Genomic DNA, 144,179 nt, shown 5'->3' on the forward strand with positions numbered 1-144,179 from the left:
GTGTTAACTTTCAATTCATTGATTTTAATGGCGGGAGATTGATGGCCAGAGCTTTACAATTTCCCCATTGTTTTCCAGGAGCACTGAAGGGAAAAATCTTAACTTGTTTGCAAAGTTACTGTGACTGACGCCGATTATTGAGTAACCTGATTTGTTCACAGGGGAACCAATTGTTCTATAAAGTGGAAACATTTGCGGCTCTCAGATAAACTGTGGTCGGATCCATGAAGACACATAGAAATAAGAAATTCTTCACAAAATGGTAGGGCCAACAATTCAGCAGATAAGCTACATTTATTACCATGTTCTTCCAGTCTTTGGCATTCCCGGTAAGTCGATGCATTCAGTCAATAATTATGTGACAGATTCTGAGATTGTCATCATTTCAGAGCCATTCAGCCCCGGGATAAGTTGCTGAATATCAGCGGGAATCCGACAATGCTGTTTGCTGGTTTCGGAGCTGTTCTGATATCATTTGTATCGGGTGCTCGGTGTTCATTCCGAAAGAGCAGGAGGGCGAATCTGCTTTCCTATTGCCTTCTAACCGAACACAGATCACTGAAGAATGTGGTGTTCAGTGTCCATGGCAATGAACTCATTTGCAACCTTGTTCCTTGTCTACTTTCAGTTAATAGTTTCTGGAGCTACAGACAATCCAGGGATGCTCCACCATCCAGGGGATATTTAAAAATATTTCCAGACGCTGTTCCCTTCAGTTTGGGCTGCGTTTCGACGAAAATTCAACTTTTCTGTCTCTACTCAATGTTTATTTGGAATTAAACATTTCTATTAACTGCTGGGAAAGTATGTTTAATACTGAACCATGTCTGTCTGAAGCACTTTGGAAAAAATACGGATTTTGATTCCTTTATTTCCTGTTCAATGGTTTATTTCTTTGAAACAAAATGTGGTCAACCCTCGCCTCTATTAATGATAAAGAAACCGTGTGTATAACGCTAAATAGAAATACATCTGAATATTTTTCAACATTGTGCAATGAGATTTACCCAAGTGTCCCCGTTACTGATCCCATCTCTCTCTTTCATACAGCAAACCTTCTAACAATCGTGATTCTCTCTCGAGGAAACTGTGGCCTTTCCAAATGTATCTCAATCTACATGGTGGCGATGGGAACAGCAGATCTAATGGTCATGATCTTCAATATAGTAATGAACCGTATTTTACGCTATCACCTTCCACCTCCATTCATGTCCTATACTATTGTGTGTAAGTTCGTGCTGTCCATACAATGTGTCGCCCTGTATGTGTCGATGTGGTTTACAGTCTCGTTCACATTTGACCGATTTGTGGCTATCTGTTGTGAGAAGTTTAAAAAGAAATATTGCACAGTGAGAACTGCGGCTGCGGTTATAACAACGGTCTCTGTCCTAACCTGTTCACACAGCCTCATTTTTTGGTTTGCATATGAACCTGAACGAATGGTGAACAATGTTCACTGGGGTTGTCGCTCCAGAGCGGAATTCCTTTCATCGCCTGCAGGTGTATTGTGGTTCTGGTTACAGTATCTTTTCATTACATGGGTTCCTTTTGCTTTGATATTGCTGTTTAATTGTTTGACAGTTAGACGGATTATACTGGCCAGTATCACACGCCGGAGACTCGGAGGTCACAGCCATAAGAACCAAAGTGATCCAGAGATGAAGAACAGGAGGAAATCGATCATTTTATTATTCAGTGTATCGGGAAGTTTTATACTGCTGTGGCTGACAACTGTCGTTAGCTTTATAACTACCAGACTGACAAGCACCGTGCATTACCGAGGCAATCTTGCAGCTCCCGCATACATCGCCATTGAAACCGGATACATGCTGATGTATTTGAGTTCCTGCACAAACACGTGTATTTATGCTGCTACACAAACTAAATTCAGGGACGAGCTAAAGACACTTGTAAAAACTCCTTGGATAGCTATTGCTAACAAAACGTTTCCTGTTTCCTGTCCGAAAATTCACTTGTAGCCCGTCATCCCTTTTAAAATATTTTCATTCCTGTTAGGGCAAAAATTGTTTTTATTGTGAAAAGTACTGGAATGAGACGCAGCAGCTTCATTGTTTGTTTGTTTGTTTGACTGCACAAACAATAAAGACCTGCTGAGTATTTCGCGAACTTTCTGTTTTCAGTTCAGATTTCCAGTATCCACAGTATTTTGCATTTATTTTATTATACAACTAAAATACTACAGGTTAAGAAACTAGGTTTCCCTGACACATTTCCATATCCTAATTTAAAAAAAGATGCCATTGAAATGTGATTGTTGTTGATTTAAATGATGAGCAGAAATATAGCTGAGTATTTTTAGTATTATCTAGTATAAAACTGATCGAGGTGCGGGCAAAGCTCAGGGAAAGAAAGAGAATGAGGGACAACAATTAGAATGTAAATAGAAGCAGAGATAGGGGGAGAAAAGAAATGAAGGTTATGGAGCAGAAAGATCGGGACAGGGAGAGACACTGAGAAAAAAAAACAGAAGGAGGAGACAGATGCAGATGGAGAAGGTTGCTTTGCATGCCGAGGAAGAGACAAAGAAAGAAGCAAAAGGAAAGACGCAGAGATAAACAGAGGAAGAGAGTCTCGAAAATGGATGTCAGTAGCTTAAACACAGAGGAAGAGCTGCAGGTCAGTTTCCCTATAATGTGAAGATACTGCCCAAATCCCAGCCTCTACCGCATAAGCCCCTGTAATACACACATCCATATTGCTTGAGAGGAACAAACATATCGTAGGACGGAGACTTTAAACAGTGTTCCAAAGGAATTTGCAGGTTAATTGACAGTTTGAAGGGGAATTTCACCTATTTCTTGAGAGATGGGAAGTCCCTTGACTTGGAATGCACAAAGTGGTGTTTGTATCATGTCTGGAGGTAGACGGGTATATGGGGTTGGATTCCACCCAGGAAGCACTTACCCTTTCGAGCCCTGTGGAGTTTGGTTTGCGCTCTGGGTAGAATCGGTCTGTTGTGCGGGGACCTGTACTTTGGCCTGCCCTGTGCACGGCCTGCCAGTGGAATCAGTGTTTTATATTTTCAAACTGAAATCATATTGCAAAAAAGGAGTTCATGTTAAACATTTCAAATCAGTGGAGTTATTCCGTGGCTTGCCCTATGTCGCAACAAACAGGATGTTGCATATCCCAATAAACAGTTTGACTAACATCCTCCTCCAACACATGTCCAGCATCGTCCAAATGGGTGGGACAGCACCCGCCTGGTTCCATTTTTATCTATCTAGATATAAATTAAAATGCTCACACAATCACACTCAGTCGAGGTCTGGAATCCGCTGCGACTTCAACTGATTCTCTCCAGTTCAATTGAAACAATTCCAGCCCAGCTTAAAACAAATTAAAGATTAAGCCGGCAATGGATAGATTGAACAGTGTAAATAACAGGGAAACGGCATTATTATTTAAATAGCAATTAAAGATAAAATGCCCATTAAGATTTTATTTATTACATGAAAGATGAACACACTCACCGGATTCATTTTCGACTCCTACAGTTCAGTACCAGGTGGAAGAGCGTGGGGATTGATCTGTCTGTGAAGGAATTTAATTCCAATGACAAAACCATCAGTGACCCGATTTTACTGAGAGCGGAGGCGAGATCCTCGGTGGAACAGCCTGTGAGAGCGGCATCCCATAAATTGGGTATCAGAGAGAGAGCTGAGAATTGGCATGGTAAATTATTAATGATCATCAATAACACTATTACTGATACTAATAATAATGTGCAATGATCGTTAATAACACTATCATTGGAACAGATATTACTGTTCAGTGTCAGATATCCAACTATCATCACAGGCTGGTACTTCCACCAATTCCTATATATTACAGTCCAGTTTCCTCAGGGCCCACGGCAGTAGTTTCACTCCTGAATCTCCAAGTTTATTATTACCCAGGTTCAGAACCATTAGCTACTGGTTTGCAGTGAGAACAGAGGGTAGATCCTCCGCACAAGAATTTGTGGGACGGTTATTACATAGCTTGGAGATTTGAGAGAAAGAAAAATAATCACAGAAAATCCCTAGTGTTACTAAAAACTCTATAATTTATATTAATAATAATGTACAATGTCACTCATCCAGATTATTGAGGGTAGATGAGAGTGTAGAATTCGTGACAGAAACAGATCATTGAATGGCGGAGCAGGTTCGATGGGCCGAATGGCCTACTTTTGCTCCTAATTCGTATGCTCGGCGGGTCCTCTGGCAGGATGCTTTCTGTCTGTATCTATGGAGACTGCTATTATCCAATCTAAGGAGTAGAGAAAGACAGACATAAAAGTTATCCGTGTGAATGCACTGTGTTTATTAATAATACTATTCCTGACACCAGTGATAATTTACAGCGTGACAAATTCAGGGAAAAAAACTTGCATTTAGATAGCGCTTTTTACGCAGTAAAACCTTCCCTGGTGCGTCAGAGATGTGATTATCAGAAAAACAAATGACAACGAGCCACACTAGTGAGCTGACAACATCCAGCTCTACCTCGCCACTACTTTTCTCGACTGCTTCACTTTATCTACATTATTAGACTGCTTATCTGACATGCAGCACTGGGAGAGCAGGAATTTCCTTCAACTAAAGTTTGGGAATACAGAAGCCATTGCATTCCACCTTCTCCATAAACAACGTTCCCTTGCCACTGACTCCCCATGCATTGCATTGGCAACTGTCTGAAGCTGAACTTGCCCATTCACAACCTTGGTGTCATAGGTGACCATGGGATCAGCTTCAAAAAACATATCCTTGCCATCATTAAGACTGCTGGTGCCCCTGTCTCACTGCAGTTACTGCACCGCCCCCTCACCATCTCCATCTGCTGGGGTCCCTGTCTCACTGCAGATACTCGTCCTCTCACCAACTGCATCTGTTGGGGTCCCCGTCTCACTGCATCTACTGTCGCCTTCTCACCATCTCTATCTGTTGGTGTCCCTGTCTGACTGCAGGTACTGCCCCGTCTCACCATCTCCATCCTCTGGTGTCCCTGTCTCACTGCAGTCACTGCCCCCTCCCCCCTCCTCTCATCATCTCCATCTGCTGGTGTCCCTGTCTCACTGCAGTTGCTGGTCCCTCTCACCATCTCCATCTGCTGGTGTCCCTCTCTCACTGCAGTTACAGTCCCCCTCTCACCATCCCCATCTACTGGGGTCCCTGTCTCACTGCAGTCACTGCCATCGCCGCCACCCCCCCCCCCCCACCCCGCCTCCTCTCATCATCTACATCTGCTGGTGGCCCTGTCTCACTGCAGTTGCTGGCCCCTCTCACCATCTCCATCTGCTGGTGTTCCTCTCTCACTGCAGTTACAGTCCCCCTCTCACCATCCCCATCTACTGGGGTCCCTGTCTCACTGCAGTCACTGCCATCGCCGCCACCCCCCCCCCACCCCCCCCCACCCCGCCTCCTCTCATCATCTACATCTGCTGGTGGCCCTGTCTCACTGCAGTTGCTGGTCCCTCTCACCATTTCCATCTGCTGGGGTCCTTGTCTCAATGCAGTTGCTGCTCCTCTCACCAACTCCATCTGCTGGGGTCCCTGAGTCACTGCACCTACTGTCCCTCAACGAATGTCCATCTGCTGATGTCCCTGTCTCACTGCACTGACTGTCGCCTTCTCACCATCTCCATCGTCCCTGTCTGACTGCAGTTACTGCCCCGTCTCACCATCTCCATCTGCTGGTGTCCCTGCCTCACTGCAGTCACTGCCCACCCCCACCACCTCCTCTCATTATCTCCATCTGCTGGTGTCCCTCTCTCACTGCACTTACTGTCCTCCCCTCACAATCACTGCGATTTCCAGCTTTGTCCATTTTGCTATGGGTCCAGGTTGGGTTTAGTTGAAGTCCAGCTGAGCTTTTAAGTGCTGCCTTTTTTGAGAAACAGTTCATGAATCTTCTGCAGAGCAAGTCACGCCTCAATCAGTCAAATGGTCAGCAAAATGTAATCTCAGAATCAGATTAAAATAATTTCAGGGCTCAGTACTGTGAATATGAAATGTACTGTCTGTCCTTTGGGGACTATAGAGAAGGAGCAGAACAATCCCTGTATTCACCCATCCACTCACCATCAGTGGCACTCTGAGATCAACATTTCACATGACCCACTGGATGCATGTGGCTACCTCTCTCCGCCTGTTTCCCGCCTCGTTCATGCAGTTCCCACTCTCCACGTTATTTGCTGTGCACATATGCCTTCCCTTCTCCATGTGTTACCCACTGTGATCGTGCGGCCCCCTCTCCACATGTTACTGTCAGGAAAACCCTATATGCCAAATGGGAAATATTAATTTCATTGGTTGGACATTTACATTAGACTTTTAATGGTAAACCCCTACAAGCTAACTTTTGAAAATATATCAGCCAAGATGACCACTGTAATTTACAGTTAAAACACCAGGAGATTAATTAGAGATGAAAAGTCGAACCAAAGCCCAGTGAGAGCAATGGCTTTCTCTCAGTGATTGAATGGATTTATCAACACGGTCATCAAGGCCATTCGCAACCATTGACTTTGAAAGAGCCAACCAGCTCCAAGTGTCACTGGACATCCTGAGGCATTTAGCACCTTGAATTCCAGAGAATGTTCAGGAAAAAAACTCATTAAAACATAGTGGTTTTCAAAAAAAATCTGTCTGCTTGCACAGCTCTGAAGGAACTGTATATTTTGTCACGCAGACAGCAGATAGGCAGCAACTGAAAAGCCAGCAAAGAAGCAGGCTCTCTCTCTTTCTCTCTTTTTTTCTCTCCTTAGAAAATATCAAAAGAAGATCCAGCTACTGCTGGGAACCACTGCACTGTCTCACCCTGCACACCAACCCAACTACCACCAACCCCCTACCCCACGCCCCACCACAAGTCTATAGACTGCTACAGCCAACAACTAGGGGACAAGAATCAGCCACCACCCTTCTGCCAACAGGAGCCCTGAGCAAAGCAAGCCAAACACCGTGCATGTGACCCAGCCAAGACTTGAAGACTGAAATTTCAGCTGAGGAACATTGGACTCACATACTGTATTTAAATTCCATTTATTCCAGACTTTAATCCACTCCTCTGTAATCTATTTGTATGTATGTGAATGTGTCGGTGAATATGTAGCACATTTTTTAGTATCTTAAACTATGTTAGAATGCTAAGTGTAATAAACTTACCTCTTTCTTGTTTAAACTCAAGAAAACCTGTCTGATTGGTTCTTTTGCAATCACGTTCGAGTAACAGGAGCAAACGCTCAGTGAGGTGTTAAGGTCAAACAATGTGTTTAAAGAAAAAAGATAAACAAAAGAAGGGGCAAAAGGGGAGCCGGAGACCCCTCTTTACCTGGCTGTAACATTACTCACTGTGACCATGAGACTCACTCTCTCCAGCTCTTACCCGGTATGAGCATGCTGTCCCCACATGTTAGGTGCTATGAGCATGTGACACCCCACTTCACGGGTTTCCCGCTGTGCACATGTGGTTTCCCCTCTCCACGAATTACCCTGTTATGTATGTGGCTCCCCCTATCCACTTGTTACCTACTGCTGTCATGCGGCCCGCCCCCAGCCCCCCTCGCTGGATGTGGTGGTTTAGAAGGTGAGACATGTGGGCAGGGCTTTCCATAGGCAGAGAGAGGGAGAGCCGATGTGGGAGCGGAAATGGTGGTGTGGGAAGGGGAGGAGGGGAATTGAAGGGAGGAGGGGAATTGAAAGGAGAAAGGGGAAGTGGCAATGGCGGGGGAATAGGGATGAGAAATGGGGAGGGGTAACGGAAGAGTGGGAATTTAGGAGGGGAGATAGGTTAAGGGGAGTGGTGAGGGGAGAGGTATAATGGAGACGAGGTAATTGGGAGGAGGAATGGGGTGGAGGAATGGAGAGAAGTAATGGGGAAAGTGTAACGAGGAGGGTTAATGGAGAGGGGTAATGGGGAAAGGGAGGGGAGGTGGAAAGGGGAGGGGGAATGGGTGAATGGGGAGGCGTACTGGGGATGGTGCAATGAGGAGGGTTAATGGAGAGGGATAATGGGGAAGGGGAATGGTGATGAGGTAATGCGAAGGAGTAATGGGAAATTGAATTGGGGAGGAAGAAGGAGAGAGGGGAATAAGGGAGGAGTCAGGGGAGATTCACTTCCAGAGCTATGGGTGGAAAACTGGGGTGGACGGGAAAAATTTGACAAAAAATTCAAATTTAACGATTAAATGTGTATTTTTATTTCACTGTGTATTAGTTTTCAAGACCAATTTAACAATATTCCTCTGCGTCCACATTGTAATTTTCAATTTAACAACTAACCTTATCATTCTATCCCATACACTTGTTATCAAGAACAATTTAACAATTAATGATTTTTATTCAACAGTGTAAGGATAAGGCCAGCAACTAATGGCCAGTCAGTCTAACCTCCGTATAATACAAGCAAATACTACATATGCTGGAAATCTGAAATAAAAACAAAAAGTGCTGGAAATACTCAGTAGGTCTGGCAGCATCTGTGGAGAAAGAAGCAAAGTTAAAGTTTCAGGTCAGTGAACCTTCATCAGAACCTCCGTGGTGGGAAAGTTTTAGAAATGATAATCCGGGACCAAATTATCAATTGCTTGTAAAAATGTGGATTAATGTGAAAAGCCGGCATGGATTTGTTAAGAGCAAATTGTATTTATCTGACCTGCTTGAGTTTTTGATGAGGTAATACAGAGTGTTGCTGAGGGTCATTTGGTTGAGGTGGTGTACATGGACTTCCAAAAGGCATTCGATAAAGTGCCAAATAACAGGCCTGTCAGCAAAGTCAGAACCCATGAAATAAAAGGACCAGAGGCAGTACGAATGAAAAGTTGGCTGAGTGCCAAGAAACAGACGAAAGTTATAAACAGTTGTTTTATGGACTGGAGCAGGTATATAGTGGGTTTCCCCAGGAGATAGTGTTAGGACCCCAGCTTTTCTTGATCTATATTAAGGCCCGAGGATTAAGTGTGCAGGGCACAATTTCAAATTTTGGGGAAGACACAAATCTTGGAAGTATTGTGTACTATGAGGAGCATAGTGATAACCTTCCAGAGACCATAGAAAGGGTGATGGAATGAGTGGAAACCTGGTCGATGAATTTTAATGCAGAGAAGTGTGAAGTGATACATTTGAATAGGAAGAATGAGGAGTGTCAATGTAAAACACGTGGTGCCATTCTAAAGAGTGTGTAGGAGATTAAGTTGTTAAAGTGGTTCAAAAGGCATACAGAATCCTGGGCTTTATAAATGGAGGCAAAGTACAAAAATAAGGAAGTTTGGATGAACCTTTATAAAAACACTGCTATGGCCCCAAACAGAGTATTGTGTCCAATTCTGGACACATCACTTTAGGAAGGACGTAAACATTTCAAAGAGGATACAGAAACGATTTAGGAAAATAGTTCCAGGGATGAGGTACTTCAGTTAGTTGGATAGATTGGTGAGGTTGAGGCTGTTCTTCCTGGAGAAGAGATGGTTCAAGGGGCTGAATGGCCTCCTCCTGTTTCTATGTCATAGGCTTGAAGGGGCTCAATGCCTCCTCCTGTTCGTGGGTAACAGGCTTGAAGGGCTGAATAGCCTCCTCCTGCTCCTGTGTCACATGTTCAATGAAACCGAATGGTCTCCTCCTGTTACAGTATAACAGGCTCGAGGGGCTCATAACATCCTCCTGGTACTATGTAACAGGCTCGAGGGCTCAATGGCCTTGACAATCTGAGTTCTTTTTGCCTTCAGTCTGGTTCAGTAAATATACTGAGTCGGATGTGTAGGTAAAATCAATTACTTTATTTGCACATTAGCCGGCGGACTTACTGACTCCAAAAGAGTCTGTTGAGTCCACCAGAGTAAGTGACCGTTCGTTATACAGATACTACTGGTTATAGATTAAGATTCATGCTACACCTCCTTGTTTAACCAATCAGTGCTGTACAATTCAACTTCAACCACGTGGTAATGTGCAGTACATCTGTTATTGAGGTTAACAATACACTCCATCCTCAATACATACTTGTTACTAACATAATATCGTTTTACACAAGCAAGATAAGAGAAAGCGGACAAGCAAGATAAATTAGCAAAAGTAAAAAGTCATCAACAAACATTCTAGTCTCACTCCTCACATCTATCATGAGCTCTGTCTCTACCTTGTGACAGTTGATCCTGTGATCTTTAACAAGTTGCATTCCTGAGTGTTTCATGCAGTCTGCAGTTACCCAAAGCAGGGTCGTATATACTGATAAGAGGGGCCCTCTTCCTTATCTTTCACACAGAGATGGACAGCATGTATTTTACAAGTCCTTTGTTCCAAACCAAAAGGAGCTACCCAATCATGCCATAAAGGAACAGATGTCCTTGTAATTACCGGTGTCTGTTAGTCTATACAATCTCACACTTTCAGTCTTTACTTTTAACTATTTTATTGCGATTTCTCAACTTTAAATCAAACTATCAAAGCTCAGCAAAGCTACTATTCCTAACTTGGCTACATTTCCCATCAAGCATAGTGCCAAGCCGTTCTGCTCTGTTCAACAACCTCCTACAGTTCATGTGTAACAGGCCAGAGACGCTTAATGTCCTCCTCCTGTTCCTCTGCATCAGGTTCAAGGGGTTTTAATGGTCTTCTCCTTTTCCTGTGTATCAGGCTTGAGGGACTGAATGACCTCTTCCTGTTCCTGTGCTACAAACTCGAGGGACTGAATGGCCTCTTCCTGTTCCTGTGCTACAAACTCGAGGGACTGAATGGCAAACTCCTTTTCCTGTGCAAAATGCGCCAGGGGGCTGTATGGCCTCATCCTGTTCATGGCAATCAGGCTCGAGAGGATCAATGGTCTCCTCCCGTTGCTGTGTTTACTCTGATTGGTCAGATGTGGTGTAGAGCAGTGAATCTCTCTCTCTTTCTGGTTAACCGAGTCCTTGTCCGGTGTCTCCTCCTCCCTCTCCTCTCCCCAGGAACAGCTGAAGACTCTTGCCAATGACATGGTGCAGGATTCCCCGCAGCTTTGCTACCTGCAGTCCCAGTTCTATGTGCTTTACAATGTGCTTTACAATGAGAGAGACTAGTTCAAGGCTCAGATGGACGATGACCTCAATCAGCTCTTCACCATCTGAACCACAATCGAGTGAAATATATCACTGAAACAACATAGCGATGGGAGTGATGGTGTTTGAGAAAACAACATCATTTCGGGGGAATACAGCTTCGAATTTTTATTAGCTAATTAATGTGATCAGAATTGTCCAGTCTTTGGAGTTTTCCAATTCAATCTGGGAAATAAATATATCTTTCACAGCACGGATTCAACTCAATGTCGTAATCTGTTGGTGGAATTAAAAAATAATAAACAGTTTGAACAATGTGGCAACTCAATATCCCCACGGAGATCCTATTGGCTATAAGTTACAGGCTTTGGGAATGTATCTCTTCAGAGTTGAACACAAAGTGATTGTCTGTAGCACGAAGGAACATTTTACTTCAAACAGAAAATGGATCTACCAATTGACAGTTTCCAGAAAATATATTACCCAATCCTTGCCGTCATTGGTGTCCCTGGTAAGTGACGATGACCACTGAAGTTGTGTAAACCTGTATGTGAGCTGGTCTCTGGTTTTACTGATAACATTACATGCTGGTTTAGTTCTCAAGGATATACAGACACCCGAATAGTGATATCATTTTGTCAAATCAAATCTCCTGAAGTATCTCTGTGGTGTCATTCCATTGTATCAGCTGATAACAAACCTCTCTTTACAACTGGCAGACTCTCTGAATTATCAAGGTAATGCTTTTGCTGGAATTTCGTGTAATGTTGAATTTGACCTCAGTGCAGGCAACTCTCTGAGTTAATGTAACAGTGGCTGCATCAGTTGGTGTGAAATCAAAATGAGTGTGTGCCACTACCAGAGTGGATCATCTGATCCCAGTGACCATGTGTTACTGGGGGTCTCTGTCACTGTAGAAATTGTACTGAGTGTGGGTCACTAACTGGAGTGGAACAACTGACCCCAGTGACCATGTGTTACTGGGAATATCTGTCACAATAGAAATTGTACGAAGTGTGGGTCACTAACTGGAGTGGAACACCTGATCCCAGTGACCATGATTACTGGGAGTATCTGTCACTATAGAAATTGTACTGAGTGTGGGGTCACTACCTGGAGTGGAATACCTGATCCCAGTGACCATGTGTTACTGGGAGTATCTGTCACTATATAGAAATTGTACTGAGTGTGGGTCACTAACTGGAGTGGAATACCTGATCCCTGTGACCATGTGTTACTGTGAGTATCTGTCACTATAGATATTGTACTGAGTGTGGGTCACTAATTGGAGTGGAATACCTGATCCCAGTGACCATGTGTTACTGGGAGAATCTGTCACTATAGATATTGTACTGAGTGTGGGTCACTAATTGGAGTGGAATACCTGATCCCAGTGACCATGTGTTACTGTGAGTATCTGTCACTATAGATATTGTACTGAGTGTGGGTCACTAACTGGAGTGGAATACCTGATCCCAGTGACCATGTGTTACTGTGAGTATCTGTCACTATAGAAATTGTACTGAGTGTGGGGTCACAACTTGGAGTGGAATACCTGACCCCAGTGACCATGCTTTACTGGGAGTATCTGTCACTATAGAAATTGTACTGAGTGTGGGGTCACAACTTGGAGTGGAATACCTAATCCCAGTGACCATGTGTTACTGGGAGTATCTGTCACTATAGATATTGTACTGAGTGTGGGGTCACTAATTGGAGTGGAATATCTGATCCCAGTGACCATGTGTTACTGGGAGTATCTGTCACTATAGAAATTGTACTGAGTGTGGGTCACTAACTGGAGTGGAATACCTGACCCCAGTGACCATGCTTTACTGGGAGTATCTGTCACTATAGATATTGTACTGAGTGTGGGTCACTAATTGGAGTGGAATACCTGACCCCAGTGACCATGTGTTACTGTGAGTATCTGTCACTATAGATATTGTACTGAGTGTGGGTCACTAATTGGAGTGGAATACCTGACCCCAGTGACCATGTGTTACTGGGAGTATCTGTCACTATAGAAATTGTACTGAGTGTGGGGTCACAACTTGGAGTGGAATACCTGACCCCAGTGACCATGCTTTACTGGGAGTCTCTGACACTTTCGAATCGTACTGAGCATAATTGTGCAATCCGTTTGTATTCTGAAATCATTGTTTCAGCTGAGGGATATCTCCATTCCAGGAAGCTGCCTCAGTGTTTGAACAATGTCATTGATTTTAAACTGTTTTTTTGCTAATCATTGGTAATAACTGCATAAAGTGAAATGTATTGATATTGTTCTGTCTCCTATTGAACTGCTCCAGCAGAAACATATGTTAACGATTTACGGACAATTAAATAGCAAAATACTCTTACAGCATTCCAATCTTCTGGATAATGACGTTTCTTACTCTGACTATAGTCACTGTAAACACTATGTTATTTTAGAGGTGATTAATCCCCTAACCTCAACACTGTCCCGAGAATCTGTGGGTCATGAATGCTGCACGTTATTATCTTGCTATTTACACCGCATTATAATTGGGCTGGAGTGTTGAAAGGTCCCTTTCTGTAACTGATTCAGGTTGACAGATCAGTTCTTATCTATGATTCACAGCCTGGACACACGTAACCTGCAAAAACCTCTGCCCTTATTTCTGTCAGGTGTGTCCTTGTGAGGACAAACACCTCTAACTGAGGAAATTACATCTCGGGTTTTCATAATACAGCGATCCAGACCTTGATCACTCCCTGTGTGAGAAAGGTTCTCCTCATGTCACTTTTGCTTCTCTTACCAAATACTTTAAATCTGTGCCCTCTTGTTCTTCATCCTTTCACGAATGGGAACAGTTTCTCTGCATCCAATCTGTCCAGGCCCCTCATGATTTTGAATACCTCTATCAAATCACCTCTCAGCCTCTCTTCTCCGAGGAAAACAGTCCTAACTTCTCAAATCTATCTTCATAACTGCAATTCCTCATCCCTGGAACCATTCCCGTGAATCTTTTCTGTACTCTCTCCAATGCCCTCACGTATTTCCTAAAGTGTGGTGTCCAGAACTGGACACAACACTCCAGATGAAGCCGAACCAGTGTCTTATACAAGTTCAACATAACTTCCTTTCTCTTAAACTCTATGCCCCTATTAATAAAGCCAGGATACTGCATGCTTTATTGACTAATATCTCAACCTGTCCTGCCATCTTCAATGACTTATGCACATATACTCCTAACTAGGTCCCTCTGCTCCTGCACCTCTTTTAGAATTGTACCCTTTATTCTATATTGTGTCTCCATGTTCTTCTTACCAAATGAATCACTTCAAATTTCTCTGCATTGAACTTCATCTGCCACCTGTCTGCCCATTCCACCAACTTGTCTATGTCCTTTTGAATTTCTACACTATCCTCATAGTTCACAATGCTTCCAAGTTCCGTATCATCTACAAGCTTTGGCAATGGCCTAGGTCATTAATATATATCAAGAAAAACAAGGGCCCCAACACTGATCCCTGGGGAACTCCACTGTAAAACTTCCTCCAGCCCGAAAAACATCCATGTTTCCTTTGTTTCCTATCATTCAGCCAATTTCGTAAACATGCTGCTACTGTCCCTTTTATTCCATGAGCTATAAGTTTGCTCACAAGTCTGTTGTGTGGTATTGTATCAAATGCCTTTTGGAAGTCCATGTACACAACATCAACTGCATTGTCCTCATCATCTCTCTCTGCTGTCTCCTCCAGAAACTCCAGCAAGTTAATTAAACATGCTTTTCCCTTGAGATTCATGCTGCCCTTCCTTAATTAACTCACATTTGTCCATGTGATTATTGATTTTGTCCCAAATTATTTTTTCTGGTAGTTTTCCCACCACCATGTGACTGGGCTGTAATCGCTGGGCTTTTCTTTACACTCTTTTTTGAACAGGGGTAACGTTTGAAATTCTCCAGTCCTCTGGCAGCACTCCCGAGTCTACAGAAGACTGAATAATTATGGCCAATGCCTCTGCGATTTCCACCCTCACTTCCCTCAGTATCCTTGGATGCATCCCATCTGGTCCTGGTGTCTATCCACTTTAAATATCGTGGCTACAATAGCAGGTCAGAGGTTAGGAATTCTGTAGCGAGTAACTCACCTCCTGACTCCACAAACCCTGTCCACCATCTACAAAGCACAAGTCAAGAGTGTGATGGAATACACTCCACTTGCCTGGATGGGTGCAGCTCCAGCAACACTCAAGAAGCTCGGCACCATTCAAGACAAAGCAGCCTGCTTGATTGGCACACCATCCACAACATTCGCTCCCTCCACTACTGATGCACAGTGGCAGCAGTGTGTTCCATCTACACGATGCACTGCAGCAGCACCTTCTAAACCTGTGACCTCTGCCACAGTGAAGGACAAGGGCAGCAGATGCATGGGAAAACCAGCGCCTGCAAGTTACCCTCCAAGTGACACACCATCCTGACTTGGAACTATATCACCGACCCTTCACTGTCACTGTGCCAAGCTTCCTAAACTGCCTTCCCAACATTACAGTGGGTGTACCTACCCCACATGGATTGCAGCAGTACAAGACAGCGGCATACCACCACCTTCTCAAGGGCAATTAGGAATGGGCAATAAATGGTGGCCTAGCCAGTGACGCCCACATCCCATGTACGAATAAAAAAAGACCTCCCACTCCACCAACTTGCAAATTCAACACAACATCCTGCATCATTTCCATCTACGACTGCCACTCAATGTATCGTCCCCTCCCCTCCCACCACCCCACTCTTCATGGCACCCTGTTCCACTCTTCTGTTAGCCCCACTACCCCATCGTCGTCGCCTGGCACCCACGTATGTAAGCGTAAGAGATGCAACAATTGTCCTGTCCCTTCCTTCTTTCTCACTGTCCAGTGCCCCAGATATTACTTCCTGTTGACACAAAAATTGATATGCATTTCTAGCAATTTATTAATTGTCTACTCTCTGTGGGAGAGGACGAAAAGCAGATTAATTGCTTGCTTTGCTCGACTCCGCCTTTCAGTCTGCAGGTGTGACCCTGAGATTCCGGCCACTTGTAACTTTAATTCTACACCCCACCCCCCTCCCACTCTGACTTCTCTATCCTCAACCTTCTACACTTTACCGCTGAAGCTCAATGAGCAGAAGTACTGGATCTTTTTCAATTAGACTTTTTTTTCTTATCGGGGTTAACACATAGAATAAAAACTTCAGATTATAATCATTGCTCCCACTTCCTCGGATGGTTTGTGCTGGCAATGGAGGATCGCTACACCACAGTCACTGGAAGTGGAGGGGGTGTGGGCTTGTGCCTGGGGTGAGGATCCCTTAATGGTACACAGCTAGCAGACTGCTCCACACTCCTGGGGCCTATCCACCATTCTCTGTCACTTTTCCAGGACACTGGGGCATTCTCATCTTTGCCAGATGTTCCCTGCTCCGCTCACAGACTATTCCCTTTGTTTTTTTCCTCCCCCAATGCTCCACTTTTCACTGTCTGTATCGTTGCTTTAAAAGTGTTAATCTCAAATACATTCCAGTTCTGATGACAGGCTATCAATTTGAAATGTGAACTCTGTTTCTCTCTCCACAGATGCTGCCTGAACTGCTGAGTGTTTTCAACATTCTCCTATTATTATAACCATTAGAGAAGTTTCAGTATTTGGTTTTTGCTCCAATACTTAACACTTGGATGTTAACAGGGGTGAGCAGCATAGGTGTTGGGGCAGAGTTTCAGAGTTCTAACTCCACAGAATGCCTTTTTATCCTAGACAGGTTCTCCACCCTGACATTACCCTGATTGACAGGATTGGCTTCCAGTCAGAATAGAAGACTCTGGAGCAGACCTCAGGACCAGGGCAGTGCAACCATGGCATGGGAGAGCTGCCTGATATCAGGAGATGTCCAATCACCAACCCCAGAGGTGGAGAGAGTGGTGACATCACAGATCACCAGGCTGTCGATCCCCAACCCCTGGGAGGGGTTTCCTATCCTGGAGTATGGTCCGAGATGGGTGAGGGAGAAGGGGAGTTTCTGATCGTCAGCCATGGGAAGTGGTTTCCTAAACTGGAGAGGTGGTCCGATCCCAGCAGGGAGATGGACCAGGTGCGGGAGTTGGATCCAGGTCTGGGGTGGCGCAGTGGTTAGCACTGCAGCCTCACAGCTCCAGCGACCTGAGTACAGTTCTGGGTACTGTCTGTGCAGAGTTTGCAACTTCTCCCTGTGACTGCGTGGGTTTCTGTCAGTTTCCTCCCACAGGTTGATAGTTAATTTGGCTGTTGTAAATTGCCCCTAGTGCAAGTAGGTGGTAGGAGAATTGTGGGGATGTAGGATTAGTAAAAAATGGGTGGTTGATGATCAACACAGACTCAGTGGGCTGAAGGGCCTGTTTCAGTGCTGTATCTATCTATGATTCTGGGGAGTGTCCAGTCCTAGGGGGGTCCAATGCCAGATGAGTGGACAGCTCTGATTGACAATCCCATGTGCCCTTGTAAGTGATGTGTGTTATAATGGGGAAACCAGGCTGGTCAGAGTTAAACCTGAAAAACACATTCAATCAGAGACTTCCAACCTCATTACAATATTTCAATTGCCAACCCCCTTTCCTGGGTGCAGGTGTCGGCCCATTCCCTACCCAACTTCTTTAAACCCGGAGGTGGGCTGGGTCCGTTGTTAGTTGGGGTTGCTGTTGTGAGTTTTAAACTCAAACCTTTAACTCTTCCCAACCCACCTGCTTTTGGTACTAACATCCTGCCCTGTCTGGGTCATACATGGTGAATATTTAATCAGTGATTTCTGGTCTCTTTTCTGTTTTCTATTTTACAGTTAATTTAGTGGCGATTATAATCCTGTCCCAGGGAAAGTGCGGCCTCTCCACCTGCACCACTCGCTACCTGGTGGCCATGGCAACGGCGGATCTACTTCTCATTATCAGTGAGGTCATACTGTGGTGGATCAGTTATTATTACTTCCCAGGATCCTTCTTGGACATCACCCCTGTGTGTAGTGTTAATGCTGTTCTACTCCATGCAGCCACAGACTGTTCTGTCTGGTTCACCGTCACTTTCACCTTTGATCGATTTGTGGCAATTTGTTGCCAGAAGCTGAAAACAAAATACTGCACTGAGAAAACTGCAACGATAGTTCTGGCAAAAACCTGCATTCTGCTCTGTTCAAAAAATATTCCCTACTACTTTGCATACGAACCAAGAGAGATAACTGATGATGTAATGTGGTTGTGTTATCCAATTCCAAGCTATGTTACTGATCACGGATGGATCGTATTTGCCTGGTTTGGTATGGTTTTAACCCCATTGCTCTCATTCATTTTAGTTCTGTTGTTCAATGCTCTGACAGTCAGCCACATTTTAGTGGCCAGTCGAGCCCGTAAGGGACTGAGGGGTCAGAGCAAGGGAGAGAATCACAGTGACCCAGAGATGGAGAGCAGAAGGAAGTCTGTGATTTTACTCTTCACCATATCTGGCAGCTTCATACTTCTGTGGTTGATATATGTCATACATTTCTTATATTACAATATTGCAGGATCAAATCCCAGGAATTACAACAAGTCCGAATATATATTTCAGCAAGTCGGATTCATGCTGCGGAATTTAAGTTGCTGCACAAACACATTTATTTATGGGGTGACTCAGTCCAAGTTCAGAGAGCAGATCAAGAGCACGGTGAAATATCCAATTACTTCAATTATTCAATTAGTAAACAAACAAAACTGACAGCAGCCACAAGGCAGGTCCCAGTGTTTCCAGTCCAACAGGCAAGGAATGAATGGCAGCTGAATGACTCAAAATACACTGGTGGCAGGGGCGCGATGAGTCACACATAGCAAAGAAGGTCCAGGGATGGACAAGAGGTGACTAACAGTGGGATAAACTGAAATGCAATGGCTGGGTTGGAATCACAAATGCTGAAGAGCAGCGGGCAGCAGGGCAAGAGGTGACCCATGGAGAAACGGACAGAAAAAGGGCAAAAGGAGCATCCCTGCAGGACAGTAGGGAAAACAGCAGCCAGAGTCTCTCCTCCACCTCCACTCATTCCATTCTCAGTTCCTCATATCGGCACAGTAAACAAAATTTATTCCGACAAAAGTAAAATTCTGCAGCTGCTGGAAATATTTTCATGTCAGTTGATTATTATTACTTGTTTTATTTTTGGAGATACTTTATTAAGTCTGTCTCCCGTTCATTCACCCAACCTATTCACTGCCATCTCTCTCTCTCTCTCTCGCTGTCTGCCCCTGAGTCAGGTTGGTGTTTTTTTTAAAATTCATTCACGGGATGTGGGCGTCACTGGCCAGGCCAGCATTTATTGCCCATCCCTAATTGCCCTTGAGAAGGTGGTGGTGAGCGGCCTTCTTGAATCGCTGCAGTCCATGTGGGGTAGGTACACCCACAGTGCTGGTAGGAAGGGAGTTCCAGGATTTTGACCCAGCAACAGTGAAGGAACGGCGATATAGTTCCAAGTCAGGATGGTGTGTGACTTGGAGGGGAACTTGCAGATGGTGGTGTTCCCATATATTTGGTGCCCTGGCCCTTCTAGTTGGTAGAGGTCGTGGGTTTGGAAGGTGCTGTCTAAGGAGCCTTGGTGCATTGCTGCAGTGCATCTTGTAGATGGTACACATTGCTGCCACTGTGCGTCGGTGGTGGAGGGAGTGAATGTTTGTAGATGGGGTGCAAATCAAGCGGGCTGCTTTGTCCTGGATGGTGTCGAGCTTCTTGAGTGTTGTTCGAGCTGCACCCATCCAGGCAACTGGAGAGTATTCCATCACACTCCTGACTTGTGCCTTGTCGATTGTGGTCAGGCTTTGGGGAGTCAGGAGGTGAGTTACTCGCCTTAGGATTCCTAGCATCTGACCTGCTCTTGTAGCCACGGTATTTATATGGCTACTCCAGTTCAGTTTTCGGTCAATAGTAGCCCCTAGGATGTTGATAGTGGGGATTCAGCGATCGTAATGCCATTGAATGTCAAGGGGAGATGATTAGATTCTCTCTTGTTGGAGATGGTCATTGCCTGGCACTTGTGTGGCACGAATGTTACTTGCCACCGATCAGCCCAAGCCTGGATATTGTCCAGGTATTGCTGCATTTCTACACAGACTGCTTCAGTATCTGAGGAGTCACGAATGGTGCTGAACATTGTGCAATCATCAGCGAACATCCCCACTTCTGACCTTATGATTGAAGGAAGGTCATTGATGAAGCAGCCGAAGATGGTTGGGCCGAGGACACTACCCTCAGGTACTCCTGCAGCGATGTCCTGGAGCTCAGATGATTGACCTCCAACAACCACAACCATCTTCCTTTGTGCTAGGTATGACTCCAGCCAGCAGAGGGTTTTCCCCCTGATTCCCATTGACTTCAGTTTTGCTAGGGCTCCTTGATGCCATACTCGGTCAAATGCTGCCTTGATGTCAAGGGCAGTCACTCTCACCTCACCTCTTGAGTTCAGCTCTTTTGTCCATGTTTGAACCAAGGCTGTAATGAGGCCCTGGCGGCACCCAAACTGAGCATCACTGAGCAGGTTGTTGCTAAGCAAGTGCTGCTTAATGGCACTGTTGATGACACCTTCCATCACTTCACTGATGATTGAGAGGAGGCTAATGGGGCGGTAGTTGGCCGGGTTGGGTTTGTCCTGCTTTTTGTGTACAGGACATACCTGGGCAATTTTCCACATTGCAGGGTAGATGCCAGTGTTGTAGCTGTACTGGAACAGCTTGGCTGGGGACACGGCAAGTTCTGGAGCACAGGTCTTCAGTCCTGTTGCCGGAATGTTGTCAGGGCCCATAGCTTTTGCACTATCCAGTGCCTTCAGTCGTTTCTTGATATCACGTGGAGTGAATAGAATTGGCTGAAGTTTGGAATCTGTGATGCTGGAGACTTCAGGAGGAGGCCGAGATGGATCATCAATTCGGCACTTCTGGCTGAAGATTGTTGCAAATGCTTCAGCCTTATCTTTTGCACTGATGTGCTGGGCTCTCCCATCATTGAGGATGGGGATATTTGTGGAGCCACCTCCTCCAGTTAGTTGTTTAATTGTCCACCACTATTCACGGCTGGATGTGGCAGGACTGCAGAGCTGAGATCCAATCCATTGGTTATGGGATCGCTTAGCTCTGTCTATCGCATGCTGCTTACGCAGTTTGGCATGCAAGTAGTCCTGGGTTGTCGCTTCAACAGGTTGACACCTCATTTTGATGTATGCCTGGTGCTGCTCCTGGCATGCCCTCCTGCACTCTTCATTGAACCAGGGTTGGTCTCCTGGCTTGATGGTACTGGTAGAGTGGGGGATATGCCGGGCCATGAGGTTACAGATTGTGGTTGAGTACAATTCTGCTGCTGCTGATGGCCCACAGCGCCTCATGGATGCCCAGTTTTGCATTGCTAGATCTGTTCCAAATCTATCCCATTCAGCATGGTGATCGTGCCACACAACACGATGGATGGTATCCTCAATGTGAAGGCGGGACTTTGTCTCCACAAGGACTGTGCGGTGGTCACCCCTACCAATACTGTCATGGACAGATGCATCTGCGACAGGCAGATTGGTGAGGATGAGTTTGAGTATGTTGTTCCCTCGTGTTGGTTCCCCCACAACCTGCCACAGGCCCAGTGTAGCAGCCATGTCCTTTAGGACTCGGCCAGCTCGGTCAGTAGTGGACATTGAAGTTCCCCACCTAGAGTACATTTTGTGCCCTTGCCACCCTCAGTGCTTCCTCCAAGTGGTGTTCAACATGGAGGAGTACTGAGTCATCAGCTGAGGGAGGGCGGTAGGTGGTAATCAGTCGGAAGTTACCTTGCCCATATTTGACCTGCTGCCATTTGACTTCATGAGGTCCAGTGTCGATGTTGAGGACTCCCAGGGCAGCTCCCTCCCTACTGTATACCACTGTGCCACCACCTCTGCTGGGTCTGTCCTGCCAGTGGGACAGGATTTACCTGGGGTTGGTGATGGCAGTGTCTGGGACATTGTCTGTTAGGTATGATTCCGTGAGTACGACTATGTCAGGTTGTTGGGGGATTCTCAAGATGCTAGAATTAGAGGAGCACAGAGAACTCTAAGTGTTGGGGCTGGAGGAGACACCAGAAGTAGGAAGGGTTGTCGTGGCTTAAGGAGGTTACAGTGATATGGAAGATTGTAGAGGCTGGAGGCGTTTGCAGAGATATGGAGGATTGCAGGAACTGGAGAAGGTTACATAGATTAACAGGATTGTAGTTGTTAGACAAGGTCACAGATAGGGAGGGTCGTGGGTGCTGGAGAAGGTTACAGAAAAAGGGAGCACTGTAGGGGCTGGAGGAGGTTACAGAGATAGGGAACATTGTAGGGGCTGGAGGAGGTAATGGAGATAGAAAGGGTTGTAGGGCTGAAGGATGTTACAGAGACCGGGCAGGTTGTCGGGGCTGGAATGGTTAACAGAGATAGAGTGGGTTGTAGGGCTGGATGAGATTACAGAGATAGGGAGGCGTGTAGAGGTTGGAGGAGGTTGCAGAGATAGGACGGGTTGTCGGGCTGGAGGAGGTTACAGAAATAGGAAGTGTAGTTGGGTGGGGATGGAGATCACACAGTTAGGGAGTATTATAGCGGATGGGGGATGTTACAGAGATAGAGTGTGTTGTCGGGCTTGAAGATGTTACAGAGATGGGGGTGGCGTGAGGCTACAGAGAAATTTGATCACAAGGATGAGTATTTTAAAATTGAGATGCTGTTGGAGCAGAAACGAATGCTGGTCAGCAAACATGGGGGAGGTTAATACCAGTTTTGATATTGGGCGGCAAAAAGTGCGATCAACTGAAATTTATGGTGGGTGGAAAATGTCATGTTTGTGGATAACAGAGACATTGATGAGGGTTTCAACAGTAGATGAGCTGAAGCAGGGGGAGAGACGGGCATTATTCACCCACCTGTTCACATTCATTGGCATTGTAAAATCAAGACTGCGCATTAACCCATTCATAACCCACATGTACATAGGAACAGACCCTGAATACATGCTGCAGGATTATCCCCCCACCACTCACTAGCGTATGTGAAAGACCCTGAATAAATATATGTCATCTCTTTCCAGCATTTTTTCACTTTATAGATTGATGCATGGGATGTGATCACTTCTGGCAATGTCGGCATTAATAACCCCTTGAGGAAGCTGGTGTTGGGCCTTTGCTGTTAAACCAACTCCTGTCGCTCCTCGCGATGGAGTTCCCACAGATTCTGTTATTTAGAGACTTTCAGGATCTGGTCCAGTTGTGCAGACTTCCATGGCCGAATATGCTGCCAAAAATTTCCTGTCTGTTTTCACAGATGATGACTGGACAACTTGAATGAGGGAAGCCGAGGAACAAGTTGCCGGAAAAGAAAAGATCCTCCTTTAATGAGGATCTATTGGAGAATAAGTCTGGTGCCAGTAGTCACTGTAATTTCAACTAGACTAGTCTGTATTAATGCTGCTGCAATTAAACGACTTGGAGTTGGATCTTGGGATGGTGTTTCTGCTTGGCAGTAGGATGAGCAACTTCCTATTTCTGGACACTCCCTTGATGCTCTACGCTGAGTGTCTCGGGGTTCAAAACATTTCAATGAAAATAATGTTTCTGAAGCACCTGATTAACCCAACTGGAGTTATGGAATAGGACTCCGGGTCTATTTTGCTGTTCGAAGAAGTAGGACCATAATTCCGAGGGATGGCCAGATCCACTCACAATGGGCTGATGGAAATGAAATTCTTGGACTGCCACAAGATGAAAAGATGAGTAAACATGTACAAAAATATTCTCATGAATGAAGAATAAATTAATAAACTCAAAGACAACAACTGCTCGCATTTGCATAGCATCCTTAACATAGAGTCATAGAGTTTAACAGGACAGAAACAGGCCCTTCATCCCATCGTATCTGTGTCGGTCATCAAGCACCTAACTATTCTAATCCCATTTTCCAGCTCTTGGCCCGTAGCCTTGTCTATGACGTTTCAAGTGCTCATTTAAATACTGCTTAAATGTTGTGAGGGTTCCTGCCTCTACCACCTCCTCAGGCAGTGTGCTCCGGATTCCAACCAACTACTGGATGAAAAAAACTTTCCTCAAATCCCCTCAAAACCTCCTGCCCCTTACCTTAAATCTCTGCCCCCTGATCATTGATCCCCCCCCCCCCCCCGCTAAGGGAAAAAGTCTCTTCCTATCAAACCTATCAATGCCCCTCATAATTTTGTACATCTCGATCAGGTCCTCCCTTAGCCTTCTCTTCTCTAAAGAAGACAACCCTAGCCTTTTCAGTCTCCCTTCATAGCTTAAATGCTCCAGCCCAGGCAACATCCTGGTGAATCTCCTCTGCACCCTCTCAAGTGCAATCACATCCTTCCTATAGTGTGGTGACCAGAACTGTACACAGTACTCCAGCATTGGCCTAACTAGCGTTTTAAACAGCTCCACCATAACCTCCCTGCTCTTATATTCTATGCCTGGCTGTTAAAGACAAGTATCCCATATGCCTTCCTAACCACCTTATCTACCTGTGCTGCTGCCTTCAGTGACCTATGGACAAGTACACCAAAATCCCTCTGACCCTCTGTACTTCTGAGCGTCCTACCATCCATTGTATATTCCCTTGCCTTGTTAGTCCTCCCAAAATGCATCACCTCACACTTCTCAGGATTAAATTCCATTTGCCACTGCTCTGCCCATCTATATCGTCCTGTAATCTAAGGCTTTCCTGCTCACTATTTACGACTCCACCAATTTTCGTGTCATTTGCGAACTTACTGATCATACCTCCTATATTCACATCAAAATCATTAATGTACACTACAAACAGCAAGCGTCCCAGCACCGATCCCTGTGGTACACCACTGGTCACAGGCTTCCACTCGCAAAAACGACCCTCAACCACCACGCTGATTTCTGTCACTTAGCCAACTTTGCAGCCAATTTGCCAAATTGATCTGGATCCCATGGGCTCTTACCACCTTAACCAATCTCCCATGTGGAACCTTATCAAAAGCCTTACTGAAGTCTACGTAGACTACATCAACTGCTTTACCCTCATCTACACATCTAGTCACCTCCTCGAAAAATTCAATCAAGTTAGTGAGACACGATCTCCCCCTAACAAAGCCCTGCTGACTATCCCTGCCTCTCCAAGTAGAGCTTGGCCCATAGTTTTTTCCAATAATTTCCCAACCACTGATGTTATACTCACCAGCCTGTAATTACCTGGTTTATCCCTGCTACCCTTCTGGATAATGGTGCCACATTCGCTGTACTCCAGTCCTATGGTACCTCTCCTGTGGCCAGAGAGGATTTGTAAATTTGTGTCAGAGCCCCTGCTATTTCCTTTCTTGCCTCACATAACAAGCCTGGGATAAATCTCATGTGGGAGTGAAGAAATATCCACTTTTAAGCCTGCTAAAACATCTAATACTTCCTCCCTTTCAGTGTTAATATGTTCAAGTATATCGCACTCCCCCTCCCTGATCTCTAAACCTACATTGTCCTTCTCCATAGTAAACACAGATGAAAAGTAATCATTTAAAACCTCACTCATGTCTCCGGCTTCACACACACAGATTGCCACTTTGGTCCCTAATGCGTCCTACTCTTTCCTTGGTTATCCTCTTGCCCTTAATATACTCATAAAACGCCTTAGGATTTGTCTTTATCTCGCCTGCCAAACTTACAAAAACATGCTTCACAAAATCTAATCAGATAAATGATGCTTTTATTTCTTCCTTTATTAGATGTGAACATCGCTGGTAAGGTCTGTATTTATTGCTCATTCCTAATTGCCCTTGTGACTTTATTAGGCAGCCACCTTCTGGAACCGTTGCAGTCTATGCAATATAAGTACATCCAGACCACCATTAGGGAGGTAGTTGCAGATTTTTGTCCCAGTGACAGTGAAGGAACAAGGATTTATTTCTAAGCCAGGATGGTGTGAGGATTGGAAATGATTGACTGATAGATTGGTCTTTCAATAACTGGTTCACTGGGCTGCAGTTGGGGCAACTTCCTGAGTCTATTGTTTTCCGTTGGTATAAGCCTCTGCAATTTTCCAATCAACCTCCTTCTTCCATAATCTACTGCTTCTTCTCCTGCAGCTCTTTTCTCTACTATTATTCTGTGCTCTACAATCTCATTCCATCTATTATCCTGCGGTCAGGTAGTAATTAGAACAAAGAACAGTACAGCATAGGAACAGACCATTCGGCCCTCCAAGCCTGCGTCGATCTTGATGTCTGCCTAAACTAAAACCTTCTGCACTTCCGGGGACCGTATCCCTCTATTCCGATCCTATTCATGCATTTGTCAAGATGTCTCTTAAACGTCGCTATCATACCTGCTTCCACCACCTCCCCTGGCAGCAAGTTCCAGGCACTCACCACCTTCTGTGTAAAGAACTTGCCTCGCACATCCCCTCTAACCTTTGCCCCTCTCATCTTAAATCTATGTCCCCAAGTAACTGACTCTTCCACCCTGGGAAAAAGCTTCTGACTATCCACTCTGTCCATGCCGCTCATAACTTTGTAAACCTCTATCATGTCGCCCCTCCACCTCCATCGTTCCAGTGAAAACAATCCAAGTTTTTCCAACCTCTCCTCATAGCTAATGCCCTCCAGACCAGGCAACATCCTGGTAAACCTCCTCTGTACCCTCTCCAAAGCCTCCACGTCCTTCTGGTAGTGTGGCGACCAGAATTGCACGCAATATTCTAAGTGTGGCCTAACTAAAGTTCTGTCCAGCTGGAGTATGACTTACCAATTTTTATACTCTATGCCCCAGCCGATGAAGGCAAGCATGCCGTATGCCTTCTTGACTACCTTATGCACCTGCGTTGCCACTTTCAGTGACCTGCAGACCTGTACGCCCAGATCTCTCTGCCTGTCACTACTCCTAACGGTCCTGCCATTTACTGTATACTTCCCACCTGCATTAGACCTTCCAAAATGCATTACCTCACATTTGTCCGGATTAAACTCCATTTGCCATTTCTCCACCCAAGTCGCCAACCGATCTATATCCTGCTGTATTCTCTGACAATCCTCATCCCTATCCGCAACTCCACCAACCTTTGTGTCATCCACAAACTTACTAATCAGACCAGCTACATTTTCCTCCAAATCATTTATATATACGCCAAACAGCAAAGGTCCCAGCACTGATCAATGAGGAACACCATTAGTCACATCCTTCCATTCAGAAAAGCACCCTTCCACTGCTACCCTCTGTCTTCTATGACCGAGTCAGTTCTGTATCCATCTTGCCAGGTCACCCTGATCCCATGTGACTTCACCTTTTGAACCAATCTGCCATGACGGACCATGTCAAAGGATTTACTAAAGTCCATATAGATAACATCCACTGCCCTTCCTTCATCAATCATCTTTGTCACTTCCTCAAAAACTCAATCAAATTAGTGAGACACGACCTCCCCTTCGCAAAACCATGCTGCCTCTCGCGAATAAGTTCATTTGTTTCCAAATGGGAGTAAATCCTGTCCCGACGAATCCTCTCTAATAATTTCCCTACCGCTGACGTAAGGCTCACAGGCCTATAATTTCCTGGATTATCCTTGCTACCCTTCTTAAACAGAGGAACAGCATTGGCTATTCTCCAGTCCTCTGGGACCTCACCTGTAGCCAATGAGGATGCAAAGATTTCTCTCAAGGCCCAACAATTTCTTCCTTTGCCACCCTCAGTATTCTGGGGTAGATCCCATCAGGCCCTGGGGACTAATCTACCTTAATGCTTCGCAAGACACCCAACACCTCCTCCTTTTTGATAATGAGATGACTGAGACTATCTACACTCCCTTCCCTAGGCTCAAGTCCTTCTCTTTGGTGAATAATGATGCAAAGTACTCATTTAGTACCTCGCCCATTTCCTCTGGCTCCACACATAGATTCCCTGCTCTGTCCTTCAGCGGGCCAACCCTTTCCCTAGTTACCCTCTTGCTCTTTATATACGTATAAAAATCCTTGGGATTATCCTTAACCCTGTTTGCCATTGACTTTTCATGACCCCTTTTAGCTCTCCTGACTCCTTACTTAAGCTCCTTCCTACCGTCTTTATATTCCTCAAGGGATTCGTCTGTTCCTAGCCTTCCAGCCCTTATGAATGCTTCCTTTTTCTTTTTGACTAGGCTCACAATATCCCGCGTTATCCAAGGTTCCCGAAGGTTGCCAAACTTATCCTTCTTCCTCACAGGAACATGCTGGTCCTGGATTCTAATCAACTGGCATTTGAAAGACTCCCACATGTCAGATGTTGATTTACCCTCAAACAGCTGCTCCCAATCTAAATTCTTCACTTCCTGCCTAATATTGCTATAATTAGCCTTCCCCCAATTTAGCACCTTCACCCGAGAACTACTCTTATCCTTATCCACAAATACCTTAATACTTATGGAATTATGGTCACTGTTCCCGAAAAGCTCCCCTACTGAAACTTCGACCACCTGGCCGGGCCCATCCTCCAACACCAGTTCCAGAATGGCCCCATCCCTAGTTGGACTATCTACATATTGTTTAAAGAAGCCCTCCTGGATGCTCCTTACAAATTCTGCCCCATCCAAGCCCCTGGCACTAAGTGAGTCACAGTCGATATAGCACCTTTCAACATCCTCCAGCACTCCTGGACGTTCTTCGAGGCTTCGGTGAGCAGCCATTGTGAGCTCAGTATCATCTACATCAGGGTACATGCTTGACTTTCTTTCCCAGCGTATGGAACATTGCTATGTTTGTTCACTCTTCCTTTTCACCAGTCCTGGGCTCCCTCTCTACCTTTGTAACTGGCAGCTGAGGTAGATTTCTCTCAGTCCCGGCAATGGCAAGGTCTGAGACACAAAAGGTGATGAATTCGACCTGATGTGCAATTAATCGACCGACTTACAGCAGCTAAGGCTAAGAGCAGATTTGACAGATGTATTCAAAATCATGAAGGATTTTGACAGGGTAAATACAGAGAAACTGTTTGCAGCAGCACATGGGTTGGTAACCAGAGGACAGAAATTTAAGGTCATTTCACTTCTAAATGCTACCCGTAGGCGACATCATCCAAAAACACATGTAAGCTGACAACATCCAGCTCTACTTCGCCACTACTTTTCTCGACCACTTCACTTTATCTACATTATTAGACTGCTGATCTGACAAGCAGTACTGGAAGAGCAGGAATTTCGTCCAACTAAAGTTTTCAAATACAGAAACAACGTTCCCTAACCACCGATTCCCATGCATTGCATTGGCAACTGTCTGAGGCTGAACTTGCCCATTCACAACCTTGGTGTCATATGTGACCATGGGATCAGCTTCCGAAAACACGTCCTTGCCATCATTAAGACTGCTGGTGTCCCTGTCTCACTGCAGTTACTGCACTGCCCCCTCACCAACTCCATCTGCTGGTGTCTCTCTCTCACTGCAGTTACTGCACTGCCCCCTCACCAACTCCATCTGCTGGTGTTCCTGTCTCACTGCAGTTACTGCTCCTCTCACCATCTCCATCTACTGGGGTCCCTGTCTCACTACATTTACTGTCCCTCAACGAATCTCCATCTGCTGATGTCCCTTTCTCACTGTGGTCACTGTCGCCTTCTCACCATCTCCATCTGCTGGTGTCCCTATCTCCCTGCAGTTGCTGCTCCCTCTCACCATCTCCATCTGCTGGTGTCCCTGTCTCACTGCAGTTACTGCACCACCCCCCTCATCATCTCCATCTGCTGTTGTCCCTGTCTCACAGCAGTTACTGCTCCTCTCACCATCTCCATCTGCTGGGGTCCCTGTCTCACTGCACTTACTGCCCCTCGACGAATCTCCATCTGCTGATTTCTCTGTCTCACTGCAGTCACTGCCTCCCCTCCGCTCATGATCTCCATCTCCTGGTGTCCCTGTCTCACTGCAGTTACTGCCCCTCTCACCATCTCCATCTGCTGGTGTCCTTGTCTCATTGCAGTTACTGTCCCCTCTCATCATCTCCATCTGCTGGTATCCCTGCAGTTACAGTCCTCTCACCATCTGCTGGTCTCCCTGTCTCACTGCAGTTACTTGAATTCCTCACAGCTGTCCAATGGAAAAAACAGGCTCTTCAGCAGCAGGACAGTCAGTAGTCTAGTTCCAGTTGAATTGATGCTCTTCTTCTGCCAGCGATGAATTCAGCAATTACAGTTCAGTAGTTAAAGTAATTAATTATTTTCTTTTAAGAAATTTACCTCGCTTGACTTATCAGAATTCAGAGTGTGTAATAAATAGGGTTTAAATAAACCGAGGGAGAGCTCTCTTTCCTTCAGTACATGCTGGCAGAACAGATGCCTTGTGTCTGTTAACTGTGTCTGTCAAAAGCCAGCTTTTTAGCTAATTTTTCAAAAGGCAATCAGCAACATTGCATCTTTGTCCTTGTTCTCCAAATGGCTGTTTCTGGGTAACCAGGATGCTTTCTTTGAATCTGGTTGGTTCCCTCTCCATATGGTTGTATCCAACGGCAACTAAAATGCATTGTCTTCGCTATTTAGCACCAAGACCAGCCGTGGCCTCCATTGTTGATGAAGAGGATCCGGGAGGAAACAAGAGTGATGCAAAAAAAAGTATTCGTCTCCTCCAGCAGCACCAGCGGGAGCCTGTGGCCATCCAGCTGAAGCAAGCAGATTGTTTTGATGGTTTAGATATGAAAGAAAATGTACTATATTTCTTTCTGACAGTTTCTTCCTTATCATCCCTCATTCAAGTGGTCCAGTTTTTAACCTGTGAAAACAGATAGGGATTGTTGACAGGCTATTCTTCTATGGAAGGCTGCACAACTGGGCCACTTCTCTCAATAGCAGCAACTGTGGGAACTCCATCGCCAGAAGAGACAGCAACTGGTTTGAGAGAGAAGGCCGAACACCACATTCTCAAGGGGCAGTTAAGGATGATAAATTATGCTGGTGTTGCCAGTGGTGCCCACATCCAGCGAATCAATCTATACAGTGAACAAATTTCACAAACAGATGAGAAAAATTTTTCATGGTCTTTCACAGACCCTGGGAAGTGGGGGACGGAGTGTGTGTGTGTGGTTTATCCTGCGGTATGCATTCAGGGTCTTGCAGTATGTATGTTGTTAATGGATGTGTTAATGTGCAGTCTTGATCTCACACTGCCACTGAATGTGAGTGGGTGAGTGAATAATGCCCGTGTCCTCCAATGCCTCAGTTCATCCACTGCTGAAGCCCTCACCAATGCCTTTGTTGTCTCCAAACTTGTTGAATCCAACGCTTTCCCGACTGGCCTCACATTTTCCACTCTCCATAAACTTCAGCTCATCCAACTCTCAGCTGCCTCATGTCCTAACTCACAGTAGATCCCATTCACCCATCTCTCCCATGTTCACCGAATGACATTTGCTCCTGATCCAACATCTCAATTTTAAAATACTCATCCTTGTGTTCCAATCCCTCTGTGACCTCACTCCCACCCCATCTCTGTAACCTCCTCAAGCCCTAGAAGTCGTTCTATCTCTGCATACTCCTCCAGCCGCTACAATCCACGCTATCACTGTCACCTCCTGCAGCCCCTAGAACACTCCCGATTTCTTTAATATTCTCCAGCCCCACAGCCCTCCCTGTATCTCAACCCTCCAATATCTCTGTGCTCCTCCAATACTGGCATCTTGAGAATGCCCCGACAAGATCCACCATCACCACTGACTGACTCGAGAGGGGAGAAAGAGAGAAGCAGAGAAAGAGACGGCAGTTCCCCAGTTGGAGGAATGGAAGGGAGATGGACTCCATAAAATGTCTCCAAAAATAAAGCAAATAACAATAATTAACTGTCACGAGAAGATTTCCAGCATCTGCAGCAGTTTGTTTTGGTACAATAAGTTTTGTTTCCTGAGCAGATGTAAGGAATTGAGAGTGCAACCAATGGATGTGAAGGAGAGTCTGGCTGCTTTTTCTCCTCCTGTCCCCCTCCCCCCTTTTCTGTTTGCTCCTATAAAGGTCACCTCTTGCCCGAGGTCTGCTGCTCTTTGCCGTTTGTGTCCCCAATCCCTAACACCAGTGTATTTCTAGTCATCCAGCTGTCAGTCACCTCATGCCTGCCATCTCCCTGCTTTTTGGTGTGTGTTACCCCTCGCACCACCCCCCGATCACACTGCTACTGTATTTCGGGTCATCAAGCTGTCGGTCACCTCTTTTCCACTGCTATTTGCCATGTATCATTCACTCCTGACCCACCTTCTACCCGTGTATTTCCAGCCATCCAGCTGCTGGTCATCTCTTGTCTGACACCCTGCTGCTCTTTGGCGTGTGCCTCCCCTCCCCTGCCAGGGTATGTCGGGTCATCCAGCAGTCAGCCACCACCTTCCTGCCACCCGAATGCACTTTGCCGTGTGTGAACCCCCATCCCCATCCCCACCCCACCCCAGTGCCTATCAGTGTATGTCTGGTCATCCAACAGTCAGTCACTTCTTCCCCATTGGAGATAAATATTACATTCAGAGACTGGAGACACTGGACCCGCCTCTGGGCTGCTCTCAGTTGTTTCTTTTATTCATTAACTGAATAACTACTGTGAGCGGATACCTCACCGCAGCTTTGACCTGGTCTCTGAAATTGAACTGAGTTGCCCCAAAAATAAATGCAATTTATTGTCCGCAGCATATATCAGATTTGTTGAAATATATATTCAGAATCATTGTAACCCTTGGGATCTCTTCCTGCAATGTTATAATATAAGAATTCTATAACATACACCAACCACAGAAGTATAAAGCTGCCGGACATGGTGAAGAGTAAAATAACAGACTTCCTTCTGCTCTCCATCTCTGGGTCACTGTGATTCTCTCCCTTGCTCTGACCCCTCAGTCCCTTATGAACTCGACTGACCACTAAAATGTGTCTGACTGTCAGAGTGTTGAACAACAGAATGAAAGTGAATGGGAGCAATGGGATTAAAACCGAATCAAACCAGCCAATCCCACCCATCCAGATTCTGCAAAATAGCTTGGCTTTAAAGCACAAAACCATGGTGCATTGTGGATTATTTTTCCAGATTCAAATGGAGAGGGGATTTTTTATTAATAGAGCAGAATGCAGGTTGTTGCTAGAACCACAGCTGCAGTTTTCTCGGTGCAATATTTTGTTTTCAGCTTCTGGCAACAAATGGCCACAAATCGATCAAAGGAGAAAGTGACAGTGAACCAGACAGAACAGTCAGTGGCTGCACAGAGCAGGACAGCATTAACACTACACACCAGGGTGATTTGCTGGAAAGATCCAGGGAAATAATAATAACTGAACCACCAGAGTATGACCCCAGTGATAATGAACAGGAGATCCGCTGGTGCCATTGCCACCAGGTAATGAGTGGTGCATTTGGAGAGGCCGCACTTTCCCCGGGGCAGGATCACAATCACCAGCAAATTAACTGTGAGAGAGAGAAGGGAAAAGAGACTGTAAATTACTGATCAAACAGTATTGGGGACCAACAGCCCAGTGATGGGAGATGTCACCACTCTCACCTTTTAGGTTGGTTATAGGACACCCACTCTATATCAGACAGCTGCCACAATCCCCGAGGTCATGGTTTTGATTGCCCTGGTCCTGAGGCCTGCTCTGGAGTCCTCTCTGGCCGACTGGAAGACAAGCCTGTCAATCGGGCTGACATCAGGGTGGGGAAACAGTCAAGGATAAAAGAGGCAGTCTGTGGAGTTAACACTCTGAAACTCCACTCCCCACCTCTGTCATCACCCCTATTAATATTCAGGCCTAGGTATTGGAGCAACATTCAAATACTGAAACTGCTGTAAATCTGATAAAAAGTAGGAGAAATCTGAAAACACTCAGCAAGTCAGACAACATCTATGGAGAGAGAAACAGAGTTAATGTTTCACACTGATCGGATTTCATCAGAACTGCAAGGTAGTAGAGATTAACAGTTTTAAAGCAATGATAGAGCCAGTGAAAAGTGGGGGAGAGGAGGAGGAAAGCACAAAAAGGAAGGTTTGTGATTGGATGGAGGACAGGAGTGATTCAGTGACAAAAGGGATGACGCTCCGCTGTGAATGGTCAATGACAAAAGAGATGATGGTGCAAGGTGAATGGGACAATGAAAGAAACCGAGGATGTGTCCAGAGGCAGTGCAAATGGTGACAGCAGAATAACAGAGAGAGAGAGGAGCATGGAAAATCTGGCAAAGAGGAGAAGGTTTCAGTGGCCAGGAAAAGTGACAGAGATGATGGGTAGACCCCAGGCGTGTGGACCAGCAAGCCAACTGTGTACCAATAGGGATCCACACTCCAGCACCAGTCGACACCCCCTCTGCTCCCAGTGACTTAGCTGTAGCCATCCACCATTACCAACACATGCCTTCCAAGAAAATGGGTGCAATGGTTACAATCTGAAGTTCTTGATCTCGCTGCCGAGACTGACAGGCAGTAAAATTATAATTTAAAAATTTAGCACTGTTCCTCATTGAGCTTCAGTGGAAGATTGTAGGAGGTCGAGGATAGAGAGACCAGAGTGGGAATGGAATGTAGAATTAAAGTGACAAGTGACTGGAAGCTCAAGGTTGCCTTTGCAGACTGAACGGAGGAGTTCAGCAAAGCAATCACACAGTCTGCGTTTGCTCCTGTCCCAATGTCCATCGTGAGCAGCAAATACATTTACTAAATTGTAAGAAGTAAAAGCAAATCATGGTTTGACCTAAGAGGAGTGTTTGGGGCCTTGGACAGTGGGGAAAGGGCACGTGTTACATCTCCTGTGCTTGCATGCAAAGGCACTCTGGAAAAGGGCGCAGATGTTAGGAGTATTTGAGGAGTGGACCAGGGTTTTGCAATGAGCAGGGGAACGGCAGGGCAGCAGAATATCTGGCTTGTGGTGGATTTATCTGGATGCAGCAGAAATATCGGAGGATGGTGCGTTGAGTGTGGAGGCTGGTGGGGTGGAAGGTGAGGACAAGGGGAATATTATTGTGCTTCTGGCAGGGAGGGGATTGGGAGAAGGCAGCAAAGCAGGAAATTGGGTGGACATAGTCGAGGACGCCATTAACCACAGTGGAGAGGAATTCTCGGCTGAGGAATAGTGAAGACATTTCAGAAGCACTGGCGTGGAAGGGAACATCTTTGGAATAGACCGAATGAAGGTGGAGAAACTGGGAGAATGGAACAGAGTCTTTCCAGGAAGTCGGGTGCGAGGAAGTATAATCAAGGTAGCTGTGGGAGTTGGGGGCTTTATAGTAAATATTGGTGGACAGCTAGTTCACTGAAATGGAGGGAGAAATGTCAAGGAAAGGAAGGGAAGTGTCAGAGACGAACAGAGTGAAGATGAGGAAGGGGTGGAAATTAGAGCTAAATTGATGAAATTTTCCCGTTCAGGACAAAAGGAAAAAAATGTCACCAGCACAGTCATCAAAGTATCAGAAAACATGTGGAGGAGAGAACCTGAATAGGATTGGAACAATAAATGGTCCACGTTCCTATATAAAAGCAGCATAGCTAGGATCCAAGCAAGATCCTTTAGTCAGAGCATCTGAAGGTGGAATATCCCAATATTTACACCCGAGATCCTCACAGCTATAACTTATAGGGTAAAAAAAAGACCTCTTTCCCCCTTTTCACTGAATTCACACCTTCACATTCTGATTGCATCTCACTCAGACAAAGACTTCTTTTCCTTCATCCTTTACTCCTTGTGGTTTGAAAACCTGATTGTTTCTCTACAGCCTCTGATAAGTCACTGGCTCGCTGCTACAGTAATTAACACCTATTGAAACAACTACTGTCAGCTGATTGACAGGTGACTGCCACTACCAGGCAGCTGCCTGTTTGACAAGGCAATTTAACTAACTTGAAGTTTGAAAGTTCTGTATCAAAGCTTGACTCTAAATCTAAATTGAAATTGAGAAAGTCTTACCAGTACTTACCACGTGATGCAAATTCCCACCTTCACACTCTACGGCTCACTCAGGGAAAGCCTCCACTCCATGCGTTCCTTGCTCCATCAGTGAGCATGTTATTGCTGAGTAATGCCATTTGATAGTACTGTCGACGACACCTTCCAACATTTTGTTGATGATTGACAGTACGTTGATGGGGCTGTAATTGCCCAATAAAAACAAGAAGTGCTGGAAATATTCAGCAGGTCTGGCAGCATCTATGGAGAGAGAAGCAGAGTTAATGTTTCAGGTCAGTGACCCTTCTTCAGAACTGGCAAATATTAGAAATGTAAAAGGTTAAAAGCAAGTAAAGTGGGGGGTGGGGAAAGAGATAACAAAGGAGAAGGTGCAGATAGGACAAGGTCACAGAATAGCTGACCAGAAGGTCATGGAGCACAGATATGTTAATGGTGTGTTGAAAGACAAAGCATTAGTACAGAAAGGGTGTTAATGGATTGAAAATTGGACAAGTACAAACATGAAAAAAAAACAGTGGGTAAGCAAACTGAACAAACGAAGATGAAATAAAATAAAATAAACACAAAAGAATATATATTTAAAAAAGGAAAAATAAAAAATAACTAAAAATAAAAGTAAAATGGGGGGCTGTCATGCTCTGAAATTATTGAACTCCGTGTTCAGTCGGGCAGGCTGTAGTGTGCCTAATCGGTAAATGAGATGCTGTTCCTCGAGCTTGCGTTGATGTTCACTGGAACACTGCAGCAATCCCAGAACAGAGATGTGAGTATGAGAGCAGGGGGGAGTCTTAAAATGGCAAGCAACCGGAAGCTCGGGGTCTCAGTGGAGGTGTTCTGCAAAGCGATCACCCAGTCTGCGTTTGGTCTCCCTAATGTAGAGGAAACCACATGGTGAGCAGCGAATAATTGGCCAATATACTTTGTCCTGTGTTCTGTGAATGGGACACACGTGGCCAATTTTTCACATCGGTGCGTAGATGCCAGTGTTGTAACTAGACTGGAACACTTGGCTAAAGTTTAGGGCTAGGTTTGCAGTTAGCTTTAGTCTTAGAGTTGGGGTTAGCATTACAGTTAGTGTTCAGCTACAATATAGTTCAGCGTTATGTTTACAGCTACTTTTAGGCTTATGGATAGTGTTAGGTTTAGCATTACTGTTAGTGTTAGTCATACCGATAGGATTAGGGTTAGGTTTGCAGTTTTGTTTCGGATTCGGGGTAGTGTAACAGTTAGAGTCCAGGTTAGTGTTACATTTAGGTTTCGGGCTAGTGTTAGTGTCTGGGTTAGTGTTACATTTAGTGTTAAGGTTAGTGTTAAGAATTGGGTTAGTGTTGCAGTGGAGGTTAGGGTTAGGCTGACAGTTAGGTTTAGAGTTCGGGTGATATTTGCGTTTTCTTAGAGCCACCCCTCATGCTGCAATCCAAATCCGCAGACATTACATTTTTAAGTGCAAGCCAAGTCTGTAAGACGTTACACATTTAAGTGCAAGGCACATTTACAGGTTTCTGGGTTTGGATCCCTATTTGCGATGAACAACACCAGACCCAGTTTCAGGGCAAACTCCTGATCTTTACTAAGCACAAAGCTTAATCAAAGGCAAGTTACAGGCTACATTACAGTACAACGCTCAAAACTCCTGCATCATTCTTTAACACAATTTAAATCAAGGACAAGTTACAGAGAACGTTACAACACAAAATAAAAAAGAGTAGGTTACACGAGCAGTCACACCAGCAAGTGATCAGCTTGGTGGTTGGTGGAGGTGTTGCTTTCCATATGGCTGCGCAGGTCGGCTGACTCATTGTTGCAGAAGAGTGACAGTTCTTATACCCATTTTCTTCAAGACGTGTACGTACCACAAGCCACATCAGTTATTATCCGCTGTAGGTATATCTTATCCTTATTGGCGATCAATAGACCCCATGTTTACTGAAGTAATATCTGAGGGGTTTTGCAGAGTTTGCAACAGTTCAATAATTCGTAACAGCTGGATGCTTGTTTTCACAGAAATCTCGAGACCATATCTTTATTTTGGTTGCAGATATCTCAAATATAGCATTGTGGCCCCATTCAATCTGATATAATTGCCTGGTTTTTTTAAGCAGGTCAAAAAGCAATGTCACCCAATAAATGCTTTAGATCAGCAAATTGTAAAGAAGTTTACCAATTAAAACCATTCTCAGCTTCTCAAGGTATATTTTTAGTTTAGTTTAGTTTAGTGACACAGCACTGAAACAGGCCCTTCGGCCCACCGAGTCTGTGCCGACCAACAAGCATCCATTTATACTAATCCCACAATAATTCCATATTCCTACCACACCCCCACCTGTCCCTATATTTCCCTACCACCGACCTATACTAGGGGCAATTGCTAATGGCCAATTTACCAATCAACCTGCAAGACTTTGGCATGTGGGAGGAAACCGGAGCACCCGGAGAAAACCCACGCAGACACAGGGAGAACTTGCAAACTCCACACAGACAGTACCCAGAATTGAACCCGGGTCGCTGGAGCTATGAGGCTGCGGTGCTAACCACTGCGCCACTGCTTTAGGATGAACTCATTAATCTCTTCGAAAAAGTCTACTATTTTACAGATTATGTTTAATGTTTGGGTGAGTGTTACAATCAGGGTTAGGATGAAGTTTACAGTTCGGATTAGGTTTGCACAAAGGGTTTGTGTTAGGGCTTGTGTTACACTTGCAGTTAAATTGAGCATCAGTGTTAGGATTAGGATTAAGGTTCCAGAAAGAGTAGATCTTGGATTAGGGTTATAGTTAACTTTAGGACTAGGGTTAGGGAGAGGGTAACAGTTTTAGGACTAGAGTTAGGGTTGCAGTTGCAGTAAGGGGTAGGATTAGCGTTTGGGTGAGGGTAGCAGTTGCTAATAGAGGTAGGGTAGTAGTTGCAGTTAGGGGTAGGGTTAGGGTTATGGTAACAGTTACTGTTGGAGTTATGGTTACAGTTAGCGTTAGGACCTTGTTTAGGGGAGCAGCTAGGGTTCGGGCCGGTGTTAGGGCTGGAGTTGCAATGAGGGATAGGGTTGGGATTGAAGTAAGGTTAGTGTTTGGGTTATTTATAGTTATAGTTTAAGGGTTAGAGTTAGTTTTGGGACTGAGAAAGAAAGGCAACAAACGTGCCTGAGAGGGAGACACAGACATAACGAGATAGATAGATAGATAGATAGATAGATAGATAGATAGATAGATAGATAGATAGATAGATAGATAGATAGATAGATGGATGGATGGAGAGCAACAACAACATATATTTGCATAGTGCCTTTAGCACAATAAAACATCTCAAGACACTTCACTGGAGCATTGCAAAATTTGTCATCAAGCCACGTAAGAATATATCAGCTCAAGTGACCAAAAAGCTTGGTGTTAAGATTTTAGTTCTTAGTTTTGTCTTACAGCAGGAGAGAGAGAGAGAGAGAGAGAGAGAGAGAGGCAGTGAGGTTTAGGGAGGGTATTGCAGAGATTAGGGCCTAGGCAGCTGAAGTCACTGCCATCACTGGTGGAGAATATTAAATCAGTGATGTGCACGAGGCTGAAATCAGAGGATTGCGGAGAGCTCTGATGGTTATAGACGCTGCAGGAGGCTTCACACAAAGGAAGATTGTTGGGGCTGGAGGAGTTTACAGAGAGAGAGGGCAGTAGGGTAGGAGGAGTTTACAGAGAGGGAGGGCAGTAGGGCTGGAGGAGTTTACAGAGAGAGAAGGGGCAGTAGGGCAGGAGGAGATTACAGAGAGAGGGGCAGTAGGGCAGGAGGAGATCACAGAGAGAGAGGGGGCAGTAGGGCAGGAGGAGATTACAGAGAGAGAGGGGGCAGTAGGGCAGGAGGAGTTTACAGAGAGGGAGGGCAGTAGGGCTGGAGGAGTTTACAGAGAGAGAAGGGGCAGTAGGGAAGGAGGAGATTACAGAGAGAGGGGGCAGCATGGCAGGAGGAGTTTACGGAGAGAGAGAGGGCAGTAGGGCAGGAGGAGTTTACAGAGAGAGAGGGCAGTAGGGTTGGAGGCGTTTACAGAGAGAGAGGGGCAGTAGGGCAGGAGGAGATTACAGAGAGAGAGGGCAGGAGGGCTGGACGAGTTTACAGAGAGCGGGGGCAGTAGGGCAGGAGGAGATTACAGAGAGAGAGGGGGCAGTAGGGCAGGAGGAGTTTACAGAGAGAGAGAGTGCAGGAGGGCAGGAAGAGTTTACAGAGAGAGAGGGCAGTAGGGCTGGAGGAGTTTACAGAGCGAGAGGGGGCAGTAGGGCAGGAGGAGATTACAGAGAGAGAGGGCAGTAGGGCTGGAGGAGTTTACAGAGAGAGAGGGAGTAATAGGGCAGGAGGAGCTTACAGAGAGAGGGGGCAGTAGGGCAGGAGGGGTTTACGGAGAGAGAGAGGGCAGTAGGGCAGGAGGAGATTACAGAGAGAGGGGGGGCAGTAGGCCAGGAGGAGATTACAGAGAGAGAGGGGTCAGTAGGGCAGGAGGAGATTACAGAGAGAAGGGGGTCAGTAGGGCAGGAGAAGTTTACACAGAGAGAGGGGGCAGTAGGAGCTTACAGAGAGAGGGGGGCAGTAGGGCAGGAGGAGATTACAGAGAGAGGGGGCAGCAGGGCAGGAGGAGATTACAGAGAGAGGGGGGGCAGTAGGCCAGGAGGAGATTACAGAGCGAGAGAGTGCAGGAGGGCAGGAGGAGTTTACAGAGAGAGAGGGCAGTAGGGCTGGAGGAGTTTACAGAGCGAGAGGGGGCAGTAGGGCAGGAGGAGATTACAGAGAGAGAGGGCAGTAGGGCTGGAGGAGTTTACAGAGAGAGAGGGGGCAGTAGGGCAGGAGGAGATTACAGAGAGAGAGGGAGTAATAGGGCAGGAGGAGTTTACAGAGAGAGGGGGCAGTAGGGCAGGAGGGGTTTACGGAGAGAGAGAGGGCAGTAGGGCAGGAGGAGATTACAGAGAGAGGGGGGCAGCAGGGGAGGAGGAGATTACAGAGAGAGGGGGGGGGGGCAGTAGGCCAGGAGGAGATTACAGAGAGAGAGGGGTCAGTAGGGCAGGAGAAGTTTACACAGAGAGAGGGGGCAGTAGGAGCTTACAGAGATAGGGGGGCGCAGTAGGGCAGGAGGAGATTACAGAGAGAGGGGGGCAGCAGGGCAGGAGGAGATTACAGAGAGAGGGGGGGCAGTAGGTCAGGAGGAGATTACAGACAGAGAGGGGTCAGTAGGGCAGGAGGAGATTACAGAGAGAAGCCGGTCAGTAGGGCAGGAGAAGTTTACACAGAGAGAGGGGGCAGTAGGGCAGGAGGAGCTTACAGAGAGAGGGGGGGCAGTAGGGCAGGAGGAGATTACAGATAGAGAAGGGTCAGTAGGGCAGGAAGAGTTTACACAGAGAGAGGGGGCAGTAGGGCAGGAGGAGGTTACAGAGAGGGGGGCAGTAGGGCAGGAGGAGATTGCAGAGAGAATGGGGTCTGTAGAGCAGGAGGAGATTACAGGGAGGGGGGCAGTAGGGCAGGAGGAGATTACAGAGAGAGGGGGGCAGTAGGGCAGGGGGAGATTACAGAGAGAAGGGGCAGTAGGGCAGGAGGAGATTACAGAGAGAGAGGGGTCAGGAGGGCAGGAGGAGATTACAGAGAGAGAGGGTTCAGTAGGGCAGGAGGAGATTACAGAGAGAGGGGGCAGTAGGGCAGGAGGAGATTACAGAGAGAGAGGGGTCAGTAAGGCAGGAGGAGATTGCAGAGAGAGAGGGGGCAGTAGGGCAGGAGATTACAGAGAGAGAGGGGGCAGTAGGGCAGGAGGAGATTACAGAGAGAGAGGGGGCAGTAGGGCAGGAGGAGATTACAGAGAGAGAGAGGTCAGTAGGGCAGGAGGAGATTACAGAGAGAGAGAGGTCAGTAGGGCAGGAGGAGATTACAGAGAGAGAGGGGGCAGTAGGGCAGGAGGAGATTACAGAGAGAGAGGGGGCAGTAGGGCAGGAGGAGATTACAGAGAGAGGGGGCTGTAGGGCAGGAGGAGATTACAGAGAGAGAGGGGTCAGTAGGGCAGGAGGAGATTACAGAGAGAGAGGGATCAATAGGGCAGGAGGAGATTACAGAGAGAGAGAGGGCAGTAGGGCAGGAGGAGATTACAGAAACAGGGAGCAGCGAGGCCATGGAGGGATTTCAAAACAAGGAGGAAACTTTTAAAATCGAGGCATTCGATTACAGGGAGACAATGTCGGTTAGGTGAGAGGTGAATGGAACTTGGTGCGAGGTCAGACATGGCCACAGGGGTTTGGATTTCCTCAAGATTGTAGAGGGTAGAGTGTGGAAGACCAGCCAGGAGTGAGGTGGAATTGGCAGGTCTAGAGGTAACAAATACATGGATGAGGGTTTCAGTAGAAGATCAGCTGAGGTAGGGAGGGAGTTGGCCGATGTTACAGAGATGGAAATAGATGATTTTTGTGATGGTGTGGATATGTGGTCAGAAGCACATCTCGGGGGAAAATATGACATCAAGGTTGAGAACTCTGACAGTTGCCAGGGAGAGAGATGGAGTGGGTGGCTGTCACATTTGTGGCAGGGATCGTTGGAGGAAATTTCTGTTCATCCGGTACCGGATGTCAGACAAGCAGTCTGATAATTTAGAGATGGTGAAGGTGTTGAGAGAGTTGCACTGAGGTAGAGCTGGGTGTGGTCAGTGTACATTTGGAAACTAATGCTGTGTTGTCATATGATGTCACCTAGTGGCAGCATAGAGATGACAAATAGGAGGTGGTGACAGATAAATCCTTGGGGACACAAGAAGTAATGTAATGGGAGTGGGGACAGTAGAAATTTTCAGCAATCTTCTGACAATAGAGAAATGAGGAGGGATAGATTATATTTGTCACAGTCGGATGACAGTGGAGAGATGTTAGAGGATGATGGAGTGTTCAACAGTGACAAAGGCTGCAGTCGGTTCGAGAAGGACGAGAAAGGATTGGTTACATTTGCTACAGTCACAAGGATGACATTTGTGAATTAGTTAATAACATTTTCGGTACTGTAGCAGGGGTGGAATCCTGATTGAATGATTCAAACATGAACCTCTGGGAAAATGGGCAGGGATCTGGCAGAAAACAACACTTTTAAGGCATTTGGAGAGGAAAGAGAGGTTGGAGTGCTTTTTTATTCGTTATGTTGGATGTGGATGTCGCTGGCTGGGCCAGTATTTATTACCCATCCCTAATTGCCCTTGAACTGAGTGGTTTGCTCGGATATTACAGAGGTGAAGTTAGTGTCAACAACATTTCTGTGGGTCTGGTATCACATGTAGGCCATCAGAGTTCCATCCCGAAAGAACATTCCAAAAAAAGATGGGTTTCTATAAAAATCAATAATGGTTTCGTGGCCACCCTTAAACTAGCTTTTAAATTCCAGATTTTAATTAATTGAATTAAAATTGCACCATTTGCTGTGGTGGGATTCGAACCCATGTCTACAGAGCATTAGCCTGTGCTCTGAATGATTAGTCTACTGACATTACCACTATGGCTTTGTCTCTCAAGCAGAGATGTGGCAATTTGCAAGGATGGTTGCAATGGTTGGTTTTTGAGAGGGGTGATGACGGTGATTTGAAGGACAGAGGGACAGAAGTTGAGAAGAGAGAACTGTTAACAATATCAGCTAACATAGGACTTTGCCCCGTCCATCCGAGCAGCCACCAAGCTGAGGCACCAGGGCTGCTGGCCCTTCAGCTGAACCCTGCCATGTTCCCTCACCCAAGGTGCCGTTTACAATGCCAAGCACCTCGGCTAGGTTTGTTCAGATGCAAGCATATCACCATGTCCCCCACCCCTGCCCACTCCCACCGATGTATTTCGGGTCATCCAGCTGTCAGTCACCTCTTGCCTGCTGCCCCAATGCTCTTTGGTGTGTGATTCCCCCACCCTACCAGTGTACTTCTGGTCATCCAGCTGTCAGTCACCTCTTGCCTGCTGCCCCACTGCTCTTTGGTGTGTGTGATCCCCCACCCCAGCAGTGTACTTCTGGTCATCCCGCTTTCGGTCACCTCTTTCCCATTGGAGATAAAGATTACATTAATGGACTGCAAATACTGGGATCCACCTCTAGGTTGTTCTCAGTTATTTTATTTGTTCATCAATTGAATAATTGACGTGATGGGATACTTCACCGCGCTCTTGAACTGCTCTCTGAACTTGCACTGAGTCGCCCCATAAATAAAGGTGTTTGTGCAACAATTTAAAGTCCGCAGCATTAATCCAGATCGTCGAAATATATATTCGGAATCACTGTAATCTGTGGGAACTCTTCCTGTAATATTATAATATAAGAATTGTACAACATATACCAACCACAGAAGTATGAAGCTGCCAGATATGCTGAACAGTAAAATCACAGACTTCCTTCTGCTCTCCATCTCTGGGTCACTGCAATTCTCTCCCTTCCTCACCCCCCTTAGTCCTTTACGGACTCGACTGGCCACTAAAATATGTCGGACTGTCAGAGCATTGAGGAACAGAATTAACGCGAATGGGAGTAATGGGATTAAAATCTTATCAAACCTGTCAAATCCCACCTATCCGGGCTCAGTAAAATATGCTGTAATTGGGTAACAGCCCAATGGCACATTGTCAATTATGTCTCCATGTTCAAATACAAAGTAATAGGGGACGTTTTCTAAACAGAGCAGAATGCAGGTTGTTACTAAAACCACACCTGCCGTTTTCTCAGTGCAATATTTTGTTTTCAGCTTCTGACAACAAATGGCTACAAATCGATCAAAGGAGAAAGTGACGGTGAACCAGACAGAACACTCTGTGGCTGTCCGACTCAGGACAATAATAACACTACACACAGGAGTGATGTGCAGGAAACATCGCGGGGAGTGATAATAACCGATCCTGGACAGTATCACCTCAGTTATAATGAACAGTAGATCCGCTGTTGCCATGGCCACCAGGTAGCGAGTGGTACAGGTGGAGAGGCCGCATTTTCCCCGGGACAGGATCACAATCGCCAGGAAATTAACTGTGTGAGAGACAGAAGGGAAAAGAGACTGGAAATTACTGATCAAACATTCTCCGTGTCTGAATCAGAGATTAAAGGCAGGATTTTAGTGATGAAAACAGGTGGGTTAGGGCGGGTCAGAGGTTAAATTTTTAAAAATATCAACACTGAACCCAACGGACCTCCAGTCGCCCACTTCCGGGTTTAATGGAGTCGGGACAGGAGTCGAGCAGACAGTCACTCCCAGGAGGCGGCTTGGCAATTGAAAGAGTTTAATGAGGGGGCAAGTCTCTCATTTCATCTGTCTTACAGGTCTAACTCTGGCCGGCCTGGTTTCCACATGAGAGCTCACACCACATACAAAGACACCTGGGTTTGGCAAGTCCCCTGATCCAGGATCAGATCAGGAATAGATGCCCCCAATCTGAGATCGCACCCCACTTTCCCAGGAATCGGACCACACCACCACCGGAATCAGACACCAGCCACCCCCCCCCCCCACCACCTCTCATTGAACTCTGCTCCCTGGATCAACTGCCCCGCCCCACCCCCACCCCCACACCCGCCCCTCTGGCTCGGACCCATCTCCTGGGATCAGACCAGCCTCCTGGTTTCGGGCGCACTGGGGATCAGGTTCCCACCCATCGTGTCTTGGATCAGAGACTCCCCCACGCCCGCTCCCCCGAACTGAACTTGAACAATCTCTCGGATGGGATACCCCACCCTGGGGTCGTGATCAAACACTACTCCATCACTAACCCGGACCACATTCCACGAAAGGAGACTTCTTCACGGGATTGGGGATCAGACTTTTCCTCTTCCTCTCCCACACTCAGCACATACTGCAGGATAGTAGACCCCTCCTGGAGTTTGGGATCGACAGCCCAGCGATCCGAGATGTCACCACTCTTTCTCCGTCTGGAGTTGGGGAATGGACATTCACCCCAAAACAGGCAGCTTTCCCCCAAATACCTCAGGGCCCGCACTTTGACCGTCCTAGTCCTGTAGCCTATTCCAGTGTCCTGCCTGTACGACTGGACGCCAAACCTGTCAGTCAGGCGGATTTTAGGGAGGAGAACATGTCAAAGATTAGATTAGAAGTGAGATGAGGATTTTCTTTCCACCCAGAGGGTGGTGGGGGTCTGGAAATCACTACCTGAAAGAGTAGTAGAGACAAACCTCAAGGGATTAGGCTGGTTGGCGATGGACCAAGTGGCCTCTTTCTGTGCTGTAAACTTTCTATGATTCCATTCTATTTAAGATAAAACAGGACTCAGTACTGGAGGGAAAATAAAATACTTTTACTGCTGTCAAACTGATAAAAATAGACGAATGTTGAAGACATTCAGGAGGTCAGGCAGCATCTGTGGGGAGCAGGAATGATTGGATGACAAAAGGAATGACGGTGAAAGGCGAATGGGTAATTAAAGAAATAGAGGATGGGCCCAGAGGAGACTTAAGTGGTGACATCAGGGGAACACGGACTCACTGCATTCCACAAACACTATAAATTTAAATAGCAAATTAGTTTCAGTATAGCTTAGTGTGGGGGCTGAATTTTGGTTGGAAGAATAAGCTTCCCAACTACTCATTGCAAAATAATTTTCTTATTGGGGTAAAGCAGAATGGGAGTTGAAGAGGAACAGATTTATCAACCCTTTAAATAAACAACGCAGGTTAACAGGGCCATAAAAATATAAACAAAGCACAGGTGTTCATTTCTGGCTGAAAGAAATTGAAAAGCAAGAGCTGGTATTAAACTAATATAGCCATGGTTATACAACACTTGTCGTGTTGTGCAGTTCTGGTCTCCAAATGCTATTTATTCACTGGACCAGGCACAATTATTTTAACCACCATGATACCAAAAATGAGAGAAGCGTACTACTTATTTCATCATTCACAGTTTATTAATATTATTATTTACTTCCACTTGTCTGATCTCTATTATTAAATCCTGATATGTGCATTCCTCAGTTGCAGGTGTCTGTCCTCACAGGGACATACCACACTGAGCTAAGAGCAGGGATTGTTGCAGGTTACATGTGTATAGATTCGGAATCATTGATTAGAATTAGCCCATCCAACATAATCAGTAACAGAATGGGATGATCCAATAACCACAACCTAATATTCATCCTGTGTAATATCCAGATAATGCAATGCAGCAGTCACGAACTACAGATTCTCAGGACCATGTTGGGGGACTAAAATAATTGAACTGTTTCATGTAACTGTACTCAGATTAGGAATAAATCATTATACAGAGGATTATAATAATGTCTCTGCGCGGTCCTGTTGTTTAACTGTAAGTAATTAGTTAACATCTGTTTCGGTTCAGCAGTTCAATAGAAAACAGAAATATCAATAATGTCAGTTTATACACTCTGCCAATCATCAGCTAAAAGTTTTCACCTTGCAATCAATTACATTCAGAAAACGCAGAGGCAACTCCATAGAATTGAAAGACCAGTCACCTGAAACAATTAATTTGAAATAGAAATAAAAACAAGAAATGCTAGAAATACTCGGCATCTGTGGAGAGAGAAGCAGGTTTAATGTTTCAGGTCAGTGACCCTTCATCAGAACTGGCAGAGCCAGAAATAGGTTTTAAACAAGTAAAGCGGGGCTGGGGCAAGAGATAACAAAAGAGAAAGTGTTGATAGGACAAGGTCACAGTAAATAACTGACCAGAAGGCTTGGTATCTCTTGCCTCACCCCTGCTTTACTTGCTATAAACCTATTACATTTCTCGTTCTGCCAGTTCTGATGCAGGGTCACTGACCTGAAACATTAACTCTGCTTCTCTCTCCACTGATGCTGCCAGACCTGCTGAATATTTCCAGAATTTCTTGTTTTTGTTCCAGATTTCTAGCATCTGCAGTATTTTGTTTGGGTTGTTTCATTGCAGTTAGTGACCCACACTCAGTACAATTCTACAGTGACAGATGCTCCCAGTAATACATGGCTACTGGGTTCAGGTGTTCCACACCAGTTATGGCCCACAGGCAGTACAATTCTACAGTGACAGATACTACCAGGAATACATGTTCACTGGGGTCAGGTATTTCACTCCAGTTAGTGACCCACACTCAGTATAATTTTACACTGACTGGTAATCCCGTAAATTCCTTCCCTGAGGGAGTTGCCGTCACTGAGATCTGATCTAACAGTACACGATGTTCCATTAAAGGCAATAGCTTGTTAATTCAGTATTTCAGTAATTTTTAATTTCAGTTGAGGCAATGAAATAAAACTGCAGAGTTAATTCAGGATATTTGAGTGACCAAAGTGTCCCATTTACAGTGACCACCAGACCAGATCAGTATGCACCGTGTAAAACCAGAGACCAGCTCACACACAGGTTTACACAACTTCAATGGTTCTAGGCACTTACCAGGTACACCAATGACGGCAAGGATAAGGTAATATATTTTCCTGATACTGTATAATGTTTCACGCATATTCTGTATGACGTGGTCTGCCCTTCGTGCTGCAGGCAATATTACTGTGCTAAACTCTGACGAGCTACATTCCCAGACCATGTATTTTATACCTTGTGTGGTCTCTGCGGGTTTACTGATGTTGCAACATCATTCATATTATTTTATTTTTTAAAATTTGAACAGATTACGACATTGAGTTCAGTCCATGTTGTGATGGAAAATATTACTTTTTTTCCTGAGATTAAGTTGGAAAACTCCCAAGACTGAACAATTCTGAACTCATGAATTAACTAATGAAAGTTAGCAGTTGTATTCCCCCAGCACTGTGGTTTTTCTTTCAAACACCATTAGTCCCATCCCCATTTCTCATGTTGTTTCAATGGTGTCCTTCACTCGACGGTAACCGTTCAGTAATTAAACTCCAAATGCTATAGTGCCTCACTCAGGGCTGCTCTACTGCACTCTGAGATGTGGTTTCCCTCAATAATGTTGGACATTCAGTTTAATGATTGACGTGTGTTATTTGTGACTTTGCATTGCAGAATTCAACTAATACAGCATCTGCAACTAATTTAATACCGCAAATTAATGCAGTACCTCGACATAATTCAATGCTTTAAACCAGTGGAAAAATCTCAAATCAGCCCCTCCCAGTGATATAGCTGCTTTGAGCGGTACAGCTCCTCCGAACAATAAAACCTCTCCAACCTTTCTAACCCACACAAACACTCTGAATGACACAAAACCTCCAAATGATGCATCCGACTGACACAGCACCACAAACTAATACATCACCTCAAAATGAAACTAACACATCTCTCATACTAATGCAGCACCTCAAATTAATGCAACACCTCCATTTCATACAGTATCTCAAAAAATACTTCAACCTAACACAATACCTTAAGATAATGTAGTTCCTCAAACCTACACAGTACACCAAACTAGATAGCACAGAATTATAGAATAATTGAATATTATGCTACAAGAAACAGGTCATTCGTCCCATCGTGTAATTTCCGGCCAGAAAAGGGCTATACAGCCTAGTCCCACTTTCCAGACCTTGGTCCCCAGTCCTACACGATGGTGGTAGGGGTCTGGAATTCACTGACTGAAAGGGTGATCGAGGCAAATACCCTCATCACATTAAAAGAAAAAGTACTTGGACACACACTTCAGGTATCGTAAGCTTGAGGGCTACAGAATAAGAGTTGGAAGGTGAAATTCGCTTGGATAGATACTTTATGGCCAGCACAGATACGATGGGCCGAATTGCATCCTTCTATACCATAAGTCTTTCTTTGTTCCTCTGTTTCTAAACTGTTTGTTATAAGCGGGTTAGTGCCCAGTGAAAATGGCGGTGTGAAGACATGGTGCAAAAGCACGGGAGCAAGCGGCAGAGTATGTCGGCCAGTGTGAGCAGCAAGTGAACCAGCTCTGGGTTCATCATTTCTCTGACACTTTCCCTGCGAAGCTCTGGGTTCATCATTTCTCTGACTGTTTCCTGCCAGACGCCCTACCATGTGATAAATGCAATAATCGGTGGGGCGTGATAAAATCGACACAACATAAAGCACAATGCCGCCTCCTGCAATGACCGTATTCAGGCCATTCACCAGTACTGTGAACAAAAACATTATCTAACGTACAAAGTATTATTCAAGCTGTCTCCTCTCCAAACTCGCAGCAAGTCTAGTTCACCTGTCACCTCCTGTGCTCGCTGATCAACATTGGTTCCTGGTCCAACAACACTGGGTTTTAAAAATTCTCCTGTCTGTTTTTAAACCTCTCCCTGGCCCTCACTCCTCTCTCTATCCTGTAAGGTTCTCCAGTTCTGCAAGCAGCCAGAGCTCCGTAACCTCTCCATTCCTACAATCCGCCCTATTTCGATAAACTCCTCCACACCTTATAACTGCCCTACCTCTGTAACCTAGTCCATTCTGACAACTCTCCCTATCTCTGTAACATCCTCCAGACCCGACAACACTCAATCTCTCGAAACTGAAGCACCTAAAATCCATTCACTGTCACCTCATTCATTCCTCCAACCTTCCCTATCTGTTACCTCCTCCAGACACTACAACGCTCACTATCTCTGCAACCTCCTTCAGACCCTACAATGCTATCTCTGCATCCTGCTCCAGCCCACAACCCCTCTCTGAAACCTCCTCCAGTCCTATAACCTTCCCTATCTCTGCAACCTACTCCAGCCACTACAGCACTCCCAATCTCTCTAAACTCCAGCCCTGAAAATCTATTCAGTGCAGCCTCCTAAAACCCTACAACGCCTCCTATCTATGTAACCTCCTGATGTCACTACAACCCTTCCTATCTCTGTAGCTTTGTTCAGTCCCCACAACTCTCCCATCTCTCTAACCTCTGCCAACCACCTCTTAACTCGTCCAGTCCCTATAACCCACCCTATTTCTGTAACCTCCTTGAGCACCTACCGCTCTCCCTACCTCTGCAACCTCCTCCAGCCATACAATCCTCCCTATCTCTAACCTCCTTCAGTCCCTGCAGCGCTCACCACTTCTTTAACCTTCTTTAGCTCCTAGAAACCTCCTGATCTCTGCAACTTCCACTGCTCTGACAACGCTCCCAATTCTAGAGCTTCCTCCAGCACCTACACTCCTCCCAATCTCTGTAAAGTCCTCTAGGCCCTATAACTCTCCCTATCTCTGCAACCTCTGCCAGTACCCAAAAATCTTCCCAACCTCAGAAACACCTCCAGACTTTATAACACTATCACTGTAACCTACTCCAGCACCTACACCCCTCCCAATCTCTGTAACGTTCTCTAGGCCCTACAACTCTCCCTGTCTCCGTAACCTCCTCCAGCCTATATAACCCACCCTATCTCCAATGCATTCTCCAGCCCAAACAACCCTCTGAGAATTCTGCACTCCTCCACATTGGACCTTGTGCATCCCCTATTCCCATTGCTCCACCACAGGTGAACATGTCTTCACGCTGAGGCCCTATGCTCTGGAATTGTTTCATTAAACCACTTTACCTACATCCGCTCTAATTCCTTTTTTCGAGTGCACGGGTGACTTTTTTTTAGGTGTGAGGCCCCTTTAATTTGTGTGCACAAACGCGCATGCAGGGTGATTTAAAGGAGCCGCCCTGTGTGCGGTTTTCACGTGACGTTTTCGGTTGCTGCATCGCCATCCAGCCTCGATGGAGCATTGCTTTCCACCTGTCTCTCCTTAAAACCGAACTCTTTGAGACAGTTTTTGCTCACCTCTCCTAATATCTCCTTTTGGATCAGTGCCAAGTTTTTGTCTGATTAACGCCCCTGTGAAGCACCTTGTGATGTTTTTAACTATGTTACTAGGCGCTATATAATTGCAAGATAGTTGTTGTCTTGAGCAAGCAGCCAGTGATACTGATTTGGATGCAGTGAGAGATATTTGAAACACCATTGAAACTTTGGCACTGGTGTTACATTCTGTAAGGTAAGTGGGAAGCAGCGGTTTCTTCTCACGCCAAACATTTTCAGTTCACTGCTGACAAGGAAGTTTATAGCCCAGAAGATCTCCTCCCTTCCTCGATTGATTCAACGTACAGTGTAGACCCGTCTGTGAATAAAGGGGTCTGGAAGAAAAGGAAAAGACTGATATTTATATGGAGCCTATCACCACCGCAGCATCTCAGACAATGACGGACCCTTCTGAAGTGTGGTAATGTAGAACAAAGTAATTCATGACAACGCTACTTCATCGGACACGTCCGCGTTGTCAACAATTGCGGTCGCTCATAAACTGTGTCTATGGGAGACTGGTGGAGACCGGGGGTGGGCTTTATCCTGAAATCCCCGGTATAAATGGACTGTCCGCAGTCACAGTCACAGTCACCGCACGGTCTGAGAATAGATACAAACCCGGTGCTGCAGAACATATCAGACTGCGGGAAACAGGCTTTAGAGAAGAGGAGTCAAGGAAGAAATGAAAGAATAAAACATAAATGAATCTGACCTTGATCCCGCAATGATTTTCTATTTCTGTGCAGATTTTGTCACGATTATCCTTGGTATTCCATTACAACCAATCAGCTATGAGCTCTTTGATTTATTTTAGCAAGTTTCTCTGAGAAAGCTGCTGCCAGGGCTCAGAATGGATTATTATATAAAGATCAAGAATTCGTTTCCCTCTTTCTGTAAGAAAGCTGCTTTCAGCCTGAACGGGTTTCGATCGAAAATATTTCTCAAGTTTGTTCTTTTTAAAGGGAGTGACCTCTGTATTTTTCCATCCAGTTTGTCATTAACCACCTCTTCAATATAAACTACTGTGCAGTAAAAACTCAAGTCCCTGCTCTATTATCCACGGAATTCATATCCTTCCCTCTTTGAGTTAAATTGTCATTGCCACATTAATTGACAAGTTATATCTCCCGAGTCGATCTGATGCTGAGACTGGATAGTGTTCAGTCTGGTGTCAGGTTAACCAGAGGCTGATTTTCCAGGTGCTCGGCAGTGAGCGATAATCTGCTTGTGTGAATGTGTGAGGCGTTTACTGAGCTGAACCTCTGATCCCACCTTTCATCAGTTAAATTAAAATGTACAGGGTAATGAAAGTTTCAGTAAGTGATAATATATAAAAAAACACAAAAAAAAAATCACACGGTGTTAGAGGGGCCCAGGTCCCCAAATCTATCCCCGTTCCGAAGAAGGGTCACTGACCTGAAACGTTAACTCTGCTTCTCTTTCCACAGGTGCTGCCAGACCTGCTGAGTATTTCCAGCATTTCTTGTTTTTATTTCAGATTTCCAGCATCCGCAGTATTTTGCTTTTATTACTCCCCCAACTCTATCTGTCTGAAATGCAAATTCTAAACCAGTAAACGCTGTTACACTGGTTTGGATTAAATCTCCAGAGCTCGTTTTGTTGATTTGTCTCGCAACGGTTCATAAAACGTGTCCACGGGGAGACTGGTGGAGACCGGGATTGGGTTTATTCCTGAAATCCCCGGTATAAAATGAACTGTCCGGCAGTTACAGCCACCGCAAACTTTCAGAATAACTGTAAACCCTGCGCTGCGGAATATACCAGACTGTGGGAAACTGCGGCAAAAATGAAGATTAAAGAGAGAAATTAAAGAATAAGATAGGAATGAAACTTACCTTGATCCCGCAAGGATTTTCTGTCTATTTCCGTGTAGAGTTCGAGACTTTTGTCCTTGTTATTTCATTACAACCAATCAGGTAGAAATTTCTGGAATTGTTTTGTGAAGTTACAAATTGGGAATTTGATCTGATCTTTATTGTGTGAAATTCAGTCACCCTCCACCCTCTGTGAAAGCTGCTGCCAGGATACAGGATGGATTTCAATTCAAACATTCCAGAACATGGTACAGACCTTCCTGCTTACATTAAATTGAACCTGCTTCACAATTCATTGCCGTTTAAACTGTTAACAAAGTTAGTTAGAAATGTTCCTTTATCTCTTGTTCCAGGAAAGTTCGTTAACACTGACGCTTTTGCTAAAGATCCCGCAAATTCTAAAATAAGGAAGCATTACTGGACTAAGATGGGTTTTCAGTCTCGAAAATGTTCATACATTTGTCTGTGGAGAGACTGCTGGGGACTAGGAGTAGATTCAGTCCTGAAATACCCTGTGTTATATGGACTGACTGCTGTCACTGTCTGATTCCGCACTCACAAAATAACTCCACTCAGAGCAGAGGAACATATCAGACCGCTGGAAATAGGCTTTTAGACAGGAAGAGGAAAGGGAGCAATGAAAGAATAAAATACATAACTGCAGCTTAGAAGCTACATTACCCTTACCCTGATCCTGTTCGGATGTTCTGTCTCTCTATTTCCACGTAGATATTGCAGGTTATAAATCTTTGTCCCAGTCATGTGGATACTCAGAGCAGTAAATCCAAATCATGGTTTTCAGGGTCTGGTGATACCTCTCTAGCGCTCCCTGGGACTGAGGGTGATACACTGAGGACTTCAGTGATTCCTAAGCCATATACAACTTCCTGAAACACTCTGGGCATGAAGTTAGATTCCTGCTCTGATTAAATCTCCCTCGGCAGACCTGGATTACTCCTTTGATCACAGCCTAAACTGTGATTTTCCTGAGAGCTATGACTTTGGGGAATCGGGTGGTTAAGTCCATTATGGTGAGGAGGTATTGATAGCCGGTTTTGATTTTTGGTAGTGACCCCACACAGTCTATCAATATTCGGTCAAAGGGTTCACCGAACACCGGAATGGGCTTGAGGGGGGGGCAGTTTAATTGTGGCCTGGGGTTTGCCTGCAATGTGGTAAGCGTGGGCGGCACAGTGGTGCAGTGGTTAGCACCGCAGCCTCACAGCTCCCGTGACCTGACTTTGGTTCTGGGTCCTGCCTGTGTGGAGTTTGCAAGTTCTCCCTGTGACTGTGTGGGTTTCCTCCCACATGCCAAAGACTTGTGGGTTGATAGGTAAATTGGCCATTGTAAATTGCCCCTAGTGTAGGTAGGTGGTAGGAGAATTGAGGGAAGGTGGGGATGTGACAGGGAAATAGAATTAATGTAGGATTAATATAAATGGGTGTTTGATGGTCGGCACAGACTTGGTGGGCCGAAGGGCCTATTTCAGTGCTGTATCTCTCTATGACATGGCAGCTTTTACAATTATCGGACCAGAGGCGAGGCCAGTAAAAGAGTTTGCTTACTCGGGCTAAAGTTTTCCAAATACCCACATCTCCAGCCATCAGGGCAGCAATGGTTATCCTTAAAATGTCTAGCCAGTATTTTGGGGCCACTGAAATCTGGTGGAGCACTGTCCACACCTCCTCCACAGGTCTCCACTTCCGCATTACTACCCCATCACATACATAGTAACAGTCAGGGATCAGGGTTGCTATTATCTTGCTGCCAGCCAAGTCATTCCCTACTAGGAAGTCTATCCCTGCTATTGGTAACTCTGGGACAATTCCTACGGTTATGGGGCCTGAGACCAGGTCACACTGTAGGTGGACCTGATGGAGGGGAACAGACAGGTGTCCTCCTCCCACTACACTGATCAGGGCCTTGTCTTTCATGGAGATTTCGTGTGGGAGGTTTCAGCTGTTCTCTAACATTAAGGACTGAGTGGCCCCTGTATCCCTGAGCAGTGCAATGGAATTGCTCACCTCCTGGGAAGGATAAGGGGGCATGGTTCCTGCGAGAACAAAACTCCAGTAATTCTCGGGGATTTTGTTTGGTCCAGCAATGCATAGGGTAATACCCTCATAGGATCTCGGATCTACAGTGAGGTCCTCTGCTGGTCCTGCTATGATCTTTACTGGGTTCTCCTCCTTGGGACCACACTTGCAGTGACCTATTAGACCCACCAGCTATCCTTTTAGTCTCCAGCATTCTAGTCTGGAGTGACCCACTTTGTTTCAGTGGGAACACACTGGTCTCTGGGGTTTCTCTTTGTGGGCTTGGGGTGGTATACCCTTTCCAGGTGTGGCTCCCTTTCTATCTTACTCTCCGTTCTCATCCTGCACAGTTTTTGGGGTGGCTTTGGAAGGATCGGCCTGAGTTGCCAGGACTATGTGTGAGCTCATAGCTAACAGCATCGACTGCAGCCTCTCTAGCTGTGCAGACTCTCAGCTCCTCTAAGTGTATTCTTAGATTGGGGGGTGGGCAATTTTTGAATTCCTCCAGCAATATTATCGCACGTAATTCATCATAGGTGCGCTATATTTTTACAGACCGGACCACCAGTCGAAAGTGATTTGCTTCTGCCTTTCGAATTCAGATAACTCTGCATGTTTTTTTCCCAGCATTCCTGAATTGCCAGTGATATGCCTTGGAACCAACTCATATGCACTAAGCATGGCAGCTTTGATCTGCTCATAATTAGCTGATATTTCAGGGGTCAGCATTGAATAGACCTCTTGAGCCTTCCCTGTTAACTCACCCTGAATTATGAGGGTCCACATTTCTTGGGGCCATCATAGCTGTCCCACTACCTTCTCAAAAGTGGCAACAAAGGATTCTATCTCACTCTCTTCAAATTCTTGTATGAACTTGGCATACTTACATGCCTCAAAGCCTGAATCTGGGTTAGGGAGATTTGGCAGTTACTGGGTGAAATGAGATTTTCCCTGGCAGCCTCCAACTGTCTCACCTTTCTCTCTGTTTAAACCTTGCTTGCTGGAAGGCCTTAGAGTGTAGTAAATGCAGCTTGAATGCAGCTCTGGTTCTGCCCAAGGCAGTTGTGCTTTTGAACAAGATGTATCCTCAACTGCTACAGGTTTAAATGCAGGCAGGCTGAAAAAGGCTGCCCCTGGATCCCGTAGCTGGACCCATTCAAGTAGCTGTCCCACAAGATCTCCCTCCTCCATTTTAACAAGTGGAACACAGCAGCACAGTGGCGCAGTGGTTAGCACTGCAGCCTCACAGCTCCAGCGACCCAGGTTCAATTCTGGGTACTGCCTGTGTGGAGTTTGCAAGTTCTCCCTGTGTTTGCGTGGGTTTTCTCCGGGTGCTCAAGTTTCCTCCCACAAGCCAAAAGACTTGCAGGTTGGTAGGTAAATTGGCCATTATAAATTGCCCCGAGTATAGGTAGGTGGTAGGGAAAATATGGGGACAGGTGGGGATGTGTAGGAATATGGGATTAATGTAGGATTAGTATAGATGGGTCATTGATGGTCGGCACAGACTCGGTGAGCCGAAGGGCCTGTTTCAGTGCTGTATCTCTAAACTAAACTAAACCTTAATATGCTGTAAAAATGCTGTATAAAATGGCAGTTGACAATAACATCCAAGTGTAGAAAACACAATTTACAGTTGGTTCTTATCTGTTCATCACAATTTACAGTTGGTTCTTATCTATTCATGACAGGAGGGTTGTAAAGACTGGCAGAGGTTACAGAGATTGGGACTGTTGCAGATAAGCATTACCATTGCTGAATCCCCCATTATCAACATCCTGGGGGTTACCATTGACCACAACTGAACTGATGAAACCACATAAATACTATGGCTGGAAGAGCAAGACAGAGGCTGGGAATTCTGCGGTGAGGAGCCACCTCCGAACTCCCCAAAGCTTGCCCATCATCCAAAAGGCACAAGTCAAGTATGTGATGAAATACTCTCCACTTGTCTGGATAAGTGCAGCTCTAACAACACTCAGGAAGCACAACACCATTCAAGACAAAGCAACCCACTTGATCGGCACCCCATTTACCACCTTAAACATTCACTCCCATCACTACCGATACACAGTGGCAGTAGTTTGTACCATCTATAAGATGCACTGCAGCAACTCGCCACACCTCCTTCGACAGCACCTTCCAAACCCATGATCTCTACCACTCAGAAGAACAAGGACAGCAGACACATGGGAACATCAACACCTGCAATTTTCCCTACAAGTCACACACCTTCCTGACTTGGAAATATTTCGCCGTTCCTTCACTGTTGCTGGATCAAAATCATGGAACACCTTCCCTAACAACACCGTGGGTTTACCCACACCAGGTGTACTGCAGTGGTTTCGAAGACAGATCACCATCACCTTCTCAAGAGAAATGAAGGAGGGACAACTAAAGCTGACCTTACCAGCAATGCCCAAAGACCTTGTAGGGCTGGAGGAGGTGAGAGAGGTAGGGAGTAATGTAGGGGCCTGAGTAGGTTATCGAGAAAGTGAGAGGCGAGACAATGGAAGGATTTGAACACACTGATGAGTATTTTATATTTGAGATGTGTTAGACCAGAAACGAATTTCAGTATGCTAACACGGGGGAGGTGGGTGAACAGGAGCTGTTGTGAGTTAGTACATGGGCAGCAGAGAGTTGGTTGAGCTGAATTTACAGAGGGTGGAAAATGGGAGGCCAGTCAGGAGAGCAGTGAATTCATCAAGTTTAGAGATAACAAAGGCATGGATAAGGGTTTCTGCAGCAGATGAGCTGAGGCAGGGGAAGAGATGGGAATTATTCACCCACATGCTCACATTCTGGGCACGGAACTGATACAAAGATCCCATAGACAAACAGACCATCATCTACATTTACATCCAGAACAGTGGAGACAGATCCTGTATTCATTTCACACTCACTCACTCAAAGCCTTTGACAATATTGTGTAACATGAGAAACTTCGATCCAGTTGAACTACCCCACATTGTCGCCCTTACTCACTAGATGTTCCCAGCGTTTCTCATTCTGGATTCAATATTCACCATTATTTTCCAACTTCTATTTGCTCTCTCCTGCAATACCCTTTGTTACCATCGTCCAACTCACTAATCTGTGTAAAAATAACAGGAACCTCAGCATCAGTCCTTCCAGCACTTCACTTGGTGCCTCTTCCCATCCTTAAGATTTCCATTAACAGATGTTCTCCATTACCACTCTTTAAGATATTTTCCCTGATAAAGTTTCCAGTCTGTACTCCACTGAGGTGAAGCTTGACTCGAATTGTAAAGACAGAGGAAGAGACCAACAGACAGGAACTTCTTCGTTACATCTGGGCTTTAGATCCCTCCAGATTGGACTATTCCAATGCTATCCTGGCCGTTTCCCCATCATCCACCCCCTGTACACTCCAGTCAAGCACAACTCTGCTGCCCATGTCCCGTTCACCCATCACCCCTGTGCTCACTGACCTACATTGGTTCCCAGTTCAGCATCAACTCAGTTTAAATTTTGTGTTCAGATCCATCCATGGATTGCCCTGCCCTGTCTCTGTAATCTCCTGCAGCCCAACAACCCTGCAAGAATTCTGCATTTCTCAGTTTCTGCCATCTTCCAAACCACTGACTTCCTTTGTGACACCATTGGTGGCCGTGCCTTCAGCTGTCTAGATCCCAAGCTCTGGAATTCCCTCCATAAACCTCTTCACCACTTCAGCTCTCTCTCCTCATTCAAGATGGAGCTTTCTCATCTAACTCTTTGACCAAGCTTTCAGTCACTTGTCTGAATCTCTCCTTATGTGCTAAATTGTGTATGCGATCCCTCTCGTAAAGTGGTCTGTGATGTTTCACTATGTTGAACGCGCCAGATCAATGTAAGTTGTCATTGGTGTTGAGAAGCAGAGTGACAGAGCAATGGGGCAATAGTGAGAAAGAGATATAAGGAGAGAGACAGATGTAGGCTGGGAGATAGAGAAAGCAAGAGGCAGCAAGAGAGTGCCCATGTGTGTGTGTGAGAGAGAGATCTGATACTTTGAATTTGATCCATTCGCCCTGTCACACTGAAGGTTACTGGGTCCAGTGAATATCTGTTAATGTGTCTGACTCAGGCGGTTCAATATCAAACACAGGACTATCTGCGTGCCAAACTGCGTAAGCAGCATGTGATGGACAGAGCTAAGCGATCCCACAACCAACGGATCAGATCTAAGCTCTGCAGTCCTGCCACATCCAGCCATGAATGGTGGTGGACAATTCAGCAACTAACTGGAGGAGGTGGCTCCACAAATATCCCCATCTTCAATGACGGGAGAGCCCAGCATATCAGTGCGAAAGATAAGGGTGAAGCAATTGCAACAATCTTCAGCCAGAAGTGCCGAGTTGATGATCCATCTCGGCCTCCTCCTGAGGTCCTCAGCATTACAGATGCCAGACTTCAGCCCATTCGATTCACTCCACGTGATATCAAGAAACGACTGAAGGCACAGGATACTGCAAAAGCTATGGGCCCTGACAATATTCCGGCAATAGTACTGAAGACCTGTCCTCCAGAACTTGCCGCGCCCTTAGCCAAGCTGTTCCAGTACAGCTACAACACTGGCATCTACCCTGCAATGTGGAAAATTGCCCAGGAATGTCCTGTGACACCAAAAGCAGGACAAGTCCAAACCGGCCAATTACCGCCCCATTAGCCTACTCTCAATCATCAGTAAAGTGATGGAAGGCGTCATCAACAGTGCCATCAAGCGGCACTTGCTTAGCAATAACCTGCTCAGTGACGCTCAGTTTGGGTTCCGCCAGGGCCACTCAGCTCCTGACCTCATTACAGCCTTGGTTCAAACATGGACAAAAGAACTGAACTCAAGAGGTAAGGAGAGAGTGACTGCCCTTGACATCAAGGCAGCATTTGACCGAGTATGGCATCAAGGAGCCCTAGAAAAACTGAAGTCAATTGGAATCGGGGGGAAAATTCTTCGCTGGTTGGAATCATACCCAGTACAAAGGAAGATGGTTGTGGTTGTTGGAGGTCAATCATCTCAGCTCCAGGACATCACTGCAGGAGTTCCTCAGGGTAGTGTCCTCGGCCCAACCATCTTCAGCTGCTTCATCAATGACCTTTCTTCAATCATAAGGTCAGAAGTGGGGATGTTCGCTGATGATTGCACAATGTTCAGCAAGATTCGTGACCCCTCAGATACTGAAGAAGTTCCTGTAAAAATGCAGCAAGACCTGCACAATATCCAGGCTTGGGCGAAGTGGCAAGTAACATTCGCACCACACAAGTGCCAGGCAATTACCATCTCCAACAGGAGAGAATCTAACCATCTCCCCTTGACATTCAATGGCATTACCATCACTGAATCCCCTACTATCAACATCCTAGGGGCTACCATTGACCAAAAACTGGAGTAGCCATATAAATACCGTGGCGACAAGATCCGGTCAGAGCTAGCAATCTTGCGGTGAGTAACTCACCTCCTGACTCCCCAAAGCCTGTCCACCATCTACAAGGCACAAGTCAGGAGTGTGATGGAATACTCTCCACTTGCCTGGATGGGTGTAGCTCCAACAACACTCAAGAAGCTCAACACCATCCAGGACAAAGTAGCCCGCTTGATTGGCACACCATTCACAAACATTCACTCCCTCCACCACCGATGCACAGTGGCAGCAGTGTGTACCATCTACAATATGCACTGCAGCAATGCACCAAGGCTCCTTAGACAGCACCTTCCAAACCCACGACCTCTACCAACTAGAAGGACAAGGGCAGCAAATACATGGGAACACCACCACCTGCAAGTTCCCCTCCAAGTCACACACCATCCTGACTTGGAACTATATCCCCGTTCCTTCACGGTCGCTAGGTCAAAATCCTGGAACTCCCTTCCAAACAGCACTGTGAGTGTACCTACCCCAAATGGACTGCAGCGGTTCAAGAAGGCAGCTCACCACCACCTTCTCAAGGGCAATTAGGGATGGGCAATAAATGCTAGCCTGGCCAGTGACGCCCACATCCCATGAATGAATTAAAAAAAAAATTCTCCCTCTAGCTAACAGTGAATAAATGTGTCTGAAATCAACAATTCTGAAAGGCCCGAGACCTTCCGTTGTATAAATCCTCCTGGGGCATAAATGAACAGTATATTAATCTCACCTCTGTGATTATAACAACTCAAACATGACTACAAGGAGGTCATTCAATCCCTCTGTGTCTTAAACCCATTGACCGGCCTTTACACATTGTCTAATTCATCAGTCAGGTCCATCAATATGTTTTCACTTTTCAAATACACCCTCAGCATCCACAGTCGTTTCAGTGAGGATCCAGATTTCCACTTTTCTTACTGGGGGAAGTGCTTCCTGACATCACCCTGATCAGCCTAGATCTGATTGTAACTTTATAACCCTGGTTAAAAGTAAACTTCAACAGAGATGCAGTAGAGTGTGAAAACAGGTGACCTGCTGTGTGAGAAGTAAAAGATAAACACCGTAGCAGAATCTCAGAGGCTCAGATATTGGTTGTGCCGAGGCAAATTAGCTGGATGTTAAGGCCACATCATTTCTACTTGCTTTTACCAGGCGTTCACATTCGAGCTGATAGGAGTCCGAGTGTGGGAAGTCAGAGATTTTGAGATTCTGACCTGGTTTGGGTGGACAGATCGTTTCCTAATTGGACAATTCAAACAATAGTGAGGTCACGATTGAATGAACTCAGTCTCCAGAGGCTTTTCTATGACCAGAAAATATAAGAAGGGATTCCATGGTCAAAACTCTCTGAAACTATTCTCAAATTTGAAGTTGGTAAGAAGTCCTGAGATGTACTTGTTAAGATAATGTATCATTTAATTCAACATCACACAATAACAATTCTCATCAGTACTGTTACATCATCCAGGAGGCAGTGATACAGAGGTGAAGTTTAATAAAACATTTCCAAGTGGAAGTCATTATACAAATCCAGGTGAGTACAGGTAACAAGTCCGTTCATCGACCCCTCAGTTTCCTCAGGATGTTTCACAGGGTCATTGCACCTTTTCACAATCTCATGGTTTACAGTCTCAGGTGATTCCGTTTGAAAATTCAGTCCACAGTAAGTACACAATGTTTAATTTCCATGGTAACACCAGTACCTGCTCCCATGCTGGTGCCAGAAACACGTTAAGTTCAGGATCCTTAAACACTATAAATGCTCACGATCACCCAGACAGAACAGTGGGATTCCTGACTGGCACTTTCCCCATTTCTCCTCTCGCAGTGCTGACCCATCCTGCGTGCACCAGTTTCAGGAACCTCCCTGATACTCCCTCTGGGTGACCCCAGGCACTGGGTATTGGTATCTATTGGACGGTGGGATCAATCCAAGCTGAACAGAGCCTGTCTCCATCCTGAACACACACAGGTTCACTTCCCAGCAGGGTCACTGGGTACTGATACTGAGTGTGAACCCTGGATAACGTAATTCCCAAACCCAGGGATATTGAGTGTAATTACCAGTGTCCCACTGCAGCCCAGACTGAGCCCCACCCTGGACCCTTCCTGTCTGTACATTTCCCCAGTGCCCCATTGGGGAACATTCAGTCCCGGATATCCTGCAGAAGCAGCGCTGTGGGGCCGGGCGGCTGAGTCACGTGACCATGTTGCTGGGCCTCTGATGTCACAATGGGAGATGACACTCGCTCAGCTCGAACGAGAAACAGTGAAACAGCCAATAGGATTTAAACCTGGAGCGCGGCCAATTAAAGGGGAAGGACAGAAAATTGGCCAAAAATGTTTATATGGAGAAACCAGTGATGTTTACAAATTGAAATGTTCACACAAACACATCCAGTCCGGGTCTCGTACCCTGCAGCGACTTCAGCTGATTCTCTCCATTTGAACTGAACTGATGCCCCCCTAAACTGAAACAGATTAAAGATTAAACAGGAAATAAACAGACTGAACAATAGTGTAAATAACAGGGAGACTGGGATTAATATTTTAATAATAATTAGAGATATTACTGATAAGAGTGACTGAATCCCATTTATATTTCATTTATTAATTAAACATGAACACAAACACTCACCAGATCTGCTCCAGACTCCTGCAGTTCAGTATGAGGCAGCTGAGAGCGGGGACAGATCGGTCTGTGAAGGAGTTCAATGTCAGGTTCAGAAATGTCAGTGACTGGTTTGTACTGAGAGCAGAGGGAAGATCCTCGGCGCAAGAATCTGTGAGACCGACATCCCGTAGACTGGGGATCAGAGAGAGAAATAACAGGAATCAGTGTAAATCTCCAGCATTCATTAATAACACTATTACTGATATTAATAAATAATAATTAATAATATTAATTAATAAAGATGTTGAAAGGTTCTTCACCATTTCCACAAAGTAGATGGGATTTGAACAAACTAAACAGGAAAGACTGGCAGAGGTCATTGCATCTCACAGGATAAGTACCACCTGCCTCAAACCCGGCAGCCCCCGGTCAGTAAGGTTCTGTCCCGCCACAGTCCACTTGCTTCAATGGGTGCTTGGAGCTCAGGGTCATTGCCTGACAAGTGGACTGTAACACCACACCAAACAGCACGACAAAAAAAGGAAAGAAGGTACCAGCCCTTCGATTTGCAAACTGGAATGTCAGGAATGTGTGTCCTGGCCTGTTGGAAGACCATACACGAATCAACGATTCTCGGAAGACCGCCATCATTAACAATGAGCTCAGTAGACTCAATGCCAGCACTTCATTGCAGCACTTCAGGAGACATGCCTCCCTGCGAGCAGATCTCGAAGAGAGCAAAACTACACCTTCTGCAGGCAGGGATCCTGAAGAACCAAGGCAGCATGGAGTGGGCTTCGCCATCAGAAACTCTTTGCTCAGCATGATAGAGCCACCTTCAAATGACTCGGAGTGCACACTGTCCATTCGACTGCTCACCGCCTCTGGTCCAGTACACCTGCTCAGCATCTAAGCTCTAACACTCTGCTCCCCACCTGAAGTTAAAGACCAGTTCTACAAGGAATTCCATAATATCATTAGTAGCATTCCTAATACCGACCATTTGTTCCTGCTGGGGGACTTTAACGCCAGGGTTGGGGCCGACCATGACTCGTGGCCCTCCTGCCTCGGGCGCTATGGCATTGGAAGGATGAATTAGAATGGACAGAGACTGCTGGAGTTGTGTATCAAATCATAACCTCTGCATCACAAACTCGTTCTTTCATACTAAACCGGCATTTCTTTCAAGCCAGCAAGATCGATCTGGAACCTTTTCTGACACTTTTAGTAGAATGTGCATCAGCCAACAATGAACAATTATCTACATAACATTCAATGAGTATGTGATCTTCAGTAAACCCCTTGTATAGAATCTCACTTACAATATTTGACAAATAGAATCCCATATCCACTGTCTCCACAAGGGCCAGTGTGTCAATCAGCTGAAGTACTTTTAACAATCCTTTTTATTTTCTGAGCTTCCCAAGCTGAAGGACAGTATCTCCCATTTTCACCCATCAGTAATATTATGAAACCAGCTGCACTAGAATACCCATCAGGAAGATTAGCATGTGAACCATCGCTAAAAATGACTAGTTTCATGTTCTTTGGGTCACCTAGGGATGGGAACTTAAACACACATTTCTCCAGATTTCTCATCGGGACACAACCCATGTCCACATCTCCACTTCATTCTTCCACTGGTTATTTTTTATACTTATTTGTTTTGTGGGATGTGGGCGTCACTGGAAAGACCAGTATTTGTTGTCCATCCCTAATTGCCCTTGGGAAGGTGGTGGTGAGCTGCCTTCTTGAACCTCTGCAGTCTATCTGGTGCAGGTACATCCACAATGCTGTTAGAGAGGGAATTCCAGGATGTTGATCCAGCAACAGTGAAGGAACGGTGATATATTCTCAAGTCAGGATGGTGTGTGGCCTGGAGGAAAACTTCCCACGCATCTGCTGCCTTTTCCTTCGAGGTGGAAGAGGTCGTGGATTTGTAAGGTGATGTTGAAGGAGGCATGGTGAGTTGCTGTAGTACATCTTGTATCTGGTACACTCTGCTGCTATTGTCCGTCCCTGGTAGAGGGAGTGAATGTTTAAGGTGGTGAATGGGGTGTTGATCAAGTGGGCTACATTTATCCTGGATGGTGTTGAACTTCCTGAGTGTTGTTGGAGCTGCCCTCATTCAGGCAAGTGGAGAGTATTCTATCACACTCTTGATTTGTGCCTTGCAGATGGTGGACAGGTTTGGGGAGTCAGGGGGTGGACTACTCGCTGTGACTGGGGGGAAGCAGGGAGAGAGCGACGGGGAGAAAGCGGGGAGAGAGCGGGGAGGAAGCGGGGAGAGAGCGAGGGGGGGCAAGCGGGGAGAGAGCGAGGGGGGGCAAGCGGGGAGAGAGCGAGGGGGGGCAAGCGGGGAGAGAGCGAGGGGGGGCAAGCAGGGAGAGAGCGAGGGGGGGAAAGCGGGGAGAGAGCGAGGGGGGAAAGCGGGGAGAGAGCGAGGGGGGGAAAGCGGGGAGAGAGCGAGGGGGGGAAAGCGGGGCGAGAGCGAGGGGGGGGAAAGCGGGGAGAGAGCGAGGGGGGGAAAGCGGGGAGAGAGCGAGGGGGGGAAAGCGGGGAGAGAGCGAGGGGGGGAAAGCGGGGAGAGAGCGAGGGGGGGAAAGCGGGGAGAGAGCGAGGGGGGGAAAGCGGGGAGAGAGCGAGGGGGGGAAAGCGGGGAGAGAGCGAGGGGGGGAAAGCGGGGAGAGAGCGAGGGGGGGAAAGCGGGGAGAGAGCGAGGGGGGAAAGCGGGGAGAGAGCGAGGGGGGGAAAGCGGGGAGAGAGCGAGGGGGGGAAAGCGGGGAGAGAGCGAGGGGGGGAAAGCGGGGAGAGAGCGAGGGGGGGAAAGTGGGGAGAGAGCGAGGGGGGGAAAGCGGGGAGAGAGCGAGGGGGGAAAGCGGGGAGAGAGCGAGGGGGGAAAGCGGGGAGAGAGCGAGGGGGGAAAGCGGGGAGAGAGCGAGGGGGGGAAAGCGGGGAGAGAGCGAGGGGGGGAAAGCGGGGAGAGAGCGAGGGGGGGAAAGCGGGGAGAGAGGGAGGGGGGAAAGCGGGGAGAGAGCGAGGGGGGAAAGCGGGGAGAGAGCGAGGGGGGGAAGGCGGGGAGAGAGCGAGGGGGGAAGGCGGGGAGAGAGCGATGGGGGGAAGGCGGGGAGAGAGCGACGGGGGGAAGGCGGGGAGAGCGCGACGGGGGGAAGGCGGTGAGAGAGCGACGGGGGAAGGCGGGGAGAGCGCGACGGGGGGAAAGCGGGGAGAGCGCGACGGGGGGAAAGCGGGGAGAGCGCGACGGGGGGAAAGCGGGGGGAGAGCGACGGGGGGAAAGCGGGGAGAGCGCGACGGGGGGAAAGCGGGGGGAGCGCGACGGGGGGAAAGCGGGGGAGAGCGACGGGGGGAAAGCGTGGAGAGCGCGACGGGGGGAAAGCGGGGAGAGCGCGACGGGGGGAAAGCGGGGAGAGCGCGACGGGGGTGAGTGGGGAGAGAGCGATGTGGGGAATTGGGGAGAAAGCGTGGGGGTAAGTCAGCATAGAGCATAGGGGAAGTGGGCACAGAGCAGTGGGAGAGAAGCAGGGAGAGAGCAGGGAAGACAGCGAGGGGGGGAATCAGGGAGAGAGCGAGTGGGGAAGGCGGTGACAGAGCGGGGAGAGAGCGAGGGGGGGAAGCGGCTAGAGCGCGTGGGGGGGGGTAAGCGGGGAGAGAGCGAGGTGGGAAGGCGGTGACAGAGCTGGGAGAGAGCCAAGGGGGGGGAAGCGATGACAGAGCGGGGGGAGAGCGAGGGGGGGAAGCGGGGAGAGCGTGAGGGGGGAAGCGATGACAGAGCGGGGAGAGAGCGAGGTGGGAAAGCGGGGAGAGAACGAGGGGGGAAGTGGGGGGAGAGCAGCCTTAAGAACTTGGGGGCGGCTGGTGCGAGTGTGCACTCCTGCTCCCCAGCCCCCGGCCACTGACTGCAGGCCACTCACTCCCTGCTTCCTCCTGCTGTCTTCCCCCACCGCTCGCTCCCCACCCCCCTCTTTGCTCCCCTCTCCCAACCCCTCTTCGTTCTCCATCCCCACTCCCCCCCGCTCTTCACCCACCATCCTCACTCTGGTCGCCCGCTGCCCCACCCCTCCCTCTCTCTGCTCTATCCGCTCCCACCTACACCCCCCCCCCCCCACCCACCCCGCTCCCTGTCCAGCGATTGTGTGCTGCCAAGGGTTTAGGTTGCCTTTCTGTGATTATTTGAGCAGCGCCATCTTTATTCCTGGCAGCTACCCGAATACCGCAGACAGTGACTTTTCAGTGCAGCAGGCTGTATTTACACGTGTCAGTGCAGCGCCACCTAGTGGTTACATTGTCAGCAAACACAGCCTTTTTTTCATAACCTTCGACCTTCACCTTGAGGTGACCATTCTCTGTTACCATATTCTACTCTGGAAATCCAGTTGGTGAAGAATATTGCTGGAGCTAATCTTTACTCAGTCTTACATTAATTTAGAGTTTAGCATTACAAACATACACCTCCTCACTCAACCACACCACAGTATCGATAAGTTCCTCTTTCTATGTGCTCAAGTGAAACCCCAGTTACTGCCCACTACCTGAACGTAATTAATATACAACTAGCACTTACTCCAGTTCCAGTATTTTACAGTCCGGGTTCCTCAGAGCCTCAGACAGTAGTTTCACTCCTGAATCTCCCAGTTCATTATCATTCAGGTCCAGATCTGTCAGTGACTGGTTTGTACTGAGAGCGGAGGCGAGATCTTTGATACAAGAATCTGTGAGTTTGTTATTTTCCAGCCTGGGATCAAAGATGGAGAAATAACAGGAATTAGAGTAAATCCCCAGTGTTTATTAATAACATTATCACTGATGGTGTTATTACTCGAGTAATATGTAGTGCTCAGTAATAACACCAAGGCTGATACTATTAATAATGCACAGTGATTATTAATGACACTATTACTGATATTAATACTAACGTAGTGTCAGATACCCAGTTATTATAAAGGGGGGAAGCGGGAAGAGAGCGAGGGGGGGGAAGCGGGAAGAGAGCGAGGGGAGGGAAGCAGGAAGAGAGCGAGGAGGGGGAAGTGGGTGGAGAGCAAGGGGGGAAAGCAGGTGGAGAGCAAGGGGGGGAAGCGGGTGGAGAGTAAGTGGGCGGGAAGCGGGTGGAGAGCAAGGGGGGGAAGCGGGTGGAGAGCAAGGGGGGGGGGAAGCGGGTGGAGAGCAAGGGGGGGGGAAGCGGGTGGAGAGCAAGGGGGGGAAGCGGGTGGAGAGCAAGGGGAGGGGAAAGCGGGGGGAGAGCAAGGGCGGGAACTGGGGGGAGAGCAGCCTGAAGAACTTGGGGGCGGTGGGTGCGAGTGTGCACTCCTCCTCCCCAGCCCCCGGCCACTGACTGCAGGCCACTCACTCCCTGCTTCCTCCCGCTCTCTCCCCACCCCACTCTCCCCACCCCTCTTCGTTCTCCATCCACACTCCCCACTGCTCCTCACCCACCATCCTCACTCTGGTCGCCCGCTGCCCCACCCCTCCCTCTCTCCGCTCCCCCCCAGACCTCCTGCACCCACCCCGCTCCCTGTCCAGCGATTGTGTGCTGCCATGGGTTTGGGTTGCTTTCTGTGATTATTTGAGCAGCGCCATTTTGGTCCTGGCAGCTACCCGAACACCGCAGACAGTGACGTTTTAGTGCAGCAGGCTGCATTTACACATGTCTCAGTGCAGCGCCACCTAGTGGTTACAGTGTCAGCAAACGCAGCCTTTTTTTGAGAGCCTTCGAACTTCACCATGAGGCGACCGTTCTCTGTTACCATATTCTACTCTGGAAATCCAGTTGGTGAAGAATATTACTGGAGATAATCTTTACTCAGTCTTACATTAATTTAGAGTTTAGCATTACAAACATACACCCCCTCACTCAATCACACCACAGTATTGATAAGTGTTTCTTTTTATGTGCTCAACTGAAACCCTAGTCAATGCCCACTATCTGCACACAATTAATATACAACTAGCACTTACTGCAGTTTCTGTATTTTACAGTCCGGGTTCCTCAGAGCCTCAGACAGTAGTTTCACTCCTGAATCTCCCAGTTTATTATAACTCAGGTCCAGATCCGTCAGTGACCGGTTTGTACTGAGAGCGGAGGCGAGATCTTCGATACAAGAATCTGAGAGATTGTTTTCTACCAGCCTGGTAACAAAGATGGAGAAATAACAGGAATTAGAGTAAATCCCCAGTGTTTATTAATAACATTATTACTGATGGTGTTATTACTAGAGTAATATGCAGTGCTTAGTAATAACACCATTGCTGATACTAATAATAATGCACAGTGTTTATTAATAACACTATTACTGATATTAATAATATACAGTGTCAGATACCCAGTTATTACAAGGGGGGAGAAGCGGGCAGAGAGCGATGGGGGGGAGAAGCGGGCAGAGAGCGAGGGGGGGGGGAAGCGGGCAGAGAGCGAGGAGGGGGAGAAGCGGGCAGAGAGCGAGGGGGGAGAAGCGGGCAGAGAGCGAGGAGGGGGAGAAGCGGGCAGAGAGCGAGGAGGGGGAGAAGCGGGCAGAGAGCGAGGGGGGAAGAAGCGGGCAGAGAGCGAGGGGGGGGAGAATCGGGCAGAGAGCGAGGGGGGGAGAATCGGGCAGAGAGCGAGGGGGGGAGAAGCGGGCAGAGAGCGAGGGGGGGAAGCGGGCAGAGAGCGAGGGGGGGAAGCGGGCAGAGAGCGAGGGGGGGAAGCGGGCAGAGAGCGAGGGGGGGGAAGCGGGCAGAGAGCGAGGGGGGGGAAGCGGGCAGAGAGCGAGGGGGGGAATCGGGTAGAGAGCGAGGGGGGGAATCGGGCAGAGAGCGAGGGGGCGGAGAAGCGGGCAGAGAGCGAGGGGGGAGAAGCGGGCAGAGAGCGAGGGGGGAGAAGCGGGCAGAGAGCGAGGGGGGAAGCAGGCAGAGAGCGAGGGGGGGAAGCAGGCAGAGAGCGAGGGGGGGGGAAGCGGGCAGAGAGCGAGGGGGGGGAAGCGGGCAGAGAGCGAGGGGGGGGAAGCGGGCAGAGAGCGAGGGGGGGAAGCGGGCAGAGAGCGAGGGGGGGAAGCGGGCAGAGAGCGAGGGGGGAAGAGGGCAGAGAGCGAGGGGGGGAAGCGGGCAGAGAGCGAGGGGGGGGAAGCGGGCAGAGAGCGAGGGGGGGAAACGGGCAGAGAGCGAGGGGGGGAAGCGGGCAGAGAGTGAGGAGGGGAAGCGGGCAGAGAGCGAGGGGGGGAAGCGGGCAGAGAGCGAGGGGGGGAAGCGGGCAGAGAGCGAGGGGGGGAAGCGGGCAGAGAGCGAGAGGGGGGGAAGCGGGCAGAGAGCGAGAGGGGGGAAGCGGGCAGTGAGCGAGAGGGGGGGAAGCGGGCAGAGAGCGAGGGGGGGAAGCGGGCAGAGAGCGAGAGGGGGGGAAGCGGGCAGAGAGCGAGAGGGGGGGAAGCGGGCAGAGAGCGAGGGGGGGAAGCGGGCAGAGAGCGAGGGGGGAGAGCGGGCAGAGAGCGAGGGGGGGAAGCGGGCAGAGAGCGAGGGGGGGAAGCGGGCAGACAGCGAGGGGGGGAAGCGGGCAGACAGCGAGGGGGGGAAGCGGGCAGAGAGCGAGGGGGGAAGTGGGCAGAGCGAGGGGGGGAAGCGGGCAGAGAGCGAGGGGGGGAAGCGGGCAGAGAGCGAGGGTGGGAAGCAGGCAGAGAGCGAGGGGGGAAGAGGGTGGAGAGCGAGGGGGTGAAGCGGGGGGGGGAGCAGCCTGAAGAACTTGGTGGCGGCGGGTGTGAGTGTGCACTCTTCCTCCCCAGCCCCCAGCCACTGACTGCAGGCCACTCACTCCCTGCTTCCTCCCGCTCACTCCCCCCACTGCTCGCTCCCCACCCCTCTTCGTTCTCCATCCCCACTCCCCACCCACCATCCTCACTCTGGCCGCCTGCTGCCCCAGCCCTCCCTCTCTCCGCTCCCCCCCACACACCCCGCTCCCTGTCCAGCGATTGTGGGCTGCCATGGGTTTAGGTTGCCTTTCTGTGATTATTTGAGCAACGCCATCTTTAGTCTTGGCAGCTACCCGAACACCGCAGACAGTGACGTTTCAGTGCAGCAGGCTGCATTTACACGTGTGCCAGTGCAGTGCCACCTGGTGGTTACATTGTCAGCAAACGCAGCCTTTTTTTCATAACCTTCGACCTTCACCATGAGGCGACCATTCTCTGTTACCATATTCTACTCTGGAAATGCAGTTGGTGAAGAATATTACTGGAGCTAATCTTTACTCAGTCTTACATTAATTTAGAGTTTAGCATTACAAACATACACCTCCTCACTCAATCACACCACAGTATCAATAAGTGGCTCTTTATTTGTGCTCAACTGAAACCCCAGTTACTGCCCACTACCTGCACACAATTGGCACTTACCCCAATTTCTGTATTTTACAGTCTGGGTTCCTCAGAGCCTCAGACAGTAGTTTCACTCCTGAACCTCCCAGTTCATTATAATTCAGGTACAGATCCGTCAATGATCGGTTTGTATTGAGAGCAGATGCGAGATCTTCGATACAAGAAGCTGTGAGATTGTTTTCTACCAGCCTGGCATCAAAGATGGAGAATTAACAGGAATCAGACTAAATTCCCAGTGTTTATTAATAACATTATTACTGATGGTGTTACTACTAGAGTAATATGCAGTGCTTAGTAATAACACCATTGCTGATACTAATAATAATGCACAGTGTTTATTAATAACACTATTACTGATATTAATAGTAACATACAGTGTCAGATACCCAGATATTATAAACACAATCTCACACAGTCTGGTACTTACCACAGTTCCTGTATTTTACAGTCTGGGCTCCTCAGAGCCTCAGACAGTAGTTTCACTCCTGAATCTCCCAGTTTATTACAACTCAGGTCCAGCTCTGTCAATGACTGGTTTGTATTGAGAGCAGATGCGAGATCTTTGATACAATAAGATGTGAGATCGTTTTCTCCCAGACTGGGATCAAAGATAGAGAAGTAAAAGGAATCAGAGCAAATTCCCAATGTTTATTAATAACATCATTACTGATATTAATAACAATTCACATTGTCAGATACCCAGTTATTATAAACACAATCTCACACAGTCTGGTACTTACTACAGTTTCTGTATTTTACAGTCCGAGTTCCTCAGAGCTTCAGATAGTAGTTTCACTCTTGAATCTCCCAGATTATTACCACACAGGTTCAGATCCGTCAGTGATTGGTTTGTACTGAGAGCGGAGGCGAAATCTTCGATACAAGAATCTGAGAGATTGTTTCCTCCCAGCCTGGGATCAAAGATGGAGAAATAACAGGAATCAGAGCAAATCCCCAGTGTTTATTAATAACGCTATTACTGATATTAGTAATAATGATGCACATTGTCAGACATCCAGTTATTATAATCACAATCTCCCACAGTCTGGTACTTACCACAGTTCCTGTATTTTACAGTCCGTGTTCCTCAGAGCTTCAGACCGTAGTTTCGCTCCTGAATCTCCCAGATTATTATCACTCAGGTCCAGAGCAGTCAGTGATCGGTTTGTACTGAGAGCGGAGGCAAGATCTTCGATACAAGAAGCTGTGAGATTGTTTGCTCCCAGACTGGAATCAATAACGGGAATTAGAGTAAATTCCCAGTGTTTATTAATAACACTATTACTGATATTAGTAATAATGATGCACAGTGTCAGATACCCAGTTATTATAAACACAATCTCACACAGTCTGGTACTTACTCCAGTTTCTGTATTTTACAGTCCGGGTTCCTCAAAGCCACAGACAGTAATTTCACTCCTGAATCTCCCAGATTATTGGAATTCAGTCTAAACACAAACAGACAGAGAGTGAGAAACAAATTGAATCAAACCCTGGACCGGATACAATTCACTTTCTGTTGAATGTTACAGGAAACACTGAAAAAGACTTGAGGAAATTAATAACCAGATTTTCCTGTCACTGACAATGAATCTCACACTGTCGAACTCCTCATATATTCAGGAGCTGTCAATAAACATCAAAGAGGGAAGTAACGGGACAGAAGGTAGGTGATTGGTTGGTGAGTATTACAGTGTGTTTTTGTCTCTCTAAGTGACAGCATTTGAATAAAGTATTGCTTGGGGAAATAAATCTATTACTTTATTAAATTAATCAGATAAATGAACTAATTAATACATTTATTATGAATTGTTTTAAAAGACCTAATTACATTTATTCATGTTATCAATAAGGAAATTAATTATAAAAGACTAGCGATGACAGGGCAGGCTACGTGTTGGGACTGTAGGATGTGGGAGTTTGAGGATAGTGAGACTGTCCCACATTCCCACACCAACAGGAAATGTCTCCGTCTTCAGTCATTCCAGCTCAGAGTCAATGGGCTGGAATGTGAGTTCGAGACATTCCCAAACATAAGGGAGGGGGAGGAATTTCTTCACAGTTTTATCCAGAACACAGTCACAGCTCAAAGAAAATCACAGGTTCAAGAAGAGGGTGTAAACATTCGGGAGCAGCACGGTGAGGACTGAGGAGAGATTGAGAAGGAGGTTCCTCAAACACAGGTCCTGTCCAAAAGGTACAATGTACTTGTTACCTGTGAGGACAAGGGGAAAGACTGTGGGGAGGACAGTCACAATGTAGACCAAGGTACTGTGGCTCAGAAGACTGTCCAAGGGGGAAAGAGCAGAATAGAATGTGGTAGTGATAAGGGTTTCTATAATTAGAGGGATGGATAGCGTCCTCTGCAGACATGAATGAGAATCCTGTCGGGTGCGTTGTCTACAAGGTGCCAGGGTAAGGGATATCTTATGGTGACAGGAGAGCAATTTGGAAGGGGAGGGAATAATCCAGTTGTCGTGGTCGATGTTGGAACAAACGACATATGTAGGAACCGGGAGGAGATCCTGCTGAGGGAATATCAGGTGTTCGGAGCTAAATTAAAAAGCAGGATCTCAAGGGCAATAATCACTGGATTATTTCCCAATCCACATGCAAATTGGCAAAGAAACAGTCAGATCAGGAGAATTAAAGTGTGGCTAAAGAACTGGTGTGGGAAAGAGGGGTTCCTTTAAATGAAACACTGGCACCGGTACTGGCACAGGAAGGAGTAATACTGAGTTTACAGACTCCACCTGAACCGGGATGGGACCTGTGTCCAAGTGGAAAGGGTAAATAGGGAGGTGGTAAAGGCTTTAAACTAATAAGACGGGGCAGGGTGGGGGTGAGGGGGTGTGGGGGAGATGGGGAGGGACGAACAGAAAATGAATTCAGCCTGAATAGAAACAATACAGGTTAAGTGGAGCATTCTCATAGAGTCGTACAGCATAGAAACAGGCCCTTCGGCCCACTGCATCCATGCCAAATCCCACCTGCCTGCATTAATTCCATATGCCTCTATGACTCTCTCATTCAAGTACCTGTCCAGATGCCTCTTAAATGTCGCTACTGTTCCTACCTCCACCACCTCCTCTGGCAGCTCATTCCAGATACCCACTATTCTTTGTGTGAAAAATTTACCCCTTTGATCCCCTTTAAAACTCCTCCCTCTCACCTTAAATCTATGCCCTCTAGTTTTAGTCACCCCCACCATGGGAAACAGACTTTGGCTATCTACCCTCTCTATGCCTCTCATAAATTTATATACTTGTATCATGTCCCCTCTCAGCTTCCTTTGCTCCAGGGAAAACAGACCCAGCCTATCCAATCTCTCTTTATAACTCAGGCCCTCCAAACCAGGTAACATCCTTGTGAATCTTTTCTGCATTCTCTCTAGCTTAATCACATCTTTCCTGCAGTACGATGACCAGAACTGCACACAGTACTCCAAGTGTGGCCGAACCAACGTTATGTACAACTGCAACATGACGTCCCAACTCTTGTACTCAATGCCTCAGCTGATGAAGGCAAGCATGCCATATGCCTTCTTCACCACACTGTCTACCTGTGTTGCTACTTTCAGGGAACAATGTACTTGCACCCCAAGGCCTCTCTGCTCAACAACACTCCCTGCCATTCACTGTCTATGCCCTGCCCTGGTTTAATTTCCCAAAATGCATCACTTCACACTTGTCTGCATTAAATTCCATTTGCCAATCCCTTGCCCACTTTCCCAGTTGATCTATATCCTTTTGCAACCTTAGACGACATTCTTCACTGTCCACTCTACCTCCAATTTTGGTGTCATCTGCAAACGTACTAATCATGCCCCTTACATTCACATCCTAGTCATTAATATATATGACAAACAACAGAGGTCCCCGCACTGATCCCTGCGGCACATCACTGGTTACCGGCCTCCAATCTGAAAAACAACCCCCCACTACCACCAAGCCAAATTTTGTATCCAATTTGCTGGCTCACCCTGGATCCCATGTGTTCGAACCTTCTGGACCAGCCGACAATGCGGGACCTTGTCAAAGGCCTTGCTAAAGTCCATGTAGACAACGTCCATCACCCTGCCCTCGTCAATCCTCTTGGTCATCTCCTCAAAAAACTCAATCAAATTCGTGAGACATGATTTCCCACGCACAAAGCCATGCTGACTATCCCTAATCAGACTATGCCTTTCCAGATGCATAGAAATCCTGTCTCTCAGAATCCTTTCCAATAACTTTCCCACCACTGATGTAAGGCTCACCGGCCTGTAGTTCCCTGGCTTATCCCTTCTGCCCTTCTTAAATAAAGGCACAACATTAGCTATACTCCAGTCTTCCGGTACCTCACCTGTGACTAACGATGATACAAAAATCTCTGCCAGGGCCCCAGCAATCTCCTCCCTTGCTTCCCATAGCATCCTAGGATACACCTGGTCTGGCCCTGGGGAATTATCTACCTTAATGCGCTTCAAAACCTTCAACACCTCCTCCTTTGTAATGTTGATATGCTCCAGGATATCGCTGTTCCCTCCCTTGAACTCACTAGCTTCCATGACCTTCTCCACAGTAAATACAGACGAGAAGTATTCACTTTGAGACCTCACCCATTTCCCATGGTTCCACACATAGATTGCCACACTGATCTTTAAAGGAAACTACTTTCTCCCTAGCTACCCTTTTACTCTTAATATACTTATAGAATCTTTGAAGATTATCCTTTATCTTATCGGCCAGGGAAATCTCATGGCCCCTTTTCGCCCTCCTAATTTCCTTCTTAAGTGTACTCCTGCATCCCCTATACTCCTCGAGGGACTTGCTTTATCCCAGCTGCCTACACCTGACATATGCCTCCTTCTGAGAGTTCCTGTCTGATGCCATCGAAATTCGCCTTGCCCCAATTTAAGACTTCAACCTGAGGACTAGTCCTATCCTCTTCCATAACTATCTTGAAGCTAATAAAGTTATGGTCACTGGTCCCAAAGTGCTCCCCCACTGACACATCAACCACCTGCCCAGTCTCATTTCCCAAGAGGAGGTCGAGCCCCTTTTCTAGGAGAGCCATCCACACACTGCTTCAGAAAACTATCCTGGACACACTTAACAAATTCTTCCCCATCTGATCTCTTAGCACGAAGGCAGTCCCAGTCAATATTGGGGAAGTTAAAATCACCTACTATTACAACCCTATAATTCCTACACCTATCTGTGATTTCCCTATATATGTGCTCCTCCAATTCCCTCTGACTATTGGGGGGCCTATAGTATAATCCCATCAAAGCGATCACCCCTTTCTTATTTTCTAAGTTCTACCCATATGGCCTCACTGGACGTTCCCCCCGGGATATCCTCTCTCAGTACTGCCGTGATGTCCTCCCTAATCAATAGTGCAGCTCCCCCTCCACTCTGACCTTCACCTCTGTCACACCAGAAGCTTCGGTACCCCGGAACATTGAGCTGCCAGTCCTGCCCATCCCTCAACCACGTTTCCATAATAGCTACAATATCACAATCCCATGTACTGATCCACGCTCTGAGTTCATCTGCCTTACTTGTAAGGCTTCTTGCATTAAAGTAAATGCAGTTTAGCCAACCAGACCATCCACGCTCCCTGTCCTGCCTCCTGGACTTGCTTGCTTTAACCTCTACATTTATCTCAACTATCTCGTCGGAGAGGCTACTACTTTGGGTCCCACCTCCCTCCCAGTTTAAATCCTCCCAAGTAGTACGAGCAAACCTCCCCGTAAGGATATTGGTCCCCTTCCAGTTTAGGTGCAACCTGCCCCTCTTGTACAGGTCACCTCTGCACCAGAAGAGATCCCAATGATGCAAGTAGCTGAAGCCCTCCCGCCAACACCAGCTCTTCAGCCACGCATTCATTTACCTTATCCTCCTATTCCTACCCTCACTAGCACGTGGCACAGGGAGTAATCCTGAGATTACAACCCTAGAGGTCCTGCTTTTTAACCTTCTGCCGAGCTCCCTATATTCACTTTGCAGGACCTCATCTCTCTTCCTGCCCATGTCGTTAGTACCAATATGGACCATGACCTCTGACTGCTCAACCTCCCCTTTCAGAATGTCCTGCAGCCGCTCCGAGACATCCTTAACCCGAGCACCAGGGAGGCAACATTCCATCCTGGAGTCTCATTTGTGGCCACAGAAACGCCTATCTGCTCCCCTTACGATAGAATCCTCCTATCACTATAGCTCTTCCACCCCTTTTCCTCCCCTGCTGTGCAGCAGAGCCCTCCGTGGTGCCACAGACCTGGCTGTTGCTGCTTTCCCCTGGGAGCTCATTCCCCCCAACAGTATCCAAAGCGGTATATGTGTTTGAGAGGGGGATGACCACAGGGGACTCCTGCACTACCTGCCTACGTCTACTAGTCCATCTGGTGGTCACCGATCCCTTTTCTGCCTGTGCAGCCATTACCTGCGGTGTGACCACCTCACTAAACGTGCTATCCACGACGTCCTCAGCATCGCGGATGCTCCACAGTGAATCCACCCACAGCTCCAGCTCTGTAATGCAGGTAGCCAGTGGCTGCTGATGGATACACTTCCTGCACACATGGTCATCAGGGATACTGGAAGCGCCCCTGATTTCTCACATAGTGCAGGAGGAGTATACCACAGGGCTGAGCTCTCCTGCCATGACTTACCTTTAAATTAGTTTAGTTACTCCCGTTAAAAATACTAATTACACTCGGGGCCTTGTTCTACCCACTACAATATAAAGTCCTTAATAAGCTACACTGAATTTAAAAAAAAACACTCTTTAGTAGTACTCATTGGACAGAAAAAAAAGTGAGGACTTCGATGGAAAGGAGGTAAATAGAATTATGGAGTATGATTGTAAAAAGCTGGTTAAAAAATAAAGTAAGAGGAACTGCGAATACAAATGATTTAAACTTTTCATACAGCAATGTACACAGTGTCTGTAATAAAACAGGGGAACTGGAGGCAATACTACATTGTGAGGATCCATATTAGGGATTACTGAGACATCGCTATGGAAAAATCTGGACTGAGCATTAAACATTGCAGGATATAAACTACTTAGAAAAGAGAGAGAGGAAATTGGGGAGGTGCAGTAGCTGTAATTAATACTGAAAACAATGGCAGGAGCAAAAAGTGACATGGACATCAGCAAGACAGAAATAGAATCCACATGGATAAAGATAAAAGATAATAAAGGATCAACCACATTCACAGGGATAGTCTACGGATCACCGAATAGTGGAAGGAAGGTGAGGGAGAAGTATACAAAGAAATTAGGGAAATTAATAAAAACACATGGAATAATAATCATGGGGAATTTCAACTAACATGAGATTAATTGGCCAGAAGAGACATGTAAAGGAAATAAGGGAATGGAGTTCCAACAAAGTGTACAAGACTCCTTTCTAACCCAATATGTAAGAAGCTCAACAAGGGAGGATTCCCTACTGGATCTAGTAATGGGGAATGAGCCAGAGCAGATAAAAGTAAAAGTAGGGGAACATCCAGACAATAGTGAACATTAATATTATATACTTAAAGATAATAATTGAGAAGGAGGTAAGTATGACGAAGACCAGGGAATAGATTGGAGAAAAGTGGATTTTGAGGGTCTGAGAATAGAGCCGAGGAAAATAAAACTGACAACAATATTGTCAAACAGTGATGTCGAACAGCAATGGGAAACATTTAAAACCATGTTGGACATATTCCAGGAAAAATATATTCTGCTAAAAAGACAAGAACAAGTGAAACACTAATGAGTTACCATGGATAAATAAAGACATCAGATAAAGAAAAATGAGGTCTTGGAAAAAGACAGACACTAAGCACATGAGCAGCAGGGGAGAGCATGACAAAGAGATTAGAAATTTTCAAAAAGGACAAAAAGGAACAATTAAATTATCAAGGAGCAAATAGTAAAATATTTTCTAGGCACATAAATAAAAAAAGGAAAATCATGATGGAAAAGGGTCAATTATTGATGGTCAGGATTATATCACAACAGACAATGATAGAGAAATGACAGAAATATTAAATAATGACCTTGCTTCAATATTTACCAGGAAAACAGGATAGGTGGACAGATTAGAAATCAGATAACAGCATTGAAAATAAAAAGGTGAAGTTTTAAATAAACTAATCAAACTCAGAGGATAAAAACCACTGGTCCAAATGGATTACATCCACACATTTTAAAAAAATCTCGGGAAGAGATAGCAGAGACATTACTACACATTTCTAATCATTCTTTAGAGAAAGGTGTCGTGCCAGAAGGCTGACAGATCGCTTACATTATATCTATATTTAAGAAAGGAGATAGAACATGTACAGGGAACTATAGACCAGTTGGCTTAACATCAGTGGTAAAAAATAATGGAATCTCTACTAAAGGTGGGAAGAGAAGAATATCTAGAAACCAAAGATATAATAATGAAAAGTCAGCATGGATTTAAAGAGAAAGTCTTACTTAACCAGCCTTGTTGAATTTTTTGAAGAGGTGACAGAGAAAGTAGACAATGCTAATGCAGTAGATGCAATTTATCCAGATTTTCAAAAAGTCTTTGATAAGGTATCACAGAACAGACTAATGAATAAGGTCAGAGATTGCAGGATCAGGGATCAAGCAGAATGGACAGCAAGCTGGCTTCAAAACAGAAAGCAGAGAATAGGGATAAAGAGTAGTTACTCAGAATGGCAGAAGGTGGAAAGTGATGTTCCACAAGGATCAGTGCTGGGATCACTGTTTTACAATTTATATTAATGATTTAGACTTTGGAATCAAAAACACAATTTCTAAATCTTCAGATGGCACCAAACTTGGGGTTGTGGGGATAGTTAATCTGAGGAGGATAGCAACAAATTACATGAAGATATTCACAAACTTGCAGAATGGACATGTAATTGAAAAATTAATATCAACATAGATAAATGTGAGGTATTACATTTTTGGAAAGAAAAGCAAAGAGGTTACATATTACTTACAAAATAAGAATCTAAATGGGGCAGAGGAGGTAAGGGATCTGGGAGTACAAATACACAAATCACTAAAAGTAATTACACAGGTTAACAGTTAACCAAGCACTAAGGTTTATTCCTAGGGGGTAGAATTGAAAAGTATAGAAGTTATGCTAAACTTGTGTCAAACCCTGGTTGGACCACACCTGGAATACTGCAGACAATTCTGTTCACCATATTATAAAAAAGATATGGAGGCACTGGAGAGGGTGAAAAATATTTACAAGGATGATACCAGAAATGTAGGGAATACCGATCAGGAGGGAATGAATAGGCTGGTCTCTTTTCTTAAAAAAAAAGAGCAGGCTGAGGGGTGATCTAATAGAGGTGTTTAAAAGTATGAAAGGTTTCAATAGAGGAGACACAGAGAGAATGTTTCCACTTGTGGGGAAAAGCAAAACTAGAGACCATCAATGTTAGATAGTCACCCACAAATCAAACAGTGAATTCAGATTGGTCAGTCCTGTATGATGTGTTACCTCCCTGGTGCTGGGGTAAAGGATATCACGGAGAATGGGCTAAGTACATTCCAACAAGCTGGAAAGGTCGGGGAATCAAAGCCAGGGCTCCTTGGATAATGAGGGAGATAGAGAATATGACAAAATAAAAAAACAGTGTATGGAGCATGTCAGGTGAATTCTTCAAGCACGAACCAGGCCAAACACAATGGGCTGGATTTTACCGAGCCCCTGATTTCAGGCTCCATGGTGGGGGAGGTGGAAGATGCTTCTGGCAGAGGCTCACCATGGAGCCCGACTCCGGGAGGGCCCGGCCTGATCCTCCTGGTGGTGACAAGGCTCTGTGACGGCACCCCTGCCGCTGGGCGACGGGACCTGCATTGAAATATTTTAATGAATAGATTTAAATAAACTTACCTCGAATCTTCCGGGCCCACCACGATCTCCAGTGCAGCAGCCGGCACTCCCACACCTTCACTTCCCCGTCTGGGAAAAGCAGGCAGGACACTGGTGCGGGGTGGGGGGGGAATTAAGATTTTTTGTGTGGCGTGGGGGGGGGGGAGCGGTGATGGGGGGATGGGGGTCAAACAATCATCATCTGTATAGGGGATTGTGGGAAGGGATGAACTTTAAACTTTGTACAGTCTGGGGGAACCAAAGGTCACGTTTCAAAGGTAAGTGTTTTGTGGGGGGAAAGGGAAAATACTTAATGTAATTGTTATGGGGGGTGGGAAAGGGCCGTTACTATTTTGTTTGGTAAATTTTGGGGGCAGCACTGGCTGCCCTTGAAAAATGGCACCAGCTCCTGCACACAGACATCTGACACCATTGCAGATGTCAGACAGCCCGTCCCATCCACTTTGTCGGGGGAGGCCATGCCGGCTATTTAACTGAGCTGCCGTGTGGGAGATTGTTGCAGCTCTGATGTGTGAGGTCATCTGAGAATGGAATGGCAGTTAACGTAAAAGGGAACCCAAAAATCCATTTTTAAAAAATTCATTCATGGGATGTGGGCGACGCTGGCCAGGCTAGCATTTATTGCCCATCCCTAATTGCCATTGAGAAGGTGATGATGAGCAGCCTTCTTGAACCACTGCAGTCCATGTGGGGTAGGTACACTCACAGTGCTGTTAGGAAGGGAGTTCCAGGATTTTGACCCAGTGACAGTGAAGCAACGGCGATATAGTTACAAGTCAGGATGGTGTGTGACTTGGAGGGGAACTTGCAGGTGGTGGTGTTCCCATGTATTTGCTGCCCTTGCCCTTCCAGTTGGTAGAGGTCACGGGTTTGGAAGGTGCTGTCTAAGGAGCCTTGGTGCATTGCTGCAGTGCATCTTGTAGATGGTACACACTGCTGCCACTGTGCGTCGGTGGTGGAGGGAGTGAATGTTTGTAGATGGGGTGCCAATCAAGCGGACTGCTTTGTCCTGGATAGTGTTGAGCTTCTTGAGTATTGTTGGAGCTGCACCCATCCAGGCAAGTGGAGAGTATTCCATCACTCTCCTGACTTGTGCCTTGTAGATTGTGGACAAGCTTTGGGGAGTCAGGAGGTGAGTTACTCGCCTCAAGATTCCTAGCCTCTGACCTGCTCTTGGAGCCATGGTATTTATATGGCTACTCCAGTTCAGTTTTCGGTCAATGGTAGCCCCCAGGATGTTGATAGTGGGGGATTCAGCGATGGCAATGCCGTTGAATGTCAAGGGGAGATGGTTAGATTCTCTCTTGTTGGAGATGGTCATTGCCTGGCACTTGTGTGGCGCGAATGTTACTTGCCACTTATCAGCCCAAGCCTGGATATTGTCCAGGTCTTGCTGCATTTCTACACAGGCTGCTTCAGTATCTGAGGAGTCGTCGATGGTGCTGAACATTGTGCAATCATCAGCGAACATCCCCACTTCTGACCTTATGACTGAAGGAAGGTCATTGATGAAGCAGCTAAAGATGGTTGGGCCAAGGACACCACCCTGAGGAACTCCTGCAGTGATGTCCTGGAGCTCAGATGATTGACCTCCAACAACCACAACCATCTTCCTTTGCGCTAGATATGACACCAGCCAGCGGAGGGTTTTCCCCCTGATTCCCATTGACCTCAGTTTTTCTAGGGCTCCTTGATGCCATACTCGGTCAAATGCTGCCTTGATGTCAAGGGCAGTCACTCTCACCTCACCTCTTGAGTTCAGCTCTTTTGTCCATGTTTGAACCAAGGCTGTAATGAGGTCAGGAGCTGAATGGCCCTGGCGGAACCCAAACTGAGCATCACTGAGCAGGTTGTTGCTAAGCAAGTGCCACTTGATGGCACTGTTGATGACACCTTCCATCACTTTACAGATGATTGAGAGGAGGCAAATGGGGCGGTAGTTGGCCAGGTTGGATTTGTCCTGCTTTTTGTGTACAGGACATACCTGGGCAATTTTCCACATTGCAGGGTAGATGCCAGTGTTGTAGCTGTACTGGAACAGCTTGGCTAGGGGCGCGGCAAGTTCTGGAGCACAGGCCTTCAGTACTATTGCCGGAATGTTGTCAGGCCCCATAGCGTTTGCAGTATCCAGTGCCTTCAGTCGTTTCTTGATATCACGTGGAGTGAATCGAATTGGCTTAAGTTTGGCATCTGTGATGCTGGGGACTTCTGGAGGAGGCCGAGATGGATCATCAACTCGGCAGTTCTGGCTGAAGATTGTTGCAAATGCTTCAGCGTAATCTGCACTGATCTGCTGGGCTCCCCCATCATTGAGGATGGGGATATTTGTGGAGCCACCTGCTCCAGTTAGTTGTTCAATTGTCCACCACCATTCACGGCTGGATGTGGCAGGACTGCAGAGCTTAGATCTGATCTGTTGGTTATGGGATCGCTTAGCTCTGTCTATCGCATGCTGCTTACGCAGTTTGACATGCAAGTAGTCCTGGGCTGTAGCTTCACCAGGTTGACACCTCATTTTGAGGTATGCCTGGTGCTGCTCCTGGCATGCCCTCCTGCACTCTTCAATGCACCAGGGTTGGTCTCCTGGCTTGATGGAAATGGTAGAGTGGGGAATATGCCAGGCCATGAGGTTACAGATTGTGGTTGAGTACAATTCTGCTGCTGCTGATGGCCCACAGCGCCTCATGGATTCCCAGTTTTGCATTGCTAGATCCGTTCGAAATCTATCCCATTCAACACGGTGATAGTGCCACACAACACGATGGACGGTATCCTCAATGTGAAGGCGGGACTTCGTTTCCACAAGGACTGTGCGGTGGTCACTCCTACCAATACTGTCATGGACAGATGCATCTGCAGCAGGCAGACTGGTGAGAATGAGGTCGAGTATGTTGTTCCCTCGTGTTGATTCCCCCACCACCTGCCGCAGACCCAGTCTAGCAGCTATGTCCTTTAGGACTCGGCCAGCTCGGTCAGTAGTGGTGCTACCGAGCCACTCATGGTGATGGCCATTGAAGTCCCCCACCCAGAGTACATTTTGTACCCTTTCCACCCTCAGTGCTTCCTCCAAGTGCTGTTCAACGTGGAGGAGTACTGAGTCATCAGCTGAGGGAGGACGGTAGGTGGTAATCAGTAGGACGTTACTTTGCCCATATTTGACCTGATACCATGAGACTTCATGAGGTCTGGAGTCGATGTTGAGGACTCCCAGAGCAATTCCCTCTCTACTGTATACCACTGTGCCACCACCTCTGCTGGGTCCGTCCTGCCGGTGGGACAGGATGGACCCGGGGATGGTGATGGCAGTGTCTGGGACATTGTCTGTTAGGTATGATTCCGTGAGTACGACTATGTCAGGCTGTTGCTTGACTAGTCTGTGGGACAGCTCTCCCAACTTTGGCACAAGCCCCCAGATGTTAGTAAGGAGGACTTGGCAGGGTCGACAGGGCTGGGTTTGCCGTAGTCGTTTCCGGTGCCTTGGTCGATGCCGGGTGGTCTGTCAGGTTTCGTTCCTTTTTATGGACTTTGTAGCGGTTAGTTACAACTGAGTGGCTTGCTAGGCCATTTCAGAGGGCAAGTAAGAGTTAACCACATTGCTGTGGGTCTGGAGTCACATGTAGGCCAGACCAGGTAAGGACAGCAGATTTCCTTCCCTAAAGGACATTAGTGAACCAGATGGGTTTTTACAACAATCGACAATGGTTTCATGGCCATCATTAGACCAGTTTTAATTCCAGATTTTTTATTAAGTTCAAATTCCACCTTCTGCTGTGGTGGGATTCGAACCTATGTCCCCAGAGGAATACCCTGGGTCTCTGGGTTACTAGTCCAGTGATAATACCACTCCGCCACCGCCTACCCTGACAGCATGTAAATAGTAAGAAACATAGAAACCGTCCAGCACAAAAGGAGGCCATTCAGCCCATCGTATCTGCCCTGGTCAAACAAGCCATCCACCCAAAATAATCCCACCTTCCAGCACCTGGTCCACAGCCCCACAGGTTACAGCACCCTCGGTACATGTCCAGGTACCATTTAAAAGAATTGAGAGTTTCTGCCTCCACCACCATTCCTGACAGTGAATTCCAGACACCCACCACCCTCTGGGTGAAAACGTTTCCCCTCATGTCCCCTCTAATCCTTCTACCAATCACCTTAAGGGCTTAAGGGGGTAGTAAGATGTGGCGTGAGGCCTCTTAGGGTCAAAGAGGGTGATATATGCTGAGAGGTGCAGGGCAAGGCTAGAACATGAAATGAGTATTTTATATCGGTGTTTACTAAGAAAGTGGAATCTGACAAAATCCCGGTTGAAGTGGAGATGGTAGGGGTAATGGATGGGGTGAAAATTGATCGGCAGGGCGGACTGGAAAGGCCGTCTCTGCTTCGAGTGTATATGTCACCTGGTCTGGATGTCTTGCATCCAGGTTGCTTAAGGAAGTGGGGGTGGAGATATGGAAGGACTTGTCATAAACTTCCAATCTTCCCTAGATATGGGGAAGGTGCTCGAGGATTGGTAAGTGACAAATGTGACACCCTTGTTCAAGAAAGTTTGTAAGAACATGTGTAGTAACTACAGACCAGACAGTTTAACTGTGTTGGGTAAGATTTTGGAAACAATGATCAGGAAAAAAGTGAACAGGTATTTGGAGAGGTTTGAGTTAATTAAGGAGAGTCAGTACGGATTTGTAAAAGGTAGATCATGTTTGACTAATCTCACTGAATTTTTTTAATGATGTAATAGAGAAGGTTGATGAGGGGAATTCGGTGGACGTTCTCGATATGGATTTTAAAATAGCTTTTGACAAAGTTCCACATAAAAGGCTGATTAATAAAAAAACATCAAGGTGCATCGAACAGAAAGGTCAGTGTCAGCTTAGACAAAAACAAAAAACTGATTTAAGGATGGAAACCAGTGAGTGGTGGTAAATGGTTGTTTATCAGACTACTGGATGATAGACATTGATATTCCGCAAGGGTCAGTGCTGGTGCACTGATTTTATTTGTGACATTTCTAAATGACTTGGATGCTGGAACAGAGTAAAATTTCAAAATTTACTGGTGATACCAAACTCGGAGATGTAGCAGACTGTGAGGATGTCACCAATCGACTGTAACAGGGCAGAGATAGACTAATAATATAGGCAGACAAGTGGCAGATGGAATTTAAAACAGTGAAGGGTGAGGTGATGTATTTTGGCAGAATGGGGAGGCAGAGGCAATATAGACTTAATGTCATAGTTCTAAAGAGTGTGGAGGGACAGAGGGACAATGTCTTCCCTAATCAGTACTGTCACCACACTTCCCTTTTATCCTTCCCTATCTTTACATCAGTTCTGATGAAAGGTCACAGACCTGAAACATTAACTCTGCTTCTCTCTCCACAGATGCTGCCTGACCTGCTGAGTATTGACTGCACTTTGTTTTTATTTCATATTCCCACATGCTGTTTGTGCTTGTAGCTCAACAAACTTATTCACCACACTTTGTGTTTATACACACATGGCTAAACATGCCTTTGTATTCCTTGTAATCCTTCTTAATCTCTCTATCTCTGTAATCTTCTCCAGCCCCACAACCCTCCGAGATATCTGTGCTCCTCTAATTCTGGCCTCTTGTACATCCCTGATTTTAATCGCTCCACCATTGGTGACCTTCAGTTTTCCAGGCCCCAAGCTCTGGAAAACCCTCCCCAGATCACTTTCCTCCAATAAGACACTCCTTAAAACCTACTTTTGACCAAGCTTTTGGTCACCTGATCTAATATCTCCATATAAAGAAAAAGACTTGCATTTCTACAAAGAGCAAAGGTCCCAGCACAGATCCCTGCGGAATACCACTAGTCACACATAAGGACACTACTGTATAATCAAAGCCAAAAGCTTATCTGTTTAAATCCACTTCCAATCACAATGGTGTCAGACGCTGTAAGGCCATTGAATCAGGCAGTATAAATATGCTCACGAGACAATAAGATGTGTTTCTGAAGCAAGAAGGAATTGAGGCATGCAGTGAGAAATTGGGAGTTGATGTAATGCAGGACTCAATGCTCTATGGGCTCTTCCCAGGGACGCACACAGAGATAAACATCAACTGCTGCTGGAGGACCATCAACTTGGTGAAAGACACACTTTTGTCTGACGAAACTTGCTGGTCTTCCAGTGTAAAGAGTTGTCCATGACTGAGTATTGCAGACTGGCACATTCTAAGGTCCAGGACTACATACTGAGGGACGTACTGAAGCTTGGGGCAGCTGCTGCAAAGGCTCAATGGGGAAAGACCACTGTGTAAGGCCCTCCTGCCATAGTACACTGAGGGGCTCGAAACCATGTAAAACCCTTCAGGTTGTATGCACCAGAGAACGTTAGACGTTAGGTTGTTTTCGTTAGAGAGAAGGAGGAGGAGAGGTGACTTAATAGAGACATATAAGATAATCAGAGGGTTAGTTAGGGTGGATAGTGAGAGTCTTTTTCCTCGGATGGTGATGGCAAACACGAGGGGACATAGCTTTAAGTTGAGGGGTGATAGATATAGGACAGATGTCAGAGGTAGTTTCTTTACTCAGAGAGTAGTAGGGGCGTGGAACGCCCTGCCTGCAACAGTAGTAGACTCGCTAACTTTAAGGGCATTTAAGTGGTCATTGGATAGACATATGGATGAAAATGGAATAGTTTAGGTCAGATGGTTTCACAGGTCGGCGCAACATCGAGGGCCGAAGGGCCTGTACTGCGCTGTAGTGTTCTATGTTCTATGTTCGATGTTCTGTATCGCTTTTTACAACCACCGAACATCTCAAAGCACTTTCCAGCCAATGAAGTAAATAAAGAGTCTACATAGAGATATAGATAGGTTAAGTGAGGAGGCAAAATTTTGGCAGATGGAGTATAATGTGGGAAAGTGTGTACTTATCCACTTTGGCAGGAAGAATTGAAAAGCAGTATATTATTTAAACGGAGAGATTGCAGAACTCGGCAGTACAGAGGGATCTGGGTGTCCTGGTACATGATTCATAAAGTTAGTCTGCAGGTACAGCAAGTGATTAGGAAGGAAATGGAATGTTGTCATTTATTGCAAGGGAAATAGAATATAAAAGTAGGGAAGCTTAGCTACAGTTGTACAGGGTGTTGGTGAGACCACATCTGAAGTACTGCATTCAGTTTTTGTCCCCTTACTTAAAGGATAGAATTGCATTCGAAGCAGTTCAGAGAAGATTCACGCGACTGATTCCTGGGATGAAGGGGTTATCATATGTGGAAAGGTTGGGTCTGTATTCATTGGAGTTTCGAAGAATGAGAGGTGATCTTATTGAAACATATAAAATCCTGAGGGGACTTGACAGGTGGATGCTGAAAAGATGTTTCCCCTTGTGGGAGAGACTAAAATTATGGAACACAGTTTAAAAATAAAGGGTCTCCCATTTAAGACCGAGATGATGAGAAATGTTTTCTCTCATAAGGTTGTTAGTCTGTGGAATTCTCTTCTCCAGAGAGCAGTGGAGGCAGGGTCATTGAATATTTTTAAGGCTGAGTTCGACAGATTCTTGATTGACGGGATGTCAAAAGTTATAGCAGCTGGACAGGAAAGTAGAGTTGGGGCCGCAATCAGATCAGTCATGATCTTATCAAATGGTGGAACAGACTCGAAGGGCCGAATGGCCGACTCCACCTGCTATGGTGTATGTTCGTATCTAATATGGTACTACTTCCTTCTCTAGTATTATCCAATACACTCACTCCTTTATGTATCTTACTCCTCTATTCTACTTCTATATGCTGGTGACCATCCTCCTGCCACTTTAATTTAAACCCTCCACAACCGCACGAGTGAACATCCCCACACGGCCATTGGTCCCAGTCCTGTTATGGTGGAACCTGTCCCTTTTGAATAGGTGCCTTCAGACCCAGAACGGGTCCTTATGCCCCAAGAATCTGAAGCCCTCCCTCCTGCACCATGCTTCAAGCCACGTATTGATGCTCCTTATCTTCCGATTTCTACTCTCACTGGCGTGTGACACTGGGACTAATCCAAAGATTATTACCTTGAGGTCTGACTTTTTAACTTTCTCCCGAGCTCCTGAAAATCAGACTGTAGGACCTCAATATCTGCCCTCTCTATGTCGTTGGTACTGATGTGTACCACAACTTCTGGATCACTTCCTTCCCCCTGCAAACTATTCTACACTCTCTCCTTTACCCCAGCATTAGGGAGACAACACACCATGTGGGACTCACAATGAGGGTTACAGAAATACCTGACTATGGAATCTCCTATAACCACTGCATTCCTACACTTTGCTGTTCCCCCTGTGCAGTCTCTTGCTCATTGGTGCCATGGTCTGGCCTGCTCTCCAATGTGTTGTCATTTTCAGCAGTCTCCAATGGGAGGAGATGTTTCAGGTACAGGTTCAGTCCATTCCAACAAGGGTAAAAGTTAGTGGAACCAAAGCCAGGACTCCTGGGATGATGAACGAGGTAGAGAATATACTGAAACAAGAAAAGGGTGTATGATTCATGTCAGCTGGATTCTTCATGAGAGAACCAGGACAAATACAATAAGTTGAAAGGGGAAGTGAAGAGCAAAATAAGACTGGCAAAGAGAGAATATGAGAATAGAATGGCAGTTAATATAAAAGGGAATCCAAAAATCTTCTACCAGCATGTAAATGGTAAGCGGGTAGTCAGAGGCAGGGTGGGGACTATTAGTAACTAAGAAGGTGATATATATTCAGAGACACAGGGTAAGGTTAAAATACCTAATCAGTACTTTGTATTGGTGTCTGCTAAGGAAGATAATGCTGACAAAATAGCAGAAGTGGAGATGCTGGAGGTAATGGACGGTTGAAAATTGCTCGGCCGGATGGACTGGAAAGGCTGGCTTTGCTTGGAGTGGATGGGTCGTCTGGTCCGGATGGCTTGTATCCCAGGTTGCTCAGGGAGGTGGGGTGGAGAGAGCAGAAGGGCTTGTCATAATCTTCCAATCTTCCCTAGATACAGGGGAGGTGCCAGAGGATTGGAAAGTGGTAAATATGACACACTGACTCAAAATAGGCTGCAAGGACATTCTTAGTGACTACAGAACGGGCAGTTTAACATCAGTGGTGGGTAAGGTTTTAGAAACAATAATCAGGGAAAAAAAATAACAGGCACTTGGAGAGGTTTATGTTAATTACGGAGAGCCAGCATAGATTTGTAAAATCTATGAGTCGTGTTGTTTTTCAGAGTTGAGGATGGTAGACAGTAGTCAATACTGGGACCACTGCTTTTTTGATATATACAAATAACTTGGATATTGGAATACAGAGTCAAATTTCAAAAATTGCCAATGATACTAAACTTGGAGATGTGGAAAACAGTGAAAATCAGGAGGCAAAAGGCAGGGAGGAATTTAAAACAATCACTTTCACTGGAGAAAAAGTAATGGGAATACTAATGGGACTAAAGGCTGACAAATCCCATGGACCTGATGGCCTGTACCCGAGGGTCTTAAAGGAAGTGGCTGCAGAAATAGTGGATGCATTGGTATTAATCTTCCAAAATTCCCTAGATTCTGGAAAGGTCCCAGTGGATTGGAAAAATCACAAGTATAACACCTCTGTTCAAGAAAGGAGAGAGACAGAAAGCAGGAAACTACAGGCCAGTTAGCCTAACATCTATCGTTGGGAAAATGCTAGAATCCATTTTTTAAAGAGGTAGCAGCAGGATATCTGGAAAAATCACAATACAGTCAGGCAGAGTCAACATGGTTTTGTGAAAGGGAAATCATGTTTCACAAAGTTCTTCGAGTTCTTTGAGGATGCATCAAGCAGGGTGGATAAAGGGGAACCAGTAGATGTAGTGTATGTGGATTTCCAAAAGGTCTTCGATAAGATCGCTCATAAAAGGTTACTGCACAAGATAAGAGCTCCTGGTATTGGGGGTGATATATTAACATGGATAGAGGACTGGCTAACTGACAGGAAACAGAGAGTCGGGATAAATGGGTCATTTTCAGGACAGCAAACTGTAACTACTTACAATCTACACGAATTATTTTGATGAAGAGACCAAATGTATTGTAGCCAAATTTGGAAACAGTATGAAGATAGGTATGAAAGTAAGTTGTGAGGAGTCTGCAAAGGGATATCAATAAGTTAAGTAGGTGGACAAAACTGTTTGTGAGTCATGTACAAGGCCACCCCAGGTCCCTCTGGACCACAGCATTCTGCAGTCTCTCTCCACGTAAATAAGTTTACTCCTGCTTAAGTGGACAACCTCACATTTTTCGCATTATACTCCATCTGCCAGCAGGAATAAAATTATTTACATGGAGAGAGACTGCAGAATGCTGTGGTCCAGAGGACCTGGGTGACCTTGTACATGACTCACAAACACTCAGCATGCAGGAACACCAAGTAATTAGGAAGGCAAATGAATGTTGGCCTTCATTGCAAAGGGGATGGCGTATAAAAATAGGCAAGTCTTGCTGCAACAGTACAGGGCATTGTTGTGTCCACATCTGCAGTACTCTGTACAGTTTTGGTCACCTTATTTAAGGGAGGGGGAGGACACATTTGCATTGGAAGTAGTTCAGAGGTCACTAGGCTGATTCCCGAATGTAGGCCCTGAAAAGTTGGTCAAGTAACGCTTTGTACCCGGCATGCTCGAAGGCAGTTAAACATAAGTGCAGAACTGAAGAGTCATAGAGAGATACAGCACAGAAACAGGCCCTTCGGCCCACCGAGTCTGTGCCGACCAACAACCACCCATTTATACTAATCCTACATTAATCCCATATTCCCTACCACATCTCCACCATTCTCCTACCACCTACCAACACTAGGGGCAATTTACAATGGCCAATTTACCTATCAACCTGCAGGTCTTTGGCTGGTAAGCTAACAGACATGTCGAAGCTTGTGGTTCGGGATATGTGACCATGAGACTAGAGTGTTGAACAAGAATAGATAAAAGAGGAACAGATATAGGGGAATGAACGGTGGTTATTGTAAACAAGTCTGGACTTCTGTTCAGATGGCTAAATGGCTAATGCTGTCCAAAGATGAGATAATGCTTGAAGATTTGTGCAAAACAAGATCATGTGAGTCATGGGTTGAACAAGGAGCCTTCAAAGAATATATAAGGGTTAAAACTGGAGGGTATTCTCGGCGAGAAGCCGGGAACAACTCTCGAAGACAGGACCCTGAGTCTGGAGGCTCAGTGATCAACCGTGACAAGACGTGCTGTGTTGACGGGTACTATCTCGTACAAGAAGTGAGACTTGTACTTATTTGGTGTCTAAATAAAACTGTTGTAAGCTTTTGTATGGTTTAAGTGATTCTAGTACTAATAAAGTGAAGTGATGCGATACTTTCGTTTTAGTGTATCTTTGTCTGTCACATCAGTTGATACCCGACAGAGAAAAAGGGTCAACAAGGGGTTTGTCTGATGAGGAAAGGTTGAGCAAGTTGGACGTATACTCATTGGAGTTTAGAAGATTGAGATGTGATCGAATTGAAAAATATAAGATTCTGTGGGGACATGACAGGGTAGATGCTGAGGGGATGTTTCCCCTGGTGGGGAATGTAGAACTGGGGGGGCGGGGGAGTGGGGGGGGGAGCACAGGTTCAAACTAAGGGGCCTCCCATTTAAGACGGAGATGAGGAGGAACTTCTTCTCTGAGGGTTGTTAGTGTTTGGAATTCTCTTCCCCGGAGAGCAGTGGAGGCTGGATCATTGAATATATTCAAGGCTGAGTTAGACAGGTTTCTGATTGACAAGGGAGTCAAGGTTTATTGGGGACAGGCAGGAAAGTGGAGTTAAGGCCACAACTAGATCAGTCATGATCTTATTGAATGACAGAACAGACTCGAGGGGCTGAATGGCCTACTCCTGCTCCTATTTCTAATGTTCTTATGAGGATGATACCAATCGCCTGCATCAGGACATTGATAGGCTATCAGAATGGGCAGACAAATAACAGATGGAATGCCATACAGAGAAGTGTAAGGTGATGCATTTGGCAGAAGAGATAGGAAGAGGCAACATAGACTTAATGGCACAGTTCAAGAGTGTGCAGGAACAGAGAGACCTGGGGGTTCATGTGCATGGGTCTTTGAACAGGGTAGGACATATTGGGAGAGTAGTTAGCAAAGTTTATGAGATCTTGGGCTTCATAAATAGAAGTATTGAGTACAAAAGCAGGGAAGTTATGCAGCATCTTTATAAAGCTCTGGTTAGGCAACAATTGGAGTATTACGTCCAGATTTGGTCACCACACATTAGGAAGGATGTGAGGGTCACTGAGAGGGTGCAGTAGAGATTTAACAGAACAATTCCAGGGATGGAGGATTTTAGCGACAAGGTTAGATTGGAAAATCTGGGGTTGTTCTCCTTACATATGAATTAGGAGCAGGAGTAGGCCACTCAGCCCCTTGAGTCTGCTCCACCATTCAACATGATCAAGGCTGATCTCCTGCCTATCCACAATAACCTTTCACCCCCTTGCGAATGAAGAATCTATCTACCTCTGACTTAAAAACATTCAAAGACTCTGCTTCCACTGCCTTTTGAGGAAGGAAGTTCCAAAGACTCACAAACCTGAGAGAAAAAAAATTCTCATCTCGGTCTTAAATGGGCGACTCCTTATTTTTAAACAGTGACCCCTGATTCTAGATTCTCCCTCAAAAGGAAACATCCTTTCCACATCCACCTTGTCAAGACCCATCAGAATCTTATATGTTTCAATCAAGTCGTCTCTTACTCTTCTAAACTTCCAGTGGATACAAGTCTAGCCTGTCCAACCTTTCCTCAGAGGACAACCCACCCATTTCAGGAATTACTCTAGTAAACCTTCTTTGAACTGCTTCCAATACATTTCCATCCTTCCTTAAGTAAGGAAACCAACACTGTACACATTACTCCAGATGTGGTCTCAACAATACCCTGTATAACTGAAGCACAACCTCCCTACTTTTGTATTCAATTCCCCTCACAATAAAGGATAACTTTCTATTAGCTTTCCGAATTACTTGCTGAACCTCTATACTAACTTTTTGTGATTCATGCACTAGGACACCCAGATCCCTCTGCATCTGCAATCTCTCACCATTTAGATAATATGCTTCTTTTATTCTTCCTTCCAAAATGGACAATTTCAGAATCACAGAATTGTTACAGTGCAGAAGGAGGCCATTCAGCCCATCGTGTCTGTACCAGCCCTCTGAATGAGCAATTCACCTAATGCCATCCACCTGCAAATCTTTCCTTTCAAGTATTCCCTTTTGAAAGTTATGATTAAATCTGCTTCACTGTCATTTCAGGCAGTGCAATCCAGATCACAGCAAATGACTGTGTAAGACTTGGATAAGACTTCAGCCTCCGCTGGAGTATTGTGTCCAATTCTGGGCACCACACTTGAAGGAAGACGTGAGGGCTTTGGAGAAAGTACAGAAATGAAGAAAAAGAATGGTTCCAGGGATGAGGAACTTCAGTTATGAAGATAGACTGGGGAAGTTAGGACTGTTTTCCTTGGAGAAGAGAAGGCTGAGAGGTGATTTGATAGAGGTACTCAAAATCATGAGGGATCTGGACACAGTAGATAGAGAGAAACTGTTCCCATTTGTGAAAGGATCTAGAATGAGAGGGCACAGGTTTAAAGTGTTTGGTAAGAGAAGCAAAAGCGACATGAGGAAAAACATTTTCACACAGCGAGTGGTTAAGGTCTGGAATGCGTTGCTTGAGAATGTGGTTGCAGCAGGTTCAATTGAAGTATTCAAAAAGAAAATTAGAGAGTTATATGAAAAGGAGGAATGGGCTGTGTTATGGGGAGAAGGCAGGGGAATGGAATTGAGGGAGTTTCTCTTTCAGAGAGCCAGTGAGGACATGATGGGCCGAATGGCCTCAGTTGCAAGTTTTAAATGTGCCTGTGCTCCTATTTTACAGGGGAGGGGAGTCTCTCACTTTATTCCCCATTAAACTGGTGCTGCATTTATTTCAAACGTTAACTGGCCCGACAGTTTTTGGGGAATCTTTGGGAGTTCCCTTCCCAATTGGGGCCTCACGCACAAGGGACAGATTATGGGAAATCCCTGGGTTCAGGCCCAGGTTTTTCCCAGGAGCTGCTGCTGTGAGGCCCCACCGCTGACCGGTGTGTGTCTGTACTCCGGGGTTAATACCCCACAACATGTTAGATTGGAGCCTTTTTATCAGCAAGTTTAACCTCCCAAAAATCACTCTTAAATGTTCAGGACTGTGAATAATCCTAAACATTTACAGCTAAAATAATTCCTGTTTCCCAATACTCCCAATCCAGGGAACATCTCACTCGACATACACATCCTGCATGGGATTGGATTAAATATCTAATGTTAATTATTTAAACTTGGGTTTCTGTCCTGTTTCTAGTTAAAATGCTGGATGTGGAAAATATTTTACATTAATTTTCTGTACTGCTGGTTTATATTTTATATTTACATTCCGCTGTCCAGCCTTATGAATGATGATTTATTGTAATTAAATTATCAGACCCTTTCAGTGACCTGTATTTACTGATTCCATACAGATAGTAAAATCCCAAATGGTTCACAAGGATCCATTTTAGATTTTCCAGTCCTGATGGTAAAACTAAACAATCCTCTTATTATTTGTCATCGTTGTGTCAAATCTGTTTCTCTCTGGTTCAACTGAACTGCAGCCGAAGGTTAACAACTAAAACTGTGCAAGGCATGAAGGTAAAAGTTGCCAGCTTTACACAAGGAGACGGAGCTGTGAAGCAGCTGAAGGCATTATTTTCCAGCCTGCTAGACAGTGGGTGATAAAACATTCGATGAGACTGTGGGATGCTGTGAGGCAAGGTTACAGATAAGAAGGAAGGCCAGCAGATGTATTTTGATTTTAAAACTAAGCAGACAGACGACTCCAGGCCCTGAGTGTACGTGACAAAGAACATTCGCAATGCTGGGAGAAACTGGATAAGAAGGGGAGGCTCGGAGCCCCGAAAGGAGAAGACCTGCAGGACCATCACGGAAAGGGAACCCTGAGTCCAGTTCAGTGAAGAGAACCCATCAGAGGGAGACTGATCACCTCACCTCACAACGGGTCGAATTGAAGTCCAAGCCGTGAGTCTTGTGATTTATTGTAGTTTAACAAGTGAAATAATGAGTAGCTAAGTGATTTAAGTATCAATAAAAGTGTTTATATGAAGTATCTCGTGCAGGTGTCTTTTGTCTGCCACGTCAGTTGACACCCAAGTTTGAGGGTCAACAGAACTGTTTCTTTCCCTTCATTACAGAGCAACAACACAATCTGTGACTGTTCAACATTTCAACAGTTAGAGACAAATAAACAGTTACCTCAACACCTGGAATTTGTGCAGTACGGGACTCAGCCGCTGGAATCCTTCACACTGAATGTCGCAGCGATATAGATTAATGTTTTTTATGGTATCACAGAGACCAATAACGTGTGACAGGACGGCATAGTCAATTGGGGTTAGTCGCAATCCACTAAATTTAAGTGTGTCCATCGATCCCACTGTGTCCTGAACCAGTGCTTTATTCTGAGACTCAAACAGGTATTGCAATGTGTTCAGGAGCTTCCTTTTACCAGTTACATTTGTGTTTTTTCCAATCTGTCCTTTAACTGTCTCCTTCACCCAGTCAATCACTTGACAGGTCGTTTGATGAGGAAATGGACCCAGAAACTCCTCCAGGGGTCGAGCTGCCTGTGGGGAGGAGAGACCAACGACAAAACGCAGAAATATCTCAAATCTCCCATCTTCCTCACTGTGAGCTACACTGAGGAGATTCCGGATGTCCTCGCGACCTGCAGTCAGGAATTGTGCGAGTGCAGCTACAAACTCTTGGATGGTGAGGTGCGGGAATGTGTAAACCACATTCTGGACAGAATCATCCCTCTCCAAATGTTCCATCAGGAATCCAGACAGGAACTGGGAAGGTTGCAGATTATACTCGATCAAATCTCCATCTCTAAACACAATCTTCTTCCTGGAGACTCCTGTGAAGGCCATCTCAGCGATCTTCAGTAACACATCACGGGGGTTTTCAATCTTTCGGCTATGGTTTTTCAGAATGTTGTAAATATAGTAGGAATATAGCTGGGTGATGGTCTTGGGAACTTGCTGCTGTTTTCTGTCTCTTTGTGTAAAGAAGGGACCCAGTGACAGACAGAGGATCCAGCTGTAGGAAGGGTTGTAACACATGGTGTACAGGATCTCGTTCTCCTCCACGTGTTTGAAAACAGCTGCTGCCACCGTCTGATCTTCAAAAAACTTGTTGAAATATCCCTTCCGTTCATCACCAACAAATCCCAGGATTTCAGCCCAGACACTGATCTCAGCCTTTTCCAATAAATGTAATGCAGTGGGACGACTGGTCACTAACACTGAACATCCTGGGAGCAGCTTGTATTGTATTAAACTGTACACAATGTCAGACACTTCACAGCAGCATTCGGGATCTGTGCACATGTACTGAGGTTCTGTATTTCTCCGATTGTCAGCAAAATCGATCGTGTCCTTGAATTCATCCAAACCATCAAATATAAACAGCAATCCCTCTGGATTCTTCCAGAGCTCTCCCAGAACATTCCCAAAGTAAGGATACAGATCCAGTATCAGATTCCTCAGGTTTATTCTGCAGTTAATAGTATTCAAATCCCGGAATTTAAAACTGAAAACAAATTGAAAGTTTGGGTATATTTTCCCAGTGGCCCAGTCATAAACAATCTTTTGTACCATTGTTGTTTTTCCAATCCCCGGGACTCCACTCAGTGCTGCTGAACTCCCAGATTTGGATTTTCCCCAGGAAAAACTGCTCTGGAACAATTGATCAGTTCGGATTTTTTCCAGTTCTTTCCGGAGATGTTTCTCTCTCCACTCTTCATGGTCTCGGCCGCTTACCAGCAGTTCATGTTCTACAAGTGTTCGATCTCGAACAGTAGAAATGACCGTTAGCTCAGCGTATCGATCAACCAGCTGGAAAATCTTAACCTTCTCCTTTATTAGGATAGTGTTCACTCTCAGTGTTTCAGTTTGTACCCGGAGTGTTTCCTTGTGTTTCTGTTGAACATCTTCAATTAGAACAGACAGAAAGTGGTTTTCAATGTTAGCTGTATTGATATAAAAACAACTTCTGATAAACATTTTATTATTCAATAAATGTTGCAAGATTTAATTCACAGCTTCAATAGAGGTGTGTGTATAAATTAAAACTCAGTTAATGAAAACTTCACCTGAAAGTGAAGAATGGTGAAAAGAAGTTTTAAATCCTGATTTGATTCTAACATTTACTGAACATGGAGATGCCTACACAGGTGATATTTTCCCTCTGATGGTTAACATGATCCAGCCTGCCCTGTACGATTAGAAATCTCATTACAAATCCACACGTGATCCTGGTTTTACAACAGTAGACATTACATTGGATTCATTTTTAAAACCATCAGCAGTGTTTACCTTCTGCAGAAATGGGAAATTTGACATCGGACACAAGTGGGTTATACTGTGAATTGTCAGTAATCCCACTGTTATTGTATCAGACAATGAGCAGTTTATCTGGCTGGACATTGGCTCTCAGTTCAGCAACATATTAATTTAAAAATTCTCATTATTTTCAAATCCCTCCAGGGCCTGGACCCTCCCTATCGCTGTAACCACCTCCAGCCTGACAAAACTCTGAGGTCTCTGTGTTCCACCAAGGGTAGTGTAACACAGTTACGTCACTGGACTAGTAAGGCAGAGGCCTGGATCACTGATCCAGAGATATGAGTTTATATACAACCATGGGAGCTGGGGAATGTAAATTCTGTTCAGTAAATAAATCTGGAATAAAGCTAGTATCAAGAATGTTGTACAGGAAAACTACCAGATGGTCATGAAAATCCACCTGGTTCACTAATGTCGTTTAGGGAAAGAAATCTGCCGTCCATCCAGTCTGGTTCTAGGTGACTACAGACACACAACAATGTGGCTGACTGTGAACTGCTGGCTGAAATGGCCTGGCAAGTTACTCAGTTCTATCAAATTGGTTAAAAAAAAGTGTAAGCAGTATAAAACCAGACAAACCACCTGGTGTTGACGGAGGCTCCTGACACCACATGCATAACCAGCCGGACGGCCTACTCCTGCTCCTAGTTCTTATGATCTTAACCCTGTAAACTCCTCTTCACCAACATCTTGTGCCAAAATTCAGAGAGCTGTCTCACAGACTAGTCAGGCAACAGGCTAAGATATTCATAATCACAGAATCATTTGTAGCGTCACCAGGTTGACACCTCATTTTGAGGTATGCCTGGTGCTGCTCCTGGCCTGCTCTCCTGCACTCTTCATTGAACCAGGTTTTGTCTCCTGGCTTGATGGTAATGGTAGAGTGGGGGATATGCCAGGCCTTGAGGTTACAGATTGAGGTTGAGTATAATTCTGCTGCTGCTGATGGCCCACAGCACCTCATGGATGCCCAGTTTTACATTACTAGATCTGTTCAAAAACTATCCCATTTAGCACAGTGGTAGTGCCACACAACACGATGGAGGGTCTCCTCAATGTGAAGGCGGAACTTTATCTCTCCAAGGACTGTGCGGAGGTCACTCCTACCAACACTGTCATGGACAGGTGCATCTGTGGCAGGCAGATTGGTGAGGACAAGGTCAAGAATGTTTTTCCCTCTTGTTGGTTCCCTCACAACCTGCCGCATACCCAGTCTAGCATCTATGTCTTTTAGGACTCGGCCAGTTCGGTCAGTAGTGGTGTAACCGAGCCACTCTTGGTGATGGACATTGAAGTCCCCCACCCGGAGTACATTCTGTGCCCTTGCCACCCTCAGTGTTTCCTCCAAGTGCTGTTCAACATGGAAGAGTACTGATTCACAGTTGAGGGAGGGCGGGAGGTGGTAATCAGCAAGAACGTTCCTTACCCAAGTTTGACCTGATGCCATGAAACTTCATCAGGTCCGCAGTCGATCTTGAGGACTCCCAGGGAAACTCCCTTCAGACTGTATTCTACTGTGCCACCACCTCTGCTGGGTCTGTCCTGCCAGTAGGACAGGACATACCCGGGGATGGTGATGGCAGTATCTGGCAGGTATGATTCCGTGAGTTTGACTATATCAGGTAGTTGCTCGACTTGTCTTTGAGACAGCTCTCCCAACTTTGGCACAAGCCCCCAGATGTTATTAAGGAGAACTTTGCAGGGTCGACAGGGCTGGGTTTGCTGTTGTAATTTCCAATGCCTAGGTCAATGCCGGGTGGTCTTTCCGGTTTCATTCTGTTTTATTGACTTCGTACAATAGGTACAACTGAGTGGCTTGCTAGGCCATTTCAGAGGGCATGTAAGAGTTAACCACATTGCTGTGGGTCTGGAGTCACATGTAGACCAGACCAGGTACGGACAGCAGATTTCCTTCCCTAAAGGACATTAGTGAACCAGATGGGTTTTTACAACGATCGACATTTGTTTCATGGCCATCATTAGACTAGCTTTTAATTCCAGATTTATTAATTGAATTCCCATTTCACCTTCTGCTCTGATGGGATTTGAACCCATGTCCCCAGAAAAATACCGAGTCTCTGGGTTACTAGTCCAGTGACAATACCACTACACCACTGCCTCCCCGCAGACAAGAAATAAGACTCATCGAAGACAGATTCTTAGAACAAAGGAATGAACCTTCGATACGCGACGATGTATCTGTGTTCCAGGAAAGGCTCACGAAAGCTTGTAACGTCGCTCAGGAACATCTTAAATCATCCCAAGCCAATATGAAAAAAATGGGCGGACAAGAATGCAAAGACCCAAAATTTTCAACTAGGGGATGAAGTATTAGTATTATTACCTTTACAGGGTGAACTATTAAAAGCAGGTTCAGTATAAAGTGGTGTAAAGAGTGGGTACGGTAAATTACTTGATTGAAACCCGTGATCACTGGGAAAAGAATTGGCTGTTTGATATCAATATGTTGATGCAATATTACCACAGGGAGGAGGATAAACCAGTACAGGTATGCTAGGTCATGGGGACTATTGAGAAGGAAAAGGATAGTGAGGATGAGGTAGAAGCAGGCCTAGACAATTTTCAGATTGAACCTCCTACTGTCAAGTTAGCTAATACAGAATGGCAAGGAAAATTGGACAACATGCTTTTGTACTTACAGACAGAACAACGTGAAGACCTAACAAGACTTTTCACAGCGTTTAAGAGTCCGTCGGGATAAGCCAGGATGTACAACCTTAGCCATACATGATGTGGATATAGTGGAATCCATTCCTATAAAACTTGTTATCTCTTGCCCCACCCCTGCTTTATTTGCTTAAAACCTGTTTCTTACCTTTGCTAGTTCTGAGGAAAGGTCACTGACCTGAAACATGAACTCTGCTTCTCTCTCCACAGATGCTGCCAGACCTGCTGAGTATTTCCAGCATTTCTTGCTTTTATTTCAGATTTCTAGCATCTGCAGTATTTTGCTTTTCTTTTATCCTATAAAACACCAACCTTTTTGCTTAAGTCCAGGCTCAAGTAAAAGCAGAAATCCATGCTGGAAAACAACGTAACTGAATGGAGTCAAAGCAGCTGGAGTTCACCAATAGTTATTAGTGTTTAAACCTGACAGGTCAACCCAACTTTGCTCAGGCTACAGAAAAGTCAATGCAGTAATGAAGGCAGACTTGCTCAATTTCTCGCTTGGAAGAATATTTACAGAGTGGGCTGAGAGGTAAATTTGGTTCGAGAGATCCTGGCAAATTCCTTTGACACCCCAAGCTCAGAAAGAAACTGTTTTTGTTACAATGGACGGGGTTTTCCAGTGTCAAGTATTACCACACAGATTAATGACTCAAAAAAAAAATTCAGAGACGAGTGAACCCAGTAGTGGCCATTGTTCCTAACGATGAAGGTCATCTTGCTGAGGTGCTGGTCTTTAGGAATACTTGGAAACAACACATGAAAAAACCAGGAGACTATGTTTGGAAGGTTGCAATTGGCTGATGGAAACAATCTTTGTAAAAAAAAAATGTTTAAACCAAAATGCTAGAATATAAAGATAAAGATTATTGTTACAGCCTTATCATTTGAAGATTGGACACATTTCGGGAAAAAAAAACAATGTTATCGCCAATGCTTTGTCACAAATTTAACCTTATTTCAGTTCCAGGAGCAACAATGCTACAAAGAAAAATCGTGTTAACTACCAGTAGAATGAATGATGGGTATGAATGCGAAAATGTGTTTATACAGTTGGCGTTTCATTTCACCAAGGGCGGAGGTGTTACAAGTGTTTTATTTTTCAGAAGAAAACTTGGAGTTTTGTGTTTTGAAAGACTAGGAGAAAAGGGGATTTCTCTCTGAGAACACTGAATGCTGAACTGGGTGGGTATAGATTGCAAGGCAACCTGTTTCCAAACAACAGCAAGGGAAATGACAGGTCACCTGACTTACTGTTAAGAGTTCAGTTTCAATTTTGCTTTGTGAAAGACAAGTGCTGGGCAGGCAGGAGGCAGAACAAACAGGCAGGCAGTTGTTTTTTTTCATTCGTTTTTCTTTTTGCAGACCAGGAAAAGATCTCTTCCTGAAAAGAAGACTTGTCTCTCTTAAGAAAGGGAATCCTACATCTGAGTTGTGGCTGTGTTCTACCTGGAGAGAGAAAAACAGCCCTGGAGAGGAAAAGATCCAGAGAAAGAGGAGTTGCTGCTCTCTATGGAGAAAGGCTCCTTTGCTCAGAGGAAGCCCTGCATTGTTAAAGGTAGCAAATTGCTATTGTCGCCATTCTCTGGAAAATCTCTGCCTCAAGAGTGATTCCTGTCGTTTGTGTTTTGGGAGATTTTGAAATTTCGAGAAAGCTTCTATTGCTGGACTGTTACTTTAAAATTTAGATAGAGCTGTTGCTGCATCCTTTGCTGAAAGACCCGTTTGACGCCTGCTGCAGATGAATTACCTTGAACGCCTACCCATCACAGACTGTTCATCAAACCCGCCAGGAGAGACTTCGAGTAGCATCTGACTATTCGACTCTGGGATCCCTCTCCGATCTAGAAATATCCTACCAGCCCATGACCACCAACTATCTCATTATTGCTAAGAAATAGTTGAACACAAAAAACTTTTTCCCCCAGTTAACCGATTTTTGAATGCATGTGTGTGTGCATGAGGGCTAGGAAGAATAAGAAGCTATGAAATCTTTTTCTATATACAGATTTAACCCATTACTGTTTAAGATTTAGTTTAATAGTAAATAGTTAATTTTGTTGTTGTTTAAAGAAACCTGGTTTGGTGTGCTTTATTCTGGGGGATAAATAAAGTGTTTAATTTGGCTAATTTTCAGTAGGAGGGATACTTTACTGGTATGTTGTGACCTGCGAAGTAGTGGGACTGAATTAGCAGTGCATTACTCCCACCTTGGTGACTACAATGTGAATAGGTATGAAGTTATCCACTTTCGTAGAAAAAACAGTACAACAGAGTATTTCTTGAATGGTGAGAGGTTGGGAAATGTTCATGTCGAAAAGGACCTGGTGTCCTTGTTCATGAGTCATTAAAAGCGAGCGTGCAGGTGCAGCAAGCAATTAGGAAGATAAAAGGTATGTTGGCCTTCATTGTAAGAGGATGAGAATACAAGAGTAAAAATGTCTTGCTGCAATTGTATAGGGCCTTGGTGAGACCAACCCTGGAATATTGTGTACAGTTTTTGTATCCTCATTTAAGGAAGGATAAACTTGCCATAGAGGGAGTACAATGCAGATTCACCAGACTTGTCCCTGGGACACTGTCTTATGAGAAGAGATTGAGGAAACTGGGTTTGTATTCTCCAGATTTTCAAAAAAATGAGAGGTGATCTCATTGAAACATACAAAATTCTTACAGGGTGTGACAGGGTGGATGTAGCTAGGATATGTCTCCTGGCTTGTGAGTCTAGAACCGGGGGACCTGGTCTCAGAATAAGGGATAGGCCATTTAAGACTGAGATGAGGAGGAATTTCTTCACGCAGAGGGTAGGGAATCTTTGGAATTCTCTACTCCAGAGGGCTGTGAAAGTTCAATCATTGAGCATGTTCAAGACAGAAATTGATAGCTATCTGGATGCTAATAACATCAAGAGATATGGAGATAACGTAGGGTAGTGGCATTGAAGTAAATGATCGGCCATGATCTAACTGAATAGTGGAGCAGGCTCAATGGGCAGAATGACCTACTCCTGCTCCTTTGTTCCTATGCTCCTAATTAAAATTACAGGCAACTGGAAGCTAACAATTATTCAGCAGTTTTACACATACATTCATTGATTGTGGTTTTATAACAGTCCGGTCATGTTACTGATTAGAATTAGAAATTGAACAACTGCCCACCTCTCAGTGTAATGTTACAGCAGAAAACATTCACAGTTCAGCTGAACTGTTCTACCAATAATTATACTGCATTGCTTTGTTTTGGTCTTGAATTCCTATAATGCAGGTTTGGGAAATTAAAAATATGTTTCTGTTAGTCATTACATTGGGTTCAAAAACAACTCCAGAGTTAAAGGATTATTCTTTGAGTAGAATGAGATTCTCTCTTTCACTGTCATTAGGAAGTTGGCCAATAACTAACTTTCCAGTCACTCTGAACATTGTCTTTTCCTCACATTTCTCCACAGATTAATGTTCTATTGTGTGAACATTAACATATATTCTCAGTTTGGATCAAACACACTCTGATGTCTCATTCTTTGCTGTGAAATGATAACGTTTCAATATTTCACATTTCTCCACCTCTTTCCCTACAGTTTAAAAGGAGACAAATCAGAGCCAGGGAACTACAGGCCTATCATGCTGACATCCCTTATTGGGAAGATGCTAATGGGATCAGAAGAAATGTCTTTTATGTTTACAGGGAAAGGGAAGGACCAACAGAAATTCATAACTGAGCTTCTGAGAAAATAGCTTCTGACCAACAAATGTTGCAGAGTTTTTTTTTGAGAAAGTCATTGGGATGGTGGATGAGGGAAATCCTGTGCACATTGTCTACTTGGACTTTCAGAAAGTCTTTGATAAGGTTTCTCACACTAGGTTACTTCAGAAGATGGAATTTTGATGTATCAGTAGAAATTTGAAACTCTGGATTGGGAATTGTCTTCAATCCTGCAGCCAAAATGTTATAATTAACAGATGTGGTTCAGCTTGAAGACAAGTTACAAGTGACTGGTCCTAGACCTGCTACTCTTCACAGTCTGTATTAGTGACCTGGACAGTGGCGTTGGGAGGATGGGAAGTAGGTTTGCAAATGACACTAACATATGTGCAACGGTTAAAACGGTTGAGGAGGGCAATCAAATCCAAAAACATTGTAGATGTGCCAGGAGAGTGAAGCAAACATGGGAAATGGCATTTAATTTAGTTAAATGTAGTGCCACACATATTGATCGGGCAATCAGAGAACACAGGAATCATTCGGAGGCATCAATAGTGAGAGAGTGTAAGAGGGAAAAAAGATCTTGGTGTTATTGTACACAGATCACTGAAGGTTAATGACCAATGTAAAAAAATAATTGCTAAAGTTACCAAAGTACTGGGTTATATTGATCGAACCACTCAGTATAAAAGACAAGGTTCCACTTTGACACTGTACAGGTCACTGGTCAGACCACATCTGGATACTGTGCCCAGTCTTGGTTCCCCCACATGGTGGATGATATAGTGCCATTGGAAAAGGTACAGAGGAAATCTTCAGGAATGATTCCTATCTTAGGGAACCTGAGCTACTGAGACAAGGTCAAGGACCTTGGTCTATTTATTTTAGAGCAGCACAGACTTACAGGCAACCTGATAGAGGTCTATTAAATAACTGAATGGCTGGATAGAGTCTCTGTTGATAGATTATTCTAGTTTATCAGATTGGGAGGACCAGCAAACACACATTTAAACTATGTAATTGTAGGAATAAACTGGATGTTCGATGGTTCTTCTTTCCCAGAGAATTGTGATCCTCTGGAATGTGCTGCTGGCTGCTGACTCTCTGTTTACCTTCAAGAGGGAGCTGGACCGGTTCCTGACTGGGACAGAGATCTCATCATGTAGAAGGTAAGTGTCTTTATAGGTAAAATGTGTTCCGTGTGATCTCCTGGATTGCACGGGGATGGGTGCGGGGGCGGTGGGGGGGGGGGGGCAGTCAGAGAGGAATATTACCAAGCACATTTTCCCATATTGACTCTCGTTGTTTCCATGTTTTTTGCTTGACTGTGGGAGTGGTGTCTTGTGGGGGTAAGGGGTAAGGGAGGGATGAAGTGTTTAGCTATAATGCTCGAGCCTTCGTGGAATGGGGTGGGTTTGATGGACCATCTGGTCTCTTCCTGCTCATCATTTTGGTGGGACATATTGCTCGGGGTGCAGGGAACCCTTAACATCTGGGTCAAGGCACTGCTCTTTACTGTGAGCCCAGAGCATCCGTGCAGCACACAGGAGGTTTGTATTAAGATTCACAGCTTATCAGGATCCTGCCAGATGTGTGTAAGATTTCAGAAATAATAATGATCAGCAGCTGGATTAAGTGAAATATAATGTTCACATATTTACAGGATATGACAGAAATCATATGAATTGTAACTTGAATCTATGCCGAATAATTGAGAATTGACAACAAATCCAAACGATGTTCAATCTTGTTTCTCCAGCCTTTGATTTTCTGATTCCCAGATTCTGTCAATCTCTTAAACAAACGGCTACAGTCAATCATTCTGATTCTCGGAAGTGAAATAAACAGTTTGAAATCTCCATGTCATCACTTACCTTTCAGGTCACTGGGTATTTCAGATAAACCACGTGCGATGTCCATAAAATCAAATGAATCACAACCTGTTAAAATCAATTAATTTTCATGAAATCAGATTTGTGTAATATTATAGTAAATTCTTCAGTGTTTGAATCTGAAGATGAATTCAGTGTGTGATTTTACCGTACCGAGTTCCTGTATTTCTTTCAGCATTTTGTACAACTTTGGTAACCTGTGGCACATTTTCACAAAGGATTTCCACATTAGCCTTTGGACCCGAGAGTCTTTCTCCATCACCAGATTTAGGAGAAGTTTGGAACTGTCCGCCCGGTTTCCCTTCTCCACGAGCTCAGTGATTTTCTGTAAAGAATAATAATGAATATCTGAATTCTCAGTTTTGAGCACAGAAAGCAGTCACTGGGCCGGGTACTGATCCATTCTGAACATGGGCTGAATATTCTGTAAACATCTTGATTCAGACATTAATGGCAAATAAATGTGATAAAACTAAATTCAAAATCAGAAGTATTGTTCTAGGAGAGTGAGGAATCACTGAGAATCTACAGTATTTTAATGGGATTAGTTTTCTCTGCCCTTTAGTGTCCAACATGACATCAGATACTGATTGACAATATGATCCACTTGTTTCTCACACTTATTTCCTGCTGTCACACTTTGTGATTTATTCAGAAATAAAACAGCAGCGAATCAGAACTCAAGTGACAGGGAAGGACGATTCTGAACTGAGGGAAGCAGCAAGAAAATTAGAACATAGAACATAGAACATAGAAAAATACAGCACAGAACAGGCCCTTCGGCCCACGATGTTGTGCCGATCCTTTGTCCTCTGTCAAGGACAATTTAATCTATACCCCATCATTCTCCTTTATCCATATACCTATCTAAAAGCCGTTTGAAAGTCCCTAAAGTTTCTGACTCAACAACTTCCCCAGGCAAGGCATTCCATGCCCCGACCACTCTCTGGGTAAAGAACCTTCCCCTGACATCCCCCTTATATCTCCCACCCTTCACCTTAAATTTATGACCCCTTGTAACGCTTTGCTCCACCCGGGGAAAAAGTTTCTGACTGTCTACCCTATCTATTCCCCTGATCATCTTATAAACCTCTATCATGTCACCCCTCATCCTTCTCCGTTCTAATGAGAAGAGGCCTAGAATGTTCAGCCTTTCCTCGTAAGACTTATTCTCCATTCCAGGCAACATCCTGGTAAATCTCCTCTGCACCCTCTCCAAGGCTTCCACATCCTTCCTAAAATGAGGCGACCGGAACTGCACACAGTACTCCAAATGAGGCCTTACCAAGGTCCTGTACAGCTGCATCATCACCTCACGGCTCTTAAATTCAATCCCTCTGCTAATGAACGCTAACACCCCATATGCCTTCTTCACAGCCCTATCCACTTGAGTTGCAACCTTCAACGATCTATGCACATAGACCCCAAGGTCTCTCTGCTCCTCCACATGCCCAAGAACCCTACCGTTAACCCAGTATTTTGCATTCGTGTTTGTCCTTCCAAAATGGACGACCTCACACTTTTCAGGGTTAAACTCCATCTGCCACTTTTCAGCCCAGCACTGCAACCTATCCAAGTCCCTTTGCAGACGACAATAGCCCTCCTCGGTATCCACAACTCCACCAACCTTTGTATCATCTGCAAATTTACTGACCCACCCTTCGACTTCCTCATCCAAGTCGTTAATAAAAATCACAAACAGGAGAGGACCCAGAACTGATCCCTGTGGCACGCCACTGGTAACTGGGCTCCAGGCTGAGTATTTACCATCTAAGACCACTCTCTGCCTTCTATCAGTTAGCCAATTCTTAATCCAACTGGCCACATTCCCCACTATCCCATGCCTCCTGACTTTCTCCATAAGTCTACCATGGGGGACCTTATCAAATGCCTTACTAAAATCCATGTACACCACATCCACTGGTTTACCCTCATCCACTTGCTTGGTCACCTGCTCAAAGAATTCAATCAGGCTTGTGAGGCAAGACCTACCCCTCACAAAACCGTGCTGACTGTCCCGAATCAAGCAGTGTCTTTCCAGATGCTCAGAAATCCTATCCCTCAGCACCTTTTCCATCAACTTGCCTACCACCGAAGTAAGACTAACTGGCCTGTAATTCCCAGGGTTGTTCCTATTCCCTTTCTTGAACAGGGGATTGTCTGAGAAATTATCACCAACCAATCGAAACAACCCCTGTTGATTTATCAGTCAGGAGAATCGACCAATAATAACAATACTGGAAATCCAATCACTCCATATATATTCCCCTCAGTAATTGAGATGTCAGATACTCAATGTTTTGTACACCCACTGCCAGTATGAAACCTTAGTAACCGGGAGAACATATCCAGCAATGGATAGTCAGGACTTCTATCAACAACTTACATTTAATATAGGACTTTTAATGTCGAGAACCAACCTAAGAAACAACCACAGAGGCTGAATCAGACAGTGGGCCCGAGACAGAGCAGGATAAATTGGCACAGGTGACCAAAACCTAAAGAAAAGGTAAGTTTTAAGAAGGAATGGGATGGGGATCGGTTTCAGGACTGAATTTCAGAGCGTGGGGCCCAAGATAACTGAAAGTTTGACCACCAGTGGTGATGTGAAGGAAGGGCTGCACAAGAGGACAGGGTCAGAGCAATGGAAAATTCCAGTGGTACGAGAACTGAAGGAGGTTACAGTGATCGGAAGCCTCAGGACCATCAAGTTATTTAAATAGAAGGATAGGAATTTTAAATTGAAGGCCTGAGGGTTGGAAGCCATTCTAGGTATGTGAGTACACATGTGATATCAGAAATGGGACCTGGAGGGGACAGGGTACAGGCAGCAGACTCTGAGTAGCTGAAGATTACAGAGTGTGTAAGGTGGGAGGCCGGACAGGAGAACATTGGAATAGTCGTGTCTGGAGGCATGGACGAGGGCTCAGCAGGAGATGGGCTGAAGTAGGGAGAGAGACTGGCAGTGTTACATAGATGGAAGTAGGGGATCATCGTGCTGGAGAGAATGGCGGATAGGGAGTTCAGCTCGAGGGTGGATGCTGAAATCACAGACAGTCTGTCTTAGCATCAGGCAGTGGCCAGCAGGAGTTGACAATGTGTCTGCACACGGACACCAGTGGTCCATGGTTAAAAATGTTGAAGTCCGTGGTAATTGTAAATGTCTTGCTCCAAGTCTTCCCTCCAAATCCTGTCTATTGTCTCTGTTCTCTCCTTTTGTCCAGTCCTACTAAAACTCTTTCCCTTTGTTTTCAGTCCAGACTCCAGATACACTCGAACCACTACCCTGTTCTTTGTACAGATACTGATGGATCCACTAATATTTTCACCTCTTCAGAACATTGTTTCAGATTCATGGTATTTGCCATTTTATCCTTTCTCTCCTATTTCCCGGTTTCTATCCTTTAACAATCTGCAATTTGAAGATCTAACATTGCAACAATTCTCAGTGGCAGCGTGGAAGCAAATTACATGTTGGGGTGTATTAACAGTGCAAGATTGAGCTGAAAGAATGAGATAATCCAGTCACTTCCTAAAATTATTCATGTGACTGCACTTAGATGACTGTGTATAATTCTGATTGACTCAATACATAAACGTTAATGTTGCTACTGAAAAGAGGAACTAGAATAACTGAGAGAAGGGAGTGGTTGGAATTGAGGAACTATTGTGTAATCTGGGAATGTCCTCACTGGAAAAGAGAATGTTGAGAGGTGATATGATTGCTGTTTCACTTTGTCCAGTGCAGTAGAAACAGAGGACACAGCCTGAGCATCAAGGAGGGTAAATTCACAACGAATCTCTCGTAACAATATTTCAGTGAGTGAACAGTTAATCTGTAGGACACACTTCCTCGGGAAGTTGGAGTTAGTATTGATTCATTCAAATGTGAATTCGACAGATATATTTCAGAAAATAACATTTTGAGATGCACTATTAGTGTAATTTAAGATATGACAGTTTTTATTTATTCATTCATGGGATGTGGATGCCTCTGGCATGGCCAGCATTTATTACCCATGAGAAGGTGGGGGTGAGCTGCCTTCCTGAACCGCTGCAGTCCATGTGGTGATGGTACACCCACACTGCTGTTAGAGTTCCAGGATTCTGACCCAGTGACAATGAAGGAATGACAATATATTTCCAAGTCAGGATGGTGTGTGACTTGGAGGGGAATTTGGAGGTGGTGATGTTCCCATGCACCTGCTTCCCTTGAACTTCTAGGTGGTAGAGGTCATGGGTTTGAAATGTGCTGTCGAAGGAGCCTTGATGAGTTACTGCAGTGCATCTTGTCGATGGTGCATACTGCTGTCACTGTGCGTCGATGGTGGAGAGAGCGAATATTTAAGGTGGTGGATGGGGTGCCAATCAAGCAGGCTGTTTTGGTGCCGAGTTTCTTGAGTGTTGCTGGAGCCGCACTCATCCAGATAAGTGGAGAGTATTCCATCACACTCCTGATTTGTACCTTGGTACTTGTATGGCACGAATGTTACTTGTCATTTATAAGCCCAAGCCCAAATGTTGTCCAGGTCTTTCCCTATGTGGGCACAGACTGCTTCATATATCTGAGGAGTTGCAAATGGAACTGAACACTGTGCAATCATCATCCACATTTCTGACCTTATGATGGAGGGAAGGTCATCGCTGAAGCAACTGAAGATGTTTGTGCCGAGGACACTGCCCTGAGGAACACCTGTAGCGATGTCCTGGGGCTGAGATAATTGGCCTCCAAGAATCATGATCATCTTCCTTTGTGAAAGATGTGACTCCAGTCAGTGGAGAGTTTTCCTCGATTCCCATTGACTTCAGTTTTGCTCGAGCTCCTTAATGCCACACTCGGTCAAATATTGTCTTGATGTCAAGGGCCAACACTCTCTCCTTTCCTCCAGAATTTGGTTCTTTTATCCAGGGTTGGACCAAGGCCGTAATGAGGTCTGGAGCCGGGTGTCTGTGGTGGAACCCAAACTGAGCAGCGATGAGCAGATTATTGGTAAGTGCCTCTTGAGAGAACTGTTGACAACACCTGCCATCACTTTGCTGATGATTGCGAGTACCCTGTGGGGCAGTAATTGACTGGATTGGATTTGTCCTGCTTTTTGTGGAGCAGGACTGACCTGGGCAATTCTTCCAATTTGTCAGGCAGTTGCCAGTGTTGGAACTGCTTCCTAGAGATGTGGTTACTTCATCACTGCAGATGTGATATCGCCAGGGCCCATAGAAGTTGCTGTGTCCAGTGCACTCAGCCATTTCTTTTATCACGTAGGGTAAATAAAACTGGCTGAAGACTGGCATCTGTGAAGGTGTGGACCTCAGGAGGAGGTCAAGATGGATCATCTACTTGAAACTTCTGGCTGAAGATGGCTGCGAATGCTTCAGCTTTGTTTTCTGCACTCTGGGCTCCGCCATTATGGACGATGCAGATGTTTGCGGAACGTCCTCTTCAGTTAGTTGTTTAATTGTCCAGCACTATATGACTGGGTGTGGCAGGACTATGAAGTTTTATGATTTGTTGGTTGTGGGATCGCTTGTCTGTTTACAGCATGCCACTTCTGCTGTTCAGCATGTAGTCCTGTGATGTAGCTTCACTATGTTGGCACCTCAATTTCAGTTTGCCTGGTGCTGCTCCTGACATGCTCTCCTACTCTCCTCATTGAACCAGAGTTGGTCCCCTGGCTTGATGATAATGGTAGAGTGAGGGATACGACAGGCCATGAGGTCACAGAATCTAGTGAAATATCATTCTGCTGCTGCTCGTGGCTCCCAGCACCTCATGGATGCTCAGTTTTGGATGATAGATCTATTCTGTATCATCACATTTAGAATGGTGGTAGTGCACACAACATGATCGAGGAGTCGTCAGTTCCCAAACGTGACTTAGTCTCCACAGGGACTGTGTGGTGATCACTCCTACCAATACGGTCATGGACAGATACATCTGCGACAGGTAGATGGGTGAGGACAAGTAGATTTTTTCCCTTGTGTTGGTTCTTTCGCCATCCTCTGCATGCCCAGTCTGCCAGATATGGCCTTCAGGATTGGCCAGCTCGGTCAGGAGTGATTCTACTGAGCCACTCTTGATGGACATTACAGATTCTCCACCCTCACCCCCTCCAGAGTAAATTCTTGTTCCACGTGACATGAAGGAATACAGATTCCTCAACTGAGGGTGGACAATAATCAGAAAGTGGTTTCCTCGTCCATGTCTGACCTCAGGTCATGAGATTTCACGGGATTCAGAGTCAATGTTGAGGTCTCTCGTGGCCAACCTTGTCTACTGTATATCACTGGACCAGCATCTCCCATCGTTCTGTCTGGTGGGAAAGGACATACCTAGGAATAGTGATGGAGGAGTCTGGGATGTTGATTGATGGTTGACAGAATCATACCTAGGTCAGGCTGTTGCTTAACTGAGCTGTGGGATAATTTCTTTCAATATTTTTCCAAGTCTGCAGATGTTACTGAGGAATTTGGAGGGTCAGCGGGCTGTGTGACTGAATATGATTCTGGTCGGTCCACCTGGTTTTACTATTATACTTTTTTGTAGCAGTTTGAGTGGCTTTCTGGGCCATTTCAAAGGGCAGTTAAGAGTCAACCACACCACTGTGTCTGGAGTCACAGGTAGGCCAGGCTGGATAAAGACGGCAGGTTTTCTTCCCGAAAGGATGTTACTGAACCAGCTGGGTTTTGACAAATATCCAATATTATTTAATGAATTCAAACTCACAAACTGCCACAGTGAGATTTGATCTCAGGTGTCTGGATTATTGGTCCAGATCTCTGGTATAACAATCCAGTAACATGATCACTATGTCACTGGACCCAAACGTGGTGAGTGTAACGTGCTTGGAAGGAACAGGTGACTTTAGACCTCTGGTTCCCAAAGCTCTCCACCTCTGGGCTTTTCCACATACCTGGGTCTGTTGTAGACTAGCTGATAGAGATCAGTTAACAATTAACAACTCCATTATCAGTGCAGTATGTGACTGCCCAAATGTTAGAAGGCGAGTCAGACCTTGGTCATTTTTTACCCAGCATTTCCTATGCTCCCATGTGACTATATTCTATCAGCTCTGTGACATTGGAACAAATTAACCTCATTCTGTATCCCTCCCACTTACTTGATGCTCTTGTCCAGTGAAATGGTCCTCCTCTTTTAATATGAGACTGAGTCCCTCCACTCCTTCTTCAATCGCCTGTTCTAGTCTGTCCCGGTAGAATTTCATCAACTTGAACAGCTGGTAATCGTCGCACTTTGTCAGGAAATCAGTGATTGTGGAGTTCGGATCTGTGAACACAAATGGAGAAAACTAAACACATTGTCGGTATTCTATCCAGACTGTTACATTTCCTCTGATATCAAACAGCTGAAACCTCCTGTGAGCATTACCAAACAAATAAAGTGGGGGTGGGGCAAGAGATAACCAAAGAGAAAGTGTTGATAAGACAAGGTCACAGAGAATATCTGACCAGAAGATCATGGGGCAAAGACAAATGGTACGTTAATGTTGTGGTAAAAGACAAAGCACAGAGGGTGTTAATTGACAGAACAATAGAACAGCCTGGCCCGAAGCACAAACATGAAAAAAGCAGTGGGAAGGCACATGGTTAAAAAAAATGAATGATGAAACAAAATAAAACAAGCAAATAAAAAGTAAAAAAGAAAAAATAACTAACCCTTCATGCTCTGAAATTATTGAATGCAATGTTCAATCCGGCAGGATGCAGCATGCCTAATCGGGGAATGAGATGCTGTTCCTCGAGCTTGTGTTGATGTTCACTGGAACACTGCAGCAATCCCAGGACAGAGATGTGGGCATGAGAGCAGGGGGGTGTGTTGAAATGGCAAGCAAACGGAAGTTCGGGGTCCTGCTTTCGAACTGAGCGGAGGTGTTCCGCAAAGCGGTCACCCAGTCTGCGTTTGGTCTCCCCAGTGTAGAGGAGACCACATTGTGAGCAGCGAATACAGTATACTACATTGAAAGAAGTACAAGTAAATCGCTGCTTCACCTGAAAGGTGTGTTTGGGGCCATGGATAGTGAGGAGAGAGGAGGTAAATGGGCAGGTAATACACCTCCTGTGATTTGCATGGGAAGGTGTCGTGGGAAGGGGACGAGGTGTCGGGAGTAATGGAAGAGTGGACCAGGGTGTCGCGGAGCTAACGATCCCTTCGGAATGCTGACAGGGGAAGGGAGGGGAAGATGCATTTAGTAGTGGCATCACGCTGGATGTGATGGAAATGGCGGGGGATGATCCTTTGGATGTGGAGGCTTGTGGGTGGAAAGTGAGGACAAGGGGAACCCTGTCGCCGTTCTTCGGGGTGAGGGTAGAAGTGCGGAAAACGGGCTGGACACGGTTGAGGGCCCTGTCAACCACAGTGGGGGGGAATCCTCGGTTGAGGAAAAAGGAAGATATATCAGACGCACTGTCGTGGAAGGTTGCATCAGCAGAGCAGATGCATCGGAGACAGAGAAACTGGGAGAATAGAATGGAGTCCTTGCAGGAGGCAGGGTGTGAAGAATTGTAGTCAAGGTAGTCGTGGGAGTCAGTGGGCTTATGAATATTAGTAGACAGCCTATCCCAAGAGATGGAGATAGAGAAGTTGAGGAAAGGAAGAAGTGTCAGAGATGGACCATGTAAAGGTGAGAGAACAGTGGAAATTAGAAGCAATGTTGAGAAAGATTTCCAGTTCAGGGCGGGAGTATGAAACGGCACCAACACAGTCATCAATTTACCAGAAAAAGAGTTGGGGGAGGGGGCCTGAGTGGGACTGGAACAAGGAATGTTCGACATATCCCACAAAAAGACAGGCATAACTAGGACCCGTGCGGGTACCGATAGCAACACCTTTTACTTGAAGGAAGTGAGTGGAGTTGAAGGAAAAGTTGTTCAATGTGAGAACAAGTTCAGCCAGGTGGAGGAGTGGTGATGGTGGATGGGGACTGGTTGGGCCTCTGTTCAAGGAAGAAGCAGAGAGCCCTCAAACCATCCTGGTGGGGAATTGGGGTGTAGAAAGATTAGACGTCCATACTGAAGAGGAGGCGGTTAGGGCTAGGAAACTGGAAATTGTCAAAATGACGTAGGGTGTCAGAAGAGTCACGGATTTTTTTTATCTGCTTGTGGGATGTGGGTGTCGCTGGCAAGGCCAGCATTTGTTGTCCATCCCTAACTGCCCTTGGACTGATCAGATTGCTTGGCCATTTCAGAAGGCATTTTTAAAAGTCAACCACATTGCTGTGGGTTTGGAGTCACATGTAGGCCAGACCAGGAAAAGATTTCTTACCCTGAAGGACATTAGTGACCCAAATGGATTTTTACAGCAGTCGACAGTGATTTCCTGGTCATCATTAGACCAGCTTTTAATTCCAGATTTATTAATTGAATTCAAAGTTCACCATCTGTGGTGGTGGGATCCAAACCCATATCCCCAGAACTGGGTTCTGAATTACTAGTCTAGTGACATTATCACTGCACAACCACAGGTGGGAAGAGACTGGACCAGGGGTGAAAAGTTATTGTCAAGATAGGAAGAAATAAGTTCAGTGGGGCAGGAACAGGCTGAAACAATGAGTCTGCCAGGACAGTCCTGTTTGTGGATTTTGGGAAGGAGGTAGAAGCGGGCTGTCCAGGGTTGCAGGACTATGAGGTTAGAACCTGTAAAGGGAAGATCTGCAGAGGAGATGAGGTCAGTGACAGTCCTGTAGACAGTAGCTTGATGTTCAGTGGTGGGGTCATGGTCCAGGGGGAAGTAGGAAGAAGTGTCTGAGAGTTGGTGCTAAGCCTCTGCAAGGTAGAGGTTGGTACACCAGTCAATAACAGCACCACCCTTGTCTGCAGGTTTGATGGCACTGTCGGGGTTAGACCTGAGAGAACGGAGTGCAGAAAGTTCAGAGGGGGACTTCTCTTTGCTTATCTCTTGCCCAACCCCGCATTATTTGCTTAAAACCTATTACATTTCCAGCCTTTGACATTTCTGATGGTCACTGACCTGAAACATTAACTCTACTTCTCTCTCCACAGATGCTGCCAGACCTGCCGAGTATTTCAGGCCTTTATTGTTTTTATTCCATGCAACTCAGGAATGTTTCAGGATGGGTGCAGGATGGGAACAATTGACAGCTCTTAGCTTTGAAGATATTCTTTGTTCTAAACAGACAATGTGCCACTATCCGAATGCATGTGTGGCCATCATTTGCAGGATTATCCATTTTCTTGAAAGGCAAAGTCAATTTTTATAACTCTTCTGCTGCAGTCTGTAATTTTTCATTGTCACAATTCTCGAAAGCATGACACCTTACCCTTTACAGATCTCTGAAGGCTCTATCTGATCAGCTGAAAATTTTCCAAGGTGTTCAGTCACTCTATCTTTATGACAGACTTTAGTAATTTCCTGATAACAGATGTTAGGCTAACTGGTCTCTAATTCCCTGGTTTCACTCTCTCACCTTTCTTAAATAGCAGCACAATATTCAAATCTAAAAGAATGGTTCCCGACTCGAGAGAACTTTGGAAGATTATAGTTAGGATATCTGCAATTAGAGTCAGTCCAAGTGACAGCAAGAAACGTCCAAAGGCACTGGATACAGCAAAGGCTATGGGCCCTGACAATATGCTGACAGTAGTACTGAAGACCTGTCCTCCAGGACTAACTTAGACAAACTGTTCCAGTACAGCTACAACACTGGCACCTACCCGACAAAGTGGAAAATTGCCCAAGTATGTCCTGTGACAAAAGCAGGACAAATATAATCCAGTCAATTATTGCCCCATCAGTCTGCTCCCAATCATCAGCAAAGTTATTGAAGGTATCATTGACAGTTCTGATGTTCAGTTTGGGTTCCACCAGAGCCGCTCGGCTCCTGACCTCATCACAGCCGTGATCCAAACATGGACAGATGAGCTGAACTCCAGAGGTGAGATGAGAGTGTGACTGGCCTTGACATCAAGGCAGCATTTGATCGATTGCAGTCTTAGGGATATAAACTGGTTCTGCATCACAAATTCTTCTTTTAACACCTCCCACTGATTCGCTATCATTTTACCCATTAACAGCTTTGCCTAGTTTACTGTTGACAGTCTTTGTCTCATCATATTGAAGTCAGCCTGACCTAAATCTGGAATCTTAGCAGCTGCTTCGCGTTTCTCCCTTTCAAAACACGAATTAAACTCAATCATATTATCACTATTACATAAATGTTCACGCACTGTTAGGTTGCACCATAGGCTGCAGGACTTCCTCAGGGAAGTGTCCCAGGCCCAACCATCTTCAACTCCTCATCAATGACCCTTCCTCCATTATAAGGTCAGGAGTGGGGATGTTCGCTGATGATTGCACTGTTTTCAGTACCATTCACAACTCCTCAGATATTGAAGCAGTCCGTGCCTGCAGGCGAGACCTGGACAACATTCAGGCTTAGGCTGTAAATGGCAAGTAACATTCACACCAGGCAAGCACCAGGCAATGGCCATCTCCAACAAGAGAGAATCTAACCACCATCCATTGATGTTCAACGGCATTACCATCACTGAGCACCCCATCCCCACACCCACCCCACCACCATCAACATCCTGGGAGTTACCACTGACCAGAAATTGAACAGGAGCAGCTCTATAAATACTGTAGCTACAAGAGCAGGTCGGAGGCTGGGAATTCTGCAGTGAGTAACCCACCTCCTGACACCCCAAAGCCTGTTCACTGTCTACAATCAGGAATCTGATGGAATACTCTCCACTTGCCAGGATGAGTGCAGCTCTAACAACACTCAAGAAGCTCGATACCATCTAAGACAAAGCAGTCAGCTAGATCAACACCCCATCCACCAGTTTAAACATTCACTCCCTCCACCAGTGTACAGTGGCAGCAGTGTGGACCATCTAAAAGATGCACTACAGTAACTTACAAAGCCACCTTCAACAGCACCTTCGAAAACCACAACCTCTACCACCAAGATGAACAGGGACATGGGACACATGGGAATACCACCACCGGCAAGTTCCCCTCCAAGCCACACGCCATCCTGACTTAGAACTATATCGCCGTTCCTTCACTGTCGCTGTGTCAAAATCCTGGAACTCGGATTGGGGTGCGAGCGCGGGAGGATCGGGGTGCGAGCGGGGGCGAGCTAGGGAGGATCGGGGTGCGAGCGCGGGCGGATCGGGGTGCGAGCGCGGGAGGATCGGTGTGCGAGCGGGGGCGAGCTAGGGAGGATCGGGGTGCGAGCGCGGGCGGATCGGGGTGCGAGCGCGGGAGGATCGGGGTGCGAGCGCGGGAGGATCGGGGTGCGAGCGGGGGAGGATCGGGGTGCGAGCGGGGGAGGATCGGGGTGCGAGCGGGGGAGGATCGGGGTGCGAGCGGGGGCGGATCGGGGTGCGAGCGGGGGCGGATCGGGGTGCGAGCGGGGGAGGATCGGGGTGCGAGCGCGGGAGGATCGGGGTGCGAGCGCGGGAGGATCGGGGTGCGGCCGCGGGAGGATCGGGGTGCGAGCGCGGGAGGATCGGGGTGCGAGCGCGGGAGGATCGGGGTGCGAGCGCGGGAGGATCGGGGTGCGAGCGTGGGAGGATCGGGGTGCGAGCGTGGGAGGATCGGGGTGCGAGCGCGGGAGGATCGGGGTGCGAGCGGGGGCGGATCGGGGTGCGAGCGCGGGAGGATCGGGGCAGTGCCTATTTTGCACGTTAAAAGCAATTACTACCTCATTAGCACTTCTTCCTTAACAAAATGAAATAATAAAAGACAGGTGCAGCAAAGAGAATCCAGAATATGCACCTAGTACAGCTGTGAACTACTGTTCCATGTTCCATGTCTATTACATATTTTTTGTTGGTCAGTAAAGGAATGGAGAGTTTTGCTGTAGTAGTTGAGGTATCAGATATTCTTGGAACAACTGTAATGAGTTTAATTCTACTAACCTGTATTTCGTTCAATACTTGTATTATTCTCAAGTATTACATCTCAGGGAGAATGAGTCGCTTCCCTGGTACTGGTTCCTGTGTCCTGATCACCTTCCCTTGTAGCAGGGTGTTGAATCTGACTTTGTCCACTGGTACTGGTTCCTGTGTCCTGATCACCTTCCCTTGTAGCAGGGTGTTGAATCTGACGTTGATTACTTGATGAATTCTCCATTTCAGTTGATATGTTATCTGCAAAACATTGTATTCCAGGTTACAGCAGAGTATGAAGTGCCTCATCCTTTCTCCTATTCTAGTAAGTCTCTTCCACATCCTCTGCAAGGCCTTGATATCCTTCTTATATTGTGGTGCCAGAATTGCACACAATATTCCAGCTGAGTACTAACCAGTGTTTTGTAAAGGTTTAGCATAAAGTCCTTGTTTTATTTTAATCTAATCCTCTATGAAGAAAGCCAAGGATCACAAATATGATTTTTAAACATCCTTCTCAACGTGATCTGCCTCCAGCCCTTCAGGTACACCAACATGTCTCTGTTGCTGCACTTGTTTAAAATTGTACCTCACTACATACATATTGCCTCTCCTTATTCTTCCTGCCAAAATTTACCATGCACACTTTTCTGCTAAATTTCATCTGCCATGTGTTTGCCCAATTTACCTGTCTGTCAATGTCCTCCAGAAGCATGTCATTATTCCCCGAACTGTTTACTGGGTTTTGTGTCCTGTATACCCAAGTTCAGGTCATTAATATACACACAATAGTGCAGTGGTCCTGATACCAACCCCTGGGAGCACCATTATATTTTTTTCTCCAGTCTGAAAAACATCATCTCACCACCGTTCCCCGCTTTCCGTCCCTTCGACAATTTTGTATCCTATGGCCTTTCATTTTGCTAACAAGTCTATTATATGGTACTTTGTCAAGCAGCATTTGAAAGTCCATGTGTACAAAATCAACACACTACCCTCATTAACCCACTCCATGACTTCATTGAAGAAGTTGATGACTTTAGGCAAACTTAATTTGCCTTTAACAGATCCGGACTGACTTTCATTTATTGGCCCATAAGTTTACAAGCGCCAATTAATTTTTATTCGGATTATTGTTTCCAAAAGATTTCCCATCATTGTCATTCGGCTGGTTGGCCTGTTGTTGGCAGGTGTATCCCTCTTCCCTTTTTTGAACAGGGATGTAACATTTGCAATCCTCCAGTCCGCTGGCACCACCCATCATCCGAGGAGGATTAGAAGATTGTGGTCACAGTCTCCTCAATTTCCACCCTTCCTTCCCTCAGTAATTCAGGATACATCCCAATCAGACCTGATGACTTTTCTACTTTAAAGGACTGCCAACCTTTTAAGGACATTCTCTTTGTCTATTTTTATTCTACTCAATATCACTCCTGCCTCCTCCTTTCATGCTGCATTGACAGCCTCCTCTTCCCTAGTGAAAGCACATGTAAATTACTCATTTAGTACCTCAGCCATGCCCTCTGCCTCCACAAATTCTCATTTTTTGGTCCCTAATCAGGTCCACTATTCCTCTGACTACCCTTTCATTATTATGTATTTATAAAACAATTCTGGATTCCCTTTTATGTTTCCCACTAATCTATTCTCATATGCTCTCTTGGCCCTTCATATTCCCTTTAAGATCTCCTCTGCATTTGTTATATTCAGTTTTGTTCTCTACTGTAGTATGAACTTTACAATTCCCATGTACTGTATTTTTCCATCTCATTTTGACCTGTATATCGTTTATTACCCAGGCTGCTCCAGGTGTGAATGCCGTTCCTTCCTTCTTCCCGTGCTCCAATAGGAATGTGTCTACTCTGGATGAAGCATCTCCTATTTGACGTCCTCCCATTTTTCATTATTGTTTTGCTGAACAATTTTTGATTCCAATCCATCTGAGCCAGATCCCTTTTCAACTCAGTAAAGTGAGTCCTCCTGTACTGAAGTATTTTTATGTTTGATTGTACCTTGTCCTTTCCCATTACTATTATTATTCGAAGCTGGATGAGATTATGATCACAGTTCCACAAATGCTCTCCCACTAAAACATGCTACATTTCTCCACTTTATTCCCCAGAGGGAATCTTGAGAATTCTCTACCCCAGACAGTTGTGGATGTTCCCTCATTAAGAATATTTAAATCCGAGATAGATAGATTTTTGATCTCTCAGGGAATCGAGAGATATGGGGAGTGGGCGGGAAAGTGGAGTTGAGGCAGAAGATCAGCCATGATCGTACTGAATACTGGAGCAGACTCAAGGGGCCTCCTGTTCCTATTTCTTATGTTCTTATCTTCATAGAACTAGATTCAGCAAAACTTCCTTCCTTGTTGGGCTGGAAACACTGATAAAGGAAGTTCTCTTGTATACATTTTAGGAATTTCTCCCACTCTTTGCATGTTACACTGTTATTATCCCAGTCTATATTAGGATGATTTAAATTTCCCTTCATCACTACACTGCAGTTCTTACATCTTCCTATAAATTGCCTGCAATTTTCTCCTCAATCACTTTTCCATTATTTGGTGGTCTATATTACTCAGTAATGCAATAGCTCCTCTATTGTTGTTTAATTGTCATCGAATACATTCTTGTCCTTCTCCATTCAACAACATCAACCCTCTCCAGAGCTACAATAGTTTTTTGATCGATACAGCAAACACATCCCTTCTTAACGTTCCCTAATACCTTGTAATCAGGAATATTAAGTTCCCAATTTGCTCCTTCTTGGAGTATCTCTGCTACTGCCATTGTATCATTCTTCCATGTATCTCATGTATCTCACCGACCTTATTTACCATGCCACATGTATTCAGGTATCTGCACTCCAAACACATCTTAGACTGCTTCACATTTGGCTGCTGTCCATTCCCTTGTATTATTGCACTATTATTTACACTAGTTCCATTTGCTTCTCCCAGTCCTCTGTGCATCTAGTTTCCCCTCACGACATTTTATTCTGGTGCTCACCCCACTGCCCAATTAACTTAAACCATCTCCCAAAGTACCAGTTAACTATACAGTGAGGACACTGATCCCAGCTGTGTTCAGGTGTAACCTCTCCATCTTCTCCAGGTCTATCCTGCCCCAGACCTTATCTCATTGCCCCAGAATCTGAAACTCTCTCCTGCACCATTTCTCCAGACACACATTAACCTCGAGTACTGTAGTTAGTTCTGGGCATCTTAGGAAGGATATATTGGCCTTGGAGAGAGTGCAGCACAGATTTACTAGAGTGATACTGGAACTTCAAGGGTTAAATTTCAAAGAGAGATTCCAGAGGTTTGGGTTGCATCCCCTGGAATTAAGAAGGTGATTTGAGTGAAATTTTCAACATATTATGGGAATGGTTATGGTAAATAGAAAGAAGCCATTTCTGTTGGTTGGGGAATTTAGGATGAGGGGATAGAGTCTACAAATTAGAGAATGAGGTGTGTGGTAACACTTAGACATGTGAAGGGTGGCAGAAATTTGGAACACTCTGCTGCAAACAGCAATTGATGCTGGGCCAAAGGATAGACTTACACCTCAAATTAATGCATATTTGTTCTCTAATCTCATTTAAAGGGATATCGGGCAAAGGCAGCTCTATGGAGTTAGGTGAAATATTTTTTTTTTTTAATCACTGGGTCCATCCTCCCCAGGACACGCACTGCCTGATCACACTGGGTCCATCCTCCCCGGGTTACACACTGTCTGATCACACTGGGTCCATCCTCCCCGGGTTACACACTGTCTGATCACACTGGGTCCATCCTCCCCGGGTTACACACTGTCTGATCGCTCTGGGTCCATCCTCCCTAGGTTACACACTGTCTGATCACACTGGGTCCATCCTCCCCGGGTTACACACTGTCTGATCATACTGGGTCCATCCTCCCCAGGTTACACACTGTCTGATCATACTGGGTCCATCCTCCCCGGGTTACACACTGTCTGATCACACTGGGTCCATCCTCCCTGGGTTACGCACTGTCTGATCACACTGGGTCCATCCTCCCCGGGTTACGCACTGTCTGATCACACTGGGTCCATCCTCCCCGGGTTCCGCACTGTCTGATCATACTGGGTCCATCCTCCCCAGGTTACACACTGTCTGATCACACTGGGTCCATCCTCCCCAGGTTACACACTGTCTGATCACACTGGGTTCATCCTCCCCGGGTTACGCACTGTCTGATCACACTGGGTCCATCCTCCCCGGGTTACGCACTGTCTGATCATACTGGGTCCATCCTCCCCAGGTTACACACTGTCTGATCATACTGGGTCCATCCTCCCCGGGTTACACACTGTCTGATCATACTGGGTCCATCCTCCCCAGGGTACACACTGTCTGATCACACTGGGTCCATCCTCCCCAGGTTACACACTGTCTGATCACACTGGGTCCAGCCTCCCTGGGTTACACACTGTCTGATCACACTGGGTCCAGCCTCCCCAGGTTACACACTGTCTGATCACACTGGGTCCAGCCTCCCTGGGTTACGCACTGCTTGATCACACTGGGACCATCCTCCCCTATTACATCGTTATCTCTGCTGAAAATCATACTTCTGTAATATCTTTATTTCAAAAGGAGAATTTACTGTTGATGTGAGGTTTCCATTAAATTTTACTGATTTTGTGATGGATCACCAGGAATCATCTTATTCACAAATGCCCAGCTCGGAGAAGTACTCGAAGAGGAGACTGATATTGAAGAGGTCTGGGAGATACAACCCTTTGCAGGTGGGAGGAGATTGAGACTTTTAATAACAAATATTTCACCATCAAAGAGGAATGTGTATTGCCTGAGTGTGTTGTGAGGTTTTCAAGTATTTTAATAAGTAATGAAAATATCATGATTTGTAATCTGGGGTATCAGCTACTTAGTTAATGGGGATTTCTTTTAGTTTAGTTGTATACAAAAAGTCTTAGAATGTGAAATTTTGTCTTGTAATTCTTGAAATTGGTTTGGGCGCTTATATCTCATATTTTTAACATTAACAGTCTCGCTAAGTTTGTAATCGTCCCTTTTTAAACAGTGAGATAGTGAGACCATTGATATGTGGAATATCTTTACGGGTTTTCCAATCTCAGAAAACACCAATAATGTGTAATTACACATTGACAATTATATGCAATCATAATTCTCCAACTATATGTGTGTCTCACTGTTTGTCTGCCCTCACCCATGTGTTCAATTAAAACTATCAGTCAGCGTACTTTTCTTTACCCACTGTGGAAAGCTAAAAGTGACTCGGTCACATCAGTAATTTCTCCAAACTATAGCTGAAGTTATCTTCCGGCAATAATTTATAACCAAATTTGAGACCTTGTAAAATTCAGTTACCTACTGTTTCATTCACCGACACTGGGATAATAAACACTTAACAACAAATTATATTTTCACAGCACTTTAAACATCGGAAACCATCCCAAAGCGCTTCACAGAAGCCAAATCAGACAAAAGATGGGCGCTGAATAAAGGATGTAGAACGAGGGGTGGCCAAAAGATTGATCAAGTTAGTCATTTTTAAGCAGTGTCCAAATTGAGGAGAGGGAGGTGGAGAGGTTTAGGTGGGAATTGCAGAGCAGAGATCAGGACCAGCAGAAGGTGTGACCACCATAGTTGGAGTGAAGAGAGGGTGAAATATACAAGAGACCAGAATTCGAGAAATAGAGTGTTCTCAGAGGGCGTCTTGCTGAGCTGGAAGAGGAAGGAGACCATGAATGGAGTTAAACAGAACGATTAGCACAAAAGCAAAATAGTGCAGATGCTGGAAATTTGAAATAAATCAGAAAATGCTGGAAATGCTCAGCAGGTCAGGCAGCATTTCTGAAGAGAAAATCAGAGTTAACGTTTCAGCTCTGTGACCCCTTGTTTTTTTTTTAAGAGATACAGCACTGAAACAGGCCCTTCGGCCCACCGAGTCTGTACTGACCAACAACCACCCATTTCTACTAATCCTACATTAATCCCATATTCCCTACCACATCCCCACCATTCTCCTACCACCGACCTATACTAGGGGCAATTTTATAATGGCCTGCAAGTCTTTGGCATGTGGGAGGAAACCGGAGCACCCGGAGGAAACCCACGCAGACACAGGGAGAACTTGCAAACTCCACACAGGCAGTACCCAGAATTGAACCCGGGTCGCTGGAGCTGTGAGGTTGCGCTGCTAACCACTGCGCCACTGTGCTGCCCCAAAATAAGTTTAGAAATAAGAGCTCACCCATTTAAGACAGAGATGAGGAGAGGGTCGTGAATCTTTGGAACTCTCTTCCTCAAAAGGCGGTGGAAGCAGCGTCTCCAAATATTTTTAAGACAGAGGTACATAGATTCTTGATAAACAAGGGAGTGAAAGATTATTGGTGGTAGATGGGAATGTGGAGTTGAGGTTACAGTCCGATCAGCCGTGATCTTGTTGAATGGCAGAGCGGGTTTGAGGGGCCGAGTGGCCTACTCCTGCTCTTATTTTGTATGTTTATCTCGGTGGGGGATGCAGCAATGATAATGCCATTAAATGTCAAGGGGAGATGGTTAGTTTCTCTCTTCCTGGAGATGCTCTTTGCCTTGCACTTGTGTGGCACGAATGTTATTTGCCCGTACAGCATGACTACACGACCCAACCCGACGGGACTCGACAACATTTCAACACTCCCCCCTGCTCTCATGCTCAGATTTCTGTTCTGGGATTACTGCAGTGTTCCAGTGAACATCAACGCATGCTTGAGGAACAGCATCTCATTTACCGATTAGGGCACACTACAGCCTGCCGGTCTGCGCACTGAGATCAATAATTTCAGAGCATAACAGGTCCCCCATTTTACTTTTATTTTTAGTTATTTTTTTCTTTTTTCGTGTGTTTATTTTATTTTATCTTAGTTTGTTCAGTTTGCTTACCCACTGTTCTTTTTTCATGTTTATTCTTGCGGCTGTTCAGTTTTCAGTCCATTAACACCCTATCTGTACTTATGCTTTGTCTTTCAACACACCAGTAACATATTGTTTGCCTTTGCTCCATGACCTCCTGGTCAGCTATTCTGTGACCTTGTCCGATCAACATCTCCTTTGTTATCTCTTGCCCCACCCCCGCTTTACTTGTTTAAAACCTTTCACATTTCTAATATTTGCCAGTTCTGAAGAAGCGTCACTGCCCTGAAACGTTAACTCTGCTTCTCTCTCCACAGATGCTGCCAGACCTGCTGAGAATTTCCAGCATTTCTTGTTTTGATCCATCGTCCCTACATTCCCCGCCCTGTACAACACTGTCCTAATAATGTTAAATAGCACTGAAATTACTGATCTTTTAACCGTGGTAACAGTGACTGCATTTCTCCCAGTTCTTTCTGTTTGTTGTTCAGAAGGGAAATCCGGTTCCCTTGCCTGAATAATTTCTGTGTCATCAATTCAATTTAAACGCTCGCCATGAAACCTGCTGTTTATAATCTTTCCCACATAATCTGTCGTCTTACTGCCCAGTTCTTCAATTCCTGCAAGCCAAGGAACTAACCCTGATTCTGTGGATCCATGAACATGCTTATCCTGAAATAAAGGGGCAATTGTAAGAGATTGCTACACTTACAGAGTCACTGTCCCTCCAATTCAGTTCACTGTACTTGATATTAAGATGATGCTGAAATAGTGGAACACAGTGAATACTCTGGGTTGTGAATACATTCCACCAGTAGCAGCTGAAGAGCTGAGCACCATAACAAGCTGTCTGAGCAAAGCAATTCCAAAGCATCTGACACTGACATATTGGACAATATAAAACATTGACCAGCTGTATCTTATCCACAAAGTCTAAACTTATCACCCTATCAGCCACCTCACAATGATCAGCAAAGTGATAGATGAACTCATCAATAGTGCCATCAAATGTCAGCATTGACCCAACAATAACCTGTTTATGGGTGTTCAGTTCATATTGTACCTGAAATCTTCAGACTTATTCACAAATACAAGAGTTAATTTCTGGAGAAGTTTTGATCGCGACTCCCCTTTAACAAGGCAGCATTTCACTCACTTTGGGACCGAAGAATCCTGAACTCAATACGGATAAAAGAATACCCCCAACCGTAACCCCATAACCATCAACCTCTCCACTCCCACCACCCCATACCCCCTCCCCCAAACTCAGGGCTGGAAACTTTAAATTTCAGTGATAGTTAGGGATTATGTTGAAGAGTCCTGGACTCTAGCTTTGCGGTCATTACCGTTTACGAACGTGTATTAGGAGCAGGAGTAGGCCACTCGACCCCTCGAGCCTGCTCCGCCATCCAATATGTTCATGGCTAAACTGCAACTCCACATTTCCACCTACCCCCGATAATCTTCCACCCCTTTGCTCATCAAGAATCTACCTACCTCTGCCTTAAAAATATTCAAAGACTCTGCTTCCACCGCCTTTTGAGGAAGAGAGTTCCAAAGATTCACGACCCTCAGAGAAAAAAATTCTCATCTCTGTCTTAAATGGGCAACCCCTTATTTTTAAACAGTGACCCACTAGTTCTAGATTCTCCCACAAGAGGAAACATCCTAAACATCCTTTCCACATCCACGCTGTCAAGATCCCTCAGGATCTTATATGATTCAATCAAGTCGACTCTTCCTCTTCTAATTTCCAGCAGATACAAGCATAGGCTGTCCAATCTTTCCTCATAAGACAGTCCGCCCATTCCAGGTATTAGTCTAGTAAACCTTCTCTGTACTGCCTCCAACGCATTTACATCCTTCCTTAAATAAGGAGACCAGTACTGTACACAGTATTCCAGATGTGGTCTCACCAATGCCCTGTATAACTGACGCACAACCTCCCTACTTTTGTATTCAATTCCCCTCATTATAAACAATAACATTCTATTAGCTTTCCTAATTTCCTGCTGTACTTGCATACTAACCTTTAGTGATTCATGCATGAGGACACCCAGATCCCTCTGCATCCTCTCACCATTTAGATAATGTGCTTGTTTTTTTAATTCTTCCTGCCAAAATGGACAATTTCACATTTTTCCACATTGTACTCCATTTGCCGGGTCTTTGCCCACTCATTTAAACTATCTATATCCGTCTGTCGCCTCCTTATGACCTCGTCACAACTTACTTCCCTACCTATCTTTGTTTCATCAGCAAATGGAGCAACCATATCTTTGGTCCCTTCATCTAAGTCATTTATATAAATTGTAAAAAGTTGAGGCCCCAGCACTGATTCCTGTGGCACACTACCCGTTACTTCTTACCAACCAGAAAATTACCCATTTATGCCTACTCTCTGTTTCCTGTTAGCTAACCAATCTTCTATCCATGCCAATTTGTTGGCCCCTAACACCATGAGTTTTTATTTTCTGCAATAACCTGTGAAGTGGCACCTTATCAAATGTCTTCTGGAAATCGAAGTACAGTCCATCCAACAGTTCCCCTTCATCCACAGCACACATTACTCCCTCAAAGAACTCCAATAAATTGGTTAAACATGATTTCCCTCTCACAAAACCATGTTGACTCTGCCTGATTACCTTGAATTTTTCTAAGTGCCCTGCTATAACATCTTTGATAATAGCTTCTAACATTTTCTCGAAGACAGATGTTATGCTAACTGGCCTGTAGTGTCCTGCTTTCTGTCTCCCTCCCTTTTTGAATAAAGGAGTTACATTCACTATTTTCCAATCTAACAGAACCTTCCCCGAACCTAAGGAATTTGGGAAAATTAAAACTAACACATCAACTATCTCACTAGCCACTTCTTTTATCACCCAAGGATGAAGTCCATCAGGACCCAGGAACTTGTCAGCCTGCAGCTCCAACAATTTGTTCAGTATCACTTCCCTGGTGATTGTAATTTTCTTAAGTTCCTCCCTCCCTTCTATTTCCTAACTTATAACTAATTCTGGACTGTTACTTGTATCATCAATAGTGAAGACCAATGCAAAATACCTGTTCAGATCATCTGCCATTTCCTTACTATCCATTATTAGTTCCCCAGACTCACTTTCGATAGGACCAACACTCACTTTGTTAAATCTTTAATATCTATAGAAGCTCTTACAATTTGTCTTTATATTTCCAGCTAGTTTTCTCTCGTATGTTAATTTTACCTTCCTTATCAATCTTTTAGTTATTCTTTGCTTTTTTTTAATATTCTGTCCAATCTTCTGACCTGCTTCCCATCTTTGCACAATTATAGACTTACACTGTTCATACACTAGAAATATATTTAAACATTATTTACAACAGTAGAATTTTAGCGAGCGAGACTATATTTGGCCGTTTTATTTTGTTAAATGGTGCTGTTTCCAGTAAGTTAATTTCCGAATAAAACAATTCTTTGTAACTCGATCCATTATGGATATTACAACTTATCAATAACATTGAACAACTACGCAGAGAAAAGGCGAGGAGTCCATTCGGGTACATAAAAAGTCTATAATTGTGTTCAGTAAATTCAGGGTCCTTAGCTTGTGCTGTGTCTCTGGATTCTGGTTGCAGAATGCCTGGTGGGTTAGAGTTGTGTGTTCTGCACACACCCTAGTTAAAGATTAATCCCACATTCCAGTCATAAACACGACCTTCAGACTTTTCATCACAACACAACACGCCCTGTTGTTTGGAGCAAGGAGAATCTGAATCCCACACGGTCTCAGTCAAATTCGAACTGAATTACTGAGCTTTTATCCAATGTCATGGATTCTGTGTATGGCAACAATGACTAACTTCTCCCTCAACTCTCCTGTCTGAGAGTGTGGTGGAAGATGATTCAATCAAGGCATTCAAACCAGAACTAGACTGTTATTTGAATAGGAAGAATGTGCAGGGTTACAGGTAGAAGGCATGGGGATGGTATTAGGTGAATTGTTCATTGAGAGAGCTGCTGCAGGCACGATGGGCCGAATGGCCTCGTTCGGCACTGTAACGATTCTGTGATCTGTGGCTCAGAAAACGTAACAGAAAAAGGATGTTTCCAATTTCATTGTTCAGCACAAAGCCTGATTATTATTGGACTATAAAAGGGCACAGATCGCAAGGGACAAAGGTCGCGATCCTTGGAATCAAACACCAGAATAAAATGCACAGTCAACCAATCATTGTAATTTATTAGCAATAGAGCAATGATTATAAAATTCATCAGACAGTCTTCAGTTTATTGATCAGCCTTGATCAGGATGTTCACCCCCATGAATATTATACTCCAAGTCTCACTTACTGCAACTGAATCAGCAAATGTGTGTCATAAATAAGTGAAACAACTGTAACATTGACTAATTCCTTATTATTTGTGTGACTGCAAATTTATAATTTAATTTCATTTTTAAAAATCTGACGGATGATTCAATTTAGAATCTCAAGGAATTTGAAAATTAATTTCTTACTTAAAATTATATTTCTCCTGACTCCCCCATGTCTAATTCCCTTTCCTCTGTCTCCGTGTTACTCTTTCCAGGTTTGTCTACCTATTATGGTCCTAACTTCCGAAGTTTTCATTCCTCCCTCACCTCCGACAATCCTAATTCTCCCATAAAACCACAGAACCAGAGAAAGGGTAAGGCACAGAAAGAAGCTATTCAGCCCATCATGACTGCACTGGCTGAAAAAAAACTAGCCTCCAATCTAATCCCACCTTCCAGCACCTGCTCCACAGCCTTGTGGGTTACAGCAGCACTTCATGTGCAGGTCCAGGTACCTTTTAAATGAGTTGAGGGTTACTGCCTCCACCACTGATCCGGGCAGTGAATTCCAGATACCCACCACCCTCTGGGTGAAAAAGTTTTTCCTCATGTCCCCTCTAATCCTTCTACCAATCACATTAAATCTGCGCCACCTGGTAATTGACCTCTCCACCAGGGGAAACAGGTCCTTCCTGTCTACTCTATCTAGGCCCCTCATAATTTTGTACAGCACAATTAAGTCACTCTGTTCTCAGGAAAACGACCCTACCCTATCCAATCTTTCCTCATCGCTGCAACTTACAATCCCTGGCAACATTCTTGTAAATCTCCTCTGTACTCTCTTCAGAGCAATTATGTCCTTCCTGTAATGTGACCAAAACTGTACGCAATATTCCAGCTGTGGCCTAACCAGCGTTTTATACAGTTCCAGCATTACATCCCTGCTTTTGTATTCTATACCTCAGCCAATATAGGAAATCATTCCATGTGCCCTCTTCACCAATCTATCTACCTGTCCTGCCACCTTCAGGGACCTGTGGACATGCACTCCAAGGTCTCTCACTTCTTCTACCCCTTTCAATATCCTTCCTTGTTTTATGTGTCTTCCCCAAATGCATTACCTCACACTTCTCCGGATTGAATTCCATTTGCCACTTTTCTGCCCACTCAACCAAACCATTGATATCATTCTGGAGTCTACAGCTATCCTCTTCACTATCAACTACATGGCCAATTTTCCTGTCACCTGCAATTTTCCCAATCATGCCTCCCACATTCAAGTGCAAATCACTAATATATACCACAAACAGCAAGTGACCAACACTGAGCCCTGCGGAATGCTACTGGAAACTGCTTCGCACTCACAAAAACATCCGTCGACCAGTACCCTTTGTTTCCTGTCACTAAGCCAATTTTGGAAATGATTCTCAGTGCCACATTGCAATGACTGACCTGGATAAAGTCCCTCATACCTGTTCACTGCCTTTGTGCCAAGAACCGCTGGCTCCCAATCTGCCAGTAAATTGGTTTGAAGATTTTTCCCTGCCGATTACAAATCCTTCTTGCCTGATATCCTCCCTATCTCTTTAATCTCTTCCAGCCATATGTCACTGTCTATACTGTCCGCTCCGCGGAACGTTCCTGTGGAATAAAATTGTTCCTCATTCACTACAATCTCTGCTCCAAACTCAGCAAATATTAGTCAAGAAACTATACCCAGGGTATCTGGAACTCATAGGAACAGCATTAGAGTCATAGACAGAAACAGGCCCTTCGGCCCACCGTGTCCATGCCGGCCATCAAGCCTACCTATTCTAATCCCATTTTCCAGCACTTGGCCCGTAGCCTTGTATGCTATGGCATTTCAAGTGCTCATCTGAATACTTCTTCAATGTTGAGAGGGTTTCTGCCTCTACCCACCCTTCAGGCAGTGTGTTCCAGATTCCAACCACCCTCTGGGTGGAAACATTTTTCCTCAAATCCCCTCTAAACCTCCTTTCCCCCTGGTTATTGATCCCTCGGCCAAGGGAGAAAGTTTCTTCCTATCTACCCCATCAATGCTCCTCATAATTTTCTACACCTCAATCATGTCCCCCCTCAGCCTTCTCTGCTCTAAGGAAAACAACCCTAGCCTTTTCAGTCTCCCTTCATAGATGAAATGCTCCAGCCAAGGCAACATCCTGGTGAATCTCCTCTTTACCCTCTCCAGTGCAATCACATCCTTCCTATTGTGTGGTGCCCAGAACTGTAAACAGTACTCCAGCTGTGGCCTAACTAGCGTTTTATACAGCTCCATCATAACCTCCCTGCTCTTATGTTCCATGCCTCCGCTAATAAAGGCAAGTATCCCATATGCCTTCCTAACTACCTTATCTACCTGCGCTGCTGCCTTCAGTGATCTATGGACAAGTACACCAAGGTCCCTCTGACCCTCTATACCTCCTAGAGTCCTACCATTCATTGTATGTTACCTTGACTTGTTATTCCTCCCAAAATGCATCACCTCACACTTCTCAGGATTAAATTCCATTTGCCACTGCTCCGCCCATCTTACCAACCCATCTATCGCGTCCTGTAATCTAATGCTTTCCTCCTCACTATTTACGACACCGCCAATTTTCGTGTAATCTGCAAACTTACTGATCACACCTCCTATATTCATGTCTAAATCATTAACGTACACTACAAACAGCAAGGGTCCCAGCACCGATCCCTGTGGTACACCACTGGTCACAGGCTTCCATTCGCAAAAACAACCCTCAACCACAACCCTCTGCCTCCTGCCACTAAGCCAATTTTGGATCCAATTTGCCAACTTGCTCTGGATCCCATGGGCTCTTACCTTCTTGACCAATCTCCCATGTGGGACTTTATCAAAAGCCTTACTGAAGTCCATGTAGACTACATCAACTGCTTTACCCTCATTGACACATGTAGTCACCTCCTCGAAAAATTCAATCAAATTTGTTAGATATGATCTTCCCCTGGCAAAGCCATGCTGACTATCCTTGATTAATCCCTGCCTCTTCAAGTGGAGATTAATCCTGTCCCTCAGAATTTTTTCCAATAGTGTCCCTACCACTGAAGTTAGACTCACTGACCTGTAACTACCTGGCTTATCCCTACTACCCTTCTTGAATAATGGTACCACATTCACTGTCCTCCAGTCCTCTGGCACTTCTCCTGTGGCCAGATTGGATTTTAAAATTTGTGTCAGAGCCTCTGCTATCTCCTCCTTGCCTCACATAACAGCCTGGGATACATCTCATCTGGGCCTGGCGATTTATCCACTTTTAAGCCCATTAAAACCTCCTCCCTTTCAATGCTAATTTGTTCAAGTATATCACAATCTCCCTCCCTGATCTCACCTACAGTCGGCCATTCCAGCTCGAGAGCCCTTTCTGCCATGCAATATGATCATGGCTGATCTGTGACTTCACTCTATACAAACTGCCTTTGCCCAATAACCACAGAATTAGTCCAGCACTGAAGGATTCAGCCCATCACATTTGCACTGGCTCTCCGAGTAAACAATTCATTTTGTGTCATTCCCCTGCCTTCTCGCCATAACCCTGCACATTCTTCCTTTTCAGATAACTATATAATTCCCTTTTGAATGTTTCAATTGAACCTGCCTCCATCGCACTCTCTGGCAGTGCATTCCAGATCATAACCACTTGCTGCATGAAAAAGTTTTCCCTCGTGTCACCATTGTTTATTTTTGCCAATTACCTTAGGTCTGTGCCCTCTCGTTCTTGATTCTTTCAGGATTGGGAACAGTTTCTCCCCATCGACTCTGCCCAGACCTCTCACGATTCGGAATACCTCTATCAAATCTCCTTTCAGCCTTCTGTTCTCCAAAGAAAACAGTCCCAACTTCTCCAATCCCTCTTCGTAGGAAGGAAGTAAAGCTGGTAACAGGAGGTAGAAAAATAGCAAGTGACATCAGAAGGCAGGCAAAACAAAGGCAAGCGTCAACTTTGCTTAGAATGCAGAATAATGTCAAGAAGACAAGCTTAAGGGCACTCTACTTGAATGCATGCAGCAATCACAACAAGATAGATGATTTAAAGGCCCAAATAGAGGCAATAATCACCATAACGGAAATGTGATTACAGGGTGACCAAGATTGGAACTGAATATTCAAAGATATTCAACTTTTAGGAAGAACAGGCAAAAAGGAAAAGGAGGTGGTGTTGCGCTGATAATAAGGGATGGGATTAGTACATTAGTAAGTGAGGATCTCAGATCGGAAGAACAAATGTGGAATCTGTTTGGGTGGAGCTAAGAAACAGCAAGGTACAGCAAATATTGGTAGGAGTTGTTGACAGGCCAAACAGTAGCGGTAGTGTGGGGTAAGGTATTAATCAGGAGATTAGAGAAGCATATGGTATGGGTAATACAGTAATCATGGGTGACTTCAATCTGCACATAGACTGGGTAAACCTAATGAGCACTAATGCTGTGGAGGACGAGGTCCTGGAGCACGTTTGGGATGGTTTTCTAGAGCAGTATGTTGAGGAACTGATGAGAGAACAGGCTATTTTAGATCTAATATTATGCAATGAGAAAGGGCTAATTAATAATCTTGTAGTAAAAGAACCTTTAGGGATGAGCGACCATAATATGCTAGAATTTTACATTATGTTTGAAAGTGAGGTATTTGAATCTGAAGCCAGGGTTTAAATTGACAATGGAAATTAAGAAGGCATGAGGGACAAATTCGATAAGGTGGATTGGGAAAATTCATTAAAAGGTATGACAGTACATAGGCAATGATCTGATTGGGCATAGTCAATATGGATTTATGAAAGGGAAACCATGTTTGACGGATCTGCTGAAGTTTTATGAGGCTGTTACTAACAGAATTGATAAAGGGGAGTCGGTGGACGTAATATTTGCAGAATTTTCAGAAGGCTTTTGATGAATTCCCCCTCAGGAGGTTGGTTAGCAAAATTAAAGCACATGGGATAGGAGGTAATATACTGGCATAGATTAAGGATTGGTTAACAGGCAGAAAATAGAGAGTGGGAATAAACGCGCCATTCTCGCGTTGGCGGGCTGTGACTAGTGGGGTAGCACGAGGATCAGTACTTGGGCCCCAGTTGTTCACAAAATATATCAAAGATTTGGATGTCGGGATCAAATGTAATATTTTCAAGTTTATGGATGACACAAAACTAGGTGGGAATGTGTGTTATGATAAAAATGCAAAGCAGCTTCAAGGGAATGTGGACAGACTTCGTGAATGGGCAAGAACGTGGCAGATGGAATATAATGTGGAAAAATGTGAGGTTATCCACTTTGGTAGGAGGAAAAGATGTACAGAGTATTTCTTAAATAGTATGAGATTAGAAAATGTAGATGTACAAAGGGACCTGGGTGCCCTGGTCAATCAGTCACTGAAAGCTAACATGCAGGTGCAGCAAGCAAGTAAGAAGGCTAATGGTATATTAGTCTTTATCGCAAGAGGATTTGAGTACAGGAGTAGTGCAATCTTGCTTCAATTGTATCGAACCTTGGTTAGACCACACCTGGAGTACTGTGTGCAGTTTTGGTCTCCTTACCTTAGGAAGGATATTATTGCCATACAGGGAGTGCAATGAAGGTTCACCAGACTTGTTCCCTGGGATGGCAGAACAGTCCTATGAAGAGAAAGTGGGGAAACTGGGCCTGTATTCTCTCGAGATTTGAAGAATGAGAGGTGATCTCATTGAAACCTACAAAATACTTAAAGGGATAGACATGGTAGATGCAGCTAAAATGTTTCCCCTGGTTGGGGAGTCTAGAACCAGGGGACACAATTTTAAAATAAGGGGGAAGCCACTTAGGACAGAGATGAGGAGAAATTTCTTTACTCAGAGAGTTGTGAACCTTTGGAATTCTCTAACCCAGAGGGATGTAGATGCTCGTTCATTGAGTATGTTTAAAGCTGAGATTGACAGATTTCTAAATACCAATGACAGAAAGGAATATCAGGATAGTGTGGGAAAAAGGCATTAAAATGGGTGATCAGCCATGATCGTATTGAATGGCGGGGCAGGCTCGTTGGGCTGAATGGCCTACTCCTGCTCCCATGTAAATGAAGTTCCTCATCCCCGGAACCATTCTCATGAATCTTTTCTGCACTCTCTCCAACGTATTCACATCTTTCCTGTAATGCAGCGCCCAGAACCTGAAGCAATAAACCAGTTGAGGCCAAACTAGTATATTATACAAGTTCAACATAACCTCCTTGCTCTTGTACTCTATTCCCCTATTCATAAAGCCAAGCATTCTGTTTGCTTTATTACTCATTCTCAACCTATCCTGCCACCTTCAATAACATAAGCACATGGACACCTGGGTACCTCTGTTCCTGCACCGCCTTTAGAGTTGTACTTTTTATTTTATATTCTCTCGCCATTTTCTTCCTGCTAAAACGAACCACTTCACTTTTCTCCACATTGAACTTCATCTGTTACTTGTGCCCCATTCCACCAGCTTATGTCCTGTTGAAGCTCTACACTATCCTCCTCACAGTTCACAATGCTTCCAAGTTTTCCATCATTCGCAAATTTTGAAATTGTGCCCTGTACACCAAGGTGTAAATCATTAATATACATCAGGAAGATCAAGGGTCCAGACACTGACTCCTGTGGAACTCCACGACAAAAACATCCATTAAACACTAAAATAAAAGCAAAATACTGCAGATGCTGGAATTCTGAAATAAAAGCAGAAAGTTGTGGAAATACACCACAGGTCTGGCAGCATCTGCGGAGAGAGAAGCAGAGTTAACGTTTCAGGTCAGTAGCCTTTCTTCAGAATGTTAACTGAAACGTTAACTCTGCTTCTCTCTCCACAGATGCTGCCAGACCTGCGGAGTATTTCCAGCATTTCTTGTTTTTATATCCATGAACTACAACTGTCACTCAGCCAATTCTGTATCGATTTATTCCACAAGATATAACTTTGCTCACAAGTCTGTTGTGTGGCACTGTATCAATGGCCTTTTGGAAGTCGATGTAGACTACATCAACAGAATTACCCTCTATATAATCTACATAAATGATTTGGATATGGGGATCAATTGCAGAGCATTTCTTAAATGGTGAAAGGTTGGGAAATGTTGATGTCCAAAGAGACCTGGGTGCCCTTGTTCACAAGTCACTAAAAGCTAGTATGCAGGTGCTGCAAGCGACTGAGACAAATGGTACATTGGCCTTCATTGCAAGTGGATTTGAGTACAGGAGTAAAGATGTATTGATTCACTTGTATAAACCCTTGGTGAGAATGCACCTGGAGTATTGTGTACAATTTTGGTCTCCTCATGTAAGGATATACTTGCCATAGAGGGAGTGCAATGGGGATTCACCAGACTAATCTCTGGGACAGTGGGATTGTCTGACGAGGAAAGATTGCAGAAACTGGGCCTGTATTCTCTCGAGCTTCGAAGAATGAGAGGTGATCGCATTGAAAATGACAAAATTCTTACGGGACGTGGCAGGGTAGATGTGGATAGGATGTTTCCCCTGGCTGGTGAGTCTAGAACAAGGGGATACAGTTTCAGAATAAGGGGCTGGCTATTTAAGACTGAGATGAGGAGGAATTTCTTTACTCAGAGGGTGGTGAATCTATGGACTTCTCTACCCCAGCAGGCTGTGGAAGCTCAGTCATTGAACATGTTCAATACACAAATCGATAGATTTCTGAATACTAACAGCAAGGGAAATGGGGATAATGGGGAAAATGGCAGAGAGGTAGATGATCAGCCATGATCCATTTCAATGGCAGAATAGACTCGACGGGCCGAATGGCCTACTCCTGCTCCTATTTCCTATGATCCTTCATGAACCATCTCAGTTTCCACTTCAACAACTCCAGCAAGTCAGTTAAACATGATTTTATCTGAACGAATTCAGCCTGTTTTTTTCCTGTAATTAACCCAAATTTGTCCATCGATTAACTTTGTCCCGAATTACTGTTTCTAGAAGTTTCCCCAAAGTTAAAACACTGTCTGATCACACTGGGTCCATCCTCCCCGGGTTACACACTGTCTGATCACACTGGGTCCATCCTCCCCGGGTTACACACTGTCTGATCTCACTGGGTCCATCCTCCCCGGGTTACACACTGTCTGATCTCACTGGGTCCATCCTCCCCGGGTTACACACTGTCTGATCTCACTGGGTCCATCCTCGCCGGATTACACACTGTCTGATCTCAATGGGTCCATCCTCCCCGGGTTACACACTGTCTGATCTCACTGGGTCCATCCTCCCCGGGTTACACACTGTCTGATCTCACTGGGTCCATCCTCCCCGGGTTACACACTGTCTGATCTGACTGGGTCCATCCTCCCCGGATTACACACTGTCTGATCACACTGGGTCCATCCTCCCCGGGTTACACACTGTCTGATCTCACTGGGTCCATCCTCCCCGGGTTACACACTGCCTGATCACACTGGGTCAATCCTCCCCGGGTTACACACTGTCTGATCAGACTGGGTCCATCCTCCCCGGATTACACACTGTCTGATCTCACTGGGTCCATCCTCCCCGGGTTACACACTGTCTGATCTCACTGGGTCCATCCTCCCCGGGTTACACACTGTCTGATCTCACTGGGTCCATCCTCCCCGGGTTACACACTGCCTGATCACACTGGGTCAATCCTCCCCGGGTTACACACTGCCTGATCACACTGGGTCAATCCTCCCCGGGTTACACACTGTCTGATCTCACTGGGTCCATCTAACCCTCGAATTGTTTGCAGTAACTGTTTAACTTGCTGCGAACATACTGAATTCAATGCCAAAACATTCGGAACAAACCCTCTATTAACACTGTGTTAATACTATAACTATATTAATACTATATCACTGTATTATTACTATATTAATACTCTATCTCTCTATATTGATGCTATTTTACTCGGTATTAATACTATACAATGTTCTAACTCTTCCTCACCGTCACTCACAGACCAGCCGCGGAGAAAACCCGGAAGAAAGGCTTTCCTGTGCGCTTGCGCAGTTGCAAGGCTACACTTGCGTCGCTGTCGTCGTCGGGCTCTGACTGCGCCTGCGCGACAGAGGAGGCTGTGAAAGAATCTGGAATTCCAAAAGAAAGTTGAAAATAAAGTTGGATGTTGTGGAGGAAATGTCAATGGGAACATGGAGAGTCAACACCAACAGCTGCTGGACTAAAACAAACAAAATAAAATACAGGATCACTGACCTGAAACATTAACTCTGCTTCTCTCTCCACAGATGCTGCCAGACCTGCTGATGATTTCCAGCATTTCTTGTTTTTATTATAGATTTACAACATCTGCAGTATTTTGCTTTTATTTTAGTGTTTAATTCACTGCCACTTCTCCAGGAATGCCCACCTTGAAGAAGTTCTGCTCTTCTCTCTGACGGGATTTTTGTTTGTCTCTTTTACATTGTTCACCTTCATTGCTTTTCATTTCCCTCCTGGTGTTTGATAAAGTGTCGACCAAAACTCATTTTCACAGCCACATCTCCTTCCTCAGTGACTGTCTCCGGCTCTGACTTATTCCATGTGGATTCCAACTGAAGTTTCATCCACCCAGGATCGAATGTTTTGAATCCACCCAGGATTACAGGTAGCTCCGAGAAATACAACGTTCCTCAGACTGCTGTTCTTGCCACATCCTGAGATCCACACTCAGTGCTATGTGCCGCCACATGTACACACTGAACCTCTCTCTCCAGAAGCACCGCCTCACCTTAACTCAAAGCTGTTCTACTTTGCATTTTCATCTCATCCTTCGTCTTAGCCGAAGCATTAACAAAAAACCTCTTCCTTTTAAATATTAAGGAAGGCAAGCTCCGGTAGCTGATGGGGACGAATGCCCCCCCCAGATCCTTCTTCCCCTTCACTTCCCTCTGACCCCAACCTTTCTGATCTGATCCCTTGCCGTGCATTCACTATACCCTCTGACCTTCCCCTCTCTGATGCGGAACGTTCTGTACTCAGCAAAGGACTGGGTTTTATCCCCTTACGTCGCCACCTCAATGAATTTCGCTCTCGGCATGTCGTTGAGCTCTTCTTCTGTCGCCTTCACCAGGATGTTGCCTGGTATGGAGGGCGCTAGCTATGAAGAGAGGTTGAGTAGATTAGGATTATTTTCATCAGAAAGACGGAGGTTGACGGGGGACCCGATTGAGGTGTACAAAATCATGAGAGGTATAGACAGGGTGGATAGCAAGAAGCTTTTTCCCAGAGTGGGGGATTCAATTACTAGGGGTCACGAGTTCAAAGTGAGAGGGGAAAAGTTTAGGGGGGATATGCGTGGAAAGTTCTTTACGCAGAGGGTGGTGGGTGCCTGGAACGCGTTGCCAGTGGAGGTGGTAGACGCGGGCACGATAGCGTCTTTTAAGATGTATCTAGACAGATACATGAATGGGCAGGAAGCAAAGAGATACAGACCCTTAGAAAATAGGCGACAGGTTTAGATAGAGAATCTGGATCGGCGCAGGCTTGGAGGGCCGAAGGGCCTGTTCCTGTGCTGTAATTTTCTTCGTTCGCCTCCGGGCTCACTTCTTTGACCAGGAGTCCTCCCACTGACCAGTAGACCTATTCACCCACCTCCATCATTCACCCACCACCTGGAACCCTCCCTCTGGCCTCTTTCCTGCTCTTGATCTTTTCATTGAAAACTGTCGGCGAGATATCGGCCATCTCAATTTCTCTGCCCACCCTTCACCCTCCCTTCACTCACTCTAACCTGTCTCCCTTTGAACTTGCTGCACTCCGTTCTCTCAGGTCTAATCCCAACATTGTCATAAAATCTGCAGATAAGGGTGGTGCTGTTGTCTGGCGTACCAATCTCTACCTTGTAGAGGCTTAGCGCCTACTCTCAGACACTTCTTCCTACTTCCCCCGGACCATGATCCCACCATCGAACATCAAGCTATTGTCCACAGGACCGTCACTGACCTCATCACCTCCGAAGATCTTCCCTCTGCAGCTTCCAACCTCCTCATCCCACAACCCCGGACAGCCTGCTTCTACCTCCTTCCCAAAATCCACAAACAGGACTGTCCCAGCAGACCCATTGTGTCAGCCTGCTCCTGCCCCACTGAACTTATTTCTTCCTATCTTGACTCTATCTTTTCTCCTCTGGTCCAGTCTCTTCCCATCCACATCCGTGACTCTTCTGACACATACGGCATTTTGACAATTTCCAGTTTCCTGGCCCTAACCACCTCCTCTTTACTATGGACATCCAATCTCTCTACACCTCCATCCCCCAGCAGGATGGTTTGAGGGCTCTCCGCTTCTTCCTGAAGAGGCCCAACTAGTCCCCATCCACCACTACCATCCTCTGCCTGGCTAAACTTGTTCTCACATTGAACAACTTCTCCTTCAACTCCACTCACTTCCTTCAAGTAAAAGGTGTCGCTATGGGTACCCACATGGGTCCTAGTTATGCCTGTTTTTTGTGGGATATATCAAACATTCCTTGTTCCAGTCCTACTCAGGCCCCTCCCCCGACTTTTTCCGGTACATTGATGACTGTATAGGTGGCATTTCCTGCTCCCGCCCCAAACTGGAAAACTTTAAAATGAGCTTTGCTTCCAATTTCCACCTAACTCTCACTTTTACATGGTCCATCTCCGACACTTCCCTTCCCTTCCTCGACTTCTCTGTTCCATCTCTGGGTATAGGTTATCTACTAATATTCATTATAAGCCCACCGACTCCCACACCTACCTCGACTACACTTCCTCACACCCTGCCTCCTGTAAGGACTCTATTCCAGTCGCCCAGTCTCTCTGTCTTCGACGCATCTGCTCTGATGATGCAACCTTCCTCGACAGCGTTTCTGATATGTTTTCCTTTTTGCTCAACCGAGGATTACCCCCCACTGTGGTTGTCAGGGCCCTCAAACATGTCCGGTCCATTTCCCGCACCTCTATCCTCACCCATTCCCCTCCCTCCCTGCGACAGGGTTCCTCTTGTCCTCACTTTCCACCCCACCAGCCTCCACATCCAAAGGATCATCCTCCGCCATTTCCATCACGTCCAGCGTGATGCCACTACCAAACGCATCTTCCCTTCCCTTCCCTGACAGCATTCCGAAGGGATTGTTCCCTCTGTGACACCATGGTCCACTCCTCCATTACCCCAACCACTTTGTCCCCTTCCCACAGCACCTTCCCCTGCAATCGCAGGAGGTGTAATACCTGCCCTTTTACCTCCTCTTTCCTCACTATCCAAGGCCCCAAACACTCCTTTCAGGTGAAGCAGTGATTTACTTGTACTTCTTTCAATTTAGTATACTATATTTGCTGCTCACAATGTGGTCTCCTCTACATTGGAGAGACCAAACACAGACTGGGTGACCGCTTTGCGGAACATCTCCGCTCAGTCCGCAAGCAGGACCCTGAGCTTCTGGTTGCTTGCCATTTCAGCACACCCCACTGCTCTCATGCTCACATCTCTGTCCTGGGATTGCTGCAGTGTTCCAGTGAACATCAACGCAAGCTCGAGGAGCAGCATCTCATTTACCGATTAGGCACACTACAGCCTGCCGGACTAAACATTGAATTCAATAATTTCAGAGCATGATGGCCCCCCTATTTATTTTTAGTTATTTTTCTTCTTT

The 144,179-nt window shown here is 45.6% G+C and overlaps 1 protein-coding gene across 1 annotated transcript; it reads right to left on the reverse strand.

The window, feature by feature from the left end:
- Window positions 1–63,167: 63,167 nt before the first annotated feature.
- On the reverse strand, window positions 63,168–120,448 carry LOC137361453 (NACHT, LRR and PYD domains-containing protein 12-like). The gene is made up of 12 exons (XM_068026315.1): window positions 120,388–120,448; window positions 114,603–114,769; window positions 107,638–107,809; window positions 107,467–107,532; window positions 97,053–98,790; window positions 73,204–73,290; window positions 72,899–73,069; window positions 72,583–72,753; window positions 72,270–72,440; window positions 69,462–69,632; window positions 63,513–63,680; window positions 63,168–63,345 (listed from the first exon to the last, which is right to left on the reverse strand). Exons 2-12 carry the CDS (start codon window positions 114,705–114,707, stop codon window positions 63,258–63,260), a joined length of 3,108 nt encoding a protein of 1,035 aa, XP_067882416.1. The 5' UTR covers window positions 114,708–114,769; window positions 120,388–120,448; the 3' UTR covers window positions 63,168–63,257.
- Window positions 120,449–144,179: the final 23,731 nt, after the last annotated feature.

The sequence above is a fragment of the Heterodontus francisci genome, unplaced genomic scaffold, assembly GCF_036365525.1.
Source record: "Heterodontus francisci isolate sHetFra1 unplaced genomic scaffold, sHetFra1.hap1 HAP1_SCAFFOLD_106, whole genome shotgun sequence".
NCBI classification, from domain to species: Eukaryota; Metazoa; Chordata; class Chondrichthyes; order Heterodontiformes; family Heterodontidae; genus Heterodontus; species Heterodontus francisci.

Bases quoted from the DNA above. Each gene is read 5' to 3' on its own strand.
- LOC137361453 (XM_068026315.1), bottom strand. From the start codon at position 114,707: ATGAAATTCTACCGGGACAGACTAGAACAGGCGATTGAAGAAGGAGTG. The intron at 73,291-97,052 runs GTAACTGTTTAT...GTTTGTGTTTAG, and splicing joins CACAAATTCCAGGTGTTGAG to ACTGAATTCCAATAATCTGG. The intron at 63,346-63,512 runs GTGAGTGTTTGT...AATCTGTTTCAG, and splicing joins AGGAGTCTGGAGCAGATCTG to TTTAGGGGGGCATCAGTTCA.